Source organism: Ovis aries, chromosome 6 (genome assembly GCF_016772045.2).
Source record: "Ovis aries strain OAR_USU_Benz2616 breed Rambouillet chromosome 6, ARS-UI_Ramb_v3.0, whole genome shotgun sequence".
In the NCBI taxonomy this organism is placed as follows: domain Eukaryota; kingdom Metazoa; phylum Chordata; class Mammalia; order Artiodactyla; family Bovidae; genus Ovis; species Ovis aries.
Genome location: NC_056059.1, coordinates 111,542,100 through 111,650,476, shown reverse-complemented (window position 1 = coordinate 111,650,476; position 108,377 = coordinate 111,542,100). Strand labels below are relative to the sequence as shown.

At 44.8% G+C, this 108,377-nt stretch overlaps 1 protein-coding gene, 1 long non-coding RNA gene and 3 other non-coding genes across 6 annotated transcripts; 2 read left to right on the top strand and 3 right to left on the bottom strand.

Moving 5' to 3' along the window:
* Positions 1-40,543: 40,543 nt before the first annotated feature.
* Positions 40,544-40,615, top strand: TRNAH-AUG (transfer RNA histidin (anticodon AUG)). The gene has a single exon. It is a non-coding gene; the product is annotated as a tRNA-His (tRNA).
* Positions 40,616-61,816: 21,201 nt separating this feature from the next.
* On the bottom strand, positions 61,817-70,601 carry LOC121819877 (uncharacterized). Its single transcript, XR_009601114.1, has 2 exons — positions 70,547-70,601; positions 61,817-61,938 (listed from the first exon to the last, which is right to left on the bottom strand). It is a non-coding gene; the product is annotated as an uncharacterized LOC121819877 (long non-coding RNA).
* On the top strand, positions 70,301-70,373 carry TRNAC-GCA (transfer RNA cysteine (anticodon GCA)). The gene has a single exon. It is a non-coding gene; the product is annotated as a tRNA-Cys (tRNA).
* A 4,223-nt stretch (positions 70,602-74,824) lies between the features above and the next one.
* On the bottom strand, positions 74,825-74,931 carry LOC114115486 (U6 spliceosomal RNA). The gene has a single exon (XR_003589823.1). It is a non-coding gene; the product is annotated as a U6 spliceosomal RNA (small nuclear RNA).
* A 5,586-nt stretch (positions 74,932-80,517) lies between these two features.
* BST1 (bone marrow stromal cell antigen 1) lies at positions 80,518-107,747 on the bottom strand. Of its 2 annotated transcripts, XM_027971212.3 has the most exons (10): positions 107,523-107,747; positions 106,189-106,315; positions 102,905-103,040; positions 98,827-98,909; positions 94,630-94,706; positions 93,994-94,086; positions 92,552-92,638; positions 88,892-88,951; positions 87,828-87,913; positions 80,518-81,706 (listed from the first exon to the last, which is right to left on the bottom strand). In XM_027971212.3, exons 1-9 carry the CDS (start codon positions 107,720-107,722, stop codon positions 87,865-87,867), a joined length of 912 nt encoding a protein of 303 aa, XP_027827013.2. In that variant the 5' UTR covers positions 107,723-107,747; the 3' UTR covers positions 80,518-81,706; positions 87,828-87,864. The 2 variants fall into 2 exon arrangements, with proteins under 2 accessions (XP_027827013.2, XP_027827012.2); XM_027971211.3 differs by lacking the exon at positions 87,828-87,913.
* Positions 107,748-108,377: the final 630 nt, after the last annotated feature.

Below are 108,377 nucleotides of genomic sequence, written 5' to 3'. Positions count from 1 at the left end.
GGAACATTTCATGCAAAGATGGGCACATTAAAGGACAGAAATGGTATGGACCTAACAGAAGCAGAAGATATTAAGAAGAGATGGCAAAAATACACAGAAGAACTGTGCAAAAAAAGATCTTCATGACCCACATAACGATGATGGTGTGATCACTCACCAAGAGCCAGACATCCTGGAATATGAATTCAAGTGGGCCTTAGGAAGCATCAGTACGAACAAAGCTAGTGGAGGTGATGGAATTCCAGTAGAGCTATTTCATATCCTAAAAGGTGATGCTGTGAAAGTGCTGCACTCAATATGCCAGCAAATTTGGAAAACTCAGCAGTGGCCACAGGACTGGAAAAGGTCAGTTTTCATTCCAATCCCTAAGAAAGACAATGCCAAAGAATGCTCAAACTACCACACAGTTGCACTCATCTCACACACTAGCAAAAAGTAATGCTCAAAATTCTCCAAGCCAGGCTTCAAAATACCTGAACCATGAACTTCCAGATGCTCAAGCTGGATTTAGAAAAGGCAGAGGAATGAGAGATCAAACTGCCAACATGTGTTGGATTATGGAAAAAGCAAGAGAGTTCCAGAAAAACATCTATTTCTGCTTTACTGACTATGCCAAAGCCTTTGACTGTGTGAATCACAAGAAACTGCAGAAAATTCTGAAAGAGGTGGGAACACCAGACCACCTGACCTGACTCCTGGAAATTCTGTATGCAGGTCAAGAAGCAACAGTTAGAACTGGACATGGTACAACAGACAGGTTCCAAATCAGGAAAGGAGTGTGTCAAGGCTGTATATTGTCACCCTGCTTATTTAGCTTATATGCAGAATATATCATGAGAAATACTGGACTGGAAGAAGCACAACCTGGAATCAAGATTGCCAGGAGAAATATCAATAACTTCAGATATGCAAATGACACCACCCTATGGCAGAAAGTGAAGAAGAACTAAAGAGCTTCTTGAAGAAAGTGAAAGAGGAAAGTGAAAAAATTGGCCTAAAGCTCAACATTCAGAAAACAAAGATCATGGTCTCTGGTCCCATCACTTCGTGGCAGATAGATGGGAAAACAGTGGAAACTGACAGATTTTATTCTGAGGGGCTCCAAAATCACTGCAGATGGTGATTGCAGCCATGAAATTACAAGATGCTTGCTCTTTGGAAAAAAAGTTATGACCAACCTAGACAGCATATTAAAAAACAGCGACATTACTTTGCCAACAAAGGTCCATCTAGTCAAGGCTATGGCTTTTCCAGTGGTCATGTATGGATGTGAGAGTTGAACCGTAAAGGAAGCTGAGTGCTGAAGAATTGATGCTTTTGAACTGTGGTGCTAAATATTCATTGGAAGGAATGAATGGCCAATACTTTGGCCACCTGATGTGAAGAAAAGACCCTGATGCTGGGAAAGATTGAGGGCAGCAGGAGAAGGGGACAACAGATGATGAGATGGTTGGATGGCATCCCTGTCTCAGTGGACATGAGTTTGAGTAAGCTCTGGGAGCTGGTGATGGACAGGGAAGCCTGGCTGCTGCAGTCCATGAGGTCTCAAAGAATCGGCTGTGCCTGAACTGAACTGAACTGTTCACTTCTTGAGCAGAGGGAGCCAGGTTCCTCGTCTCTAGGGAGAAGCCACCACTTTGTCTTTATTTGTTGTTCAGTCACTCAGTCGCGACTCTTTGGGATCCCGTGGACTTCAGCTCACCAGGCTCTGCTGTCCATGGATTTTTCCAGGCAAGAATACTGGAGTGGGTTGCCATTGCCTTTTTCTGGAGATCTTCTCCACCCAGGGATCAAACTGGCATCTTCTGCATTGGCAGGCGGATTGTTTACCACCTGGGAAGCCCTTGGCCTTACTTGCCAGACATTCAAAGAGCAGACAGTATAACTTTATACACCTTGGTTGGCTCCCTTTCCCAAGCTGCACTTTACACCTGCTTCCTGATTATCAAAGCGACTGTCTGCCTCCCTAAATGTGTACATACAATGCCTATCTCTGCTTAGCACCTTGAGAAACACCTCAGTTCAGTTCAGTCTCTCAGTCATGTCCGACTCTGCAACCCCATGAATCGCAGCACACCAGGCCTCCCTGTCCATCACCATCTCCCGGAGTTCACTCAGACTCACGCCCATCGAGTCAGTGATGCCACCAGCCATCTCATCCTCTGTCGTCCCCTTCTCCTCCTGCCTCCAATCCCTCCCAGCATCAGAGTCTTTGTCAATGAGTCAACTCTTCGCATGAGGTGGCCAAAGTACTGGAGTTTCAGCTTAAGCATCATTCCTTTCAAAGAAATCCCAGGGCTGATCTCCTTCAGAATGGACTGGTTGGATCTCCTTGCAGTCCAAGGGACTCTCAAGAGTCTTCTCCAACACCACAGTTCAAAAGCATCAATTCTTTGGTGCTCAGCCTTCTTCACAGTCCAACTCTCACATCCATACATGACCACTGGAAAAACCATAGCCTTGACTAGACGGACCTTAGTCGGCAAAGTAATGTCTCTGCTTTTGAATATGCTATCTAGGTTGGTCATAACTTTTCTTCCAAGGAGTAAGCGTCTTTTAATTTCATGGCTGCAGTCACCATCTACAGTGATTTTGGAGCCCCCCAAAATAAAGTCTGACACTGTTTCCACTGTTTCCCCATCTATTTCCCATGAAGTGATGGGACCAGATGTCATGATCTTGGTTTTCTGAATGCGGAGCTTTAAGCCAACTTTTTCACTCTCCTCTTTTACTTTCATCAACAGGCTTTTTAGTTCCTCTTCACTTTCTGCCATAAGGGTGGTGTCATCTGCATATCTGAGGTGATTGATACTTCTCCTGGCAATCTTGATTCCAGCTTGTGTTTCTTCCAGTCCAGCTTTTCTCATGATGTACTCTGCATAGAAATTAAATAAGCAGGGTGACAATATACAGCCTTGATGTCCTTTTCCTATTTGGAACCAGTCTGTTGTTCCATGTCCAGTTCTAACTGTTGCTTCCTGACCTACATACAGATTTCTCAAGAGGCAGGTCAGGTGGTCTGGTATTCCCATCTCCTTCAGAATTTTCCACAGTTTATTGTGATCCACACAGTCAAAGGCTTTGGCATAGTCAATAAGGCAGAAATAGAAGTTTTTCTGGAACTCTCTTGCTTTTTCCATGATCCAGCAGGTGTTGGCAATTTGATCTCTGGTTCCTCTGCCTTTTCTAAAACCAGCTTGAACATCAGGAAGTTCACGGTTCATGTATTGCTGAAGCCTAGTTTGGAGAATTTTGAGCATGACTTCACTAGCATGTGAGATGAGTGCAATTGTGTGGTAGTTTGAGCATTCTTTGGCATTGCCTTTCTTTGGGATTGGAATGAAAACTGACCTTTTCCAGTCCTGTGGCCACTGCTGAGTTTTCCAAATTTGCTGGCATATTGAGTGCAGCACTTTCACAGCATCATCTTTCAGGATTTGAAATAGCTCAACTGGAATCCCATCACCTCCACTAGCTTTGTTCATAGTGATGCTTTCTAAGGTCCACTTGACTTCACATTCTAGGATGTCTGGCTCTAGATGCGTGATCACACCATCATGATTATCCATGTCATGAAGATCTTTTTTGTACAGTTCCTCTGTGTATTCTTGCCACCTCTTCTTAATATCTTCTGCTTCTGTTAGGTCCATACCATTTCTGTCCTTTAATGTGCCCATCTTTGCATGAAATGTTCCCTTGGTATCTCTAGTTTTCTTGAAGAGATCTCTAGTCTTTCCCATTCTGTTGTTTTCCTCTATTTCTTTGCATTGATTGCTGAAGAAGGCTTTCTTATCTCTTCTTGCTATGCTTTCGAACTCTGCATTCAGATGCTTATATCTTTCCTTTTCTTCTTGGCTTTTCACTTCTCTTCTTTTCACAGCTATTTGTAAGGCCTCCCCAGACAGCCATTTTGCTTTTTTGCATTTCTTTTCCATGAGGATGGTCTTGATTCCTGTCTCCTGTACAATGTCACAAACCTCATTCCATAATTCATCAGGCACTCTATGTTTCAGATCTAGGCCCTTAAATATATTTCTCACTTCCACTGTATAATCATAAGGGATTTGATTTAGGTCATACCTGATGGCACCCCACTCCAGTACTCTTGCCTGGAAAATCCCGTGGACAGAGGAGCCTGGTAGGCTGCGGTCCATGGGGTTATGAAGAGTCGGACACGACTGAGCGAGTTCCCTTTCACTTTTCACTTTCACGCACTAGAGAAGGAAATGGCAGCCCACTCCAGTGTTCTTGCCTGGAGAACCCCAGGGACTGGGGAGCCTGGTGGGCTGCCGTCTATGGGGTTACACAGAGTCAGACACGACTGAAGTGACTTAGCAGCAGCAGCAGCATACCTGAATGGTGTAGTGGTTTTCACTACTTTCTTCTTTTAAGTCTGAATTTTGTAATAAAGAGTTCATGATCTGAGCTACAGTCAGCTCCTGGTCTTGTTTTTGACTGTACAGGGCTTCTCCATCTTTGGCTGCAAAGAATATAATCAATCTAATTTTGGTGTTGACCATCTGGTGATGTCCATGCGTAGAGTCTTCTAGTGTTGTTGCAAGAGGGTGTTTGCTATGACCAGTGCATTTTCTTGGCAAAACTCTATTAGTCTTTGCCCTGCTTCATTCTGCATTCCAAAGCCAAATTTGCCTGTTACTCCAGGTGTTTCTTGACTTCCTACTTTTGCATTCCAGTCCCCTATAATGAAAAGGACATATTTTTGGGGTGTTAGTTCTAAAAGGTCTTGTAGGTCTTCATAGAACCGCTCAACTTCAGCTTCTTCAGCATTACTGGTCGGGGCATAGACTTGGATTACCGTGATATTGAATGGTTTGCCTTGGAAATGAACAGAGATCATTCTGTCATTTTTGAGATTGCATCCAAGTACTGCATTTCGGACTCTTTTGTTGACCACGATGGCTACTCCATTTCTTCTGAGGGATTCCTGGCTACAGTAGTAGATATAATGGCCATCTGAGTTAAATTCACCCGTTCCAGTCCATTTTAGTTCACTGATTCCTAGAATGTCGACATTCACTCTCGCCATCTCTTGTTTGACCACTTCCAATTTGCCTTGATTCATGGACCTGACATTCCAGGTTCCTATGCAATATTGCTCTTTACCGCATTGGACCTTGCTTCTATCACCAGTCACATCCACAGCTGGGTACTGAAACCATACTTACAGGAAAGTAGTCAGTCTAATCACACTAGGACCACAGCCTTGTCTAGCTCAATGAAACTAAGCCATGCCCGTGGGGCAACCCAAGATGGGCGGGTCTTGGTAGAGAGATCTGACAGAATGCGGTCCACTGGAGAAGGGAATGGCAAACCACTTCAGTATTCTTGCCTTGAGAACCCCATGAACAGTATGAAAATGCAAAATGATAGGATACTGAAAGAGGAACTCCCCAGGTCAGTAGGTGCCCAATATGCTACTGGAGATCAGTGGAGAAATAACACCTCCTCAGCCTCCTGTAAAGGTTATGCTTAAGCCTTCTCTCCAGCGGCATCAGTGTAAGTTTTGGCTGAGTAATGTGGGGTAAGTTACTTGACCTCTCTGTGCTTCAGATGTAAAATGGGCACCGTAGTCCTACTTACTTTACGGGGTTGTTATGAGGATTGAGTGAGCTCAGAATTACTAAGGGATTCCCTGCTGGCTCAGATGGTAAAGAATGCCTGCAATGTGGGAGACCTGGGTTCGATCCCTGGGTTGGGATCCCAGGAGTAGGGAATGCTACCTACTCCAATATTCTTGCCTGGAGAATTCCATGGACAGGGCACCCTCCACAGAGGAGGCTGGTGGGCTATATGGTCCATGGGGTCACAAAGACATGACTGAGCAACTTTCACTTTACTTCTTCACTTATCAAGTGCTAAGCGAGGTGCATGATAGACACTAACATGATATATGTTAGCAGTTCCTACCTACTCCCTGAGGCTGTCAACAGGATACAGTTCTAGAACCCATGAGGTGTTGCTTGGAACATGTCTGGCATGTGTCTGGCATGCAGTAAGAACCCAAAGTAGTGATTCAATAACTAATCCAATGGCTTTTCCCAGCACCCACTGCATTGCCTTTCTCAAGGTCCTACACTAGGAGCATCTCTGATATTTCAGCAGAGACCTAAGGAAAGTGACTTCCTGGGGCAAAAAATTCCCATACAGAGTGGACAGCAGGTGCCAACACCCTGAGGCAAAAAATCTCCAGAAGATAGTGGAGGTCAGAGGAGCCTGGTGTGCCGCAGTCCATAGGGTTGCAAAGAGTGAGACAAAAGCTAGTGACTAAACAACAGCAGGAAAAGCTCTTGGTCTGTTCTGGGAGCAGCAAGGAGGCCGTTGGAGCTGGAATACAGGCTGAGGGAGGCAGAGCAGGAGAGCAGTTCAGAGGGTAAGAGGAAGGCAGGTCACCTATGGCCCTGCAGCACAAAAGAAGGACGTTGGGGACTGTGGATTTTATTTGTAACCTATTGAAAGTCACTCCGTGACTTGATCAGATATGACACTTTAAAGGCTCCATCTGGCTTCTGTATTGAGAATAAATTGTAGAAAAGTAAAGATAGAAAGATGGACACCAGTTATGATGACTGTAACCAGGAGAGGAGCAACAGAAGCAGCAAAGAAAAAAGGAAGATGCATTCCTGATGTAGTTTAAAAGCAGAAGCAAGGGAATCTACTTATGAGTTGGATGTAGGGTTTACCAGAAAGAGGAAAGTCTAAGATGACTCCAGGAATTTTGGTCTGAGTAACTGAGCAGAAAAAAAGACAGAATTGCCACGTACAGCAAAAGGAAAACTGGGGGTGAAATAGATTTGGTTTGGGGGGAAAGGCAGGAAGCAAGAATTTGGTTTTAGGGATGTTAAGTTTGAGATACCTATTAGACTGCAAGGGGATACGAACATTTGGCATTCAGGCCAGGGGTTAGTCCTGGAGACATAGGTATGGAAACCTTTCACATATGGTTAGTGCTTTTTGTTTTTTATTATTCACATCTTAACCATTTGTAATGCTTTAGAATTTTTCTATTCTGACGGAGCTGAGTCTTTGCTGCGTGGGCTTGCAGGCAGTGGGGGCTGCTCCCTAGATGCAGTTCAGAGGCTTCTCCTTCCTGTGGCTTCTCTTGTTGCAGAGCCCAGCCTCTAGGTACATGGGCTTCAGTTGTTGCAGTATACCAGCGTAGCAGTCGCAGCTTCCAGACTTTATTTCCCCGCAGCTGGGGGATCTTCTGAGACCAGGGATCAGACTCAAGCCCTTCCCTGATACTGGGTCTTCACAGATGCCATCACCTCTTCACCCCCGTCCCCACCCCTGCTCCCACCCCTCTCCCCACCCCTGCTCCCACCCTAGCCCACTCCTCTTGACTTCCTTCAAGGTGACTTCCTCCGGAAGCGTTTCCTGGCCCCCTAAAGCTCCCACACTGGGTTAGGTCTCCAAGCTGTATACTTTCCTAGCAGAAGAACACAGATGCCAGTGACAATACAGAGCCCCAGATGTCTGGTGTGGACCACCTAGACCAGGAACACGTCCTTTGCTAATTTCTTCAAGATGTCCTCCTCAGCTGGACCAGGCTTTGCTTAAGGCCAGGTCTGCAGGGATAGTACTTACTCTCTCAGCATCCTGGGACTCGAGCTGGTGTCCACAACTGCTGGCTGAATGAATAAATGAATGAATCGCAGGCCAGAGTCTTACTTCTGGCCCCTGCTACCCCATCCTTCCCAAACTAGATCCAGAGCGTTACTTTCACAATCTCAGATCTACGTGAAATAGTATGAATATGGGGTGAGAAAAGTTGGTTTTGACCGAGGGTTCATTTCCCTGATTTCTGACCTTGTGCCCTGCCTTCCTCCACTCCCTTCTCCTGAGCGTGAACTTTGTTTTACACTGAATATTGAGCAAGATCCAAAATCAGTTACTCCTATTCCTTACTGAACTAAGTCTTCTGTTATTACAGCATCTACGATCTGCCACACAAACAACCCCTTTTAACAAAGCATTTGTTTTTGGAAATGGGGGAGTTATTTCGTGTTTAATGGGTACAGTTTCAGTTCAAAAATGTAAAAAACTTGAGAGATGGACAATGGGGACAGTTGCACAACAATATGAACATTTTCAGTGCCACTAATCTCTAATCTCAGTGCCACTACAGTTAATTATGGTTAAATAGTATATTTTATATTATCTGACTTTTACCAAAATAAGAAAAAAACGTTAAAAGAAAAGATAAATACACATGAAATAAAAGCCAAATAGAACCAGGGAAAAATGTAGAAAGTCCTTCTTTCTCCTACCCTGGATGTTCCTCTTACTGTATAATAAATAGAGAGTATTCATGCAGACACATATGAACAGAGAGGTAAGCTTTCATTGTTTCGTTAAAAAGTACAGCATATTGTGTAGCCCTGGCATGGACCTGGTTTTCCTTACATAGTGATGTATTTGGAAGACATTTGCTAACAGCACATATTCTACCTAATTCGTTTAAATGACCCTAGTATTCCAATGTATACTTGTTGTTCAGTCACTCAGTCATGTCCAACTCTTTGTGACCCCATGGACTGTAGCATGCCAAGCTTCCCTGTCCTTCACCATCTCCTGGAGCTTGCTCAAACTCTTATCCATTGAGTTGGTGATGCCATCCAGCCATCTCATCCTTGTCATCCCCTTCTCCTCCTGCCTTCAATCTTTCCCAGCCTCAGGGTCTTTTCCAATGAGTCAGCTCTTCTCATCAGGTGGCCAAAGTATTGGAATTTCAGCTTTAGCATCAGTTCTTCCAATGACTATTCAGGATTAATTTCCTTTAGGATGAACTGGTTTGATCTCCTTGCAGTTCAAAGGACATTCTAGAGTCTTCTCTTACACCACAGTATGAAAGCATCAATTCTTTAGTACTCAGCCTTCTTTATGATCCAACTTTCACATCCATACATGACTACCAGAAATACCATAGCTTTGACTATACAGACCTTTGTTAGCTCTGCTTTTTAATATACTGCCTAGGTTTGTCATAGCTTTTCTTCCAAGGAGTAAGCGTCTTTTAATTTCATGGCTGCAGTCACCATCTGCAGTGATTTTGGAGCCCCCCAAAATAAAGTCTGACACTGTTTCCATTGTTTACCATCTATTTGCCATGATGAAAGTGAAAGAAGAGAGTGAAAAAGCTGGCTTAAAGCTCAACATTCAGAAAATTAAGATCATGCAATCTGGCCCCATCACCTCATGGGAAATAGATGGGGAAACAGTGGAAACAGTGTCAGACTTTATTTTGGGGGGCTCTAAAATCACTGCAGATGGTGACTGCAGCCATGAAATTAAAAGATGCTTAATCCTTGGAAAGGAAGTTATGACCAACCTAGATAGCATATTCAAAAGCAGAGACATGACTTTGCCAACAAAGGTCCATCTAGTCAAGGCTATGGTCTTTGCAGTGGTCGTATATGGACGTGAGAGTTGGACTGTGAAGAAAGCTGAGCACCAAAGAATTGATGCTTTTGAACTGTGGTGTCGGAGAAGACTCTTGAGAGTCCCTTGGACTGCAAGGAGATACAACCAGTCCATCCCAAAGGGGATGAGTCCTGGGTGTTCTTTGAAAGGAATGATGCTAAAGCTGAAACTCCAGTACTTTGGCCACCTCATGTGAAGAGTTGACTCATTGGAAAAGACTCTGATGCCGGGAGGGATTGGGGACAGGAGGAGAAGATGGCTGGATGGCATCACCGACTAGATGGACATGAGTTTGAGTGAACTCCAGGAGATGGTGATGGGCAGGGAGGCCTGGTGTGCTGTGGTTCATGGGGTTTCAAAAATTCGGACACGACTGAGCGACTGAACTGAAGTGAACTGCACTGCCATGAAGTGATGAGACTCGATGCACCAGGCTTTATCTAAGTAGACCCATATCAATGGGCATTTAGGCTTTTCATTTCTTTCTTATATTAAATACAGTAATTTTTGTGTTAGCATATTTTTTCACATATCCAAGTAGTTACACTCCTAAAAGTAGATTTCCTGGGTCAAACGGCACAACCATTTAAACTTTGTAAGGTATTGCCAGTCAAAGAGATTGTACCAATTGAGTCTCACATCCACAGTTAGTTTCAGATTGCCTTGTCTCAATTTCTGGTTATGAATCAGGAGTGACGTGGGAGCACTTCAGCTTTCAGCCTCTCCTGCTGTTAAATGCAACAAACACTTGAGAAAATAATGTCTAAAAGGACCCTGACCCTCTCATCCTTTGCTCCTGCTAAGTCTCTTGATCTATGAACCCTCTCACCTTGTATTCTTTCTTTCTGCAAGTCAGGTGTTCAGCTACAAACGTCAGACATCCTGGTATGCCCTGGGAGAAGGAGACTAGAAAGACACAAAAAGGAACCACCCTCATTCCACACTATCTGGACGTGGTACGATTTGGGGCAAGTTACATTCTTAAATTTAAGTCTTCTCATCTGTAAAATGGGCACAGGTCAAAGTGGGGGTTGTTTGGGATAATATACACACCTTGGGCAGGTTAGGTGGTCAACACATGGTGCGGTCCACTCAGGCTCAAAAAATGGCATCAATCCAGGACGTTCAGGACCCATCACACACCAAGCACCGTGCTGGATTGCTGAGGGCGGGGAAGTAAACCAGCTTTGAAGAGTGCCTGTGTAGGGCAATTAAGAACGCAGGCTTGCTTGCATTATTCACAATAGCCAAGACATGGAAGCAACCTAGATGCCCATTGATCCATGAATGGACAAAGATGGGGCATGTATTTACGATGGACTATGCCTCAGCCATAAGAAGAATGAAATGTTGTCATTTGTAATGTCATGGGTGGACCTAGAGATGATCATACAAAGTGAAGCAAGTCAGGCAGAGAAAGACAAATATCATATCATATCACTTATTCATGAAATCTAAAAAATGATATAATACAAATGAATGTATTTAGAAAACAGAAACGGACTCAGGGACATAGAAAGCAAAACTTATGGTTACCAAAGGGGAAAGGAAAGGGGGAGGGATAAATTAGGCATATGGAATTAACAGATACACACTACTGTGAATAAAACAGATAAGCAAGAAGAATTATCCATATAATACAGGGAACAGTATTCAATGTCTTGTAATAATGTATAATGGAAAATAATCTGAAAAATACAGATATACAACTGAATCAACTTCCTATACACCTGAAACTAACACAATCCTGTAAGTCGACTGTACTTCAATTTTTCACCCAAAGTGGAAACTTAATTGCCCATATTTTTTTTACCATCATGTTATAACAATAGAAATAATGATTGAAAGTTAAATCAACAATAAGAGCACGGGTTTGCTGGTTAAGTAGACCTGAATGATCTCTGCCACTTAAAAGTGAGAGAAAGTGTTAGTTGCTCAGTCATGTCTTTTTGACTCCATGGACTGTAGTCTGCCAGGCTCCTCTGTTCATGGGATTTTCCAGGTAAGAATACTGGAGTGGGTACCCATTCCCTTCTCCAGAAGATCTTCCTGACGCAGGGGTCGAACCCAGGTCTCCTGTATTGCAGGCAGATTCTTTACCATCTGAGCCAAAGATCCTATTTTTTTCTGCCAGTAACAAAACATCTCTAAAGGCCAAGTTCCTCTTCTGCAGAGCAGAAGAGCCAGCAACAAGACCCAGCGAAACCAATAAAAAAAGACTCACCAGCTAAAACCAATCCATCCAGTAAGCATCTGTTGGTCCTCTGAGAGGTAAAGTGCAATGGTGATGGGAGGGAAGGGAAAGGCTACAGTAACTACAAAATTATTCTTCCTCCTTCAGTAGTGATTGCCAATATCGATTACTGTCAAATACTTGTGTACAATACCTCACAGCATTGCCATTATGTAAATTCTTTGTTAGTCCACGTGAGGACTAAAATAGATGAGGAATCAGAGGCTTAGAAAGATAAGTAATTTGGCTGAAGTTAGTCAGTCAAGGAGGGGTTTGAACTCAATCTCATTTCAAGCCTGTCCAGCTAACCCTACCTTTAAACCAGCAGATAACCCTAAAGCAGCAGATAGTTAATGGGTTCCGACTGTGTGCTGGCCCAGCATTGACAGACTCAGCCTGTTGCTGCAGAGGATTTGTTGTCCAGAGAGGGAACTTCTTGAAACACGTTTTTGGGTACACATCCACGGCAGCCATGAACTCTGAGCATCATCAGGGGCTTAGGATGGAACTATTTTCCTAGGAAGGCATTTATCTTTGCAACATGTTTTCAAATCAGAAGGGTGAATAGATGCCTAATATCAAAAGCATCAGAAACATACATCCATTGATGTCAAACTCATCACAGCCTCTCATTTGGGGATTTTTTTCTTCTCACCTTCTTGTGAAAACTGCCGGGGTCCAGCCCCAGTGGATTCATGGTAATTCGAAGCGGGGACGGCATCAGCGATCAGATAAGATTATTTTTAGAGATATAAAGAGAGATTAGGAGAGAATAGTGCAGTCTAGAAAATAGAGGAGAAAGAGGCCGTATTCCTTGGTTTACACAGGAGACTAATAAAGCTCCGAGACAAGGAGCTTGCACCGTCTACATAGGCCACCAGCGCCCACTTGAATAGCGGAGGGTGCCCTGCCTTGGGCTCCCTCTCACGTGGGTCTTAGAAGCCAGGGCAAATAAGTAGACATGGAGAGCCTCTGTGTTCCAGATGGGAATTCAGCCTGAAAAGGAGAGAAAGAAAAGAATACACGGGGGAAACCAGTCTTTCCAGGAACTGGTCCAACTCTATTTTCCGGGGCTGCTTTTATACCTCAGGTTATACATAGAGATAAATGGAAAATACAGAGTCATGCAGGGTGAGCAGTCCTGACCCTCAGTGAAACCACGCTTTCTTTCTGCATTCCTTCCGATATGCAAAGTTCTCAGGTGATTTACATCATCATCTTCTGGCCAAGAGGCCTGCTTAACGTTTTATGACCCTTTCTGATGATGATAAGTCAACCAGAAAACTTATTTTCTCCAAAGGTGATTTTTCTTAAGTCAGGCACCACCACTGAAGGCACTAGATACAGTTGCATTCCTACAGGGCAAGGGTGCAGTGGGCTATAATCAAGAAAAGAATTTACTAGCCTAAGGTTTAATGTGATTGATATCAAAGGTCACTACTTACTATTCCTAATAACAATTTTTATAGTTCAGTTCAGTTCAGTTGCTCAGTCGTGTCCGATTCTTTGCAAACCCATGCATCGAAGCTCACCAGGCCTCCCTGTCCATCACCATCTCCCGGAGTTCACTCAGACTCACGTTCATCGAGTCCGTGATGCCATCCAGCCATCTCATCCTCTGTCGTCCCCTTCTCCTCCTGCCCCCAATCCTTCCCAGCATCAGAGTCTTTTCCAGTGAGTCAACTCTTCATATGAGGTGGCCAAAGTACTGGAGTTTCAGCTTTAGCATCATTCCTTCCAAAGAAATCCCAGGGCTGATCTCCTTCAGAATGGACTGGTTGGATCTCTCTCTCTCTCTCTCTCTCTCTCTCTCTCTCTCTATATATATATATATATATATATATATATATATATATATGGGACAAGGGATGTAGAAACTTAACAGTAATTATTGGTTTGATAATAAAAACCCTCCACCGGTAAACTTCTAACTAACCCACTAATACTATCCTAATAATTTCTAACTTTTCAAAAGGCTCTGTGTTTGGAAAGTTTAAAACATCTCATACCTCTCGTGGCTGGGAGGTTGTGAACAATCACATGTGTGGTTGTAATAGGCCAGATAAACTTGTCAGGCAGGCTAGAAAGCCATCAGGGAAGTTTTTGGATTGAAACACTCTTGTTACACCCAGGAGACTTATTAACTGGAGCTCTAAATTAACTTTTTTCAGAGAAAGGTGGTGGGGAACAGCCCCCCTTTAATGTCAGAAGAGTAGGTGGAAAGCATAACGCAGTAAAGTAAGCAGACTCTGGTTTTGGGGGGTAGATGCTTGAGAAAATCCAGAGGGACCCCTGAGGCCTGATCCCGCCTTTGCGTATGTCAGGCCCCTTTCCTCGTGACCTTTTCCACGGGCGGGATTCCTCACACTGGCTCCCGGCAGAAAATAAAAGCTGTACAGTGACATCTCCCACGTCCTGAAACTGAGCACAGCCACATCATTCACCCTTTATTCTGTATTTTCAATGAATCAGAATTAACACGAATTGGCAGAAAGCCGTGAATTGCTTTAATTCACTCCGAGCTGTGTGTTCTTTTTGCACTGCCCTGGCTTGCTTGTAGTGATAAATCAACTTCTCAGCCTCTTCCTTGGTCAGTGCTCTAACCTCAGCCTAATAGATTTGGCAACTTAGCTCTCCTCACCCTCCACCTCTTTGGTTGACTTATTGGCCCTTTCATGAACTTTTAGGTGACAGATTACACACCCCATGTCTAGAATCTTTTATAAACTTTCTCACTCCTGTCATAAGCATCCATATGCACCTAAAACTTCCTGTATGGTTTTCTTTTTTTTTTTTGGTCGGTTGGGGATTTGGGGGGTCATTTTCCTCGTTGCTCTTTGCCCTACTCTAGACTTTAATTTGAAACAATCTTTTTCTCTGGTGTGATCCCAATGACTAGCAAGTCTCTGATACCTAGTAGACACAAAACTGTTTGTAAAACTGTGTCTTGATAAATATCACATTTTAATGCAAATATTTCTTTGTTTACTCATTTATTCATTTATGCGTTAGTCACTGAGCACCTATTATGTTCCATGAACTGTTTCATTTTTTTAACCTCCCCCTCCCACCATTTTTATTGAGAAATAGCTGATATACATCACTGTATAAGTTGAAGGGCTTCCCTGGTAGCCCAGATGGTAAGGAATCTGCCTGCAATGTGGGAGACCTGGGTTCAGTCCCTGGGTTGAGAAGATCCCCTGGAGGAGCACATGGCAACCTACTCCAGTATTCTTGCCTGGAGAATCCCATGGACAAAGGAGCCTGGAGGGCTACAGTCCATGGCATTACAAAGAGTCACAGTAGAGTCACAACTGAGCATACACAATCACACACACAGCAATTTAAAAACTCAATTCTTATGGAACTTAGATTCTAATGGGAGGGAGCAGACATATAATGGATAAAATATGTGAGCAAACCACAAGGCATGTGAGGTAGTGATGAGAGCTAGGAAACAAAATAAGCAGGGAATGAGATAAGAACTGGGAAAGGAGGGGAAGAGTGGCAACACTGGAATGAAGACTTTCCAACTGAGGAGGCAGGCTTTGCATAACGATCTGAAGAAGATGGGGTAGCCACAGGACATCGGAGCAAACAGAGACCCAGCAGAGGCAAGAAAAGAGCGAGTGCTGAGTGCCTGGTGTGTTGACAGAAGAGCAAAGGTCAGATAAGAGATGCTAAGTGCAGAGAGAGCAAGATGGGAAGAAGTGGGAGAAGAGGCTGGAGACGTGGAGGTGTGATGGTGTGTGATAGGGTAGGTGGGCACTCATGGTACTGAGAATTGGAGTATTCCTGCCATATCAGTAAACAAGGCTGTCATAGTCATCAGCAATTCTGGCTCTCCAAATGTGAATCTCTGAGCCCTAAGGGCACCCAGGAAGGAGAACAATCCTTGCACAATCCAGCAGTCAACAGGCTGCAGCCACTGCCTACGGTGAGCACTGAGGAACTCAGGATGTGAAAAACACAGGATGCTGGCCCCAGATAGCTGAGATGGGTCGGAAAAGAATGATTTCCATGAGCTCAGACTCTTGCATCTTCCCATACATAGAAAAGTCCTACATTCCTTAACTTGGGATATCTGATTTTCTTTAATTCACAAAATACTTTTGATGATCAGACTGCCTGCCCCTTGTTGCAAAACTTCTGTATAACCTGACCTCTCCACCACCACCACCACCCACCTCCTCAGAGTAGTTCTCTTAGGGCTCCTTCAGATGCTGTCTCCCAGGCTTAAGTCCTAAACATTCCCACGGAATAAAACATAATTCTCAACTTTCAGGTCATGACTATCTTTTAGGTCAACAGTGCAGTAGAGTGATCTTTTCTGACTTGGTTTTATCAGGTTCACTCTGGCTACTTGTTGGGGATAAACTAAGGGGGGGCAAAAGCAGAAGCAGGGAGAGCCTTTAGGAGGCTGTGGTGCCATCATCCAGAGAGGAGATGATGGTGCCTTGAGCCAAGTTGACATCTGTGGAAGTTGGTTGAATTCTGGATTTATTTTGAAGATAGATCTGACAGATTTACTTACAGAGTAAAGACACAAAGGGAAAGGTCAAGGACAACTTCAAGGATTTTTGGCTTGAGCAACAGGAAAGCTGGAGATGCATTCACTGAGCTGAGGAAAACAACGAAAGAAGAACGTCTGTGGAACGTGTTAGATCTGAGATGCTCACATGACAATTTTGAGGAGACAAACATCAGGACAAGCTTTACAAACATTCATGCATTCACATAACAACCTTTGAGACAGGGAGGATTCTTGCCCCATTTTGCAGGGGAAGACTGAGACCCAGGAAAGATGAGTGACTCACCCAAGGCCACTTGGTCAGAGGGTAGTGAAACTGGGCAGCTGGGGTTCAAACCCAAGCCGTGGGTACTGAACGCATGCTCTTCTGTGCCATACTTCCTCTTAGCTGAGAAAACACACACACACACACACATGCACGCACACCCTCTCATTCCAGTCACTTAAAAAACTTCCCATTGGCTCTGAGCCAATCATTGTAGCAGAGGGGCTGACACATTCTGGTGACATCAGGTCTGAGTCTCCTGTTGCCTGATCTGGGAGCTGGAGCCCCCATGGGGAAGGGGAAGTTCTCCACAGGAAAAATCAGGATATCATCCCCAGAAGAAGGGAGAATAGATGCTGAATTTCAAAGACAACAGGAAAGGACACTCATTGTCAAACTTAGCCTGGGTGAATTTAACTTGGGCAAAGATTATACGCTACTAACTACACATATGCATCACAAACCACCCAGAATTCCCCAAAGCCATGCCAAAATCTTCTCAACGATTTCCTTTATAAGATGTTTATTTCAGTCCCTCAGACACTTGTGCTTTCCATTCTTATATTCCAACACAAAGGGCTAAAGGTCAAATATCTCAGCTGGGAGGAGGAACACATTCTTGAATATTTAGGAGACAACTGTGAAATTATGTTTTCTCAGTCTTTTCTTTTTTTTAAGAGCAGGCTAAAAACAAAATAAGCAAACACTCAAAAGAAAGCCCCAAATCAAATTCACTGAAAGGAAGGATATTGTATATCATTCACTGATTTTCAAAAATTTTTTTTAAATAAACAAGCTTTTAGAGCAGTTTTAGATTCACAGCAGAAGTGAGAAGACAGGAATGAGTTCCCATATACCTCTTCCCCCACACACCCACTGCCTTCCCTCCCACATCCTCCTCCACCAGGGAGGCACATTTGTTATAATTCATAAACCAACCTGTCGTTGTTCAGTCACTCAGTCATGTCTAACTCATCTTGACCCCATGGACTGCAGCACACCAGGCTTCCCTGTCCTTCACTCCTGGAGATTGCTCAAACTGAAGTCCATTGGGGTTGGTGATGCCATACAACCTTCTTGTCCTCTGTTGTCCCCTTCTCCTCCTCCCTTCAATCTTTCTCAGTATCAGGCTCTTTTCTAATAAGTTGGTTCTTTGCAACAGGTGGCCAAAGTATTGGAGCTTCAGCCTTAGCATCAGGATTGACTGGTTTGATCTCTTTGCAGTCCAAGGGACTCTCAAGAATCTTCTCCAACACCACAGTTCAAAAGCATCAATTCTTCAGTGCTCAGCCCTCTTGGTGGTCCAAATCTCACCTTCAAATAGGACTACTGGAAAAATCATAGCTTTGACTAGCCCTTTGTCAGTATTGTCTCTACATTTTAATATGCTGTCTAGGTTTGTCATAGGTTTTCTTCCAAGGAGCAAGCATCTTTTAATTTTATGGCTGCAATCACCATCTACAATCATGAAACCAACCTAGACAGCACACTAAAAAGCATAGACATCACTTTGTCGACTAAGGCCCGTGTAGTCAAAGTTATGGTATTTCTAGTAGTCATGTTCGGATGTGAGAATTAGATCATAAAGAAGACTGAGTGCCAAAGAATTGACGCTTTAAAACTGTGGTGTTGGAGAAGACTCTTGAGTGTCCCTTGGAGTGCAAGGAGATCCAACCAGTCCATCCTAAAGGAGATCGGTCCTGAATATTCATTGGAGGGACTATTGCTAAAGCTGAAGCTCCAATACTTTGGCCACCTGATGCAAAGAGCCAGATTATTAGAAAAGAGCCTGATGCTGGGAAATATTGAGGGCAGGAGGAGAAGGGGATGACAGGGGACCACAGAGGACAGATGGTTGGATGGTATCACTGACTCAATGGACGTGAGTTTGGGCAAACTCTGGGAGATGATGAAGGACAGGGAAGCATGGCGTGCTGCAGTCCATGGGGTCATAGAGAGTCGGACATTTAGTGACCGAACAACAAATAAATCTACATTGACACATCATAATCACCCAAAGTTCATCAGTCAGTTAGTTCAGTTCAGTCACTCAGTCGTGTCCAACTCTTTGCGACACCATGAATCGCAGCGCGCCAGGCCTCCCTGTCCATCACCAACTCCTGGAGTTTACCCAAACTCATGTCCATCCAGTCAGTGATGCCATCCAGCCATCTCATCCTCTGTTGTCACCTTCTCCTCTGCCCCCAATCCCTCCCAGCATCAGAGACTTTTCCAATGAGTCAACTCTTCGCATGAGGCGGCCAAAGTATTGGAGTTTCAGCTTTAGCATCAGTCCTTCCAAAGAATACCCAGGACTGATCTCCTTTATGTTTGGATCTCCTTGCAGTCCAAGGGACTCTCAAGAGTCTTCTCCAACACCACAGTTCAAAACCATCATTCTTTGGCACTCAGCTTTTTTCACTGTCCAACTCTCACATCCATACATGACCACTGGAAAAACCATAGCCTTGACTAGATGGACCTTTGTTGGCAAAGTAATGTCTCTGGTTTTGAATATGCTGCCTAGGTTGGTCATAACTTTCCTCCCAAAGTTCATATGCTATGTTAAAATTAGACTTCCCTGGTGGCTCAGATGGTAAAGAATCTGCCTGCAATGCAGAAGACCCGGGTTTGATCCCTGGGTAAGGAAGATCCCCTGAATATGAGAATGGCAGTCTATTCCAGTATTCTTGCCTAGAGAATTCCATGGACAGTGGAGCCTGACGGGCTATGATCCATAGGGTCGCAAATAGTAGTACATAACTGAGGAACAACACTTTTATATTAACATTGACCCTTGGTACTGTATATTGAACAAGTTTTAACAAATATATAATGACATGTAAACTGAGGAGGTCCTGTGGGCTTCTGAACACAGAAGGCTTTTTTTTTTGTTCCCCATTTCTTGTAAGACTCCAACTTTCATGATTTTACTGTGTTTCAGGGGGTGGATTCCAACAGTTGCTAATCAAGGAGAAGCCAAGAAATCACCCAAGGCAAGATCAAAGGGACCAGAGAAACTCATCAAGATAAGAAGGCAGGAGGTAGTTGGACACCCTCGATCTCCTGAAGGAAATCAACCCTGAATACTCATTGGGAGGACTGATGCTGAAGCTCAATACTTTGCCCACCTGATGAAGAGCTGACACACTGGAAAAGAGCCTGATGCTAGGAAAGACTGAGAACAGGAGAAGGTGGGGACAGAGAATGAGATGATTAGATAGCATCATTGACTCAATGGACATTATTTTGAGCAAGCTCCGGGAGATGGTGAAGGACAGGGAAGCCTGGCGTCCTGCAGTCCATGAAGTCTCAAAGAGTTGGACAGGACTGAGCAGGTGAACAACAATCACCTCCCCACCCACCGCCCCAGGGCTAAGTGACTGGGAGATTCAATCCCTGTGGTCTCAAACTCCCAAGACAAGAATAGCAGGACAATTAAGGGAGGAGCCTAGACCACATATTTCTCGTTCTGAAAATTAGAAGACCTCCTTGGCCACACAAGTGCAGAAAGCCTCCTTGGAGGTCAAAAGGGAATGATGTCAAGAGATGCTCTACCCATACACCTCTTCGTAGGGGTAAGAGATGCATGTGCAAACCTGGGAGGAGCTGAACATACACCAGATATGAACTGTGAACCGGGGAAATAAAAATGGCTGGCCAAGGGAAATCCAGAAGAAATGTCCCGTGAAAGTAATTCAAATGGCCATGAAGGTGTGACTCAGCGATCCTCTCTCTCTCCACTCCGCTGTTTGTCTCTCTACACTTACTGTACTCTTTTTCCCTTCTGGTAAATATTTTACTTGCTTCACTACTTCCTGTCTTTGTGGAAATTCTTTTCTGCAAAGCCAGGGCCTTGTCTAGTGGTTGGAACTGGTGCTCTCACAGTCCTACCCAGTCTCTGGCCGTATGTAATTTTGAAAATTAAGAAGACTACAAAGAAGAAAATAAAATTACTCATAACTTCATTCTGGAATAAATATCATTAATAATAATAATAACTTGTTATTATATATATGATTTTCCTAACATTTATACTCTAGGATTTTAACAGATATTTTACCCTCTTTAAATATTCTTCATCAGTAGTATTTCTAACAATGTATAGCCTTCCACAGTATTGTCCTACCATGGTTTATTTGATCATTATCTCAGTTTCAACTATTTCCAATCTTTTGTGACGCTATGATAGCATCCAGAAAGAAAAAAAAAAAAAAAAAAAAACCTCTGGGCACATCCCCTATGGTTTTCTTAAAATGAGTTCTGGAATTTGAATAAAATAGTATTCTTATTTAAAATTTATTTTTAATTAAAGGATAATTGTGTAGATTTAAAATATTCTTTATGTTAGAAAAAGAATGACATAAATCAGAAGGAATTGGAAATTAATACATATTTTAACCCTATAAAACCTGATGGAAGACCTTTTTCCATATTGAGACATGGGGAAGTCATTCTGGCTTAAAAGCGATTTAGCTTAAACTTTACCCTGAGTAGGACCCCCCGTTTTGTGGCCCATTATAACATACTTTGTACATTTGCTTTAACCATTTAAAAATCAAAATGGAGTAGCTGTGGTTCAGGCAACGGAAAATGGAACCTGATGGCCATTGTGGATGTGGTTTCAGATACAGTCCCGCATCACTGAGAACCTGAGTTTTCTGAACTGACTCAGACTCAAGGACACCACCGTGCTCAAAACCATATCTGCTAACAGAGCTGCAGCCCCATGGTCTCAAGGTCTCCCCTTGTAGTGTGCGGCCATTTCAGATCCCAAACTACCCTTACTTACAAGCTGTCTTATTTCCTACAGCTCCAATTGATTCTTGACAAATGACTTAAGAAATGGTATGGGTTTTGCCTTGATAAGCCTCTCCCATTTTATAATCCAGTGGAAAACAGTTCCACTGCTTCTTGAGCAGTTCCACTGCTTCTATAGCCCCCAGTTTGGCTCCACTAAACCTCTTTTCTATTCCTGTTAGAGATTGTTTGTTGATTACTGCCATAGGCATTGCTAGATGTATTTCACATCCCTCTTCAGGGGCTTCAGTGAATTTTTCCTGATAGCTGGATCTTCTTGTATTACGTGATGCTCCACGACTTCTGTTTGGCTATTTTCCTAAGACTTGGGGTTTCTTTAATTATTTATTTATTTGACTGCTGCACCAGGTCTTACTTTTGGCATGAAGGATCTTTAGTTGTGACATTTGAACTCTTGGTTACAGCATGTGGGATCTATTTTCTTGACCAGAGATTAAACCCAAACCCCCTGTGTGGAGAATGTGAAGTCTTAGCCCTTGGACCACAGGGTGGTCCCAAGACTTGGGATCTTAAAGGAGTAGCAGTAGATTCCCTAGGTGAAAGGGACCTAGGGAGAATTTTCTAAGCAGAGGACATGAGGGGAAGTTCTTAGCAGGGGATAGAGGAGGAAGTTCTTAGCGAAACGGGGAATTTCTGAGCAAGTCACACAGATGGCATTTCTAGGCAGGAAAAGGATACAGGAAACTTTGGAGTGAAGTGAGTTGGCTAATATTTTTTAACATGGCTAAAAATTAGAAAGATCTGTACTTTACAGTAAAATGAAACTAAAAGAAAAAGGGAAATTGTGCTTCTAAAGCCTACCAGCTTCCAGTCTGGCAGCCGCCCGTGGAACTCCAGCTGAATTCATGTACATCTGAGATGGAACCAGTCCTTGCAAATACTTATCTCACCCTGAAGTGGCCAAGATGTGGCTCTCTCGACATTTACAAACTGCCTTTCATGTATGCAGTTAGAGAAAGTTAGCGCGACAAACAGTTTTTTCAAAATTGTGACACCAAGAGAACAAAAGTATTTCTAGGAGAGAGATTAAAGCCATAACTGTTTTAATCCAGTCCTCAAAATGTGAACACAGCCCACATGGCGGGAGCCTATGACTGACTCAGTTGTACTGTGCTGTGCATGCTAAGGCACTCAGTCATGTCTGATTCTTTGTGATCCCATGGACTGTAGCCCACCAGGCTCTTCTGTCCATGGGATACTCCAGGCAAGAATACCAGAGTGGGTTGCTGTGTCCTCCTCCAGGGCATCTACCTAACCCAAAGAGTGAACCCATGTCTCTTAGGTCTCCTGCCTTGGCAGGTGGGTTCTTTACCACTAGAGCCACCTGGGAAGCTCTATCTGACTCAATCAGTAGAAACTAAAAGGAAAAAAAGATAGGGGGGAGACCTTTGAAAAGCAAGTAAAGTTAATTTTTTCTTATGATTATTTATGAACCAACACATGCACTGCAAATAAGATTATTCATATACATAACATATATAATGTATATGTGAATGTATTTTTAAAACCTTGTAGCTCAGCTGGTAAAGAATCTGCCTACAATGCAGGAGACCTGGGTTCAATCCCTGGGTCAGGAAGATCCCCTGGAGAAGGAAATGGCAACCCACTCCAGTACTCTTGCCTGGAGAATCCCAAGGACAGAGGAACCTGGTGAGCTACAGTCCATGGGGTCGCAAAGAGTCAGACCTGACTGAACGCACACACACGATGAATTTTATACTCTAATACATGATTCACATGATTCATGTTTTAAAATGAAAACTAGGTGATCTTTCTATCTAGATGTCTGTCTATATGTTACAAATATGGTGTGTTTCTGTTTCTGGATGGTATTGCCAAAATTAATCCATAGAAGAGTTCTATTCAATTCTGTTGAAACGTAAGTGCTTATAGGTCTTCCCTGGTGGTCCAGTGACTGAAGACTCCACCCTTGAAACGCAAGGGGCCCGGATTCGATCCCTGGTCAGGAAACTAGATCTTACGTGCTGCAACTGAGGTCCTATACAGCCAATTACATTAAAATAAATAATCTTTTTAAACTAAATGCTTATAGGTTAAATATTTCTAAATGTAACATGCTTTTGTTGTTTAGTCGCTGAGTCATCTCTGACTCTTTTTGACCCCATGGACTGTAGCCTCCAGTCTCCTCTGTCCATGGGATTTCCCAGACAAGGATAGTGGAGTAGGTAGCCATTTCTTTCTCCAGGAGATCTTCCTGACCCAGGTATGAAACCCATATCTCCTGCTTGGCGGGTGGATTCTTTACCACTGAGCCAACTGGGAAGAAAATGTACCATGAAGTAGTCTTTTTTAAAAAAAGGATCACAAAATGAGAAGAAGAAGAAGGTTACAATAAGACAGTAGTAGATGGCTGAAACTCAAGGGTCTGGACCAGGCCTGTATGATCCATCCTACTAGTTCAGTTGAACTGCTTTCCAAATGTTTGTCTCCCAATCAAAAGTAAAAGCTATTGTTTACTTCTAGATGTCTCTTGCCCCAATATATAGGATGGAAAGAAAATTCTTTAGTATAAAGTTGTCCCAAAGCATAGCTACTGAACACAATCTAAGCAACTGTTGGATCTGTTATCACATTCCCAAGTCAACACAAGACGGATATGCGCTGTGCTGTTCTGTTCTTAGTCACTCAGTCATGTCCGACTCTTTGTGACCCTATGGACTATAGCCCACCAGGCTCCTCTGTCCATGGGGATTCTCCAGGCAAGAACACTAGCATGGGTTGCCATGTCCTCCTCCAGGGAATCTTCACAACCCAGGGCCTGAACCCAGGTCTCCTGCATTGCAGGTGGATTCTTTACCAGCTGAGCCACTAGGGAAGCCCAAGAATACTAGAATGGGTAGCCTACCCCTTCTTCAGGAGATCTTCTCGATCCAGGAATTGAACTGGTCTCCTGAACTGCAGGCAGATTTTTTTTACCAACTGAGCTATCAAGGAAGCCCACAGTTTTGATATAAGCCTCTCATAATCCTCATCACTGACTTTTCAGATCTTCCTAATGTTAGCACCCACATAGACTGACTTCCCTAACCTTTTGTTAGGGGAACCATTAACCAACCCTGACTTCCCTGGCCAGGCTCCATAGTAACCATTTGCATGAGTTATCTTACAACAGGAGGCCCTGTTAAGAAACACAGAACTAATAAACTACCACCAACTGGAAGAATCCAGGAAAGGCCAAAAAGAGAGAGAAGACTCCGGTCCATACGTCCTACCAACCTCCCAGGATCCTCAATACACAGGAATCCATCTTGGCTGAGCAATGCGTGCACCACCAGGACGGACCCTAAGTCAGACTGATTGGCCAGAAACCATCTGGAAACTAACCCTCTTACTGCAAAACTCAAGATCTTGAGCCCCATGGCAGAGTAGTCCTCTTGGGCTCCCTGCTACTCTCCACGGGGCCATCCCTTCCCAACAAGGTCTCTCTATTTGTCAGCACGTGTGTGTCTCCTCAGACAATTCATTTCTGAGTGATAGACAAGAGCCCGCTCTGGACCCCGGGAAAGGGTTCCCCTTCCTGCAACACTTTTCAGTTCAATTTTTTTAACATATTAATGTGTTCAGCCCTGGTCTGATACCATCCCCAATTCTCAGAGACCAAGCACAATACATCCCAGGATTCCGTTGTTCTTTCCCTTCCTTCATTGAAAAATGTCCTAAAGAGAAAAATATGAGTAAGTAGGCCAGCAACTCCCACATGGCAAATACAACACAAATGACTTTTGGAAAGCTTGTAAGAGAAACAACCCATCATTTAGTGTTGTGTTGACAAGATTTCCAATTAATGAGATGGTCAGTGAGAGCCCCCTGGGAGGGATTTATATATTCCTCCCCCAGGTTTCATCTTCACATGTGGTATTGAGTTGACCCACCTTCCCAAGGATGGTCACATAAATGTCTTCATAGCTGTGTCAGTTATCCACTGGCCCTTGCCATGGGCACTGGGCATCCACCTCCAGAAGGATTACATCATGAGCCGCTGCAGTTGCTAACCTTCAATACCCCCTGAAAGGAGTTCAGGGTGGAGAGCAAAAATGAGGCACTCTGTGCTTGGGGGAAAAACTGGCAGGACAGGTCTTCAGGTAGTTAGGTATTTTCAGGAGCAGATTTTGTGTGTCCAATTCTTATATCTCCTCATATCTAGAGAAGCACCAAAATCCTTCCTGGCGATGAATGTTCCTCATGACTAGCAGAGCTTCAGGAGACTAGTAGAAACCTTCTGGAAAAACATGTGCTTGATTGCAAGTATTTCCCGTTCACTAAAATCTCATATATACTGACCTTTCCCCCGCTGCCTCTTTGAGGCAGTTCCTCTGAGATATCTGAGATACTGTCTCTCAGGCTGCAGTCCTCATTTTGCCCCAAATAAAACTTAACTCACAACTCTTTTGTTGTGAATTTTTCTTTTAGGTTGACAACTTGAAAATAGAAGGTTTATTTTTATTGGGTTTACATTACCCATTGCCTATATATAAGGAAACAGATGACTTCCTTTTTGTCTTCATTATAGACTCAAGAGATCCATGCTAGCGGAATACCAAGGTACCTGATGACAAAGTCTCTTGGGAGTCTTGGTTCCCAGTGCAGAAGAACGTGTAAACAGAAACATAATTAAAAATCTATCAGCACCATTGGTCAAATAGCCAAAGAGACTGCAAAAAGCATTGCCACATAACAGAGATGCCCAAATTCCTGAGCCCAAGGAAGATTAGATAACAAGGGTGCCATAAATTCTTTGCTAGTTAAACAAGGAGTTGCTTGTGCTGTTGTTCATACTACTTTTTGCCTTTATATCAATACCTTAAAAATGATGAATTTTATGGTATGTGCAATACATCTCAATAGAGATGCTAAAAAACGAAGACCTGCCCCCATGTCTTTTACATTCTCTGGTGCAGTGTCCTCTCACCTTTCTGGAATCTGATATGAAGCCAGCCCATTTCATATGTGATGTCAGTGGAGAAACAGGGCAGGGTGTGGGGGAGAGAAATGGAAAGAGATGTGTGTTTAGCATTTAGTTTGTGGTACTATCCCGTGAATAGGTGGCTTTTGGGCACTTGCACCCTCTAGCCCCTTCTGGCCCTGAAACAGAGAAAATCACTTCCATAAGCAGAACGGTTTGTCTTTTGTTCTTTTTAAAAATTTCTGTTCATTTATTTGGCTGTGCCAAGTCTTAGCTGCAGCACATGAGACCTTGGATCTTTATTACAGTGTGCAAACTCTTAATTGAGGCAAAAGGGATCTAGTTTCCTGAGCAGAGATGGAACCTGGGTCCCCTGCATTGGGAGCGTGGAGTCTGAGCTACTGGACCACCAGGGAAGTTCCAAAATTATTTATTCTCTGCTTCTTATCACTCATGCGTTGGGAATAAGGAAGAAAGGGGGCAGAGGCAGAGAAAAATAAAAAATAAGAAAGGAAAAGGGGGAAGAGGAAGCATTTGCTATGTGGACACACTGAACTGGGCTTTAAAAAAGCAGGACCCTATAGGGCCCTCCTAAGCACAAAAGCCCCTCTCTGTCCCCTGTTTCTTGTTTGTAGAAAAAGACTTTAGTCTCCTAAGCCTGCCCTGAGTTTCAAAGAACAGACTTAAGCAGCTACTAATTAGGGAAGTGAGGAAATGCAGAAACAAAGGAAAAGCGGTTAAACAAGGAAAGTAATAACAACAGATCAGCAATAAAACAGAATTCCAGTTACTCCTCAAGAGAGATATATAACAATCTGATAGACACCTGAGTTGTCCTCCTAGAAATAAGACCCCTACCCTGATGAAGGATGGTGACCACAAGCACAGATACTGCCGGCTGGTTGGAACCAGAAGGTTGATGACTGAGACTCTCAAAATGACATTGCGTTACCTTCACCACCAACCAATCAGAAAAAAATCCACAAATTGCAACCCTCCCACCAGATGTTGCCTTTAAAACCTTTTCCCTGACAGTCATCAGGGAGTCTGAGTCTTTGAGGACGAGCTGCCAGTTCTCCTTGCTTGATGCCTGCAATAAACTCTGTACTTTCCTTCACTGCAACCCAGTGCCTGTAGGTTGGCTTTGCTGCATGCGGGCAAATAGACCCATGTTTGGCTCAGTAACAGACTCTTTACACATATTAAGTCATTAAATTCTAGAAATAACTCCGTGGGGTAGGCATTCTCGCTATTGCTCACTTTGTAGATTTGGAAACTGAGTGTGATCACATCAGACTTTCTGAGGCAGTGTTGATGGGGTTCTGTTAGTCAGATCTTTTCTTTTTTTCTATTTATTTATTTATCGGCTGCACTAGGTCTTCGCTGTGTTCTGTGCAGGATTTCGCTAGTTGCAGCAAGGCAGGACTACTCTTCCTTGTGGTTCATGGGCTTCTCATTGCAGCGGCTTCTCTTCTTGTGGAGCACGGGTTCTAGGTGGGCAGGATCAGTAGTTGTGGTGTAAAGGTTTAGTGGCACGTGGAATCTTCCCAGACCAGGGATGGACTTCATGTCCCCTACAAGGGCAGGTGGGTTCTTATCCACTGTGCCACCAGGGAAGTCCTGCTGGTCAGCTCCTAGACTGCACATCCATGGTCCAAGCTTCAGTCCCTTTGCTCAGAGATCTGGGCAGTAGGCTCTCTACTGGACAAGTGATGTCATTTGGATATTATTCCTGATTCTTTCCTAGTTCCTTCCCCTCCAAGAGACTTTGGAACTTAATATCCTATAATGCACTCTTGGGAGACAGTTCTATTTTACATAACTAGGAACCCTGATGGTGGCGGAGGTCAAGTAACTTCAGACCCATCCATTTCAAAGCACTGACTCCTTTCATAGGAGTGGCATTGAACTGCACTCCAGGCATGGACTCCTGTGCACAGCACTGCGAAAGAGCCCTGCACTGCGGAGACTGCGTGACTGTCTTCATGCTCCACGACACCATCCACAGTGAAGACCAGCACACCAGCTGTGGTGCACAACACATGGCTCGGGTGGGAAACACTTTGTTCCGTTTCATTATGAGAAATGGCACCAAATATCTTATACATATTAAAACCTTTAATTGATATTAAACATTATTAACCAAAACGCTGCTGTTGCTGCTGGTGGGAATGTAAATTGGTACCGCCAGTATGGAGGACAGTGTGGAGATGCCTTAGAAAACCAAAAATAGACCTAACATTTGACCTGCAGTCCCACTCCTGGGCATATATCTGGAGAAAAACATGACTCAAAAGGATACAGGCAACCCCAATGTTCATTGCAGCACTGTTTACAACAGCCAAGACATGGAAGCAGCCTAGATGTCCGTTGGCAGGGAAATGGATAAAGAAGTGTGGCACGTATACACAATGGAATAGGACTCAACCATTTAGAAGAACGAAATAACATCTTTTGCAGCCACATGCGTGAACCTAGAGAGTGCCATACCGAGTGAAGTCAGTCGGACAGAGAAGGAGAAATATTGTATTACAGCCCTTATATGCAGACTCTAGAGAGATATGATACAAATGAACTAATTTACAAAATAGAAAGAGACTCACCGACTCAGAGAATGAATTTACGGTTGCCAGGGGAAACGATGGGGGGAAGGGATAGTTAGGAAGTTTCGGATAGACATGTACACACTGCTATACTTTAAATGGATAACAAACAAGGACCTACTGTATAGCCAAAACAAAAAAAGAGAGTTTTGTTAGATTTTTTAAATTAAACATTTACTCTGTAATGAATTTCCCATAAATAAAAGTAGTTCTCTGTAATGTTAACAGGAAGGGCTGGTGAAGAGAAGGTGTGGTGTTTTCTTTATCAGGAGGACCACTATTAACAGCAGTCCTGGAGCTATGTGCTTTGTCCTCTGACAGACAGGAGACACTCCATCTTGCAGCTAAGGTCACAAGATAGACACATAGCAGAACTGGTGTCTGGTCTTGGGCCCAGAAAAGCACTCTGAAGACTGACAATTGTGGAAAGAGACCTGGTTAGCCACAGCATAATTCTACATCACACAAAAACATTGTGAAAGTCACTCTAAAGCTCACCCTCCAAGGTCACCAGCAGGAATAACAGCGCAAAGCACCTGCAGAATGCTACAATAACCCAAGTTTATGGTGATGGCCTGACACAACCGGAAAAGATTCCCCTTCCATTCAGGACACCATCTTCACAAGGCCAGGAGGTGCATAATGAATTCTAAGTCAAAATGTTTTTCAGTCTTTCTTAACCTAGCCACCACATTCTCGAGACATTTCCACCTAGCTGCAGAGCATGGTTGAGTGTACTTCCTGGATGTGGCTTGTACTGCAGAATATAGATTCAATATATTTCTTTGAATACATCCCAACCTGAGCCCTGCCTTATGGTACAAATCTTTAACCACAAACAAAAATGGCTGAGACAAATGTTGGAGATCTGTAAGAGAAGTTTTCGGGTAGATGGGAGTTTCATGGAGCTAAACCCACTTTTCTCCTGAAGGTTTTTAATGGTCAAGTTTTACTGTACGGTCTATCTTCACAGCATTTAAATGGTCAGGTTTTCTTGTGTTTTTCCTTGATGAGAAAAACTTCCCTCCATTTGTTACAAGCCAAACTTGGGTCCATTCATCTTTGCACAGTAAAACCAAGTCTATTGACACCAGTGGTGAAGGAAAGTACAGCATTTATTGTCAGCAACAAACAAGGAAACTGGGTGGATAATGTTCAAAAGACCCAAACTCCTTCATGGCTTTCAGGGAAAGGTTTTTAAGGACAGGGTGAGGGAGAGAGTTATAGGGTGTATGATCAGCTCAAGGACATTCTTCTGACTTCTTAATGGTGAGGTCATTGGGAGTCAATATCATCAAACTTCTGGTTCCAGTCTGGGGTCTATATGCATCCGGGTAACACAGAGTTAACTTTTTCTACCTGGTGAGGGTTTTAGTATCTGCAAAACAGCTCAAAGGATGTGGCTGAGAATATTATTTATAGTCCTTGAGGAGGAACTAAAAATCCTTTGTTTAATGGCTAAATAATTTTTTCTTTTTTTTTTTTTTTTTTTGGTCTTGCCTGAGTGTTTTCCTGTTTCCACATTTTCTCATGTCTCTGATTAAACTTATTCTTTGGGACTTGGGGAAAGCCTAGGTAGCTAAAGGTTTTCTACAAACAAGAGGCAGGCAGAGGACATCAAGGACATGGGGGTTCTCTGTCCTAGGAAGAGCCCATACACAGGGCTCTGCTTGGTTACAAATCCACCTTGCTGTGTGTTAACAGAAACATTGGAAAGTGATTTTTTTTTTTTTCACATTTGGTTGTTATTGTTAATGGTGTGGTTGTTTTTTTGTTGTGTTTTGTTTTACTTTTTTTTTCAAAGTCCATGGTTACTTGCAATGAGGTGAGGTGAAGTCACTCAGTCGTGTCCGACTCTTTGCGACCCCGTGGACTGTAACGTACTAGGCTTCTCCGTCCATGGGATTCTCCAGGCAAGAATACTGGAGTGGATTGCCATTTCCTTCTCCAGGGGATCTTCCCGACCCAGGGATTGGAACCTGGGTCTCCCACATTGGAGGCAGATGCTTTAACCTCTGAGCCACCAGGGAATTTTACCATGTAATTTTGAAGCATATGCTGCTGTTGCTAGGAATGAAAAATTTTTCAGACTGTCTTTGGAATGCTAGAGCATCTATCAATCAACAACACAATACTTGCCTGGTGGATGAATTCTCGGCTCTTGGATTGCATTACCTCTGTCCCTGAAACTTTTAGACCACTGGAATTAAAAGCTGGGGTCTTTTAAATAATCAAGAGGATTGTTTCTTTGGAAGAAGAAGGGTAGAGTGTTTGACTCCATTGACTCCATTTCTAGGAATCTGTTTTGCAAATATCCCTGCTCGCATAAGAAATGATGAGTATGCTAGATTACTCACTGAAACCTTGTTAATAAGAGAAAATAAATACCAACAAGCCAAGTGATATTCCCAACAGGGAATGGGTTAAATAAATTAAAATACCTCTCCCGTGGAATATTATGTATTAATATCTGTTTTTAAAAAATAGTGAGGCATCACTGCATGTGTTGATACAAAGTTATCCCTAGGATATGTTAGGAAACAGAAAAAAATAAGATATAGAGTATTGTGTATTGAACACTTCCTTTTGTATAAGAAAAGGTAGGGAGCGATAATATTTCTCCCTATGTGCCTGTATTTTTACAAAGGAGCAAATGGTTATCAGACTGAAAGGGAGGGAACAAAACAGATGACAAGGGTGGGAGTGAGGCTTTGTATGTTGTTTTTATTTTTGAACCATGTGTATGTACTGCCTTTTCAGAAATAACATAAGAATCACCAAATACATTCTAAAACAACTTGCAATGTACTAGGAAAATGGCCACTTAGGATGGCATGTGTTTCTCATCTTATCAGGCGTGCTTATCAAATCAGCCTCCAGATGAGAAATGAACAAAGTTAAGTGTGTATGCAGCTGCACCCTTTGTTTGTTTCTTCATATGACTCAAAACCACACAGAGTGGATGACGACACCCTTCCTCCCGGCGCTGGCCCCTCTGCGCTGACCCCCGGAACCCTGAGAACAGAGCCAGCGGACTGCAGTGCTCTCAGGCAGCAGCCCCGGTAGATGTGTGCGTGACTAAGACTATCTGGGAATTCAGAAATCTTTCCAAGCTACACATGCTCATCTCCCTGGGTCCCCTGATGCCAGAGTTCACAGTGGGGTCACCATAACCCCAGCAGTCTCTATCTCAGTGCCTTTGGAAGCCTCCCTGCGTTTTGCACGATATCAGCTGTTTTCCAAGCGTCTCCACCTCACCCTCTCTGTGAGTCCTCACGGGGAGTACTTCATCTCTGGTCATAAAGGCTGCCACAGTCTGTGGCTTCTGTCCAGACTTGCCTTTCCTGCTCAGTTCCCATCAGCGACACATACTAAAGGGACTGAGGACTGGACGTCCCCAGTCTGGTCCCCAGATTTTCCATTTGCCTCCATTGGACTCTCTGTCCCCATCTTCTCCCAGAGGGAGGAAGGAGAAAGCTATGCATTTCCTGTCTCAGCCCATTTGGCTCCTATAACAAAATACAAAGATCAGGTAGCTTCTAAACAACAAAAATTTCTTTCTCACAATTCTGGAGGCTGGGAAGCCCAAGATGAAGGCACCAGTGTGTCCCTGTTCCAGTGGTGTCCCTCTTCCTGGTCCGCAGAGGGCACCTTCTCCCTGTGTCTCCCAGGGCAGAAGGGGTGAGAGACCTCCGGGATCTCTTTCATAAGGCACTGAGCCTATTCATCAGGCTCGACCCTTATGGTGTAAGCACCTCCCACCAGCCCCACCTCCTAATACCGCCATCTTTGGGGGTTAGGATTTCACCATAGGAACTGGGGGTCACACAAGCATTCAGACTGCAGCCTGCCCTAGCTGGCTCCCTCCTTACAGGCGGCCTCTCACCTGCTGGATTCATTGACAGAAGCTCGCTGCTGACCTCTCTATGGGACTCTTTCCTTCAAGATTCTTGCAGTCATTTCGTCCACTGGTCCCTCCAGTCAATGTTTCTTTGTTGTTCATTCATTCAGTCGTGTCCGACTCTTTGGACTACAGCACACCAGGTTCCCCTGTCCATCACCAACTCCCAGAGCTTGCTCAAACTCATGTCCATTGGGTCAGTGACGTCATCCAACCATCTCATCCTCTGTCATCTTCTCCTCCTGCCTGCAATCTCTCCCGTAATCAGGGTCTTCTCAAATGAGTCAGCTCTTCGCATCAGTTGGCCAAATATTGGAACTTCCAATGAATATATTCTAACGAATATTCAGGATTGATTTCCTTTATGACTAACTGGGTTCACCTCCTTGCAGTCCAAGGGACTTTCAAGAGTCTTCTCCAACTCCACAGTTCAAAAGCATCAATTCTTCGGTGCTCAGCTTTCTTTGCAGTCCAACTCTCACATCCATACATGACTACTGGAAAAACCTTAGCTTTGACTAGATGGACCTTTGTTGGCAAAGGAATGTCTCTGCTTTTTAATATGTGTCTATGTTGGTCATAGCTTTTCTTCCAAGGAGCAAGCGTCTTTTAATTTCATGGTTGCAGTCACCATCTGCAGTGATTTTGGAATCCAAGAAAGTAAAGTCTCTCACAGTTTCCACTGTTTCCTCATCTATCTGCCATGAAGAGATGGGACTGGATGCCATGATCTTCATTTCTTGAATGTTAAGTTTTAAGCCATCTTTTTCCCTCTCCTCTTTCACTTTCATCAAGAGACTCTTTAGTTCTTCTTCACTTTCTGCCATAAGGGTGGTGTCATCTGCATATCTGAGGATATTGATATTTCTGCCCGCAATCTTGATTCCAGCTTGTGCTTCATCCAGTCTGGCATTTCACATGATGTACTCTGCATATAAGTTAAATAATCAGGGTGACAATATACAGCCTTAATGCACTCCTTTCCCAATTTGGAACCAGTCCATTGTTCCATGTCCATTCTGTTACTTCTTGACCTGCATACAGCTTTCACAGGAGGCAGGTAAGGTGGTGTGGTATTCCCATCTCTTTAAGAATTTTCCACAGTTTATTGTGATGCACATTGTCAAAGGCTTTAGCATAGTCAATGAAACAGAAGTTTTTTTCCTAGAATTCTCTTACTTTTTCTACGATCCAATGGATGTTGGCAATTTGATCTCTGGTTCCTTTGCCTTTTCTAAATCTGGCCTGAACATGTGGAAGTTCTCAGTTCACATACTTTGAAGCCTATCTTGGAGAATTTTGAGCATTACTTTCCTAGCATGTGAAATTAGTGTAATTATGCAGTAGTTTGAACATTCATTGGCATTGTCTTTCTTTGGGATTGGAATGAAAACTGGCCTTTTCCAGTCCTGTGGCTACTGCTGAGTTTTCCATGTTTGCTGGCATACTGAGTGCAGCACTTTCACAGTATCATCTTTTAGGATTTGAAGTAGCTCAGCTGGGATTCCATCACCTCCACTAGCTTTGCTTGTATCGATGCTTCCTAATACCTTTGTAAATGGTCCTTTGTTAAACCCTCTTCAAATTATCAAAATTGAGTGTGTTTATCTGGGTCCTGGTAAGACCCTGAGGGATGCAGACTGGTTCTGCTTGCAAGACCCTTTGAATTTGTCCCATCATTTTTTTTTTTAATCTATTGAAGTATACCTGCTTTACAATATTGTGTTAGTTTTGTTGCAGTGAAAAGGAAAAAAAAAAAAGAGGAATGAGGTTTTCTTTCCCTTTCCTAAGAACAGAGAAGATAAAGAAAATAATGAGCAAGCCTGAAAGTTTATAGTTTGTTTTTTTTTTTTTCCCAACTTGAACTGCTCCTAAATCTGCATGTCTATAGCTAAGTCTCCTTTTCAGAGTCTGACACCTGAGCAACTGAACGGAATTGAACTGAAGTCTGCAGGAACTACACTTCACACTTGTTTGTCTTTGACTCTATGCTAAATACATCCTCTGTCGGGGGTTTACCCTTACAGCACCCTTCCTCTTGTAGTTAGTTTCAGAAGCAAAGCAGCAAAGCCACCGAAATACCAGACTCATTTACTGAGGGTTACAGACACCAGCCTTTGAAACAAGGCAAGAGGAAGAAATAAAGATCCTGACATATTTGTTCCTCATCACTGGCTGCGAGCCCTCATCTTATATAAGCCCCTAGACTGCTCATGCAAGGTGGGCACAGTTCTTGAGGTGTGAACCTACTGTGTGCCCCTCTCCACTGGCTGAGAATTAAAGTCACCTTTCTCTTTCCTCCAAACTCGGTCTCTGAATTTTTTTACTCAGCTTCGGTGGGCAGAGAAAGCCAAGATTTTGGCCAGCAACAGTTTCTGCTGAATGACAAAGTGGATCAGCTATGTGTGTATATATATCCCTCCCTCTTGAACCTCTCTCACACCCACCCCCCATCCCACCCTTCAGGTCATCAGAGCACAGATCCCGGTGCTATACAGCAGGTTTCCGCTACCTGTCTGCCTTACCCGTGGTAGTGTATATAAACCCCGACTTCCCAATTCATCCCCCCCCCTCCCCTGCTGCCGTGTCCACACGTCCTATCTTGGCATCTGTGTCTCTGTCCCTGACCTGCAATTGGGTTCATCTGTACCATTTTTCTAAGTTCCACATATACGCGTTAATATATATTTGTTTTTCTCTTTTTGACTTAAGGCCAAGAGGCACATGAATAGATGCTCAGCATCACAAATTGTTGGAGAAAAGGTGGATCAAAACTACAATGAGGTATCACTTCACATCAGTCAGAATGATGTGAAAAAACTACAAAATTCGAAAAACTATAAACAATAAATGCTGGAGAGGTTGTGGAGAAAAGGGAGCCCTCTTGTACTGATGGTAAGAATGTATATAGATATAGCCACCATGGAGAACAGTATGGAGAGGCCTTAAAAACTAAAAGTGGAACCACTGTATGCCACAGCAATCCCACCACTGGACACACACCTGGAGAAAACCACAAATCAAAAACATATGTGCAGGCTTTTACTGCTTTTGACAGCCACTCTCACTGAAAACCTGCCTTGATACTGGAAGGTTGTTGCTAAGCCGTGAAAGATGCCGGGATTCTTGACCACTGGAGGAGAGTTCAATCCGGGGCCAGTGACGGGGCTTGTCCACTCAGCGCTTTTGTGTAATAAAGTTTTATTAAAGTATAAAATAGATAGGCAAAGCTTCTGACATAGACATCAGAAAGGAGTAGAAAGAGTGCCCCCTGCCCCTTGCTAGTTTACAAACGAACTTATGTCTGTTAGAAGGCTATTAATCAGATAAGAGAGACACCTCAAGGCTGAGGGAGTTTCACCAGGCCCCTCTCCCACAACATGCATTTTTGAGATAGGATGGCACGAGGTATGTCATCCCCCAGACATAAAACAATTGATATGAATACTGGTTTGTTGAGGTATTATCAGCCCAAGATTTGAAACAAGAAAAAAGTTAGTCTTCGGTGGAACCATTTCAAAGAAAGGCAAAGTCCAAAGGAAATACTTAGTTTCATTAACACAGCTTAAGAAAAACATTTCCATAAGAAAAACACATTGGTTAGCTCAAGATTTGGGAAAAGTTAAGTTCAAGTGAAATCAGGTGTCATCATGGCAACACAGAATTTTAGGAAAATCTCCTTTTAATTTTGTATAGAGAAGGAAAAAAATCTGACACTTGTAGTTTGTCTCCTCCTTCCGCTTAAGGAGTAATGAAAAAAATGTTTGACACTTGCAGCCTATTCCTCCGTTTGGAGACCCCTGGCCTTCCTGCCTGTTACCCTCTCAATACCCTAGCTGGGTCACTCTTTGGTGGCTGGGTCCCCCCACGATGCTACTCGTGGCTCTCTGTCTCATATGCCTTGTCTCTTTAAGGCCCCCCCAGCAGAGAGGGGGGCTGTTAAATAATGACATCAGGACAAAGGACACCAATCGGCACTGTCATGGATCAACTAGGATGCTTGATGTCCAGACACACAAACACATACACACACACACAGTCTTCACTATGGATAGAATGATGATTTGCTAATTCTTCTCCAGAATTCCTTTGTTATCTGATAATCCCACAGTGAATTTCCAAAAGACCCATGGCATCAGCCCAGGCTTATTTGAACCCCAGAGACAGATACAGATTTGGTGAAAGCACCAACACATGTAATCTGATATTTTAGAAGAAGAGTACAGTGTGGTGTGTTTTATTTCATCTTTAAATTGAAAGATAACTGCTGTACAATATTGTGTTGGTTTCTGCCGTACAGTGTGAATCGAGTGTCATGTATTTCAGATACAACATTGTTTCAAAGACTTAGAGGTGGAGAGTAGTCCATTGCCGGATGAAACCAGGATAGCACTTCACCTTCTTAGTGATGGATATTTGATCTATATCCTCAACCAGTATTTTGGTGCATCAATATGTTGTGGGTCTGATTAGCCTTGCCATCAGAGCTCTTGCCGCATGACCTTGTCACGGGTGGAATTCCTCACGCTGGCTCCCGACACATCCTCAACCAGTATTTTGGTGCACCAGTATGTTGTGGCCAGAAGAATCTTTCCCGTGGGCATCCAATTGCTTTTCACTGCATTCAGAGAAAAGCCTGCAAAATGGCCTGCAACATCCAGCCTGATTTGGCCTCTGTCCTTCCATCGCACTGACCCCACCATCCTGGCCTCCCAGTTTCCTGCGTTCCTATTCCTGTGTTTCCTGGAATAACTCAGACACTGCTCCCCACTTCCCACCCACCCCAAGCCCCGAGCCCTGCCAAGGCCTTTGTTTCTGCTGCTCCTACCTGAAATGTTCTTTTCCACAGAGATCAGCTTGGTTTAAACCCTCTACTCCTTTAAAGCTTTATTCAAATAGTATCTTCTCAAGGAGGCTTTTCCAGACTTCCTTATACAAAACGACAGCCTTCAGCCCAACTCTTTCTAACACTTTTCTCTGCTATATTTTGCTTTGCTCTCTAAAAGCATTTATCTCTTTAGTTTTGGTTGCCCTGGGCCCTTGTTGCTGCCTGCAGTCTTTTTCCGGTTGCCAAGAGTGGGGGCTACTCTCTAGTTGGGGGCCTCCGGCTTCTCATCACAGTGGGTTCTCTTGTTGAGGAGCCCGGCTCTAGAGCACTCGGGCTTCAGTAGTTGCAGCTGGTGGGCTCGGTAGCTGTGGCTCCCGGACTCTAGAGCACAGGCTTGATAGTGGTGACACACAGGTTTAGTTGCTCAGTGGCACGTGCGATCTTCCTGGACTGGGGATTGAACCCTTAACTCCTGCATTGGCAAGTGGATTCTTACCCATTGTATCACAAAGGAAATCTTGCTATATATTTTTCTTAATGCATTTATCACCTTCTAAAATACTGTTTACTTCTTTATAAAAGCTACTTATTGTTTATCTCCCCCATCTACTTGAAGGGCACTCCAAGAAGGCATGGATTTTCATCTGCTCCCTGAAGTAATCATAGCACGTACTGTCTGAAAGTTATAGACACACAATATTTGTTGGATGAATTAATTACTGGAGCACAGATCTAATCATCCATCTCCCTTATCTGAGTTTTTTAACCTTCAATAGTTCCCCACTTCTCTAAGGCTTCCTGAGTGGCTCAGATGGTAAAGAATCTGCCTGTAATGCAGGAGAACCAGGTTCAATCCCTGGGTCGGGATCATTCCCTGGAGAAGGAAATGGCAACCCACTCCAGTATTCTTGCCTGGAGAATTCCATGGACAGGGGAGCCTTGTGGACTACAGTCCCATGGACAAAGGAGTCTGGTGGGCTACCTTCTGTGGGATCACAAAGAGTCAGACACGACTGAGTGACTAACACTTTCACTTTCTCTAAGGACAAACTGAAGCTTTTTAGCACATCTATAAACTGGCAGCAATTCACCTTCTGGTCTTGCACAAGCCACCCTTCCCCACTGCCGTGAGCTCTCGTAAGAGATGAACCGGGATGATCTGTGAAAAATGAAAAGTTCTAGGTTTTCTGTGTTGTGATGAGAAGAGAGAAGCAAGGACACAAGAGCAATATGACAAAGGAAATGGGGAGCATCGTGTCTGTGTAGTTTTTAGTCTACTCAACACTCCTCCCTTTCCTGGACCAACATGACCTTCCCTCTGAAGCACTGCTTTTTTCCTTCTGAACAGAAAATAGTATTTGTGAAATCCTAAAAAAAAAAAAAAAAAAAAAAAAATCAGAGATGTAGAAAACAAACTTATGGTTATGGGGGGGGGAGGGGGAAGGAAAGCAGGACAGATAAATTAGGAGATTGGAAATGATATTAGTAAACTGCTGTACATATGACACTCATCTCACATGCTAGTAAAGTAATGCTCAAAATTCTCCAAGCCAGGCTTCAGCAATACGTGAACCGTGAACTTCCTGATGTTCAAGCTGCTTTTAGAAAAGGCAGGGGAACCAGATATCAAATTGCCAACATCTGCTGGATCATGGAAAAAGCAAGAGAGTTCCAGAAAAACATCTATTTCTGCTTTATTGACTATGCCAAAGTCTTTGACTGTGTGAATCACAATAAACTGTGAAAAATTCTGAAAGAGATGGGAATACCAGATCACCTGACCTGCCTCTTGAGAAACCTATATGCAGGTCAGGAAGCAACAGTTAGAACTGGAGATGGAACAACAGACTGGCTCCAAATAGGAAAAGGAGTATGTCAAGGCTGTATATTGTCACCCTGCTTATTTAACTTCTATGCAGAGTACATCATGAGAAATGCTGGACTGGAAGAAACACAAGCTGGAATCAAGATTGCTGGGAGAAATATCAATAACCTCAGATATGCAGATGACACCACCCTTATGGCAGAAAGGGAAGAGGAACTCAAAAGCCTCTTGATGAAAGTGAAAGTGGAGAGTGAAAAAGTTGGCTTAAATCTCGACATTTAGAAAACGAAGATCATGGCATCCGGTCCCATCACTTCATGGGAAATAGATAGGGAAACAGTGGAAACAGTGTCAGACTTTATTTTTGGGGGCTCCAAAATCACTGCAGGTGGTGACTGCAGCCATGAAATTAAAAGACGCTTACTCCGTGGAAGAGTTATGACCAACCTAGACAGCATATTGAAAAGCAGAGACATTCCTTTGCCAACAAAGGTCCGTCTAGTCAAGGCTATGGTTTTCCAGTGGTCATGTATGGATGTGAGAATTGGACTGTGAAGAAGGCTGAGCGCCAAAGAATTGATGGTTTTGAACTGTGGTGTTGGAGAAGACACTTGAGAGTCCCTTGGACTGCAAGGAGATCCAACCAGTCCATTCTGAAGGAGATCAGCCCCTGGGATTTCTTTGGAAGGAATGATGCTGAAGCTGAAAGTCCAGTACTTTGCCACCTCATGCGAAGAGTTGACTCATTGGCAAAGACTTTGATGCTGGGAAAGACTGAAGGCAGGAGGAGAAGGGGACGACAGAGGATGAGATGGCTGGATGGCATCACTGACTCGACGGACATGAGTCTGAGTGAACTCCAGGAGTTGGTGATGGACAGGGAGGCCTGGCATGTTTCAATTCATGGGGTCGCAAAGTTGGACACGACTGAGTGACTGAACTGAACTGAACTGAAACAGGGAAAGGTGTGGAGGAGATAGTTCTGGGAGATTGCCAGGGAAAACACAGTAAACAAGGGCAAGGCTTGGTGAACAGACATGAGTCAGTGCCTTCTCCATTGGCAAGATTCTCCTGTGATTTTGTTTTTAGCTATATTAAGGCATAATTGACAGATCATTGCTTATTTAAAGTGATCATTTGATATACCTGATAATTTGGTATACTTATGATTTCCCTTGTGGCTCAGATGGTAAAGCATCTGCCTATGATGCGGGAGACCCAGGTTCGATCCCTGGGTTGGGAAGAGCCTCTGGAGAAGGAAATGGCAACCCACTCCAGTACTCTTGCCTGGAAAATCTCATGGACAGGGGAGCATTGTAGGCTACAGTCCACGGGGTCGCAAAGAGTCGAACACGACCGAGCGACTTCACTACTATGTGTTGAGCGACTTCCCTGGTGGCTCAGACGGCAATGTGTCTGCCTACAGTTGCAAGAGACCTGGGTTCAATCCCTGGGTTGGGCAGCCCACTCCACTATTCTTGTCCCATGGATGGAAGAGCCTGGTGGCCTACAGTCCATGGGGTCACAAAGAGTCAGCATGACTGAGCGACTTCACTTCTATGCATTGTAAAGGGATTCCCCTCACTGTGTTTGTTAATTAGCATACAATTACCTCACAGATTTACCTCTTTTCCCTTAGTGAGAACATTAAAGTTCTACTCTCTTAGTAAATTTTGATTACTCAAATATAGTGTTCTCAGCTATAGACATCTCAGACTGTAGTACTTTCAAAACTGAAAATCTGTACCCTTTTTACCAACCTCTTGCTGTTTTTTTCCTTCCCCCTAACTCCTGGCAACCCCTTTTCTACTTTCTGGTTTTTTTTACAAAGATACAATTTACCAAGTTAATGTAACAGAAGTTAAAATGGTGATGGCAAATTTTAATCAGGAACTGTTATAATAGGGGGAAAAGAGACCTTGGTATAGAGCTGACACTTAGAGTCAAGGCATAAAGCAGAGGTCAGTGGGTGGAAAATCACCACCAGTTTAAGAGAAAAGAAAAAATGTTTCCTTAAATCTAGAAAACAAAACATTAAAGAAGCAGCAACATCATCTGGAGGTAACAAAAAACCCATGCATTTCCAACATACACTCAAAGACATCCTTAAGCAAAGACAGACATAGAGATCTTACAGCTTTCATTCTAAAATTTTGGACAGGTACATGAGACAGATATGATAATACAAAAGTCACTGATTTATAAAAGAACAGTTCAGTTCAGTAGCTCAGTCCTGTCCGACTCTTTGCGACCCCATGGACTACAGCACGCCAGGCCTCCCTGTCCATCACCAAATCCCGGAGCTTGCTCAAATTCATGTCCACCGAGTCGGTGATGCCACCAACCATCTCATCCTCTGTCGTCCCCTTCTCCTCCTGCCTTCAATCTTTCCCAGCATCAGAGTCTTTTCAAACTAGTCAGCTCTTCGCATCAGGTGGCCAAAGTACTGGAGTTTCAGCTTCAGCATCATTCCTTCCAAAGAAATCCCAGGGCTGATCTCCTTCAGAATGGACTGGTTGGATCTCCTTGCAGTCCAAGGGACTCTCAAGCATCTTCTCCAACACCACAGTTCAAAAGCATCAATTCTTCAGCGCTCAGCTTTCTTCACAGTCCAACTCTCACATCCATACATGACCACTGGAAAAGCCATAGCTTTGACTAGATGGACCTGTGTTGGCAAAGGAATGTCTCTGCTTTTTAATATACTATCTAGGTTGGTCATAGCTTTTCTTCCAAGGAGCAAATGTCTTTTAATTTCATGGCTGCAATCACCATCTGCAGTGATTTTGGAGCTCCCAAAATAAAGTCTGACACTGTTTCCACTGTTTCCCCATCTATTTCCCATGAAGCAATGGGACCAGATGCCATGATCTTAGTTTTCTGAATGTTGAGCTTTAGGCCAACTTTTTCACCCTCCTCTTTCACTTTCATCAAGAGGCTCTTTAGTTCTTCTTCACTTTCTGGCATAATGGTAGTATCATCTGCATATCTAAGGTTATTGATATTTCTCACAGCAATCTTAATTCCAGCTTATGCTTCATCCAGCCCAGCATTTCTCATGATGTATTCTGCATATAAATTGAATAAGCAGGGTGACAATATACAGCCTTGATGTACTCCTTTCCCCATTTGGAAACCAGTCTGTTGTTCCATGTCCAGTTCTAACTTTTGCTTCTCAACCTGCATACAGATTTCTCAGGAAGCAGGTCAGGTGGTTTGGTATTCCCATCTCTTTCAGAATTTTCCACAGTTTGTTATGATCCACACAGTCAAAGGCTTTAAGCATAGTCAATAAAGCAAAAGTAGATGTTTTTCTGGAACTTTCTTGCTTTTTCAATGATCCAATGGATGTTGGCAATTTGATCTCTGGTTCCTCTGCCTTTTCTAAAACCAGCTTGAACATCTGGAAGTTCATGGTTCATGTATTGCTGAAGCCTGGCTTGGAGAATCTTGAGCGTTACTTTGCTAATGTGTGAGATGAGTGCAATTGTGCAGTAGTTTGAGCATTCTTTGGCATTGTCTTTCATAGGGATTGGAATGAAAACTGACCTTTTCCAGTCCTGTGGCCACTGCTGAGTTTTCCGAATTTGCTGGCATATTGAGTGCAGCACTTTCACAGCATCATCTTTCAGGATTTGAAATAGCTCACCTGGAATTCCATCACCTCCACTAGCTTTGTTCGTAGTGATGCTTTCTAAGGCCCACTTGACTTCACATTTCAGGATTTCTGGTTCTAGGTGAGTGATCACACCATTGTGATTATCTGGGTCGTGAAGATCTCTTTTGTACAGTTCTTCCGTGTATTCTTGCCGCCTCTTCTTAATATCTTCTGCTTCTGTTAGGTCCATACCATTTCTGTCCTTTATTGAGTCCATATTTGCATGAAATATTCCCTTGGTGTCTCTAATTTTCTTGAAGAGATCTCTAGTCTTTCCCATTCTGTTGTTTTCCTCTATTTATTTGCAATGATGAGGAAGGCTTTCTTATCTCTCCTTGCTATTCTTTGGAATGCTGCATTCATATGGGTATATCTTTCTGTCAGGCGAGTGTATGCTTCTGGGCTCTTGTTTCATCACAGCAATGATTTGGAGCAATGGACATTAAAGCCCTTGGTGCATCACAGCTCCCTGGTCTTGAATAAACCGTGTCATAGCTCTTAGACAAATCAGTGTTACAGCTCTATTTTATTTAGAAGATAGCAGGAGAATCCATCCTCGAAGAAGAGAAGAGAGTGGAGGAATGAGCCAGCACGCGGGGGTGGAGTTGGGGGGTGGGGGGCGATAGACAGAGAGAGAAAAAGAGCATAGGCACGCAGGAGAGAGAGTGCTTGGCTCCTCCTTTTATATGTTTTCTTTCCCCTGGGCCTGCCCTATGCAACTTGGGCTCAGCCAGGAGTGCTGTTCTACCTGAAGTCCTCACTCAGGTCCTCGGACCTTTCTTTGACCTTCCTTTGTTCTGTTTTTCCAGGCTTTTCCCTTCCTTGTCTTTTAGCCACAGCCATTTTGGACTCCTTTTCCCTATTCTAACTACCTAACATTTCCTTTTCTCCTTTGTTTTTGGCTTCTCTTCTTTTCACAGCTATTTGTCAGGACTCCTCAGACAGCTATTTTGCGTTTTTGTATTTTTTCTTGGGGATAGTCTTGATCCCTGTCTCGTGTACAATGTCATGAATCTCAGTTCATAGTTCATCAGCCACTCTATCAGATATAGTCCATTGAATCTATTTCTCACTTCCACTGTATAGTCATAAGGGATTTGATTTAGGTCATACCTGAATGGTCTAGTGGTTTTCCCTACTTTCTTCAATTTAAGTCTGAATTTGACAACACGGAGCTCATGACCTAAGCCACAGTCAGCTCCTGGTCTTGTTCTTGCTGGCTGTATAGAGATTCTCCATCTTTGGCTGCAAAGAATATAATCAATCTGATTTCAGTATTGACCATCTGGTGATGTCCATGTGTAAAGTCTTCTCTTATGATTGGAAGAGGATGTTTGCTATGACCAGTGTATTCTCTTGGCAAAACTCTGTTACCCTTTGCCTTGCTTCATTTTGTATTCCAAGGCCAAATTTGCCTGTTACTCCAGGTATCTCTTGACTTCCTACTTTTTCATTCCAGTTCAGTTCAGTTCAGTCACTCAGTTGTGTCCAACTCTTTGTGACCCCATGAATTGCAGCATGTCAGGCCTCCCTGTCGATCACCAACTCCTGGAGTTCACTCAGACTCATGTCCATCGAGGCAGTGATGCCATCCCGCCATCTCATCCTCTCTCGTCCCCTTCTCCTCCTGTCCCCAATCCCTCCCACCATCAGAGTCTTTTCCAATGAATCAACCCTTCACATGAGGTGGCCAAAGTACCGGAGTTTCAGCTTTAGCATCATTCCTTCCAAGGAAATCCCAGGGCTGATCTCCTTCAGAATGGACTGGTTGGATCTCCTTGCAGTCCAAGGGACTCTCAAGAGTCTTCTCCAACACCACCGTTCAAAAGCATCAATTCTTCGGCGCTCAGCCTTCTTCACAGTCCAATTCTCACATCCATACATGACCACTGGAAAAACCATAGCCTTGACTAGACAGACCTTAGTCAGCAAAGTAGTGTCTCTGCTTTTCAATATGCTATCTAGATTGCTCATAACTTTTCTTCCAAGGAGTAAGCGTCTTTTAATTTCATGGCTGCAGTCACCATCCACAATGATTTTGGAGCCCCCAAGAATAAAGTCTGACACTGTTTCCACTGTTTCCCCATACATTTCCCATGAAGTGATGGGACTGATGCCATGATCTTCATTTTCTGAATGTTGAGATTTAAGCCAACTTTTTCACTCTCCACTTTCACTTTCATCAAGAGGCTTTTGAGTTCCTCTTCACTTTCTGCCATAATGGTGGTGTCATCTGCATATCTGAGGTTATTGATATTTCTCCTGGCAATCTTGATTCCAGCTTGTGTTTCTTATTCCAGCTTGTGTTTCTTCTAGTCCAGCGTTTCTCATGATGTACTCTGCATAGAAGTTAAACAAGCAGGGTAACAATATACAGCCTTGACGTACTCCTTTTCCGATTTGGAACCAGGCTGTTGTTCCATGTCCAGTTCTAACTGTTGCTTCCTGACCTGCATACAGATTTCTCAAGAGGCAGGTCAGGTGATCTGGTATTCCCATCTCTCTCAGAATTTTCCACAGTTTATTGTGATTCACACAGTCAAAGGCTTTGGCATAGTCAATGAAGCAGACATAGATGTTTTTCTGGAACTCTCTTGCCTTTTTGATGATCCAGCAGATGTTGGCATTTTGATCTCTGGTTCCTCTGCCTTTTCTAAATCCAGCTTGAACATCAGGAAGTTCATGGTTCACATATTGTTGAAGCCTGGCTTGGAGAATTTTGAGCATTACTTTACTAGCGTGTGAGATGAGTGCAATTGTGCAGTAGTTTGAGCGTTCTTTGGCATTGCCTTTCTTAGGGATTGGAATGAAAACTGACCTTTTCCAGTCCTGTGGCCACTGCTGACTTTTCCAAATTTGCTGGCATATTGAGTGCAGCACTTTCACAGCATCATCTTTCAGGATTTGAAATAGCTCCACTGGAATTCTATCACCTCCACTAGCTTTGTTTGTACTGATGCTTTCTAAGGCCCACTTGACTTCACATTCCAGGATGTCTGGCTCTAGATGAGTGATCACACCATCATGATTATCCAGTCCCCTATAATGAAAAGGACATCTTTTTGGTTGTTAGTTCGAGAAGGTCTTGTAGGTCTTCATAAAACCGTTCAACTTCAGCTTCTTCAGCGTTACAGGTTGGGACATAGACTTGGATTACCATGATATTGAATGGCTTGCCTTGGAAATGAACAGAGATCATTCTGTCATTTTTGAGATTGCATCCAAGTACTGCATTTCAGACTCTTGTTGACTATGATGGCTACTCCATTTCTTCTAAGGGATTCTTGCCCACAGTAGTAGATATAATGTTCATCTGAGTTAAATTCACCCATTCCAATCAATTTTAGTTCGCTGATTCCTAAAATGTCGATGTTTACTCTTGCCATCTCCCATCTGACCACTTCCAATTAGCCTTGACTCATGGACCTAACATTCCAGGTTTGTATGCAGTATTGCTGTTTACAGCATCTGACTTTACTTCCATTACCAGTCACATCCACAACTGGGTGTTGTTTTTGCTTTGGCCCCATCCCTTCATTCTTTCTGGAGTTATTTTTCCACTGATCTCCAGCAACCTATTGGGCACCTACCGACCTGGGGAGTTCATCTTTCAGTGTCCTGTCTTTTGGCCTTTTCATACTGTTCATGGGGTTCTAAGGCAAGAATAATGAAGCAGTTTGCAATTCCCTTATCCAGTGGACCACGTTTTGTCAGAACTTTCCACCATGACCCATCTGTCTTGGGTGGCCCCACATGGCCTGGCTCATAGTTTCAGTGAGTTAGACAAAGCTGGTCCATGTGAACAGATTGGTTAGTTTTCTGTGATTGTGGTTTTCATTCTGTCTGCCCTTGATGGATAAGGATAAGAGGCTTATGGAAGCTTCCTGATGAGAGGAGAGACTGACTGAGGGGGGAACTGGGTCTTGTTCTATTTTCTGTTGAAGGGTGGGGCTGTGTTCCCTCCCTGTTGTTTGACCTGAAGCCAAACTGTGGTGGAGGTAATGAAGATAATGGTGGGACAGTGGAATAAAAGTGAATAAAAGAACAGTTGGATCCAGATTGTGTTTCTGGGAAATGGACTACGTTAAGGTTGCCCACTCAGACAGCCAAATGTTTAACTAAAATTTGTGGCAAAGAATTTTCCAAATAGTAAAAATAATACACTTTAACAAATATCATATAATAGCGCTTGTATGTGGAATCTAAAAGAAGGGGTACAAATGAACTTAGTGATGTTAACTACAAATTGTCACTGACCAAGCGCATTGCCAACAACTGAACAACAAAGGCATTTACCATCTGTGTCTACGGAGACTGAGCCCCATGCTGCTATAGCTGTGGCCCTTCAATACCCCCTGAGGGAATTCAGGTAGAGTGAGGCCCCCTATGCTCCAGGGAATCTGGTGGAACAGGTCTTTAGATGGTTGGATGTTTCTAGGAACAGATTTTATGGTCTCAGTCCTTGCATCTCCTCATATCTAGAGAAGCACTCAGTCCCTTCATGGTAACATCAGACCCTCACGACTAACAAAAACCTTTTGTAAAATGAGTGCTTCATGGTATTGAACTCCCCTTCACCAAAACCTTATATACTGACTTTCCCCCACTGCCTGTTTGGAGCAGTCTCTCAGAGCTCTCTGAGATGCTTCCTCGCAGGCTGCAGTCCACATTTTGCCCAAATAAAACTTAACTCACAACTCTCAAATTGTGCATTTTTTTTTTTTAGTCAACAGTTAGAAAACAGAAAGGGCTTCCCAGTGGTAGAGAACCTAGCTGCCAGTGCAGAAGACATAACAGGTGTGGGTCTGACCCCTGGCTTGGGAAGATCCCCTGGAGGAGGGCATTAGGGCAAATCTGTTTGCATTAGGACAAGTAGTGGGTTATCATTTCCTTCTCCAGGGGATCTATTTGAGGAAACTAAATTTTGAGAGCTGTTTATAAAAATATGAGGTGATTTCCACATCACAGGAATGTAAGTCTAGCTGTCTAGCTTTTTTCTGTGTTTTTCAATTTTTTGATCAAAACCAGAGAATAACGGAGAAGGCAATGGCACCCCACTCCAGTACTCTTGCCTGGAAAATCCATGGACGGAGGAGCCTGGTAGGCTGCAGTCCATGGGGTCGCAAAGAGTCGGACATGACTGAGCGACTTCACTTTAACTTTTCACTTTCATGCTTTGGAGAAGGAAATGGCAACCCACTCCAATGTTCTTGCCTGGAGAATCCCAGGGACAGGGGAGGCTGGTGGGCTGCCGCCTATGTGGGTGCACAGAGTCGGACACGACTGAAGCGACTTAGCAGCAGCAGCAGCATGGAATATAGACCACCAGGCTCCTCTGTCCATGAGATTTCCCAGGCAAGAATACTTGGAGTGGGTTATCATTGCCTTCTCCAGGGGATCTTCCTGACCCAGGGATTGAACCTGCATCTCCTGCACTAGCAGGAAGATTCTTTACCCCCAAGCCACCGGGGAAGCTCTAGGATTGACATATACACACTGCTGTATACAAAATAGATAACTAATCAGGACCTACTGTATGGCACAGGGACCTCTACTCTGTAATGGCCTAAATGGGAAAAGAATGTAAAAAAGCGAGGATATATATATACATGATCCACTGTACTGCACACCTGAAACCACCACAACAATGCAAATAAACTAGACTCTAATAAAATTCGTTTAAAAACACGTTAGTAAGGCTTCTGATGTCCTTTACTCAAGGGAAGACAACCCATGGATTGGGGGACTACAGCGCCTCACAAGCCGTGGAGTGCTCTGCCCTAGAAATTTCCGGCGGAAGGAAGCTTTAAACAATATTAGAAGAGGTGACGTGGAATCGAGGCGTGATTGTCTAGGAGGTCAGGGCTTTCTTTAGAAGATTACAGGTCCCATTTTCTCAAGCAAGGCAAGTTGCCAAGCCGAGCGTGAGCATTTGACATCTAAGGTGTTTCATTTGCTTTGCTTCCAAATAACTCCTTGGATCTCTCCAAGATCCCTTGGAGAAGGGAATGGCAACCCACTCCAGTATTTGCCTGGAGAATCCCATGGACAGAGGAGCCTGGTGGGCTACAGTCCATGCGGTCACAAAAGAGTCAGATACAAACTGAAAGACAGAACTTGCATGCCCCTGAAGGGGTAGGGATGGACTGCTAAACATTCTTCACTGTCATTAGCTAGAAAAAAGCCACATCTGCTACATTTTGGGTTTGTTATAGTTTTAAACAAGGAAGCACCTTTATTTTAATTAAATAGCTTTATTTTCAAAGCCATTCTTTGCTTTGAAAAGAAAAAAAGAAAGTAACCAGGAAAGTGATAAAGTAAGAAGTCCGCCATGGATTTAGGTAGTACTGTAGCAAGAAAGGATGTCGAGGCAGAGGCAAAATTGAAAGGATTCCAGAAAGAATCTCTAAATGAAGTACAAGAGCCAAGTAAGATACCTTATCTCAAATGCAAAGTGACAGTGTTCGTCAAGTCGTGTCTGACTCTTTGGGACCCTAGGAACTGTAGCCCCCCAGGCTCCTCTGTCCATGGGATTCTCTAGGCAAGGATACTACAGCAGGTAGCCATTCTCTTCTCCAGGGGATCTTCCCGACCTGGGGATCAAATTCCATTCTCTTGCATTACAGGCGGATTCTTTACCCTCTGAGCGACCAGGGAAGAGAAAAACAACCACCATAGAATAATACTAACATCCGATGCTAATCCCCTGGGGACTTTGGGGGCACTTATCCAGCCTCCCATGAGAAGCACCTCAACCCTTTGGCTGGAAGCTTCCTCTGACTTTGAATATCTGCTGTATCCACACACAGGGCAGCCTGAAATTGGCCAGACATTCACACTCTCCCTAGGAGCAGCCCTCCAATACTGACTGAGTGGAAGGAAGAATAAAGACCTCAGTTCACGCGTGCCTCAGATGAAACAGCTCAGAAATGTCCTACCCATCAGCCCAGAACTCCCTTTGGGGTTAAGTTCTAATTGCTTGGGTGACGATTTGCCTGGGAATGCATCCATTATTAGCTTCTTCCCTTCCTGGCCTCAATAGCCCCTTCCCCTGGCACTCATTACTGCCCTGGCACACACTACTAAGAGTAATGCGCTTGGTGATGTTACAATCACTAAGACCTTCACAGGAGGGGTGCTCAGGGGCTAAGGAAGACAGACCTGTTGACTTACATAGGATCTGAGCCACTGAGAGATGTAAGGGGAATGGCATTATAAGGAAAATGCAGGAGGGGACTTCCTTGTGGTCCAGCGGCTAAAACTCTGAGCTTCTAATGCAGGAGCCCGGGTTCCAGTGCTGGTCAGGGAGCTAGATCCCACATGCCACAACTAAAAACGATTTCACATGCCACAACTAAGACCCGGAGCAGCCAAATAAATACATAAGGAGTAAGGCTAAAGTCCATGGGGTCACAAAGAGTTGGACCCGACTGAAGCAACTCCATGTGCACTCATGGTCCTTGGAAGATGTCATTGGATGTTGAAGACAGTACAAATCACTTGGGAATATGGCTCGGATTCCAAATTGTGTAACTTGGAAGACTTGATTTTTAAAGTCTCTGAGAACAAGGGGGCACTGTAGAGATGGCAGAGTTGTGCGTGTTCCCGTCTAGGTTCTTTGGCTGGTCTAATAATTAAACTGGCATAAAATAGATTAAAAGGAGAACAACTCATTTCATATATACAGGAGTCCCATTAAACTATGAAACTCAAAGAAGTGTCCAAGGCAGAAAGCTCTAGTGCCTTTTAGACAGAGACAGCAATTTGTGAAGAACTAATAAGAAAAAGGGTTTGGGGCTTAGGGTAGTAAGAGAATGAAGAAGTAACAGGGTTTGTTTATACAGCCTCCTTTGCCCAAATTTCCTTTCTGTTGATAAGGATGACTTCCCTCCTAGGCCAGAGAGAGTACCCCTTTTATAGGCGAGATTTAACTCCTGCTTACAGGGGGACAGAGGATGGGTACAGTGTTCCTCTTATACTGGCTGTTTCTCAACTAACTTTAATTCAAAATAATCAATACTCCAAAGTGCCATATTTTAGGGTAGCATACTCTGCCTCTCCTTCAGGGCTCCGCAGAGAGGCCCTGGATCTCAGACTAAGGGCCAGCTACATAATTTGTGAGGCCCAGGGCAAACTATCTGAAAAGCAGAGAAAAGAGTGCAGGTAAAGTTGCTAAGATTTTCCTTTAAAAATATTTTGTTACTTCTAAAATGTGACAACGAATAATAACATAAACTCACAAGACTGTAATATTTTGATGTCATAGTTTTATATACTATTTTATATAAAACAGCATAAATATTATATAAGATAATAAAAATACTTTATTAATGTGATATCTCTACTGATCATAAAATTTTTCTGTTCACCTTTCTGTAAATTCATGTCTTAGGTCATCAAAGTTCCTACTTTAAGCAACTTCATTTTCAGACAATATAATTGAAGCTTGCCATGTACTCTTGGCAAAATCGCAAATAATTCAAAATCATAAATAATTTTTGATAATTTTAAGATTTGAGAAGGAATTTGTACTGATACAACTGTTACTGGGGCCAAAATGTATTTCATATGCTTTGAAAGCAATGGAATAAATGCAATAAATTATTTCATTGTTGTTATTGTTTAGTAGCTAAGTCATGTCTGATTCTTTGTGACCCCATGGACTGCAGCACACCAGCCTTCCCCATCCTTCACTATCTCCTGGAGTTTGCTCAGACTCATGTCCATTGAGTTGGTCATGCCATCCAACTATCTCATCCTCTGTCGCCCCCTCTCCTCCTGCCCTCAGTTTTTTCCAACATTGGGATCTTTTCCAGTGAGTCAGTTCTTCCCATCAGGCAGTCAAAATATTGAAGCTTCAGCATCAGTCCTTCCAATGAATATTCAGGGTTGATTTCCTTTAAGAAATTATTTCATAATACAAATTTTAGTATGTATAGAACTGATGATTTGCAAAACAAGTTTTTCTAAAAGCAATGTTAACTCTTTACACAAGTCAGTTCTGCATAAGTCGGGATTTGTGGGGGTTTCTTTGGCTGTGCCAGGTCTTGGCTGTGGCTCATGGGGTCTTCCGTCTTCACTGCAGCATGTGAGATCTTTAGTTGAGGCGTGTGAATTCTGTTACATCACATGGGATCCAATCTGGGCCCCCTGCCCTGGGAGCTTGGAGTCTCAGCCACTGGGTCAGCAGGACAGTCCCTGCATTTGCTTTTAAATGTAAAGTTATGCAGCAGCAATTTGATGTTTCCTCTGATAGTTTCCATAACTTGTAGCAATTATGCAACAAACAGGAAGTGTCTTCAAGGTTTGAACCTAAGTCTAAATGCTCCTCTATTCAATCTTTCACTGTCACTTAAGTTATAAGGAAAAGTCAACTTTAAAACTGTTTCTTACATTGTTTCATCTGAAACTTCATGTAAACAAATTGTTCTCTGTTTTCCTAATTTATTTTTCACTTGAAGCTTTCTATTTTGTATTAGGGTAGAGCCGATTAAGAATGGTACGGTCGTTTCAGGTGGACAGGGAGGGGACTCAACCATACGCGTACATGTATCCATTCTCGCCATGAGCACACTGGTTTTTCCTGCCCGTTGCAGCGCTCTTTAAATTTCGCTGGAAGCCTGTGGGTATTTGCTTTGGGTTGTTGCAGCAGTTTTCAAAACCAGCGGGTCTAAATTCTTTGAGAAATTCCAATAATTCCCTGGTGTGTTTCGTTTTGCTGCCCACATGTACACGTTGGTTTTGTAATGATGAACCGATGTAATTTACAACTGGCAGTTTCTGTCACAGGTCTCAGGCCAGAGAGTTAGTATTTGCGCAGCCCCCCAAGCACAGGCTTGCGGACAAAAGGGCAAAGGGCGTGGCACTGCCAGAGTCACGGTCCCATCCCTGTTCCTGCCACCAGTTGCCACTGCAGCATGGAGCAGACGTGCTCTTGGGAGCAGTCCTGCACTCAGGACTGACCGGTAGAAAAACGTCTCAGCCTCTCCCACCTCAGGTGCAGAAACGCTGAAGTGTCGTCTACGCTGCCTGCGGCCGCTCCCCTGATAACCTGGCTTGGCTTCCTGCACTCGTGGACTCACTCCCGCTTCCTCACCAGTGTTTCCTGCCAGCACCCCCCAGACTGACTTGGGACTCACCCTGGACTTAGTTTCTGCACTGGGTCTGCTTTTAAGGAAAGTCAGAGCAACTGCTGACTACGTTGTGAAGTCAGTCTACAGCTTAACCTCAGTTCAGCTCAGTTCAGTTCATTTCAGTCGCTCAGTCGTATCTGACCCTTTGTGACCCCAGGGACTGCAGCACTCCAGGCCTCCCTGTCCATCACCAGCTCCTGGATTTACTCAAACTCACGTCCATTGAATCGGTGATGCCATCCAACCATCTCATCCTCTGTCATCCCCTTCTCCTCCTGCCTTCAATCTTGCCCAGCATCAGGGTCTTTTCAAATGTGTCAGCTCTTTGCATCAGGTGGTCAAAGTATTGGAGTTTCAGCTTCAGCATCAGTCCTTCCAAAGAATATTCAGGGCTGATTCCCTTTAGGATGGACTGGTTGGATCTCCTTGCAGTCCAAGGGACTCTCAAGAGTCTTCTCCAGCACCACAGTTCAAAAGCATCAACTTAACTTAGGCATTAACTTAAGCAATTTAACCGGGCACAAGTAATAAAAGGGATTCCCTGATTCTCTAGTCCTCGAGGGAAGACAGCTCAACAAAAGCCTGGCAAAGAAAGACCTTCTCCTCCTCCTTGAGAAACTGCTTGTCCCAGAATAGTCCCAGCTGTGGAAGACTGCAGAGCTGAGTGTTGGAAGGAAACGTGATATCATCTGTTTGTATCATGTGTCTGAAGGAGGGAGAGGGTGGAGCCAACGTGTACCAACCAGACCACCTGTACTTCTCCCAGTGTAGCACGGGGATGAGGGCTACTGACCTCCTCAGACTTGCAGGTCATAGGTCGGCGAGTGTATTCTTTTTCCTTTTCGGCTGTGCTGGGTCTTCGTTGCTGTGTGTGTGATTCTCTAGTTGCAGCACTGGGGTTTAGTAACTACTTGGCATGTAGGATCTTAGTTCCCCAACCAGGGATTGAATCTTCCACATTGGAAGGCAGATTCTCAACCACCGGAGCACCAGGAAAGTCCCAGAAAGCATTTCCTGAAAAGTGAAGTGAAAGTCGCTCAGTCATGTCTGACTCTTTGCCACCTCGTGGACTATAAAGACCATGGAATTCTCCAGGCCAGAATAATGGAGCAGATAGCCTTTCCCTTCTCCAGAGGATCTTCCCAACCTAGGGATCGAACCCCAGTCTCCTGCATTGCAGGTAGATTCTTTACCAGCTGAGCCACAGGGGAAGCCCATTTTTCTGCAAAGGGCCCAGTAATAAGTACTTTCAACTCTGCTGGTCATACAGTCTCAGTTCTGCTGCAGTAGCCCAGGAACAGCCACCCATAATGCATAAACACTGGCTGGGTTTCAACAAAGCTTTACTTCCGGACATTGACATTTGAACTTCATGTTATTTCCACATGTCATGAACTATTGTTCTTCTCTGGCTTTTTTCAACTATTTAAAAATGTAAAACCTCCATGTGGCTTTTGGGTTGCATAGAAAGCAAGTGTTGGGTCAAATGTGACCCCTGTGCATCATTGACACCCAGACTCTCAGTGATGCTGCCAGTTTTCACCTCCCCACCAACGCCAACTATGGTGTGAGCGCTTTCTAAGTCTGAGAGATTCCGGGCATCTATCACTGTGATTTTTTAAAGTTTTTATTCTCTATTATAGTTGTTTTCAATGTTGTGTTAGTTTCAGGTGTACTGCAAAGTAATTCAGTCAGGCATTTTTCTCCAGATTCTTTCCCCATATAGATTACTACAGAATATTGAGTGGAGTTCTGTTCACTATCCAGTAGGTCCTTGTTGATTATCGATTCTACTTTATATATATCAGCAGTAGTGTTTATATGTTAATCTCAAATTCCTAATTTATCCCACCTTACCTTTCCCCTTTGGTAGCCGTAAGTTTGTCTGTGAAGAATGTGAGTCTGTTTCTGCTTTGTAAAGAAGTCCATTTGTATCTTTTTTTTTTTTCAGATTTCACATATAGGTGGTCTCATATGATATTTGTCTTTGACTTAATTTATTTAGTATGACACTCTCTAGATCCATCTATGTTAATGCAAAAGGCATTATTTCATTCTTCTTGGTGGCCAAGTAATATTCCATTATAGTATATATGTACCTCATCTTTATCCATCAGAGGAAGCAACCACTGGATGAACATTTAGGTTGCTTCCATGTGTACCACTGTGATTTTTCATGAAGGTTATCAAGGGTGCAGACAGAATGTTTCAGCACTTCTCCCTTCCTAATCTGCCTAGCCTCCCAGCTCTCTTTCCCAGCTGCCCAGGTGGCACTAGTGGTAAGGAACCCCCCTGCCAATGCAGGAGACAAAAGAAATTCAGGTTCAATTCCTGGGTTGGGAAGATCCTCTGGAGGAGGGCACAGAAACCCACTCCACTATTCTTGCCTGGAGAATTCGATAGACAGAGGAATCGGCAGGCTACAGTCCATGGGGATGCAAAACAGTCAGACATGACTTCAGTTCAGTTCAGTTCAGTCGCTCAGTAGTGTCCGACTCTTTGCGACTGCAAAGACCAGGCCTCCCTGTCCATCACCAACTCCTGGAGTTTGCCCAAACGCATGTCCATCGAGTTGGTGATACCATCCAGCCATCTCATCCTCCGTCGTCCCCTTCTCCTCCTGCCCCCAATCCCTCCCAGCATCAGAGTCTTTTCCAATGAGTCAACTCTTCGCATGAGGTGGCCAAAGTACTGGAGTTTCAGCTTCAGCAGCAGTCCTTCCAATGAACACCCAGGACTGATCTCCTTTAGAATGGACTGGTTGGATCTCCCTGCAGTCCAAGGGACTCTCAAGAGTCTTCTCCAACACCACACTTCAAAAGCATCAATTCTTCAGCGCTCAGCTTTCTTCACAGTCCAACTCTCACATCCATACATGAACACAGGAAAAACCATAGCCTTGATGGACTTTTGTTGGCAAAGTAAGGTCTCTGCTTTTTTTTTTTTCTTTCTGATAATTCTTCATCATGTTTTGATATTGTCCAGGAGAAGTATTTTTTATTTTTACTTTACTTTATTTTACTTTACAATACTATATTGGTTTTGCCATACATTGACATGAATCCACCACGGGTGTACATGCGATGTCTCTGCTTTTTAATACACTATCTAGGTTGGTCATAAGTTTCCTTCCAAGGAGCAAGCGTCTTTTAATTTCATAGCTGCAATCACCATCTGCAGTGATTTTGGAGCCCAAAAAATAAAGTCTGACACTGTTCCCACTGTTTCCCCATCTATTTCCCATGAAGTGATGGGACCAGATGCCATGGTCTTCATTTTCTGAATGTTGAGCTTTAAGCCAACTTTTTCACTCTCCTCTTTCACTTTCATCAAGAGGCTCTTTAGTTCCTCTTCAGTTTCTGCCACAAGGGTGGTGTCATCTGTATATCTGAGGTTACTGATATTTCTCCTGACAATTTTGATCCCAGTTTGTGCTTCTTCCAGCCCAGACATGACTTAGCATGTGCTAAACAACAAATTGGTTGAGTAGTATAAATTTGTTAAATTAAGTGCAAACATTTAAGACGGACTCAATAAGGTGACGACATAAACACTTGTATATATTAGTCTTCATGCCTGGAAATACTTCCAACACACCTCTTTGTGCTCCCAGCTCTCATCTGGCTGAATAGCCCTTATCTTTCCCATCTCAACTTACAGGTCTCCTCCTCCAGGAAGCCTTCCTTCCTGATGCTACACTGGGCTAGGTCCTGACTCTGCAATCCCAAAACACCCTGTGTCTCCACCACATATATAGAAAGAAAGGGAGCAATTCCCAGTTTAATTATCAGGGTCGAGAGAGTCTTTCTTCCTCCCTGCCTCCTGCCGTCCTTCCTAAATTCTATTAACAGCAGCAGTGGTAAACAAGAACTTCATTCTGATTATAATTCTGTGCAAGTCAGAGTGTCACCCAGAATCCAATCCAAACAAGCATAATGTGTTCGTCCAAGAGCTTTTAACTGTGAACCAGCCATTGCCGAATAGTAAAGCTTTACAAGGTACCGTCTTAGAGTTATCATGTCACTTTTCTATCATAAAAGCATGCAGGTGCAGTTGGTAGAAGTCAAATCAAACCCTTTCTATTTCTGCACAGAGCAGAAACACATACACTCAGACTGACTTTCAACATGTACTTTTTCACATAAATAAGTCATTTCAGCGAAGCGTCTGGGTGATTTTGATGGCTACCTTTTAATAGCCACATGACAATGAGGAATTCTAAAGGAGCAAAACAACACAACAACAAATCAATATGCTTTTCAGAACCTGCTTCAATCCATATCTTTTGGGGGAAAAAAATGACCTGCCTGAAATTCCAAATAAGGAGATTGAATACATACACCTTTCTCATTATTGGAAAATATTTTGAGACAGACTCTACCAAAAAGGCATGGAAACATAAGGCTATAAGTAAGGAATAGTTGTGTTGATATTAGCTTCGTGCTGATCCTGCCACCCGCTTCATTGGTTACTAAGTGGATGTTCAGAATCCTGGCCAGGTCTTAAAAAGACAGGTTCCCAGTCTCCACAATAGTTGAGCCCTGCTTGCCCGTTCAGTGTCTGAGTTTGCCCTTTTCTGTGGTGGCACAAGTCTCCTTGCATAAGTGTAAAGCTGAACTCTGTGTTTCAGAAGCCTATTAAGTAAGTTCAAGCAACCACAAGTTCTTCAGTGAAGTTTCATTTCCACAAGTTCCACTTTGGGTCACGGAGGAATTTTGGAAAGACTTCAAAAAAGGAAGAATAGCATTCATGGCTGGTTCAGCTCTGCTTTGGACTGTCCCATGTGGAGTGGGGCCCTGAATTCTCATCTAGGTGACACTCTTTATTCATCATATCCCCTTGGCACCCTTGTAAACCTCAACTGTCATTATCTCACGGAGCAAGGAGTCCAGAAAGTTGGTTTTCCATTCAGCACATCGGCTTTTATAACTTACTTTTGAAATACTCACCGTTGAATTGGCTTTCTGGGGCTGGAATAAAGAACCACGGATTGAGGAGGAACTTGGTTTAGTCTGTGAACTTTGTGTTCAAGGAGAATTTCCGAGAGGCAACCAGTCAGCTGGCCAAGACATAGTCACTCCCACTTCACATCTTTGAAGATCATCCAAAGAGGGTTGCCATGGTTTTTAATCAAAGTCTTTTTGCCTTCCAATATATTTGGGTTTTAAACAATTATTTATTTATGTTGCACTGGGTCTTCATTGTTGCACACAGACTCTCTAGTTGCATCGAGTGGAGGCTACTTTTTGCTGCAATGCAAGGCTTCTCGTTGCACTGCAGGTGGCCTCTCTGTCTGAGGCTCACGGGCTCTAGGGCGCTTCAGTAGTTGCAGCTCGTGGGCTCCAGAGAGCAGGCTCAGTGGTTGTGGCCCAAGTGTTTAGTTGCTCCATGGCATGTGAGATCTTCCAGGACCAGGGATTGAACCTGTGTCCCCTGCATTGGCAGGCAGAGTCTTACCCACTGGACCACCAGGGAAGAATCAACCAATATTCAGAGATGTTTTTAGGATTTTTTCCCCATTCTTTTTCCTCCTTTTTTATTTACCAGCATCATCACATGCCTCAGAATTCAGGTCCTCCCTGTTGTACATATCATTTCTTCACCTTTGGGCACATCCCTCCGTTACATTAATAGTGATACATGCTCCATATAGATTGAGTATCTTAGTGAGGAAGGGCTCATAGACATTCCATTTTTTTCTCAAAGTTCGGAAATTCCTTTTCAAATTGGGCTTCTATTTTGTCCTGTTGCTTCTGAAGTTTCTGAGGGACATTGACACAGACCGAACTCAGCCAGGGCCCCTGGAGATTTTGGCCTCCTTTCTGTGGAAGTCAAAGGCATTTGTGCCTCTGGACTTGCTGAGGACTTCCCAGGCAGCGTTAGTGGTAAAGAACCCACCTGCCAATGCAGGAGACCCGGGAGACTTGGGTTCGATCCCTGGGTCTGGAAGATCCCCTGGAAGAGGACACGTCAGCCCACTCCAGTTTTCTTGTCTGGAGAATCCCATGGACAGAGAAGCCTGGCGGGCTGCAGTCCATAAGGCCGCAGAGAGTCGGACATGACTGAAGTGACTTGGCAGGCACACAGAAGCTGTCAGTATCTTGTAAAAATTAATAAACGGGAACCTCGCTAAAATGGAGTCAGGAGGGTTCAAGCAGGGCATTCTCATGCCAGTACCACTCTGAGTCCATACCGATCCGGACAGGAAGAAACGTAGTTCGCATCTCCCGCAGCAAATGACACTACTTGACTCCCACCAGCCAAAGAAAGAAAAGTGTTTCCTTTTGACTGGCAACAATCCAGCCAATGAAAAGCCACCATACTTTGAAGTCCTAGTTTCCTCCAATGGACTTTTTGTTTATAACAGTTCCTCCCAGCTTCCCCTTCTCCTCCATCAGAGAGTTTCCTGTCCTTTGCTTCACTGGACTTCCATAGCATTACTCCAGTTGCAGGTCCCAAACTGTAATTCTCTGCTGCTCCCCACCCCCCGAAAAAACCATTTTGCTGATAGAGTAACTGCCTGTTTTATTGTCTGTGGTTAACAATCTTCACCATCATAGTTTCTACTAGTCCTCTTCAGGTTCCAAAAGTCGCTTGGTATCCAGTATGTCATACTCGAGAGAAAACGACCAATTTTGGAGGTGGTTACCATGGAGACCCAGAGCAGAACAGGAAAGACAAATACTCAGTTCCTCCACGTGCCTGCCCAGTCTTGTGCTCTGGGGCTGTTCACGAGCATTTCATTTGTGGTTTAATGCCAGTCCTCATTCACTCACTCAGCAGATATGGACTAAGCATGTACTAAGCGCCAAGTGTGATGCTGGCACGGATACGTCAGTTCATAGAGAAGGAGAGCCGGTGCATAAACTTCTGCTAAGACTGACAGCCGCCCTCTCTGCCCAGAGCAGGAGGAACTCTCAGAGGTCTTAACCCTGTAATGAAAGCTCTCTGTTTCTAGTTTCGCCTCTGCAAAACAGGATGTAAAGAACTGATCTCATGGGGCAGGTGAAGACTAAACAGGGCATCTATGAAAATGCTTGGCACAGTGCCTGCTGCACAGTAATTCCTGCACTGCACTAGAAAGCACTGTCTTGGTAGACAGTATTTAAATAATTATCTAACATCTCTAGTGGTAATAACAAAAGCGCACACCTCAGACTGCGACTTGAAACCAGCCAAAACTCAGATTGGCACTTGCACACATGGGCTGGGACTTGAACCCTCTTGTCTTTTAGTTAAAATCACTTACTTGGTGTCAGGACTTACTGAAGCTCAGGTTCTTAACATCTCAGTACAGAAGGAATTTATCGATAGGCAAGAAGTAGATGTATTAATATAGGATGCTTGTCAGGAATATACGTGGGCAGGCAAGGGGGTGGCTCCGCCCCCAGAGTTATGTGGGAAAGCAAGTTTATTTAGGGAAATACACACTCCATAGACAGAATGTGGACTATCTCAGAAGGCGAAAAGTCCCAAAACACGGGCTGGTTAGTTTTTATGCGCTCGGCCATTCCATAAGCTATTACACGGGAAGATTATCCCAACTATTTGGGGAAGGGGCAGGGATTTCCAGGAACTGGATCACAGCTCACGTATTGGCTTTTTATCTTTGGCTTTGAAACTGTCATGGTGCCTGTGGGTGTGTCATTCAGCAAGTTGGGGCATCACAATGAATGTATAAGGAGGCTCAAGGTCTATGGAAGCTGACTCTTCCACCATCTTGGACCTCACTGGTTCCAGCCAGTTAATATCGTATCCACAATGACTGCGTCATTCTTAAAGTTGTGCCCTGCCCTCTTGCCTCTGGTCTCAATAACAACGCTAGCAACTGACACTTCCACAGTGCTCACCTACTGCATGCCTGGCACTGTCTTGGGTTCTTTATGCACATGGATTCATTTCATTCTGAGTACTATACCCTCTATCTACAACAAGGTGATGCACTCAGAGATATACATGATCTGCCCAGGGCCACACAGCAAGCAAGTGATAAAGGCAGGATTAGCTAGACTTATGTTGACTGATGGTGACTGTAGCCATGAAATTAAAAGATGCTTGCTCCTTGGAAGGAAAGTTATGGCCAACCTAGACAGCATACAAAGAAGCAGAGACATTACTTTGCCAACAAAGGTCCGTCTAGTCAAGTCTATGGTTTTTCCAGTAGTCATGTATGGATGTGAGAGTTGGACTGTAAAGAAAGCTGAGTGCTGAAGAATGGATGCTTTTGAACTGTGGTGCTGGAGAAGACTCTTGGACTTGGACTTGGACTTATAATCCCCTGGACTGCAAGGAGATTCAACCAGTCCATCCTAAAGGAGATCAGTCCTGAATATTCTTTGGAAGGACTGATGCTGAAGCTGAAACTTCAATCCTTTCGCCACCTGATGCGAAGAGCTGGGAAAGACCTTTCATTGGGAAAGACCTTGATGCTGGGAAAGATTGAGAGCAGGAGGAGAAGGGGACAACAGAGGATGAGATGGGTGGATGGCATCACTAACTCAATGGACATGTGTTTGGGTAAACGCCAGGAGCTTGTGATGGACAGGAGGCCTGGTGTGCTGCAGTTGATGGGGTCGCAAAGAGTCAGACACGACCGAGTGACTGAATTGAACTCATGTTGACTGGGGGGGGAAAAAAAAGCACAACCTAAAAGTTGAGAATTATGTTTTATTTGGCAAACAAAACTGAGGTCTTCAGCCTGGGATAGATGATCTCAGATAGTTCTGAGGGACTGCTCCAAAGAGGTGAGGGAAGAGCCAGGATACATAGGAGTTTCTGCAACAAAAACAAGTAGTCAGAACATCAAAGGTTTACTATTAATTAAAAAGTCCAGTGACCTCAAGTTAAGGAAATTAGCAATTTTCTATGTATAGGAAGATGCAAGAGTCTGGGCTCGCTGAAACCATTCCTTTGATAGGCACCTCAGCCATCTGGGGCTTCCCTGGTGGCTTAGAGGTTAAAGCATCTGCCTGGAATGTGGGAGACCCAGGTTTGATCCCTGGGTCAGGAAGATCCCCTGAAGAAGGAAATGGCAACCCACTCCAGTACTCTTGCCTGGAGAATCCCATGGAGGGAGGAGCCTGGTAGGCTACAGTCCATGGGGTCGCAAAGAGTCAGACATGACTGAGTGACTTCACACCATCAGCTATCTGGGGCCAGCATCCTGTGACTCTCACCTTGAGTCTCCTTGGAGTACAACACTGGGGCGAGGGGTTGGGGGAGTGGCTGCAGGGGCTGATGGCAAACATCCTGTTTCTATGAGTTTCCTCAGACAGGATGTCTGTAATGTGATGGTCTGATGGCTGCAACGTCCTTTGTTCATTGATGGCAATTCTTCATTCACACCTCACAGAATCTGCTCCTAGCCATGGTGTTGGGCAGCGACCCCACTTGGCTCCCTGTCATACTGTGATTTCTGATGAGAAATATATATTTGGTCTGCATCCCTGTTCCTGCAACAGCACTCCTGAAACCCTCAGAATTTCTTAAGTGAGGAGGGCAGCGAAGGTGGGTTTTCTTATGTTAGCAGTTGAATTTTGGGAAAGACCTTAGGTAAGAGTGGGAGCTGCTTGCCAGCGGAACTAACCACAGGACTAGAGGGCTGAAACTTTCCATTTCACCCCCTTGACCTGGGGGGGCAGAGGGCAGCCGGAATTTAAGTTCAATCACTAATGGCCAATGATTTAATCAATCATGCCTTCCTAGGTAATCATGCCTTCCTAGGTAAGGAAGGCTCCATGAAACCCTCAAAGGAGAGCTTCCAGGTGGTTGAGCCCATGCGGGTGTGGGAGGAGCGGGGCTTGCAGAGGGCTTGGAAGCTCCATGCCCTTTCCGGTCCCTTGTCTCTGCAGCTCTTCCGTCTGGCTGTTCCTGAGTGTTATTATTGTTATTCAGTCACTAAATCATGTCCAACTCTGTGATGCCATGAACTGTAGCCCACTAGGCTCCTCTGTCCATGGGATTTCCCAGGCAAGAGTACTGGAGCAGGCTGCTGTTTCCTTCTCCAGGGGATCTTCCTGACCCAGAGATGGAACCTGTATCACCTTCATTGCCTGCATTGGCAGGCTGATTCTTTACCACTGACCCACCAGGGGAGCCCTCCTGAGTCACAGCCTTTTATTAAATGATACTCTGTGGACAGGTTTCCTGAGTTATGTGACCCACTTTGGCAAACTAATCACAAATGATACCTAGCCTTGTGGGGCTTAGGCTTTTGGGGCTCCTGGGCACACAGCCTTCCTGGGACCCCCATTTCTTTGATCATGGGAAATAGGCTTCATTCAGCCTCTATGACCTTCCCTGAGTTCCACTGGGCAGATTCAAGCAGTTATTCATTAGGGAAGGGAGGGGATGTGCAACCAGGAAAAGCAAACAGTCAAGAGAAACAATAGGGTAAGGTCCTGCTTCCCCATCAATACACACAATAATCAATATCTTTGGGCTACTTTGCAGACACTGAAACTCCCTCCAGGTAGGAGAAGTGAATGATTAACCATAGATGCTGCCTGCAAGCATGTAGACCCCAGAGCAGTTGGAACATGAAGGTCGATGATACGGACTCCTTCTTACCTCACCACCAACCCATCAGAAGAATGTCCATGAGCTGATCACGCCCTCTTTGGATAATTACTACAAAACTTCTCCAAGTCTCCAACTTAGGACATATGATTTTGAGGGCATTAGCACGCTGTGGCCCCCTTTGCCTGTCAAAGCAATAAAGTCATTCTTTTCTACTTTACCCAAAGCCACCCCCAAGGTTTAATTCAGTGTCAGGGTACAGAGGCCAGAATCGGCTTTCCAAAGAGGAGGTCGTGGGAAGCTCTGGTCCACAGCCGGTCAGGCAGAAGCACAGTCCATGCATCTTGCGTCCACGGGGTCACAAAGAGTCGGAATGGCTGAGCGACTGGACAAGAACAGAAGCACAGGTGACAACCTCCGCAGGACCCTGTGGGCCTTCCCGGGACAGACTCCCTTCCCATGCGCTCTGCTGTCGTTCTGCTCTGAAATCGTGGTGACAGTATCTGATGCACATTTTCTGAGTTGTTTTTCAGATCCTAAAACCCCCACCACACAAGCTGGAATCAAGATTGCCAGGAAAAATATTAGTAACCTCAGATATGCAGATGACACCAGCCTTATGGCAGAAAGTGAAGAGAAACTAAAGAGCCTCTTGATGAAAGTGAAAGAGGAGAGTGAAAAGGTTGGCTTAAAGCTCAACATTCAGAAAACTAAGATCATGGCATCCGGTCCCATCATTTCATGGCAAATAGATGGGGAAACAGTGGCTGACTTTATTTTGGGAGGCTCCAAAATCACTGCAGATGTTGATTGCAGCCATGAAATTAAAAGGCGCTTACTCCTTGGAAGGAAAGTTATGACCAACCTAGACTGCATATTAAAAAGCAGAGACATTACTTTGCCAACAAAGGTCCACCTAGCCAAGGCTATGGTTTTTCCAGTAATCATGTATGGATGTGAGAGTTGGACTATAAAGAAAGCTGAGTGCCAAAGAATTGATGCTTTTGAACTGTGGTGTTGGAAAAGACTCTTGAGAGTCCCTTGGACTGCAAGGAGATCCAACCAGTCCATCCTAAAGGAAATCAGTCCTGAATGTTCATTGGAAGGACTGATGCTGAAGCTGAAACTCCAAGGCTTTGGCCACCTGATGTGAACCGACTCATTTGAAAAGACCCTGATGCTGGGAAAGATTAAAGGCAGGAGGAGAAGGGGATGACAGAGGATGAGATGGTTGGATGGCATCACTGACTCAATGGACATGGGTTTGGGTAATCTCCAGGAGTTGGTGATGGACAGGGAGGCCTGGCATGTCACGATTCATGGGTTCACAAAGAGTTGAACATGACTGAGCGACTGAACTGAAGTGCATGGTGACAGTATCTGATGCACATTTTCTGAGCTGTTCTTTCAGATCCTAAAACCCTCACCAATGGGAGATGCTAATTACTTGATGATCCTGAGCCCATAGCCCAGGCCTCCTGGAGCCTGAAGACTGATAATGTGAATTATCGTCATGACACTGACCCATCATGTCACCATCAATGGATCAGAGACTCGTGCACGAGCTGGCCACATACTCTGTGACCCCCACCCCATCCCCGCCCCTCACCTGGCCTGTAAGATTCCTTGGCTGAAACCCATGGGGAGTTCTGGCTTTTTGAGCCCTACCTATCCTGGGCTCTTTGTCTGGCATATTACAACAAATGCTGCGCTTTCCTTCACCACAACTTGGGGTCAATAGATTGGCTTTACTGCCTGTGGGTGAGCAGACCCAACTTTGGTGCAGAAACAAACCTGGGCCACGGACAGGCAGCTGAAGGGGACTTAGTGGAGGGCAGTCTTGTGGGACTGAGCCCATAACCTGTGGAATCTGACACCGTTTCCAGGTAGGAAGTGCCGGGGCCAGCGTGAGGAACTCCGCCCTTGGCAAAGGTCATGAGGAAGGAGGCTTTGGCATAGGCAAAGGCGTGATCAAGCCTCAGGAAACCCCCTGTTCCCAAGCATCTACCCCCAAACAGAGTACTTTATGGGGGGCTCTCCCTCATAACCATTTCTCTCGGAGAAGGAGTTAACTTGCAGCTCCGAGTTAATAAAAATTCCTGGGCGTGACAAGAGTTTCAACTTACGAACTCTTGAAGGTTATCTAGCCTGCCTGTATAGGTTCATCTGGCCACATGTGATTGTTTACAACCCCCCAACTGTGAGAGGCACGAGATGTTTTTAGACTGACTAAAGGCAAATTCTTTTGTGAAGTTAGAAATCATCAGTATAGTGGGTTGATTAGGAATTATATTGGTGAAGGGTTTTTTCATTTGTTGTGTCAATAATTGCTGCTAATTCCCTGCCCTGGGTGGGACAAGGATGTCTCATGTCAAACCTCTCTGCTGACAGACTAGCTTGTGTGACAGGATTATCCATACTTCTGCCACTACACACATGATTGTTTACTACCTCTTAACCATAAACAGCACAGAGAGTTTTGGAGTATTTTGAGAGTCTTAATTAGCATAGGGCTTTTCTTCTTGTTGAGTCAATGATTGCCGCCAGGCCTCCATATCCTTAGGCACCTGGGAATATATTAACCAATGTATTTGGAATATAGAAAAAGAAATATAGTAGTTTTTAAGGTTAGCAATACTATACTTTTTGAGTTAATGAATTTTCTTTTTTGATATAGATCACTGTACTTTCTTGTAAATCACTGTGTCCTTGCTATGTAAAAATGTAACTTTATCACTATCTTAAGACCTAATAGATCTTAAGGGGAACATTGGTGAAAGAATTTTCATTTGTTGGACTGATGTTTGCTGCTAAATCTCCATATTCCCTGCCTTTATAATGAATATAACTAACATATAGGAGAAATAAGTATTAACCTTTAAGATTGATCATGTTAACCTTGGGTTAAATAAATTCCTTTCTTGATTGTAACTCACTACACCCTCACCCTATAGGAATGTAACTTTATTTGGAGGGTGGTGCCTGGTTTAGAAAAAACACCCTTGGAAAAAATAAGTTTTTTGGTTATCAGAAAGAAAGGGTCGTAAATGTCAGCAGGTCTCATGATGATGTAAACCCCTAAGACCTTTTTATGTGAAGCACCTGATTTTGATAAAGGTCAGGACTGCTGACCCCTCGTGACTCTGTATTCATCCCTATGTGTAACAAAAGGTATATAAGCAAACCTAAAAATAAAAGAAATGGGATCAGTTTCTGGAAAGACTGATTCCCCATGTCCTTCTTTCTTGCTCCCCGTTTTCTGGCTGAATTTCCATCTGGAGCATGGATGCTATTCCATGTAAACCAAGTTATTCAGCCTCTTTTCCTCCACTAATTTTCCTACTACACTGTCCGTTTCTAATCTCTCTATATATCTGTAATTAAATATGTATTTTTCCAAGGACGCTGACTCCATCCCCACCTTTGAATCACCCTGGATCCACCAGGGCTGGACCCCGGCAAGGATGGATCTGAATTGAATTGAATTGTAGGACACGCAGCTAGTATCAGAAAATTGCTTGGTGTGGGGAAAAAATCCACATATTTGACAACCAGGAGCATCAGAAGTGTTCTGTGTGGATTGTGGTTGTTCAGTTGTTCAATCACGTCTGACTCTTTGCGACTTCATGGACTGCAGCCCGCCAGGCTTCCCTGTTGTCCTTCACTATCTCACTATCTCCTGGGGTTTGTTCAAACTCACGTTCATTGAGTCGGTGATGCCATTCAACCATCTCATCGTCTGTTGCCCCTTCTTCTCCTGCCCTCAATCTTTCCCAGCATCAGGGTCTTTTCCAATTTGTCAGCTCTTTACATCAAGTGGCCAAAGTATTGGAACTTCAGCATCAGTCCTTCCAGTGAATATTCAGGGTTAATTTCCTTGCAAGGTTGATCTCCTTGCAGTCCAAGGGACTCTCAGGAGTCTTCTCGAGCACCACAATTTAAAAGCGTCAATTCTTTGGTGCTAAACCTTCTTTGGCCCAACTCTCACATCCATACATGACTACTGGAAAAAACCACAGCTTTGACTGTACAGACCTTTGTTGGCAAAATGATGCATCTGCTTTTTAATATGCTGTCTAGGTTTGTTATAGTTCTCCTTCCAAAACTGGGACTTTCCTGGTGGTTAAGACAGTTCAGAATCTGCCTGCAATGCAGAACACCTGGGTTCAATTCCTGAGTCAGAAAGATCCCCTGGAGAAGGGAATGGCTACTCATTTCAGTATTCTTTCCTGGAAAATTCCACCGACAGAGGAGCCTGGTGGCGTACAGACCATACCATATTTCAGAGCCTCTCGCTCTCTAAGATGGTCCACACTGTCTATGGAATGTTTTCTCCCTGAATAAATCTGCTTTAAATCTGCTCTAACTTTACTTCGGCTCACTCTGGAAGTATTTTGTGCATGAAGCCAAGGACCCACATTTGGCGGTCCGCCCCAAGGACTCACCTGAGATCTGGGACTTGACCATCCTTTGGGTCCCAGTTTCCTGTGATATCTTAATTAGGGGATCGTGAAACCGGGATCCTCTCTTAGAATGCTTTCTCTGGCACCTCTGTAGAATTTAGGCTGGGGGGAAGTGGATCAGCAATTGTTTGAAATCAGCATTTTAACATGTCAAAAGCCTAGAATCTGCAGTCAAATGATTCTGCTCTCAATTGTCAAATACAGCCTCCTGTGTTCAAAAACAGGAGCATGTGTCCCTTGGACTGCAAAGAGATCAAACCAGTCAATCCTAAAGGAAATTAACCCTGAACACTCATTGGAAAGACGGATGCTGAAGCTGAAGCTCCAATATTTTGTCCATCTGTTGCAAAGAGCCAACTCATTGGAGAAGACCCTGATGCTAGGAAAGATTGAGGGCAGGACGAGAAGGGGACGACAGAAGATGGGATGGTTGGATGGCATCACCAACTCCATGGACATGCATTTGAGCAAACTCTGGGAGACTGTGAAGGACAGAGGAGCCTGGCAGGCTGCAGTCCATGGGGTCACAAAGAGTCAGATGCTACTTAGCAACTAGGACAACAAATGTGTTTGAATCTACGTAGAGAAAAATCTGTTATGGTGCATATAGTATGAGAGAAGACCCATATTGCCTTTTACGTTAATCTTCTGTATCATTCAAAGTTTTTCAAGGGAGCCATTGTCCTTGTTTTTGTATTCAGAAAAAAGTAATGTTATTATTATTTTTTAATAAATCCCTTTCCTTTCCATGGAGCTCAAAATGACAGCATCTAATGAAGTCACAGACCAGAGTGCTGTGAGAGACTGTGCAAATCCACTGGTTACCCAGGCAACCCAAAGGCAGTGGATGCTGTGTTCTCCGAGCCCGGCCTGATAGATGCCCTTGGCCGGGTTTCCATGGGATTAGCCTGAGGAGCCAGCTGGCCCTGAGACAAGCTGAACTGCAAGTCAGGAGGGTCTTTCTTTTCCTTTCTAGGAACCCCACGTCCTTAGGCCTCTTGTCATGCTCCCTGCTGCTCCCCTCACCCACACTAGAGTAGACCACACATTTCACGTTTCATTGAAGTAGAGCATAAATATGCCTTTCAAATACAGCAGTGTGTACATGTCAAACCCCAACTCCATAACTATCCCTTCTCCCCATCCCCCAGCCCCCCAAGCATAAGTTTAATCTCTAAGTGTGTGAATCTGTTTTTGTTCTGTAAATAATTTCCTTCCTATCGTGTTCTTTTTAGATTCCGCATATGAGGGATGCGTTATGATATCTATTTAAAATGGACAGCCAGCCAGAGCCGGCCGTGCAGCACAGAGAACGCTGCTCAGTGTCACACGGCCTCCTGGATGGGAGGGACAATGGACACAGGTGTATGTAGGGCTGAGTCCCTTCACTGTCCACCTGAAACTGTCACAACATTGTTCATTAGCTTTGAGCAGCCGCTTCAGTCGTCTCTGACTCTCTGCGACCCCGCGGGTCGTAGTCTGCCAGGCTCTTCTGTCCATGAGTTTTCCCAGGCTGTCCCTGAGTTTCCAAGAATGCTGGAGTGGGTTGCCGTTTCCTCCTCCAGGGGATCTTCCCCACTCAAGGATCAAACTCACTTCTCCTGCATGCAGGCAGATTCTTTACCCCTGAGCCACCAGGGAATCGGCTTATACTCTGATGCCAAACAAAAAAGGTTTTTTAAAAAAAAAAAAAAATGAAGAAAAGCGATACGCGATGCTTGTAATCTTCCCTTGTACCATACCTGATCTCCTCCAACAAAATTTACATTAAAAGCAAATCAATGAATCACCCATCCTGTGTTTTCTTCTCTGAAGCCAGTTCATTCACAACTCTACTGTCTCAATGAAGCCACACGTGAAGCGTCCACTTCACCCAGCCGAGGCTGAGCCAGGGAGGAAATGATGCATGTCCTCAGAAAAAAACCACAGGCCCAGTGATGACAAGACAGGGCAGATGGACCATGTCAGGAAGATTCACAGGGGCTGGGGCAGCAAAGAGCAACCCAGGCCCTGGTGGCAGAGGAACCAGAGGGCTCAGAAGGTTGTTGGTAGGAAGAGATTTTCCTCTACCCTTCTAGACGCTTCTGGTCAGACTAAAAACTGAATCGATGTGAGACGGAGTAAGGGGGGACAATCAAACAGAAGTTTAGTATATATCCTTGGTGGCTCAGATGGTAAAGCGTCTGCCTGCAATGCAGAAGGCCCAGGTTCGATCCCTGGGTCAGGAAGATCCCCTGGAGCTGGAAATGGCAACCGACTCCAGTATCCTTGCCTGGAGAATCCCATGGTCAGAGGAGCCTGATAGGTTACAGTCCGTGGGATCGCAAAGAGTTGGACACGACTAAGCAATTTCACTTTCTATAATATACATGGGAGAGATCCAGATAAACTAAGGCACTCACCAAAATAATTGAAGCCTTCACTTTAAATAACATCTTCAGCTAAAGATGAAAGAGGATGTGGGGGGTAGTGGTTGGGAACCACAAAGGGTAAAAATGCAATTCACATGAATAGCCAAGCAAATGTCTGGTAAACACATATTTGCTGGGTCACACGGAGACAGTGGGTCACAGAGTGGGCTCTGATCACTAAGCCCTGTTGAGTTCCCCCAGCCCCACCGAGCCCAGATCTTTGCAGATATCTCTGCTGATAGCTCTATTCTAGGGAACTCCCTCCATCTAAACTCTTTTAGGCAGTTAGGAGGAATTTCAAGGTTTCTTCCTGACTCTTCTGGGTCTTGATTCTTTTCAGCTCAAAATAATCCACATGCCAAAGAGACATTTCAGGGAGGAAAGTTTTGCCCCCTACAAGGTGATGCTTAAGGTGTATGCGTGCGTGCTCAGCCCCTCAGTTGTGTCCGACTCTTTGCGACCCCATGGACCATAGCCCACCAGGCTCCTCCTTCCATGGGACTTTCCAAGCAAGAGTACAGGAGTGGGTTGCCATTCCCTTCTCCAGAGGATCTACCTGACCCAGGGATTGAACCCCTGTCTCCTGCCTTAGCAGGCAGATTCTTTACCACCGAATCATCTGGGAAGCCCCAAGGCCTAAGGGGCTTAAAATCTGACAAACAGATGGCAGAGCAGGAAGGGATATCAGCACAGAGAGACCAACCCATTCAAGATATATGGAGTGAAAGATATATGGCAAGTTCTTGGTCTGATGGTGCCCACTGGGTAAACGTGAAAGAAGTCACTCAGTTGTGCCCAACTCTTTGCAACACATGGACTATACAGTCCATGGAATTCTCCAGGCCAGAATACTGGAGTGGGTATCCTTTCCCTTCTCCAGGGGATCTTCCCTCCAGGGGATCAAACCCAGGTCTCCTGCACTGCAGGCAGATTCTTTACCAGTTGAGCCTTGAGGGAAGCCCAGCTGGGCACAGCCTCTCTAAGACACTGACATCACTCTTACGATTCATAGCAGCGGCCACACCATACACATTCTACATCATTCCAGTTCTCCTTGGATTTTGTTTCTCTGCTATCTTTCTTGCCATACTCTGCTCACTTCACCCATTCTGAGCTTGACCTTGTTCCCAGTGCCCTCCACTCCCTGTCAAGCTGGCATCCCATCACACCGTGGCCCCCAGAGGGTCCTGGATTGAAGGAAGGCATTCACTCTTCCACCTGGTGCCTGAGTGTCTGTTCGGCCTGGAAGTTGGAAAGCATGACCGGGAGCTTCAGGAGGCAAGGCTAACTGGTGTCCATGTTCTGAGTCAGGGCAGGCTAGGAAGTCACAATGGGTCCAACACATTAGGTCCAAAAAAGCTGTGGAGCAAATCTAGGATCAACAACAGACAACAATCATTCACTCATGGGGGTTTCTACTGAACATCTTTTTAAAATGCATTGTCTCACTCTTTCTGGTTGCTCTAGGTCTTCACTGCTGCGAGGTTTTCTCTAGTTGCGCAGGATGGGGTAACTCTGCACTGCAGGCCACAGGCTTCTCACTGTGGTCGCTTATTTGGTTGTGGAGCACAGGCTCTAAGCTCCTGGGCTTCAGTAGTGGCAGTATTTGGGCTCAGTAGTTGAACACAGATTGAACCCATCAGGTCCCTGCATTGGCAGGCTGTTCTTTTTTTTTTTTTTTTTTAATTTTTATTTTTACTTTATTTTACTTTACAATACTGTATTGGTTTTGCCATACATTGACATGAATCCACCACGGGTGTACATGCATTCCCAAACATGAACCCCCCTCCCACCTCCCTCCCCATAATATCTCTCTGGGTGATCACCGTGCACCAGCCCCAAGCATGCTGTATCCTGCGTCGGACATAGACTGGTGATTCGATTCTTACATGATAGTATACCTGTTAAAATGCCATTCTCCCAAATCATCCCACCCTCTCCCTCTCCCTCGGAGTCCAAAAGTCCGTTATACACATTTGTGTCTTTTTTGCTGTCTTGCATACAGGGTCGTCATTGCCATCTTTCTAAATTCCATATATATGTGTTAGTATACTGTATTGGTGTTTTTCTTTCTGGCTTACTTCACTCTGTATAATCGGCTCCAGTTTCATCCATCTCATCAGAAATGATTCAAATGAATTCTTTTTAACAGCTGAGTAATACTCCATTGTGTATATGTACCACAGCTTTCTTATCCATTCACCTGCTGATGGACATCTAGGTTGTTTCCATGTCCTGGCTATTATAAACAGTGCTGCGATGAACATTGGGGTACATGTGTCTCTTTCAATTCTGGTTTTCTCGGTGTGTATGCCCAGAAGAGGGATTGCTGGGTCATAAGGTAGTTCTATTTGCAATTTCTTAAGGAATCTCCACACTGTTCTCCACAGTGGCTGTACTAGTTTGCATTCCCACCAACAGTGTAGGAGGGTTCCCTTTTCTCCACACCCTCTCCAGCATTTATTGCTTGCAGATTTTTGGATCACAGCCATTCTGACTGGTGTGAAGTGGTACCTCATTGTGGTTTTGATTTGCATTTCTCTAATAATGAGTGATCTTGAGCATCTTTTCATGTGTTTGTTAGCCATCCATACATCTTCTTTGAAGAAATGTCTATTTAGTTCTTTGGCCCATTTTTTGATTGGGTCGTTTATTTTTCTGGAATTGAACTGCATAAGTTGCTTGTATATTTTTGAGATTAGTTGTTTGTCAGTTGCTTCATTTGCTATTATTTTCTCCCATTCAGAAGGCTGTCTTTTCACCTTGCTTGTATATTCCTTTATTGTGCAGAAGCTTTTAATTTTAATTAGATCCCATCTGTTTATTTTTGCTTTTATTTCCAGAATTCTGGGAGGTGAATCATAGAGGATCCTGCTCTGATTTATGTTGGAGAGTGGTTTGCCTATGTTTTCCTCTAGGAGTTTTATAGTTTCTGGTCTTACATTTAGATCTTTAATCCATTTTGAGTTTATTTTTGTGTATGGTGTTAGAAAGTGATCCAATTTCATTCTTTTACAAGTGGTTGACCAGTTTTCCCAGCACCACTTGTTAAAGACATTGTCTTTACTCCATTGTATATTCTTGCCTCCTTTGTCAAAGATAAGGTGTCCATATGTGTGTGGATTTACCTCTGGGCTTTCTATTTTGTTCCATTGATCTATATGTCTGTCTTTGTGCCAGTACCATACTGTCTTGATGACTGTGGCTTTGTAGTAGAGCCTGAAGTCAGGCAAGTTGATTCCTCCAGTTCCATCCTTCTTTCTCAAGATTGCTTTGGCTATTCGAGGTTTTTTGTATTTCCATACAAATCTTGAAATTATTTGTTCTAGTTCTGTGAAAAATATGGCTGGTAGCTTGATAGGGATTGCATTGAATTTGTAAATTGCTTTGGGTAGTATACTCATGTTCACTATATTGATTCTTCCGATCCATGAACATGGTATATTTCTCCATCTATCAGTGTCCTCTGATTTCTTTCATCAGTGTTTTATAGTTTTCTATATATAGGTCTTTAGTTTCTTTAGGTAGATATATTCCTAAGTATTTTATTCTTTTCGTTGCAATGGTGAATGGAATTGTTTCCTTAATTTCTTTTTCTACTTTCTCATTATTAGTGTATAGGAATGCAAGGGATTTCTGTGTGTTGATTTTATATCCTGCAACTGTACTATATTCATTGATTAGCTCTAGTAATTTTCTGGTGGAGTCTTTAGGGTTTTCTATGTAGAGGATCATGTCATCTGCAAACAGTGAGAGTTTTACTTCTTCTTTTCCAATTTGGATTCCTTTTATTTCTTTTTCTGCTCTGATTGCTGTGGCCAAAACTTCCAGAACTATGTTGAATAGTAGCAGTGAAAGTGGGCACCCTTGTCTTGTTCCTGACTTTAGGGGAAATGCTTTCAATTTTTCACACTGAGGATAATGTTTGCTGTGCGTTTGTCATATATAGCTTTTATTATGTTGAGGTATGTTCCTTCTATTCCTGCTTTCTGGAGAGTTTTTATCGTAAATGGATGTTGAATTTTGTCAAAGGCTTTCTCTGCATCTATTGAGATAATCATATGGCTTTTATTTTTCAATTTGTTAATGTGGTGAATTACATTGATTGATTTGTGGATATTGAAGAATCCTTGCATCCCTGGGATAAAGCCCACTTGGTCATGGTGTATGATCTTTTTAATGTGTTGTTGGATTTTGATTGCTAGAATTTTGTTGAGGATTTTTGCATCTATGTTCATCAGTGATATTGGCCAGTAGTTTTCTTTTAAAAATATGTAACGCTTCACGAATTTGCGTGTCATCCGTGCGCAGGGGCCATGCTAATCTTCTTTGTATCGTTCCAATTTTAGTATATGTGCTGCCGAAGCGAGCACTGGCAGGCTGTTCTTATCCACTGTTCAGTTCAGTTCAGTTCAGTCGCTCAGTCGTGTCCGACTCTGCGGCCCCATGAACCGCAGCACATCAGGCCTCCCTGTCCATCACCAACCCAAACCTATTTCCATTGAGTTGGCAATGCCATCCAACCATCTCATCCTCTCTCGTCCCCTTCTCCTCCCATCTTCAATCTTCCCCAACATCAGGGTCTTTTCAAATGAGTCACTTCTTCACATGAGGTGGCCAAAGTACTGGAGCTTCAGCTTCAGCATCAGTCCTTCCAATGACTATTCAGGACTGATCTCCTTTAGGATGGACTGGTTGGATCTCCTTGCAGTCCAAGGGACTCTCAAGAGTCTTCTCCAACACCACAGTTCAAAAGCATCAATTCTTCGGCACTCAGCTTTCTTTATAGTCCAACTCTAACATCCATACATGACTACTGAAAAAACCATAGCCTTGACTAGACAGACCTTTGTTGACAAAGTAATGTCTCTGCTTTTTAATATGCTGTCTAGGTTGGTCATGACTTTCCTTCTAAGGAGTAAGCACCTTTTAATTTCATGGCTGCAAGCCATTGTACCACCAGGGAAATCCTACTGAGCACCTTTTACTTGTTAAGCACTGGGCCAGAGGCTGAAGATACAATGAACAGAGTTAACCCCATCGCTCCATGGCTGCTGTTGCTAAAGCTAGTGGTTTTCCTGATTAGAGCATCTGGTGTCTGCTCTGATTGGTCAGGCCTGTGACACAGTGATGGCTAATTATTTTCATGTCACCTCTGGTCCCTGGCTGGCTTCCCTGTTAGCTCAGCTGGTAAAGAATCTGCCTGCAATGTGGGAGACCTGGGTTCTATTTCTGGGCTGGGAAGATTCCCGGGAGGAGGGCATGGCAACCCACTCTAATATTCTTGCCTAGAGAATCCCCATGGACAGAGGAGGCTGGTGAGCTACAGTCCATGGGGTCGCAAAGAGTCGGACATGACTCAGCAACTAAGCACAGCACTGTTCCCTGGCCTTGTGAGAGGGCAGATACAGATGTTAAGCAATATTGATAGTGATAAATGTATAATTACAAACTGAAATAAGGAAAAGAACTTGGAACTTGACCTAGGCTGGGAACAGTGGTCAGGGAAAGCTTCGGGGAGTAAGCAAGCCTTGAGCTGAGATCCAAATGGTGGGCAGGAGATAACTGGCAAAGACGTGGAGCAGAGGCTTAGAGACGTGGAGCGGAGGCTTAGAGCATTGTGAGCACAAAGGGAGACCCAGACCGCTCTGTGGCTGGAGTTTGGTTGAATCTTCTAAGGAGAAGGGGTAAAATGCAGGATTGATGAGCTGTGAAGTGTTCTGAGTTGACTTGGGCATCAGTGCCTGCTGTGGTCTAAATGTTTGTGTGCCCCCACCCCCAGACTCATTCCCAAAACATTAAAATCCTAATGCCTGAAGTGATGGTTTAGGGACATGTAAACCTTGAAGGTGGAGTCCCAATACATGAGATTAGTGTCTACAAAAGAGACTCCAGAGAGAGCCTGAGCTCCTCCTTCCATGTGAGGGCACAGCAGGGGTCCGCTGGCTTATCTCCCAGGATGAGGACCCTCACCAGAACGTGACTTTTCTGGCACCTTGATCTTGGGCTTCTCAGCCTCCAGCACTATAAGAAATAAACTTCTGCTGTTTTTAAGTTACCCAGTGTGGTACCTGTGGTAAAGAACCCACCTGTCAATGCAGGAGACCTAGGAGATGCAGCTTTGATCCCTGGGTCAGGAAGATCTGCTGGAGGAGGAAATGGCAGCCCGCTCCAGTGTTCTTGCCTGGAGAATCCCAAGGACAGGATCCTGGTGGGCTACAGTCCACAGGATCGCAAAGAGTTGGGTATGACTGAAGCGACTTAGCACGCACCCAGTCTGTAGTGTTTAGTTATAGCAGAAGCCAAAATGGACTAAGACAGTAATCTTTCTTATCCACGGGGGAGGTACAAGAGAGTTAGAGAGATTCATTTAAGAAGAGATGGTGGTTCAAGGCACGAGCAGCTGAAGTGTAAAGTGATGGACTTGGTGCCGCTGTCCCCACTGCAGGTTGGATAGAGTGCACAGCAAGAGGCAGCGGGAAGTGGCCTGGGCCCGACAAGCCAGTCCATCCAAGTCTGGCCACGCTGCCGAGAGCTGCCGTTCCACATAAGAATCCCCACCTTCTTCACTGAGATACCTCATAAGCAATGGGAGAGGATTTTAGGGTAGAAGGGATACAGGTGTATGTACAGCTAAGTCCCTTCACTGTTTACCTGAAACTATCGTAACATTGTTAATCAGCTGTACCCCATTTCAAAATAAAAAGTTAAAAAAAAATAACAACCTCATGTGCAGACATGGTGAGCTAAGACATCTCTCCCCTTCGCCTTTGGCTGGGGAGGGCTTCAGTTAGAGTTGGGAGCTTGTCAGTTGGGATTCTCAACTGCAAACAACAGAACCACTCCAGCTTAAGCAGAAAGGACTCATATTAATAGAATCTCCAGGAAAGCCAGGGGATGGAGCTTCCAGACTATGGTGGTGGTGGTGGTTTGGCCGCCAAGTAGTGTCTGACTCTTTGCGACTCCAAGGACTGTAGCCTGCTGGGCTCCTCTGTCCATGGGATTCTCCAGGCAAGAATGCCAGAGTGGGTTGCCATTTCCCTCTCCAGGGGATCTTCCCAACCCAGGAATCGAACCCAGGTCTCCTGCTTTTGCACACAGATTCTTTCCCAACTGAACTACCAGGGAAGCAACCTGGAACCACACCCAAATTAGCAATTTCTATCCACCCAGCAGAGCCATTGAGCTCAGTCACAGCAACCTGCATCACCCAAGACACTCTATCATCTGTTTCTTACATATTAACAGGGCCATCTTAGACAGACCAGGACCCACTTTGTCTTGGAACGCTTTACTTTCACTCAGGGCCAGCTACATAATTCGCAGGTCCCAGTGAAAAATTAAAGTGCTGAGCTCCTTGCCCAAAAATTAAGAATTTAAAGACAGAGGAATTAAACCAAGCATGGGCCTCTCTGAGGATGGGTCCTTGTGTAACTTCATGGATCACAATGTCTGCCTCCTTTTCCTCCGGGTTGACCAGATTTATGTTGTTTGGACACTTGTCTAACCTGCTGTTGCCGGACATGGTGGGAAGAGGTGGTAACTCAAGTGATAATCCTCAATAATAAGACAACTGGTAAGGTCTGGATCCATCTGGAAACCTATCAGAGCTCATTGGGTGGGGAAGGGAGGTATCATAAAATTCTGGGACCTACACAAAGAAGGACAAGGATGAATTCCAAAGCTGAACTAGGAACAGAAGCCGATTTGGCAAGCTTGCTCTCTTCATAATGCTGGACTTCTTGTCTCAGGATGCGGTTGTTATGGTGAGTGAACTGGGACAGAAGTGTGAAACACTACAGAGAGGTTTTTCTTTCTTCCTTCTTTCTTTCCTTTTGTCTCTTTCTTCCATAAAACTTTGGTCAAATGTATTCTCCGGAGCTAAAGTGAGACATCCATAACCCGGTATTTCATGACAAAGGATACATGCATTCAACATTTCTATAAAAAGAAAAAAACACCCCAAGATTCAACCATCCATACCAGGCTTCTCCAAAACCCATGGGGCCTCAGCTAGGGAAAGCATAACAGCACCTTGATGCTGGTAATACTGCATGCTCATCTGCGCACCTGGAAGGATTCGATCTGTAAGACTAACTCCCACCTACAGGGCTCAGGGGGTCTGAATAGGGGTCCAACAACGTCCGCTCTGGGAAGGAGTGATAGAAAGGATGTTACCCTGACTCGTGTCCTTAAGTGTGCTGAGCTGAGGAGGACAGATGCAAGTGTAGAAAAAAGGGGAGCCCGGTTTGAGACAAGAGAGTCAAAGTGTAATGGAGAGGCCAAAACATAAATGGCAGGTGGAGTATAGGGCTGGAGATCTAAGACTGAGAAAGTGGAAAGAGGAAGCGGGAGTGAGTCCAGAGGTCTCCAGAACAGAATCCGAGTTGCGGTTGTTGTGGTTTTTAACATTCCTGGGGACTCATTTAGTGCAGCAGATGGGAAGGCACCCCACGTCTAGAGTCAGTCCACCTAGCTGTAACACTTCCCCTCCGTGACTAACTGGGCGACCTTGAAAAAAGTGATTTAACCTCATCAAGCCTTGATTTTCTGCAAAGATTAGACAGTAACGAGGATGAGACAGTGTGAGATAGTAATGAGGAGAGTAATGAGAAGTACATGAATTATTCAAGTAGATAACAATGACTGGTTTTTGGTAGGAATTCAAGAAATACTGGGCGGTGATGGTGATGATATTGAAGTTTACAAATATGGTGATGATGATGGTCATAAAGGTGACTGATATTGATGGTCAAGGAACCTGGCCTCTCCTGAACCCTGGAGTGAGCACCATGGGGAGGGGTGGATGAGTGTGTGGACCCCACAAGAGGGGTAGTGGTGGGCGATGAGGAGCAACCAGGGGAGGAAGAGACGGGCAGCACGGGGAGCTAACGAGGAGACCTGTGCTCACTGCCAGCGAGACACGCCCAGGGCAGCATCTCAGCCGCTCTCCGGAGAAGCACAAGGTTGAACTGGAAATACATGTTATACACAATGACCACCAGACTCTGGGCAAGTGTTTACAAAGAGATGGAGTGAAGTCGGGAGGAAGAGAGAGCCCTGCTCTCAGATGAGCACATTTGAGGAACAGCTCTGCCGGAGATGGGCAATTCTTTTTCTCTCCGGAGGTTTACAGGAAATGACAGAAAGTGAAAGCTCCCATTACCACTTGTGGGCACCAGGGCACCAGATTACGCCAGTTCTCACATCTGAACCTCCCACACCCGACCTCTGTGAAAAAATAAGGAGCAAGAACAGAGAAGTGTCCGTGACAACTTCTGGTTTTGTTTTTGTCTTCTGGAAATGTGTGTTGCGTTGAATGACCATACACAGAAGGCAGGTTTAGTTTTCTTTTCCTCATTAGAAAAGGGGTGTGAGCTTATTAGAGAAAATTTGGAAAACACAAAAGGTCAAAAGTCAAGAATAGGCATCACTGAAAAGACCATTCTGCAGAGATTACTGCTCTGCATTTGGGCTTCTTTTCGATCCCTGGGTTGGGAAGATCCTCTGGAGGAGGAAATGGCAACCCACTCCAGTGTTCTTGCCTGGAGAATTCCAGACAGAGGAGCCTGCTAGGCTATAATCCATGCGGTTGCAAAGAGTCAGACATGACTGAGCGACTAACGCTTCCTTTCATTTATCTTGTGGTTCAGTTCCTAAGTAGTGCCTGACTATCTGTGACCGTGGACTGCAGCCTGCCAGGCTTCCTTGTCTTTCACCATCTCCCGGAGTTTGCTCAAATTCATGTCGAGTCGGTGATGCCATCCAACCCTCTCATCCTCTGTCACCCCCTTCTCCTCCTGCCTTCGGTCTTTGCCAGCATCAGGGTCTTTTCCAATGAGTCGGCTCTTCACATCAGGTGGGCAAAGTATGGGAGCTTCCGCTTCTGCATCAGTCCTTCAGGACTGATTGGTCTGATTCGTTCATTTGAGCATGTCCAGGTAATACACACACACTGATGTGTTACACTGGTATTTTATTTGACAAGTGGATCACATGAGGAACAGTTTTACGTTCTACATCCTACACGTATCACTGACATTTTTATATGGCATGAAATGTTCTCCGAAAATGATTTACATACAATGAAATGACTCCTTTGCATGCAATTCTGAAAAAATTGGAAGGAGAGTTGACAAACACAGAGACTCCTGTTATCATCACCACAGTCAAGATCCAGAACAATCCCTCACCCCTACTAGAGCCCCTACGGGCTCCTTTTTAGTTAGTGCCCTCTCCAGTCTTAACGCTGAAAAGTACTCCATTCCTATAATTTTGCTTTTTTTCAGAATGTCCTGTAAATAAAATTATATAGTACCTAGCCTTTCGGTCTGGCTTCTTTCACTTGGCACAATGCAACTGAGACTCACTCACACTGCTTCATTTATCCATAGCTGGTTACTTCTTACTGCTATAGTATTCCACTGTATAGATGTACCAAAGTTAGCTCCTCCATTCACTGGCTGAAGGACAGTTGGACTGATAAGCATGACTTTTCCTATTTGAATGATATCCCATCCTACAGATATACTGAACCATATGCAAAGAATTCCCTATTATTAGAATTTTTAGTTCCCCCTCATTATAAATAACCATTAAATGGACATCTTCATACATAACTTTTTGCCTACCAAACACCTTTGAATATACTTGTATAGTATACATATATTTGAAGCTGTCAACAAACAGGCAGTATGCTCTGCTGGTGGCATAGGAATATATGAAAATATATACACAGTTGTACTAAAATTTTCTTAAAATGTTTGCTTGTATAAGACAGTCTGTGTCTCAATGCATTGTATTATGAAAATAAGAAAATAATAACTAACTTTGCTCTAATGAAGTTGTTTTTAACCAGCTAAATAGAACTAGATTGATTTCTGAAATCCTGAGCATGTATATCACTCACAATCCATTTCAGAACAGTGTTCAGCCAGCAGGAAGCTTCTTTAGACAATGGAACCACTTGGTGTATACAGACAAGGATGACTGGGCAAGGGCAGGTTTCAGGTCTGCGGGCCACTTAGGCAGCATAACTGAGTTTCTAGTTACATCTGAGCAACTGAAGCGAAAGCTGCTAAGAGAGGAAAGATAAAGCAGGCACCTTGTACTGCATAAAAGGCTGCCCTCTGAGTAGACGCTGCTGCCCTGCAAATTTAAAAGGAAACAGGAAAAAAAAGTCAGTATTGAGGCATGGCACCTACTTTCGAAAAATACAGGCACACTGCAGGAAAATCTAAATAGTACAGAAAGGGACTTCCCTGGTGGTCCAGTGGTTAAGAATCTGCCTGCCAACGCAGGGGACACAGGTTGGATCCCTGATCCGGGAAGACCCCACGTGCGTGGGGCAGCTAAGACTGTGAGCGTGAGCTACTGAAGCCTGAGCATGGCATCTAGGGAGTAACCCCACTCACCACAACTAGGGAAAGCCCACGCACAGCAACGAAGACCCAGCATAGCCAAAATTAATAAGTCAATTCAAAATAAAGAAGTAGCGCAGAAAGTTACAAAGTGAAAAGTAAACGCTTCTTCGTTGTTCAGTCCCTAAGTCGTGTCCGACTCTTTGCGACCCCATGGGCTGGGGCCCACCAGGCTCCTCTGTCCATGGGATTCTCCAGGCAAGAATCCTGGAGTGGGTTGCCATTTCCTCCTCCAGGGGATCGTCCCTACCCAGGCCTCCCTATTCCCACTTTGCATAGAGATAATTCTTGATAGTTTGAGCTGTCCTCTCAGGACACTTCCACGTGCACGCAAAGAAATTAACACATCCTTTCAGCTAAGCACAGATGGAATCCACAATTTGTTTCTTCACCCAACAGGACATCTTAGACCTGCTTCCATACTGGTACATATGGAAGTACTCATCCTTTCTCCTGGATGAATTCTGAGTGTATGTTTGTACCATAAAGTTACCCAAATTCAGCAGTATCTACTGATGGATATTACACCATTAGAGTTTAACTGGTGATGAAAAACCACTTATGACATAAAGATATTGAGAGAGGCTCTGGCCAAAATAAGGACTATGGCCATAGCGATTAGGAGCTGACCTCCAGATTTTTAAAAACATAAGTAATGAATTCTTTGAAAGCAGTCAAAGATAACGTTTTTAAAATTAGGAAACACCCTGATGTCTTTATTCCCTGGCTCTCTCAGTTCAGTTCAATCGCTCAGTCATGTCCGATTCTTTTCAACCCCATGAATCGCAGCACGCCAGGCCTCCCTGTCTATCACCAACTCCCGGAGTTCACTCAGATTTGCGTCTATCGAGTCCGTGATGCCATCTAGCCATCTCATCCTCGGTCGTCCCCTTCTCCTCCTGCCGGGAGCCAGTGTGAGGAATCCCGCCCGTGACAAGGTCATGAGGAAGGAAGCTGACATACGCAAGGCGTGCTCAGACTTCAGGGACCCCTCTGGAAATTCCTAAGCATGTACCCCAACAAAAATCTGCCGGCTTTTGCGCTCTGCTTTTCCACTCTTCTGACATTTTCTGGAACAAGTCAATTCAGGGCTTTAGTCTTCTGCATTTGAAAGAGTGTTTCAATCCAAAAAACCCTCTGATGGCTTTCTAGCCTGCCTGCAGGACTCTTACAGCTGCGCATGTGATTGTTTGAGGCCTCCTGACCGCAAGAGGCACAGGAAGCTTAAAACATCCTAGGAATGTAGGAGCTTCCAAGGTGTCAAAATCTTTAGAATAGGACTGATTAAAAGTTTCATTTGTTGAGTCAATGCTTGCTGCTAAATTTTCATATCCTTTATTTTTAGATATAGTTGGTATATAGAAAAACTAGTAGTAGACCTGGTATTAGCAACATTAGATCTTTGAGTTAAGTACCTTCTTTGTTATAACTCACTGCGCCTTTGTTCTATACAGATGTAACTTTAATGCTTTAAGGAGATGTAGATTAAAGAAAAACACTTCAGGGGAAACAAAAATAACATTCATTAAGGAAGAGAGCCAAAAAGTGTTAACAAGCCTCTTGGCCAGAAGATAATGTAAATCACCTGAGACCTTTTGTATACAAAATGATATACAGAAAGAATCTGGGTTGCGAACGCTACATAATTTTGTGTTACCCATTGATCTCCCTGTTTTATCAAAAGTATAAAAGGCCTTCTGAACAATAAAGGATGGGACCAGCTTCTCGGGCCAGCTTCTCGGACCAGTTTCTCGAACTAGTCTCTCGGCCTGGTTTCTTGGGAATCTGGCTCCCCCCGTGTCTCTGTCTCTCTTCTTCTCTCCCTTTCCCTCTCTCTGCTCTTTACTTTAATTTCAGGCTGAATCTCCACCTGGGGCGCAGAGGCTTGCCAGGTCTACTTACTTGCCCTGGCTGTTAAGACCCGCGCAAAAGGGAGCCTAAGGCGAGGCACCCTTAGATATTCAAGCAGGCGCCGGTGGCCCAACGTAGATGGTGCAAATTCCTTGTCTGGAATTTTATTGGTCTTCCGCGTAAACCAAGCTATTCAGCCCTCTTCCTCCACTTAATCTTCCTACTACTCTATAGTTTCTTAATCTAATCTTATATCAATCAATAAACAAGTCTTTCCACGCCAACGCCGTCCACCCTTCGAATTCCCTGGATCCACCGGGGCTGGACCCCGGTATCCTCCTGCCCTCAATCCCTTCCAGCATGAGTCTTTTCCAATGAGTCAACTCTTCGCATGAGTGGCTTATGGTTGCTTACTGCACCTGAGTGCTGATCACCCCTTTTTTGCTAAAGCAATCTCCAGCAGTCCACAAAGTTGTACTATGGCTCCCCCTGCTGGACATTTTCTATAACTGCACATCTGATTCAGTTCCGCTGCTGCTGCTGCTACAGCTGCTGCGTCGCTTCAGTCATGTCCGACTCTCTGCGACCCCATGAATCGCAGCACACCAGGCCTCCCTGTCCATCACCATCTCTTGGAGTTCACTCAGACTCACGTCCATCGAGTCGGTGATGCCATCCACCCATCTCATCCTCTGTCATCCCCTTCTCCTCCTGCCCTCAATCCCTCCCAGCATCAGAGTCTTTTCCAATGACTCAGCTCTTAGGGTGAGTGGCTTATGGTTGCTTACTGCACCTGAGTGCTATCACCCCTTTCTCGCTAAAGCAATCTCCAGCAGTCCACAAAGTTGTACTATGGCTCCGCCTGCTGGACATTTTCTATAACTGCACATCTGATTCAGTTCCTCTTCTAGACTTTCATTCAAAATTGATTCAGTTCAGTTCAGTTCAGTCGCTCAGTCACGTTGACTCTTTGCAACCCCATGAATCGCAGGACGCCAGGCCTCCCTGTCCATCACCATCTCTCGGAGTTCACTCACACTCACGTCCATCGAGTCCGTGATGCCATCCAGCTATCTCATCCCTTTTCCTCCTGCCCCCAGTCCCTCCCAGCATCAGAGTCTTTTCCAATGAGTCAACTCTTCGCATGAGGTGGCCAAAGTACTGGACTTTCAGCTTTAGCATCATTCCTTCCAAAGAAATCCCAGGGCCGATCTCCTTCAGAATGGACTGGTTGGATCTCCTTGCACTCCAAGGGACTCTCAAGCATCTTCTCCAACACCACAGTTCAAAAGCATCAATTCTTTGGCGCTCAGCTTTCTTCACAGTCCAACTCTCACATCCATACACGACCACAGGAAAAACCATAGCCTTGACTAGACGGACCTTTGTTGGCAAAGGAATGTCTCTGCTTTTGAATATGCTATCTAGTTTGGTCATTACTTTCCTTCCAAGGCGTAAGCGTCTTTTAATTTCATGACTGCAGTCACCATCTGCAGTGATTTTGGAGCCCCCAAAATAACGTCAGCCACTGTTTCTACTGTTTCCCCATCTATTTCCCATGAAGTGATGGGACCAGATGCCAGGATCTTCGTTTTCTGAATGTTGAGCTTTAAGCCAACTTTTTCACTCTCCACTTTCACTTTCATCTAGAGGCTTTTGAGTTCCTCTTCACTTTCTGCCATAAGGGTGGTGTCATCTGCATATCTGAGGTTATTGATATTTCTCCCGGCAATCTTGATTCCAGCTTGTGTTTCTTCCAGCCCAGCGTTTCTCATGATGTACTCTGCATAGAAGTTAAATAAGCAGGGTGACAATATACAGCCTTGACGTACTCCTTTTCCTATTTGGAATCAGTCTGTTGTTCCATGTCCACTTCTAACTGTTGCTTCCTGACCTGCATATAGGTTTCTCAATACTGATTAGTTTTTACTTTTAAATAATTAACCCATTAAGACAGAGATAAACTTATTTTTACTTTCTAAGAAAATAAAATAATACAGAGCTGAGCACAGGAATAGTGGGTCTCCCTTCACCTTTCCCAGTTCTCACTCCCTTCCCTAGCTGTAATCACTGTCAGCGACTGGGAGTTTATCGTCTCACATTCATTTCTGCCATTTACATTCAATATCATGCACAAACAGAAATATACTTTTGTTTTCTTTCACTTTAGATGTTTGGGTCCACGTTCTCTGCGCTGAGTTGACACGTGTTAGCTGAAGCTTTTCAGGCCAGTGTGGGGTTGTGCTTGAGGACGGCATTTATGCAGAGGGAGACACACAGAACTTGCAGTTACTTTGGTTTTAAAAATTAATTCTAGCTATTACATTAATAAATTCAAGATCTTGACTTCCCCATACACTTTTTCTATTTCATTTATGAATAGTCTTGTTCTAGTTTAAAAGCCGAATGAACTCTGACAATAACTTCTAAGGGGACTTCAAAATTATTCTAATTCCCAGAACATTTTAGGTTAGAGTCTTTTAAACTTTCATTTTAAAATATTACATTTTCTTTATAAAATATTGTTAAGTGACTTCAAGTGAGCAAAATCTTCTCAAATACTTGATGCTAGTAAATTTAATAAATGTATAACAGTTAATCTTAATTCTCTTAAACATTTCAGTATGATTTAAAGAACAGGGGAGCCCGGCATGCTGCAGTCCATGGAGTCACACAAAGTCAGAGACAGCTTGGCAACTGAACAGCACCAACGACTGATTCAAAAAAGTAAAAATCTCTAATGACTTTCAACTAAAAACTCTAAGTCTAAAATCAGTTATTTAAAAGTGGCTATTATTCCAAGAGCTATTCGTATATGCTAAATCCTCTAAAATGTTATAAATAAGTTAAATATAAAAAAAAATACAGACTGTTACTAAACTTAACCCAAAAGTAATATAAGTTGGCTTTATATCAACAACTGCTCATTAGATTCTGAATTTCTTCAGATGAAAAGTCCTTTTCTCCCCTACTCTAAGCAAGTGAAATTTGCTCTCCTACTTTTGCGACCTAGGGCCAGGGTGGAGTAGAGGAATACATTTTGAACAGTAAACTGGGGCCAAGATGAGAAATCTGATTTTCTCCTCCGAACCCTGCCTGACACAGCAAGGCCTTATGTCAGTAACACGAATATGTCTGCCTCCTCATACCCTCACCAATCCTGCGTGATGTGTGCCACTGCTACATTTAAAGGGGAACCAACAAGGACCTACTGAACAGCACATGGAACTCTGCTCAGTGTTACGTGGCAGCCGGGATGGGAGGGGGGCTTGGGGGAGAATGGATACGCGCATCGGTGTGGCTGTGTCCCTTTGCTGCCCCCCTGAAACTATCACAGCATTCTTAATAGACTATACTCCAGTACAAAATTAAAAGTTGTAGAAAAAACAGAGAGTATCTCCCATGTTAAAAAGGAAAAGAATCATGAGATATGATGACGTACGCATACGACAGAATACCACAGGCAGGGGAGTGACACCGAGACACCATTATGCGAAGAAAGCAAGCTGCAGAGTCCTGTGTCTACTCTTATGTATATGGAATGGAAAAGAGAAACATGTGTGTTCTAACAAACACAATATTCTAGAAGGGCACAAAAGAAACTAGAAATAGTAGTTGCCTCTGGGTAAGGAAATTGGGCTTCCCAGGTGGTGCAGCGGTCCGGCTGCCAAGCAATGTAGGTTCGATCCCTGGGTCGGGGAGATCCCCTGGAGAAGAACATGGCAACCCACTCCAGCATTCTTGCCTGGGAAATCCCATGGACAGAGGCGCCTGGCGGGCTACATGGGGTAGCAAAGAGTCGGACCCAACTGAGCACACACGCACACAGAGAGAAACTGAGTAATTAGAAACAGAGGAAGAAAACTTTCTCACTTTTTCTGCCCTTTCGTAACTTTGGATTTCATCCTATGCACATGCATTATCGTTTCAAAAGTTTAATATGATTTAAAAATATATCAGAATTAAGAAATGTGAAACTTCGTCAAGAGAAACCTCACCCCGAAAATGGAGTCAGGAGGCCAGAAGGGGGCGCTCTTAGGCAGGGCCAGGCACATCAATTAAAGAAGAATTGTCCATTACAGACCTCAAAAGAAGAACCACCAACAGGAACAAATGGTCAGTTAGAGGCCACAGCAGGAAAGATGTCCACCCCATCTTCTGTAAGGAGCTGACTACTCCAGCAACTCAGCCGAAGAGAAACTTTCATCACCTTGAGCTCTCACTTTTCTCTGATGGACTCTCATTCAAAACATCCCTTCCCAACTTCCTCCTTCTCTCTATAAAATAACACCCCTTTCCTTCACTTGCTGGGCCTCCCCTGCGGCTCAGCTGGTAAAGAATCTGCCTGCAGTGCGGGAGACCTGGGTTCAATCCCTGGGTTGAGAAGATCCCCTGGAGAAGAGAAAGGCTGCCACTCCAGTATTGCCTGTGGCTTTTGCTATAGCTTGCTTGTCCCAAACTGCGATTCCTCTACTGGTCCCAAATAAACTCACTTTCTTTAAAAAAAACAAAAAACGGTTTTTTTGGTGTGGACCATTTTTCAAGTCTTTATTGAATTTCTTATAATATTGTTTCGGTTGCACATTTTGGTTTTTAAGCCACGAGACAAGGGGGGGTCTTAACTCCCCAGCCAAGGATCGAACCCACACTTTCTGCATTGGAAGGCAAAGTCTGAACCACTGAACCACCAGGGAGGTCCCCCAAAATAAGCCCACTTTTGCTGGTAAAATAGCTTTCATTTCTGAGGTCCACAGAAGTAAATTTTAAAATGTGGTCCTGCCACCCCAGGTCCAGCCTTTGTGCTGCAGCTGGTGCAGCCGGAGTGGCCTTGCTCCCATGGCACACGCGGGGGTCAGCTCAGCCGCATGGATGCTCAGCAAACCTGCACTGACCCAGCAGCGCAGAGATGGAGAGCAGGGCAGTGCACAAGTACCAATGTTACTCTGCAGCCGGGCATCTCAGGGGGCGGGCATAAATGACACTGTGACCCCCCAGCGTCCTGTAAATAGTAAGGACTGGCTATCTTCAGGAAGCAAGGAAGTTAAGTTAAACATTTACTTACGAACTTAAGGCACAGTCAGGATGAGTGCTGTGTTCCACACACTTTAAGAGCTTCACTGGTCTGCAAAATGAAAAGAAGTAATACTTAAGGATGATTCAAACGTATGATTCATCATACGTTTACGGGGAACCTGCAAGGTACTGGATATACAAAGTCTCTGACCTTGAAGGACACAGTTTCTTTTCAAAAATATTAGCTGTCATTTGTTGAGCACTTACTATGTACCAGAAAATCTGATTATGTATTAAATATTGTACATAGATGATGTCATTCCCTCCTTACAACAACTGAACAAAGCAAGTACTAAGGAGATCAAAACAGTCAATCCTATAGGAAAACAACCCTGAATATTCACTGGAAGGATCGACGCTGAAGCTGAAGCTCCAATACTTTGGCCCCCTTATGCGAAGAGCCAAGTCATTGGAAAAGACCCTGATGCTGGGAAAGATTGAGGGCAGGAGAAGAGGGTAGCGGAGGATGAGATAGTTAGATAGCATCAGGGACTCAGGGGATATGAATTTGAGCAAACTCCAGGAGATGGTGAAGGACAGGGAAGCCTGGCATGCTGCAGTCCATGCGGTCACAAAGAGTCGAACATGACTGAGCAGCTGAACAAAAACAACAAATTATTATCTGCAATCTACAGCTGAGAAAGCTGTCCAGAGGAACCTGGCCAAGTTCTCACAGTAGCGAGCTGCGGAGCTGACTTTGAACCTCCCCTCCAAAGCCTGGGCACGGAACCACTTCTGTAAAGACGTACAACTTTGCTTGGAAAATCTGTTGATAAGAACTTTGGGCAGAAGGTTGGACTTGAAGCACGTGGATGATGGCTGGTGCCTGGGCTTCAGGGAAGAAAGCTAACTGCTTGCATGGTAAGGCGAGAAGATGCGGGTTCCAGGACAGTCTGGAAGGAAGGGAAAGTTCCAGGACAGTCCAGAGGGAAGGGAAAGACAGGAGCCTGGCAGCAGTGAGAGGCAGGCCAAGAGAGGATGTCAGTCAGCCAGAGGGTGGATGCAGGGGACTTGGGAAGAACAGGAAAGCATCCTGTCTATGGCATGCTACGTGACCCCTCCCCAGGACTCTCTACTCAGTGGACACCGTTCAGATACATTCTTTTTTATTAACAAGAGTAGTGTTATCGGATTTCCCTGGCGGGCCATTGGTTGCAAATCTGCCTGCCAATGCAGAGGACACGGGTTTAATCCCTGGTCTCGGAAGATTCGACACGGTGCAGGGCAACTTAGCCGGAGCACCCCAGCTGCTGAGCTTGAGCTCTGGAGCCCGTGTTTGACCACAAGGGAAGCCCCAGCACCGCAGCTAGAGAGGAATCCCCTGCTGGCTGCAACAAGGGAAAGCCGCCTCACAGCAACAAAGACCCAGCACAGCCAAAAAATAATATTAAATTTTTAAAAGTAGCTTGGTATTGCTTTCACGCCTCCCCCCTTCCCCCACCAACACGCATTGAGTTTCACAGAGTGTGGGTCAATACATCGCAAAGCAGAAAACAGGAGGCAAGAGAGGCTTTGAACAAGGACCTTGCCACGATCTGCAGGACTTGGGGAGAAAGTTCGACCGCCATGGCACAGAGATCAGTGTCACCTGAAATTTGACGGGCAGGGGATTCTCACTTACATCTGGGCTTGAGTCTGATCTGTTGACCCTGGTTGCTCACCCTGTGTTAAGCCTATTGTTATCTCCTCTGGGCGCCCAGGAGAAATAAAATCCCATCTGAACACAAGAGCCCACAGGTGGTACAGAAACAGGAGCTGGGGACTGAGCCAGGCATGCAAGGGCACAGCCTGGGGCCAGCTTAGGTGGGGCAACATGACTCAGGAAAAGCAGGCTGAGTCCTCGAGGCTCACAGCTGTGAGTCAGGAAGGCAACCCTGGGCCCCACTTGACCTGATGACTTGTAAAAAGACTGCCTCCTCAGAGAGGTCCCTGGGCCAAAGCAAAGTGGTCATAACTGCGGAATATTTAACTTTTTTTTTTTTTTTTTTGCTATCCCTGAGCTCTTTTAGAATCAGAATTGCCATTTATTTAATTTACAAAAACCTGATGCTGTAAGAAAGGAGGAATCTTAGAGCAGAAAGAAAAAGGGGAAGCTTCAGGGTCACACAGTGATGGGTTCAAAACTCAGCTGTGTCGCCGAGTGGTGACTTTGGGAAACTCGCTTAACCTCTGACCTTTCATTTACCCATTCATGAAAAGGGGATATTTATATAAAACAGACAAAATGAATCTATGGTCTTACAAGTACAGAGAGTGCTTCCTACTACAGGCGGATGGGGAGCCTGAAGGGAGACCAAGGAGAGACCCGGGTGCTGGTGACGCTCTGCCTCTTAATCCCGGTACACGTGTTCAGTGACCAGGGGAAAATTCATCCAACTGGATCCTTACGGTTTCTGCATTTTCCTGAACACAGATTATATTTCCAAAACAAGAGGATGTGCTTTACTTTGTATTCAAAACAGGGTAACGACAACACCTGACTTCAGAGTCTTCTGAGAGCGTTAGCAATAACAGCCGAGGAAAACAGTCCAGCTTCAAGCTGTGGGGGAAGAACAGGCCTGTTCTGCTGGGGGGAGGCCTGAGGAAGGGGTGACCCACACTTCTGGGGGCTCTGCTCAGGTGGGAGGGTCACCAGGTGCCTTTTGAGAAGGCCAGAGGGTGGCAGGGCCAGCTGGACAGTCTCTGGTGCTGGTAAAGGCTGCATGTGTGACGTGCTCCCTGCCGCACTCACAAACCTTCAGGAAAGCCCCTAAGTCACCAAGGTGTTGGGCTCCAGCCCCCGGGGAAACAAACAGGCCTGTAAACTCAGGAGCCGACACATAACAGGCACATAGAGAAGCAGGAAGCGATAGGTGAGGAATTCCCAGGCCAGGGGAGGGCTTTCAATCATCCCAGAATTTGAGCCAAACTTACATTTCCAAGAATCAGGAGCACCCTGAAATGATCTCTGACTACATGTATATAAAGTACCTGGCCCATGAAGTCCGTGATAAATGGTAGCTATGATGACTTTTCAGTTGGTCCACAGCCACCAAGCATCTCTCTGTAAGTATCTCAAACTCCCCTTAACACAAATCACGGGTAGTGTGGCATCCAGAGAAGCAAGGGTCAGAGTCCCCATGTGCAGGTCACTCCCCATGCAGGTAGGCAGTGAGGAGGAAACCAGATATTTACAAATGATAAAGGACAAATGTCCATCCTTTAAGCATCCTTAAAAAGGGCTGTGGACAGTAGCAGGAGGGGGTCAGGGGGAACTCTAGCTGGAAAGCACTACCAGTTCCCAGATCCCGTGACAATAGGAAGGCACAGTTCCATGGACTCTGGGGCTGACCTCTGAAAAACCTTTTCAACAGCCCCCTGCTCCTTCTTTGAATATAAGCACGGATAACTGTTGCTGAAGCTGAAGCTGAAGCTCCAATACTTTGGCCACGTAATGTGAAGAGCCGACTCTTTGGAAAAGACCCTGATGCTGGGAAAGACGGAAGACAGGAGGAGAAGGGCGCAGCAGAGGATGAGAGGGTTAGATAGTGTCACAGACTCGATAAGCATGCATTTGAACAAACTCCAGGAGACAGTGAAGGACAGGGAGGGTTGCAAAGCGCCGGACACAACTGAGTGACTGAACAACGGATTACAATCCGCCACCTACGGGTAGTCATCGGTACAGCTGTACTGGAAACCCATCTTGTCCAGCCTCTCTTCCAGGAGCTTCACGCTGCCTTCTCCACAGGATTCCCTGACACAGAAACACAGACACACCACATAAAAGAAGCTGTTTCCGTGTTAAAGAAAAGTTATACTGGCCACGTGCTACTGAGATCTACTCCTCGCTGGAGAAATACGTGGCAGATTCTCTGAACGCAGAGGTGTTGCGGGAGCCCGAGCCACCGCTCCCACGTGGAGACGCTCTGAACCTTAAACCTGTCGGAAGCCTGCGAGGCACGCACATCCACGCCCAGGCCTGCGCTGGCGCAGGCGCGGTGGACCACAGGGCGCATCCCAGCCGCACCGCGCACGCAGCGCTGGGCTGGGCTTGGGCTCCGAGCGAGCTGACTGCCCGCTTATTCAACCCACAGCGTATTAAGTCGATCTTCAGATGGAAATAGAAAATACATACAAAATCAAATAATGTTAGAAAACTCAAAAAAAAAATAAAATAAATAAAACAAAAAGGGCGGGGGAGTCTAAATCTCACATCGCTGGCGATAACCTCTGCTAACATGTTGATGTACATCACTTTCGACTTTTTAAACGTATTTATTCCGACGAGACTGAGAACATAACAATCCAATTCTGCTGCCCAATGCGTGTTTAGTCTGCGTTTGCCCATGTTTGTGTGTCCACGTATGTACCTCTCTGCCATTATTTTTAATTCCTGCTTGGGCTCCTTTATACAGTCTGAGCATAATTCATAAAAAGCAGTCCCCTGTTGTTAAAGGTTCAGTCCTACATTTCAGTGCCACTGACACTACATGGATATATGTACATGTATGGCTGAGTCCCTTCGCTGTTCAGCTGAAACTATCACAACATGTAATCGGCCATATACCCCAATACAAAATAAAAAGTTTAAAATAAAAAAAAGGATGACTTCAAGGTTGCATTGATATCTGAGCTGATGCAACCATTGAGTTAGTGGTTTCTCAGAAAAGTATGGATCTTAAAATCTTTCTCAGCCAGGTATCTGAGACCCAGTTATGAAGCTGGTTGTTCTGTGAAAAGAATGTCTTCATTACATAGTCCATGAGTCAATTCTGAGAACTCCTGGTGAGGTTTTTGGACTTCCAATGACAGAGAAAGAAAATTGGCTTTGCCCCACAGGAATGCATGAGGCCCTCTCCTGTCTGATGCTGCCCTGGTCACTCAGAAAGGCTGAGAGGAGTCTCTGGATAAAGGAGGCTTTCTCTCTGGGCTCGGGACTGACTCATGGCATTTCAGAAAGTCAAGCCTTTGCCTTTCTCTGCCCACCACACTATGAACAGAGAAGACAGTGGCTTCCCCAGAACCATACATGTAAATCAGACTGGATCACATCATATCCAAGAAAAGCACGTTTGTACCATGAGCATCACCAGTAGCACTGCAACTTACACCTTGGGTCCTCCGATTTCATGCATAACCCAGATATCAATCCGTGTGATTTTATCCTTCTGGAGGTAAGGAATTTCAAAATCTGCAAAAAAACTGAGAAACACGCGTTTTGTCAAGTCCTAAAGCAATATGACACGGTTCCCATATCATTGTTAGCTGATTACACATGACTTTTAATACTGTTGGGGGTTGTTGGTGGTGGTAACTTTGTTGCTAAGTCCTGCGACCTCATGCACTGTAGCCCACCAGGCTCCTCCATCCATGGGATTCTCCAGGCAAGAATACTGGAGTGGCTTGCCATTTCCTTCTCCAGGGGATCTTCCTGACTCAAGGATCAAACCCGGGTCTCCTTCATGGGCAGGTGGATTTTTACCATGGGGCCACCAAGGAAGCCCTTTGGGGGTTACTTTTCAGCTTTAACTTTTAGGTTACTTATTGCATTCATGCATTCAGCTGTTAGTGGTATAAAGGCATGGACATGGCTCTGATGTCCAGGTCATTCAGTGGTTCTGCTACAGCTGAACTTACAAAAGCACTAGATTGGGATATGGGGACGATCCTCTTACGCCTCCATTCAAAACTATTAAAAAGACATCTTGGCATCTTTGTCATATATGCTAGGGCTCGCATCCTTACCCTTTCACAGGATAGGCTCCTGCTGGCTCTGAGCCATTCAGCATGACATTGATCACCCCAGAACTATCTCTTGCATACTGCAAAAAAGAAACAAGCATTGTGAGTTAGCCAAGACACCATTTTCACCTATGAAAGAGTCAACCGTTTTTTTTCAATTGACAATCCTCAATACTGACAAGGATGTGATAAAGCTGGTATTCCATAGAGCTAGAAGGGATGTAAATCGGCATATCTTGGAAAGCAAATTGCTTTGAAATGTGCAAACCTCATGCCTGTCATCTACCATCATAAAACAATATAGGACTTCCTTGCTGGTCCAGTGGTTAAGAATCTGCCTGCCCATACAGGGCATATGGGTTCCATCCCTGGTCTGGGAAGATCCCACAGGCCACTGAACAACTAAGTCCGTGTGCCCCAACCACTGAGCCCACGCTCTAGAGCCTGGGCTCTGCAGGAAGAGAAGCCACTGCAAAGAGAACTCCCACACCGCCACTAGAGAAAAACGCCTTCAAGCAGCAACAAAGACCCAGCACAACCAACATAAATAAAGAACTATTTTTTAAAAATAAAAGCATGCAAAACACTATCAGATTCCAATGCTGTATCAACCAGTGTAGGCTGTCTTATGCTGCTGCCATTACACACAGTCTCAAAAATCCCAGTGGCTTCAAACAAGAAAGGTTTATTTCACGCACACGCTACATGTGTATCACTGGTTTTCAGATGTGGGGTTTGGGTTTTCCTGCATATGCTCCTGCTCTGGGACCCGAGTTGATGAAGTCTCCACATCTGCAGAGTCATAGTTTATCAGTGAAAAGAGAGAAAAAGCAGCAAGCCACAGACCAGTTCTTCACGTCTTCCCCAGTGGCTCAGTGGTAAAGAGCCTGCCTGCAATGTGGGAGCCACCGAAGATTCATGTTTGATCCTGGAGGCGGGAAGATCCCCTGGAGGAGGAAATGGCAAGCCACTCCAGTATCCTTGCCTGGAGAATCCCATGGACAGAGGAGCCTGGCGGGCTACAGTCCATGGGGTCGCAAAGAGTCGGACATGACTAAAGTGACCTGGCGCGCATGCACGCACACACCCAGAAGTCACGCAGTCACTCCCACTCACATCCTATTAGCCAGTGCAAGTCACACAGAAGTAACTTCAAGAGACAGGATGAATGCGAAACACACGCCCAGACGATGAGCCAGACATACTCAGGAAGCATCACAAAGGATCCCCTGGTGCACGGGAGCTCTAGGGCAGCGCGGCTTGTAACCAATCTAAACAGTCAGCCCCAGGGGAGGGTAAGTCCATCGTGGTGCTCCCACATCTGAAACACGACTCAACCACTGGTAAAGGCCTACGAAAGACTGGCCAGAGCCCAAGAAGTGCTTACATCCAGAGCACAGTGTGAGACGAGATGGACAGAGCATGCCTGCGCTCAACTGTGTTCCAAATGAATGGGTGGGGACTTCGCTGGTGGTCCGGTGGCTAAGCCTCTTGCGCTCTCAGCGCAGGGGGCCAGGGTTCCATCCCAGGTCAGGGACCTGGCTCCTGTGTGCTGCAACTTGAAAATATCCTGCCTGTCACAACTGAGACTCAGTGGAGTCAAATAAAGAAAGAAAAACACAAAAACGAATGAGCAGAAGTGTGGGAATTAGTTAACCCCCAAAATTCCTAAGGCAGAAACAGGGCCAAATTCCCCAATCTGCTGCTCAGCACACTACTGGAGCATATGATTTCCCTGATAAAATGCTTCTTCTAGACTGAAGGTGGAGCAGGGCAGGGCTGTCATGCAGATCTGAGATACGCAAGGCCGGGCTTGCTCTCTGGCAGTGTTAAGTTTTAAGTGTTAGTCGCTCAGTCATGTCAATTCCGTGATTCCATGGACTGTAGCCTGCCTGGCTCCTCTGTCCATGGAATTCTCCAGGCAAGAACACTGGAGTGGGTCACCAATTCCTTCTCCAGGGGACCTTCCTGACTCGGGGATAGAACCCTGGTCTCCCACATCACAGGTGGATTCTTTACCATCTGAGCCACCAGGAGAGACGGGCCACCCAATACCGGCTGCAACACTCTGCTCCATGCCACCACACCTGTCTCAGGTTGCTTCCAAACATGCGAACATTCGAGGTTAAATCTGCAAATGCCAAGGTCTGATGACCACTGTGTCAAATGATTTGCTCTTAGGTAGCAGGAATGTGAATGACTAGTTTTTTTCCTTTATACATTCTATAGTTGTCATTCTCTATCATGAGCAGCTATTACACTGGTGATAAAAAAATTTTTTTCATTAAAACAAAGCATGTCGGGACTTTTTTGGTGGTCCAGTGGTTAAGACGCCATTCTTCCATTGCAGGGGGCATAGGTTCAATACCTGGTCGGGGAACTAAGGTCCTCAATGCCATATGGCACAGCCAAAAGAGAAAAAGAAAAAGGAATGCAGATACAGTGAGGCTGTATGAAGTCATGGTGTCCAGTTGCTGCACTTATTAGCTCAGTAATTAGTCCGATTAAGTTTCTTGGCCTCGTGTTCCTATCTGTAAAACAAGGGTAGTAAGAGTCCCTACCCACAGGATTGCTGTGATGATCAAATTATTTAAAATGATACTATTTATGGCATATTTCTCTGCCATGGTTCAGACCCTCTCCTCATCAGTATATCAATACTATACCATCTCACTTCACATTCAGACTACCCAGCATATTCTGAGGGTTCATAAAATATGTGTGTGTTTGTGTTAGTCACTCAGTCGAGTCCCACTATTTGTGACTGCAAGGACTGCAGCCCGCCAGGCGCCTCTGTCCATGGGACTCTCCAGGCAAGAATACTAGAGTGGGTTGCCATTTCCTTCTCCAGTCGTAAAGGGTGAGCATGGTTACGAGACTCCATTTGTGACTTGGAGCACGCTTTGAAACGGGGTGGGTCCACTGGGTAACGTATGGGTCTCTCTGCATTCGATGCTGACGTCACCCCTGCGTAGTCATCAGGACCCCACGTTCAGGTGATGGTGTGGCCACACACAGCCCCCCACTCCTCACTGAGGGGCTTGGGCAGCTCACCCCCTGGAGTCTGCACTCCAGGCAGAACCTGTGGGGAGCGGGCACAGACCAAGGGCTCCCCAGAGCTGGCAGGAGAGAGAGGAATAAGAACACCTTTGTCAGGAGCCACCCTCCGCTTAGTTCCAAACTGCCCCTGTAGGGGAATATTTGACCGAAGAGTCCCTCGCCGGGATGAACAGTGGCTCCTGTGGACACCTGGTGATCCAGGGCAGGAAATGAGACCAAAAGGGACACAGATAACCCTGAAAGGGGTTCGGTGGCAGGACCGGACATTGCCAGAGCCCTAGCCAATGCAGATAACAGTCAACTGCTCTTTGTCGGGCATTGAGCTAAAAATGTCACCTTCTTATTTGGAATCTTTGGTCTAATGCTGGTGACAGGAAATGTAAGCTGCAGTCACTGGTGTTTTCTAGCTACTGATCGCTATCAATTCTGCAGATGATATTCTCCGAGAAACAGACTGGCCTTTAGGGGACCGTGGGACTTCCCTGGTGGCTCAGATGGTAAAGCGTCTGTCTACAACATGGGAGACCGGATTCAGTCCATGGGTTGGGAAGATCTGCTGGAGAAGGCAATGGCAACCCACTCCAGTATTCTTGCCTGGAAAAATCCCATGGATGGAGGAGCCTAGTAGGCTACAGTCCATGGGGTTGCAAAGAATCAGACACAACTGAGTGACTTCATTTCACTTTCTGCACCTCCAGTTTATCTCTGGTCTCCTATCATCTCCTGCCCCAAGGATACCAGCCTTCTGGACACTTCTGACCCCCACATATAGGTCTCAGGTGCCCCAGGTTCTCCCATAAAGCAGGGATTATGCCACTTCACATCGCAACCAATATCACATTGATTTGCAATACTAACAACAACCGCGACACAACAGTAACAATAATGACTGTTTAAGATCTGCATCTGAAGCTACCATTTAGAATATTTTCTCTGTGCCAGGCACTGCATTAAGCATTTCAGCTTCTTAAATCCTGATGCCTTTATGGAGCAAAGAGGCTGAATCAGAACGTGGCAGAAAGTAGGACACAGGGAAATGAAGGCCTGACGCGATGGCCCAGTGATGCCTCTGAACCCTCTGGCGCCCGCTTCACAGGCCCCACACCTGCTCTGCCACCCAGCCGTGCACCCCAGGGTTACCTGGATGGATGCGCTTCTCCAGAAAGAATCCACAGGGTTGTTTTCACAATCTTCTGATGTTGGACAGGATTGGTAGTCGAGTCCTACAGGGAAAACAGAAAGACACAGTTCATTGCAAAGATTATAACAGGAAGGGATTTATTGAAAATATTTGCTGGGTCCACTATAGGCATATATATAAAGATTTTAGTGGATTTAAAAAAAAATCTTTAATGAATTTGTTACAATATTGCTCCTGGTTTACGTTTTGGCTTTATGGCCAAGAGGCACATGGGATCTTGAGCCCTCCCCAACAAGGGGTCAAGACCACATCCCCTGCATTGGAAAGTAAAATCTTAACCACTGGGCCACCAGGGAAGTCCCTCCAACAAAATATATTGAGCCGCATTCTACAGAACGTGTATGGGCTTAAAATTCATAGCTCTGTCTACCTAGACCACAAGAAGCCTGGTGAGGAGCATCCAACTCCCGATAAGAACACATTCGTCATTCTGCTACACAAATGTGAAGAAGGTGGAGAATTGAACAGATGGGTTATTTCTCTGCTGGAGTTCTAGCCAGTGATACATATATTGGTGTGTGTGTGTGCTCACTCAGTCCTGTCTGACTCTTTGCAACCCCATGGACCGTAGCCTGCCAGGCTCCTTTGTCCATGGAATTTTCCAGGCAAGAATACTAGAGTGAGTTACCATTTCCTACTCCAACATATATTGATATATATCTCCAAACTTATATATAATATTGTTTTATACACATATTAAAATTATAAATATTTAAAATGTATATGCATGACATATATATATATTTTTTTGCTTTATTGGGAGAAATGTCTTCTGTAATTAGCACAAGTCTTGGAAGTAAATACAAGAAAAACAGACCCAGACGATAACAGTCCTTAGCCAGAAAACAAAAATTTTATAATATTTAAAATATACAAAAAGTTAAAATGTACCATGTTTAAAAATTTTAAGGGCAAAATTCAGCAGCTATATAATGGGATTTGTCTCCCATTTACTCTATTAAAAAAAAAAAGAAGAAGGAGAAAGTGCTCATTGCCAATTCATTCCAGGGAGGACCAAGCAGGGCACCATGTGAACTTCTTGAAGGGAAATGCATGATGATTCCTTGGTCCCTCTGGGTGTACCAGCATCTTAAGCTGCTCACCAATTTGGAGGTTTCCCGAACCCCATCAGAGAGGGGTTTTTATGGAGGCTTCATGATGTAGGCGTCATCGAGTCAGTCGTTGGTGACTGACTCAATCTCCAGTCCCACTCCCCTACCCAGAGGACAGAGGATGGGGTTGAAAATTCCAGCTTTCTAATGATGCCTCTGTGTTTTTGGCCAGCAGCCCCCATCAAAAGTTACCTAGGGGCTCCCAACCACCAGTCATCATATTGCTGTACAGAAGACACTCTTATCACTCCTCAATGCCAAGGTTTTCAAGAGCCTTACCAGAAACCAGGGGACCAAGACCAAATATTCATTTCTATTACACCACAGTGTCCCTCTCTTCCGTCTGGTCAAAGCTATACTTTTTCCAGTAGTCATATATGGATGAGGGACCACAAAGAAGGCTGAGTGCCGAAGAATTGATGCTTTCACACTGTGGTGGTGGAGAAGACTCTTGAGAGTCCCTTGGACTGCATGGAGATCACACCAGTCAATCCTAAAGGAAATTAACCCCGAATATTCATTGGAAAGACTGATGCTGAAGCTGAAGCTCCAATACTTTGGCCACCTGATGTGAAGAACTGACTCCTTAGAAAACACCTTGGTGCTGGGAAAGATTGTAGGCGAGAGGAAAAGGGGACAACAGAGGATGAGATGGTTGGATGGCATCACCAACTCGATGGACATGAGTTTGAGCAAGCTCTGGGAGCTGGTGATGGACAAGAGGGGACTGGAGTGCTGCAGTCCATGGGGTCACAAAGAGTCAGACATGACTGAGTGACTGAACTGAACTGAAGTTAACTTTTAAAATGACTCCAATACCCAAGGAGGAAGAATCTCCAGTCTTCACGAAAGGGCCACCTCCCTGCACCCACTTCCTTGCTGGCCTTGGTCCTGCTCGGTGTGTAAGATTCACTAAGAGCTAAGAGCCTCTGGGAAGCTTCTGGAGTCTCTGATCCATGCTGGTGTCCCTCTCTGCTTACTCCTGAGCACCCAGTCCTTCTGCCTCAGAGTACAAGCCTCTGGACTAAATGCCCCTCCCCCACCTACCACCAAGGCTACAAGCTCCCTGAGGGCAGAGACCACTGTGTCGCCAGCGGAGTTGATGAATGAGGAGTGTCTGCATTACCATCAGGTCAGTTTCTGTGACTTTAACTTTCATTGAGATTTTGCCAACTTCAAGGTGGCACTTTACATCCACCTCTACAAGGATTAAATCTTGAGCCACTGCAGTTGCTGCCCTTCAACACCACTTGAAAAGAGTTTAGGGTGGAGATCAAGAATGAGGCACTCTGTGCTCTGGGAAAAACTGGCAGAACAGGTCTTCGGATAGTCAGACATTTTCAAGAGGTTTTAACAATCCCAATTCTTGCATCTCTTCGTACCTAGAAAAGCACTAAAATCCTTCGTGGTGATGTCTGCTCCTCGTGATTAGCAGCCAGTCTTTGCCAAAGTGACTGCCTGACTGTATGCACCCCCTTCACTGAAATCATACATAACACTGACCTTCCCCACTGCCTCTTTAGAGCACTTTCTCAGAGCTATCTGAAATGCTGTCTCCCAGACTATAGTCTTCATGTTGCCCTAAATAAAACTGACTCGCAGCTCTAACATTGTGCATTTTCTTTTTCAGTTGACAATCTGAATTTCAAAATATTGGCTAGTGTTTGGTGTGCTTTCAGAACCAGTGGGAAGTGGGGGTGAATCTTGGTCCCAGTTCCTCAAGTTATTTAACTGCCTTCAGCCTCAGTTTACCCCTCTGAGGATAGTGAGACAGAGTCACGCAGGACTGAAGTCAGACGGTCTAACTTTGCTGCTAACATGTTGTGCACTCCTGAGCTAGTGTCTCAACCTTGCTGTGCATCAGTTTCCTCATTTGTCAGAATAGGAATCAGGAGAGGACTGTCCCATGGGGCCGTTGCAGGGATTCAATGAGTTGATACAGTAACTCCCCTACTATAGAGCTTCAAGTCTCGAACTTTCAAAGATGTTTGAGTGTACGTCTGGTTCCAGCAAGGAACCCGAAGCTGTACCATCATCAACGGGTGTGAGTGAAGTCACAGCTTGCCCTCCGTCTCCTATTGCTGACGATCTTTCGGCTCTACCATCTCTCACTTCCTCTCTCTCTTCCAGTCAGTAACTCTTCTTGCCTGTTCGCTGGGTGCCAGCCCCTGGATGCCAGCTGTCCTCTACTTTTCAAGGTACTGTACTATAAGGTTAGACGTGTTTTCTTTATTCTTGTGTTTGTTTTTTATGTATTGTTTGTGTGCAAACTATTATGAACCTATCACAGTACGGTACTATAACTGTGTTAGTCGGGTACCTAGCTTGCCTTATTGGACTTACGAACACACTCTTGAGATGTAACTCATTCGTATGTAGGGAACATACTGCACATGAAAGTGCTTAGAACAGCACCTAGCAAAGATGGATGCTCTCTATTATGGTTATTAATTATTATTATTATGACCACTTTACCTGGGAGGATTTGAGGGCAATCGGATGAGATAAATGCATAGGAAAGCATTTAACAAAAATGGCAAATGCACGGAAAGCCACTCAGTCGTGTCCAACTCTTTGCAATCCCATGGATTATACAGCCCACGGAATTCTCCAGGCCAGAATACTAAAGTGGGTAGCCTTTCCCTTCTCCAGGGGATCTGCCCAACCCAGGGATCGAACCCAGGTCTCCCGCATAGCAGGTGCATTCTTTACCAGCTGAACCACTGGGGAAGCCCAAGAATACTGGAGTGGGTAGCCTGTCCCTTCTCCAGCAGATCTTCCCAACCCAGGAATAGAACCAGGGTCTCCTGCATTACAGGCAGTTTCTTTACCAGCTGAACTACCAGGGAAGCTTCATAGTAGATAGGAACACTGACTTTTCTTGTGATACATGCGGAAGTCTTACCTGAGGCATTTGTCTGTCGACACCAGTTCAAGAAATCTCCGACCCTGCCATACAGAACGTTGCAGAGCGGTACAAGGCGGCGGCCGCTCTCTGCATAGCTGGTGACAAGGAGGTGGTTGTTTTCCCAGAACAGGGACTGAGGAAAAATCAACACAAAATGAAAACATAAAATAAAATCACAACAGATTCCTTCAGGCACAGCATCATCAAGACAAGTCAGGACAATCATTTCTCATCCAACTGAGACTTGCCTTATGACAGGCAAACCATGTCTTTGTCTTCACTGAGCCCTTGGAGAGGGCTACCAACTCTCTCCTCTTTACCGCAGGTGTGTGTTAGTTGCTCAGTCATGTCTGACTCTTTGCCACCCCATGGCTGTAGCCCGCCACGTTCCTCTGTCCATGGGATTCTCCAGGCAAGAATACTGGAGTGGGTTGCTATTTCCTTCTCCAGGGGAACTTCCTGACCCAGGAATTGAACCCAGGTCTCCCGCGTTGCAGGCAAATACTTTACCGACTGAGCCACATGGGAAGCCCAACCCAGGGATCAAATCTGGGTCTTCCAGGTTGCAGGCAGATTCTTTACCATCTGAGCCACCAGTAAACCTTTTTATTACAAGGGTAGCATACAAATGCTAATGAAATACTTTCCCAGCAGTGAAAAAAAGTAGATAGGTATTTCCTGATGGCTTAGATGATGGCTCAGATGGTGGCAACACAGGGGATCTGGGTTCAATCCCTGGGTCGGCAAGATCCCCTGGAGAAGGGATTGGCTACCTACTCTAGTATTCTTTCCTGGAGAACCCACGGATAGAGGAGCTTGGTGGGCTATAGTCCATGGGGTTACAAAGAGCTGGACATGGCTGAGTGATTAACACACACCAGCTCTCTTCCCTTTATTGCAAGGGTAACATGTAAATGTCAACAAAATATTTTCCCAGCAGTAAAAACAAAGTAGATAGGTAGATCCATATATATAGGCTTCCCTGGTGGGCCAGTGGTAAAGAATCCGCCTGCTAATGCAAAAGACACAGTTCAGTCCCTGGGTCAGGAAGATTCCCCTGTAGGAGGAAATGTTAACCCACTCCAATATTCTTGCCTGGGAAATCCCATGGACAGAGGAGCCTGGAGGGCTACAGTTCACGGGGTCACAAAGATTTGGACATGACTTAGTGACTAAGCACACACACACATATACTTACATTTTCTAGTACTTAAAAAATGATAGAATTTTTTTTTTTTAATCAAGGGACCTGGGTTCAAATCTTGGGTCTGTCACGCCCTAAATGTGTGATCATGAACACAGCAAGTCATCTCCCTTTGCCTCAGTTTCCACACGTGGAAAATGGGGAGCATGAACCCTTTCTCTTCTCTCACAGCTGTGACGAAGATGACATACAATCACAGATGGATTCCTAAAGGGCTTTTGAACTGTGGTGTTGGAGAGACTCTTGAGAGTCCCTTGGACTGCAAGGAGATCCAACCAGTCCATTCTGAAGGAGATCAGCCCTGGGATTTCTTTTGGAAGGAATGATGCTGAAGCTGAAATTCCAGTACTTTGGCCACCTCATGTGAAGAGTTGACTCATTGGAAAAGACTCTGATGCTGGGAGGGACTGGGGGCAGGAGGAGAAGGGGACGACAGAGGATGAGATGGCTGGATGGCATCACAGACTCGATGGACGTGAGTCTGAGTGAACTCCAGGGGATGGTGATGGACAGGGAGACCTGGTGTGCTGCGATTCATGGGGTTGCAAACAGTCGGACACGACTGAGCGACTGAACTGAACTGAACTGAACTGAACTGAAGGTGCCTCAAAAACACATTGCTTTTAGATTATATTTTATAGTTTTCTCCTATAAAGTTACCGTGTTTTCAGACACTAATAACACAAATAACAACATTCCCCTCGTCACACCATCATATCCTCAGTATCCCAACCAAGGTCTTGGTCTAGACTGGATGCTACCCAAGGGCAGACTGTGTTCCCTATTGCAACGGAAACCCTGAGAACAATGCCTGCTACATAAGAGTAGCTCAGTGTTTATGAGTCTATCAGTCAAAGTCTATGAGAAAGGAGAACAAATATAGCAGCTCCCAGGCACTTCCCTGAGCCTTCCCAGGTGGCGCTAGTGGTAAAGAACCCAGCTGCCAATGCACCTAAGAGATGCAGGTTCCATCCCTGGGTCAGGAAGTTCCCCTAGAGAAGGGCATGGCAACCCACTCCAGTATTCTTGCCTGGAGAATCCCATGGACAGAGGAAGCTGGTGGGCTACAGTCCATGGGGTCACAAAGAGTCAGCCACGACCAAAGCGATTTAGCACGCATGCATGCAGGCACTTTCCTGGCAGTCCAATGGCTACAACTCTGCACTTCCATTGCAGGGCTTGCAGGTTTGATTCCTAGTCAGGGAACTGAGATCCTTCATGCTGCACAGCGCAGCCAAAAGAAAAGAGAAACCAGCAACAGCTCCTCTCCTCACTGACAGAGCAACTGCAAGATTCAAATGGCAACGTATATTCAAAAAGCACATTTTGAGCCTATTATACGTTTGAACCTCCCAGTTCCATTCACCTGCCTTTATCTAAAAAAAAAAAAACACAAAACCAGTCAGATGTTTTCATTTGTAAACATCAGTGCTACATGACTTTACAATTTAAAAAATCAAGTTAAGATTTTATATCAAAAGTAAATATGCCCTTCATTAAGAAAAAAAGAATTTAAGGCAGAGAAACAAAAATGGTATCTAGCTTTCTCTAAACTCAAGGTGTTGTTCTAAAGCAGTTTACAAGGATGTTTTCATTTACGTTCACTCTATTAGGGACTAGAGTGCAGACAGGATGCACACAGGTAAACCACTTGCGTACACTTGGCCAGTTTCTTAAAGAAACTGGTCCAGTGTTGAAACTGGTCCAGTTTCTTAAAGAAACTGGTCCTGAATGGACATCATCTTAAGGCCTGATGAGAGGAGGGACTGGTCTCCTGTAAGGATATTGGGAGGAGGGTTTTCTGAAGTCCTCAAGCTTCAACACTCTGGTGTAGGTCAGGATGGAGATTGTTCAGAACTGGCCAGGTGCAGTGGTCCCGCAGGAAACGTGTGGTGACACCCTGATGTTCTAGTGGTTCCTGCACTGAGTTCTTGACTTAAGAACGCTCCTTCTGCCCACGACAGACAGGAGACCCAGGGGCATGAGTGAAGACAGAGCCACCTTCCCACCAGCCAACTGGCACTCCTTGTGAGTTGGCTGCTTGATGAAGCAGAGCAGTGTCTGAAGGCAGGGTTACCTTGTCTCTGGGAATGGAGTGTCTGGAGAGGTTAATAAAAAGGTCATAATCCGAGGGTTGCACAGAACAGGGATCCTTATCCAGCACCACTTTAAACGCTTCCCAGATGGCTGTGCAGTTCTTGTCCCTGCAGAAAAGCACATGTTTGTTTGGGTTGGTTTTTTTTTTTTTTTAGAGACTACATTCCAGTGTGATACATTTCCTCTTCTCGCTCCAAGTGTTTTTATGAGCGATTTTGTCAAATATCAGCACTGCAGACATGGGCATACAAAACAGACAGGAAATGGCCATGACTCATGCATTAACCCCGATTCAGAGGAGGAAGAAAAATAACTTTGGTGATGGATTTCAAAAGCTGACAGTGGAAGTGTCTTTCAGAGGTGCCACATACATCTCGTGGAACTTAGAACAGGCTCACAGAGGTGGCAGAGAATGCAGGGAACTAGGAGAGGATCCCGATAAATCACATGGGCTCCTGGCTTCAGGTACCCCTTCGCTTAGACACAGGTCCATCTTGCACCTGGAGGCCAGGTGAGATCAGGCGGACAGGCAGGACCTCGCGTTAGTAAACTCAGGAGTGAGGACCACGTGTGGAAATGGGCTTCCACCTCCCGCTAAGGCAGGAAGCATGACCTCCAGAGCCCGCAGCAACGCCTAAGTCCCGCCTGGCTTTCCAAAAACACTTCCCACGCCTTTCCTACCTTGTTATTTCTCACGCTGGGCAGTGAATAACATGGGTGTTCCCCGTGTTACTCTCTGTTCTTTCTTATTTGCCTAAAATGCGTCTCAATAAAAACAAATGGCACATAAAAGGGGCCTTGTGAAAACTGAAAGCGTGTGTCCCAAGAAGGAACAAAAATGACTAAGAACCACAGTGCTGGCAAGAGAGACTCAGACTTTTAAACGCCCTCTAAATGAGAAGATGTGGAATTTGAACTCTCACAGTAGCTGGGCTCCGGGAAATCCGGCTGGAGACCACGTTCCTGGGTCTGAGCATTCTGCTTAAATTTTAAGCTGGTTGCCATCCAAACACACCGCTGCCTCATCCGCATCCACGAGCTCCCACATACACCCTCCTCTTCATCTTTACACACTTACACACACACACACACACACACACACACACACACACACACACACGATTCACCTCCAGACCCCTACAGGGCACTCAGGCACCCAGTAGATTCCCCACCCTCCTCCCTCTTTATCCCCACACCCCTCCCTATTTGTCCCACCCCACCTGCTTTTTCCCACCCCTCCTCCTTTATCCCACCCCTCCCCTTTTCCCCCCACTTCCCTCCCCCTCCGGCTCCCTAGCCCCCTGCCGCGCTCACCGCAGCTCCGGGTTCTGCAGTGCGATCTGCTCGGCGCAGCGGCCCAGGAAGATGGTCTGCAGGTGCGGGGTGGTACCGGGCCCGCTCCAGCGCGCACCCGCAGCGCCGGCGACCTGGGGCCACCGCAGATGCAGCAGCAGCAGCAGCAGCAGGAGCGCCGGCCGCGGGCGCCCCCCGCGCGCGCGCCCCGAGCCAGCCATCGCGGGCACTTCGGGCGACTCTGCTCCGGGACCCGCCCCTCCCCTCCCAGCCGGGTTCTCCCCGAGCAGCCCCGCGCCGCGCTCTTCGCCCAATCGGCACGCGCGCTCACTTCCTGTCCCCCTCTTTCTGCTTCAGCTCCGGCATGAGTTGGGACATCACCCTGGGCAGGGCTCTTGCCCTCAGCTAACCCTGGCCGGAGTCCACCGGGAGGGAGCTCCCAAGAAGAAGCCAGATTGGAGAAGGACGAGTTCAATCCCCTAAGGGAAGATTTTTCCAAGTTTCACACCGACAGCTTTCAAAGACGCCCTCTTTCTCAATGGCCCAATAATAAGTGAATGATGCTTGCTTTCTATTATTTATTACTAAGTGCCTAGCCCTCTGCATGCATATTTTTCATTGCCTTTTCACAATACCTCTCTGAGCTAGGTTTATCACTCCCATTTACAGGTGAGTAACTTAAGGGAAATTAAGTAACTTGTCGAATGTTACAGACTCCTTTCCAGATGCAGAATTCCTGAGATATCAGTGCAGGGAGCAAAGATTAGCAGAACTCCACGTGGAGGGCCAAGTCCTCAGTCCCTCCGTGATGATAGCTTTGAACTGAGTGCCTGGCAGACGTGATAAATGTGGGAGGTCTGTGAGAGGTAGGGTGGG

Coding starts and splice junctions, on each gene's coding strand:
- BST1 (XM_027971211.3), bottom strand. CDS start 107,722: ATGGCTGGCTCGGGGCGCGCGCGCGGGGGGCGCCCGCGGCCGGCGCTC. Junction 94,707..98,826: donor GGAGAAGCGCATCCATCCAG/GTAACCCTGGGG, acceptor TCTTTTTTGCAG/TATGCAAGAGATAGTTCTGG. Junction 94,087..94,629: donor GGAGCCTATCCTGTGAAAGG/GTAAGGATGCGA, acceptor CGTGTTTCTCAG/TTTTTTTGCAGATTTTGAAA.